This window comes from Panicum virgatum, chromosome 9K (assembly GCF_016808335.1).
Source record: "Panicum virgatum strain AP13 chromosome 9K, P.virgatum_v5, whole genome shotgun sequence".
Classification (NCBI taxonomy): Eukaryota; Viridiplantae; Streptophyta; class Magnoliopsida; order Poales; family Poaceae; genus Panicum; species Panicum virgatum.
This window is the reverse complement of record NC_053144.1, coordinates 38,488,667-38,632,845: the sequence shown is the minus strand read 5'-3', so window position 1 is coordinate 38,632,845 and position 144,179 is coordinate 38,488,667. Positions and strand designations below refer to the sequence as shown.

The window sequence follows — 144,179 nt, the reverse complement described above, 5'->3', positions numbered from 1 at the left end:
ACTCAGTTGTCCAATAATCCCACAGTTTGTAGAGGCAGCCAGCAGGTGGTGACAGCCTTATTCGAGCCTTGTATGAGCCGGTTGAAACCGATAGCTCGAAGTATAACAGCAACGTGATCTCTTCTTCTAGGCATAGATTCTAGATATAGAAAGTCCTCTCTTCTGTCTTCTCAACACCGGCGTATGTGTCCTTGGATGAGCCTGAACCCGTAGATAGCGTATTCACGTTCCTCAGTGGATACGATACACTAGAATACTCTTGGGTGAAAGCTACAGCGGTATCCGTGCGCTTGCGGATTTTATTCATGACGTTGCAAAGTACCAACAATGCCGACGCCGACACCGAGCCTGCCTCTGTTCGACCACGTCGCCATTGCGTTTCTCCCTACACGGCATCGCCTCATCCCTGTGGCACCTCGCCATGGCCCCACCTCTATCTTCTTTGACCCTGTTGGTAGGTACCGCCGACCTGACTCCTGACCCCCGATGCTACCGGCGTGAGCCTCGTGCCGCCGATGGACCCGCTGTAGTTGGCCCTAGAACCCATCCTAGTTCTTTCTGCGGGGACCTTGCCGTCCCTCTCGCTCTGTCCTTGTAGCCTAACGCCGCCGCGGAACGGCTACGCCAGTGCCTGTGAATGCCACGGCCGCGTCGCGACCGAGCTCGCATGTGTGTGCATGCCCACGCCCACGCATCTGCTCCCATCGAACCACCTTCCACCGGCGTGCCAAGACCACTCCACGGCTGAGGTGGCCGTGGTGACTGAGCCCTCATCGCCGAACCCCCGCACGGCGTGCCGCCTCGCAACTAGGCAAACCAAAGGGCGAGCCTTTGCCCTGACCCTGGCCCGGCCTCACCGCCGCATGCGTTCGCGTGCCGCTCGCCGCCAGGCTAGAGGGTGCGCCTTGGCCATAGCCGCGCGTGTGCGCCTCGCTGCACATTCTCCGTTGCCACGCCCACGCCAGCCCAAGCCTGCATCACGTCGCCCTCACGATGTCGTGTGCGCGCCCACGCCTCACCACGCCACGCCGCTCCCGCGATGTCGCGCACGAACGCGCACGAACCCGCGTGCCTAGCCCCTGGGCCCTGCCCAAGTCCTCACCGTGGTGCCTCTACCCTAACCACTCCGCCATGGCCGCACCATGGTCTTCGCCATGGCCACGCCTCGTGAGCACCGGCCGAAAGGCCTTGCCTTTGGCCTTCACTGAACGCCGGCCGCCGCGCGTGAGCGCACACATGGCAGAACGCACCCTCACGCACAAACCCGACCGCTGAGCCCCTGTCCCGCGGCCGCGCTGCCCTACCTCACCGGAAGCAGCCACGAGAGGACCAGGAGCCAAAGAAGGGGGAGAAGATGATGCCCGATGAGCCCCTCCGAAGATCTCCGCCGAGCCATCGTCACCACCCAAGACCTAGGCTTGCCTCGCCGTGGCACTCAGTCATTCCGCCGCCACACCACGATGACCCAACCTCTGCTCCGCTTTGCACTCGCCGTAGCCCTAGTGTAGTCCCCGCAGGAGCTCTAACCGAGCTCACCTGCTCCGCCTTCGACCGAGCCCTGTCTCCGATGCTCCGCATCACCGCCTTGAGCCCCGCCGTGCCCCAGGATTGCCTGGGCTCGTGCGCAGGCACGATTCGTGCCAAGCCCGAACCAATCCCGAGCCATGCCGCTTCTACCCTGCCTCGTCGACGACCGGAGCAGCCTCGCCGCCGCCACCGAAGCCCAGCGGACCCGTCCGCCAGTGGGAGGAAGCAGAGGGGAAGAAGAGAAGGGGAAGGAAGAGAGGAGACACTGACGGGTGGGCCAGCCCCGTCAGCGAAAGGAAGAAGAAGAAAAGAAAAAGAAAAAGAAAAGAAGTCGGGCCGCTTTTGGCCCAGGGAACCGAGCTGGCCGAAGACTTGAAACCAAAACTGAACCGACCTGCGAGCCATCGCCTAGCCAAGCCTTGACCTCGAGCCAAGCCAAGTTGGGCCGCCAAGCCGGCCCGATTCTGCTTAGAGCCCAGTAAACCAGCCGCTTTTCTTTTTTTCTTTCTCGGTTTTAACACTTACACGCAGGTCCCACTTGTAAGCCTCTGCTGAGGGACTGACCAGCGAGACCCACTGATTGCGGACCCACTGACCTGGTTGACCAGTCAGCGATCAACATTGACATGGTCAATGTTGACTTCAGCAGGGCCCACTGCTAACGTCAACGGAACTGACCCTTCTGGTGACGTCATGATGATGTCATGCTGACGTCATCATGCCACATGGCACGCTCTGGTGTTGCCACGTGTCACCTCTGTGTTTTTCTTTTTTCGATAATCATTTATTAATTCCAGAAAATGCTTTAATCTTAGAAAATTCATAATAATTCAACCGGAGCTCCGAAAAATATGAAACCCATTTCATAATTCTTCTAAAATCATGATCTACATGTTAGAATTGGATTTGTTATGAGTTGGATCTCTTTTGAGCCTTTTTTATGCATTCTTGCACTTTGGCCCCTGTATTTATATGTAATTATGACTAGGTCCCAACGAGAAGGAGCTGATCGAGAAGGACGTACCGGACGACCAAAAGACGTCAGGGACCGAAGAAGGCTATGAAGACCTATCAGGTTCATGCCCATTCACGATTAAATACCTATTTGGCATTGCTTGCTAGATACGCTACGCTCCCAAATTAATTGTGATGAGATGAGCTTGGATGGCCATTTATTTACTGTATTCCTTGCTTACCATGCTTATCTTTGATTTGTTAGATGCTATGGCTACTAAGGGTGAGATTTGGGGTATGGGAATACATTTTGTGATAGTCCTTGCTTGTTGGAAGATTGCCTCCACATATGGGAGTTGATGATTAGGTTACGGCGGAGGCGAGCGGACCCTTTTTCTCCGATCTTCGGATCGGAAACCGGGGATTGTGTGTTGGGCACGATCCTGTGAGCACATGTGATGGGTGACGAACACCTGTGGCGGGTGCAAGACTGTTCCGATGGGAACTCTAGTAGAGGAGTAGTTGAGGAGGCGATACTTATGATGGGTATCGATTGCAAACCGTGTTGACGGAAAGTTACTTTGTACGAAGACGCTCACCTCGGTCAGATTACGGACTTGACTTTGTGGCCCTAGTGACGGAACTATGTTAAACGTGCACGCCACTTATCTATTATGAGGGTGGACCCAGCCTGAGCTAGCTATGCGCGGCATCATTACTATAGGAGGATAGTGTATCAGTGTCTGGGGGAGAGGGCAGGACCCTATCACCCCCGATCACAGGATCCATGGAGATTACATTCTAGATTGCTTCACAGTCTCGGGCGACCTCTTGTGGGAGGACGCACCCCAGACGGGAACAGGATGGTGCCGTAGCCGTTAGTTTCGTTGACTGGTGCCTCGGAGAAAGTCGAATCGCTCCTGGCTGAATTCGGGGAGAGTAGGTACAGGTGTACAACCCCTGCAGGGTGAAAACTATACGTATAGCCGCGTACTCGGTCATGTACAATTCTGGATCTGGCACCACAAATATAGTTAGAACCACATATACTTTTCTACCTCCATCTAGTCCACTTTTTCTACTTGAATAGCAAATGAGGTGCGGGGAGAGGGAGTTCCCGCACCGACCCAGGGTTGAGATAGTAGTAGTGGAAGAAAAGAGACCGGGAGTTCGGGATGCCGAAGCTGCCCGCATCGAAGGAGATTTGGATGACTTATATATATATATATATATATATATATATATATATATATATATATATATATATATATATATATATATATATATATATATATCTGCTTGCATAGGAAAACATAGCCTATCCTTGGCAATACTTTATACCGTTTGCATCCACATAAAGCTTGCATTCAGATGGTGACGTGAACCTATCCCATCCTTGGGGATAGCCTGATAGATGTAGGATCCGAGTAAAGGAGTCGATAGGGCGACAAAGGAAGATGATGTGAAGGATGGCCCGAGCTGCCTGTGGAGAGGATTCGTGAAGATGAAGTTTGCCCAGAAGACTAGATACCGATTCCGCTTTCTGTTTGTTTTCTTTTAGTCCAAGAGGCTTGTACTCTGAGATTCGTAATACAATCCTTTGGATTATGTAATAAATAAATCCATATGATGTTGCAAACGTGAGTTATGTCTGTGATATTCGATTGAAATGAGTTCTGTATGTGATAGCTACTGATCCAGGGACTATCACGACGATACAAAGAGTCGGGTTCACCTTTCGGGAACCCGGTTTGTTTCACACACCCCTCCGGACCACCGCGTCCAGGCTCTCGCCAACGCACAAGCCCACGCCGATGAACTTCGCCCGCTGCCAGCGCACCCGCCGCCGCGAGCGATTCCTCCTCCGCGGCCCCACTTCGAGCCAAAGGGAGGGAACGTCACAGGGGGCGCGGCAGCATGCGCGTGCGGTCAACCGTGACATCAACAACAACGTCCGCATGTAGCTCCCGCAAGAGTTCCGCGTGAGTGAGAACATCGCCGCGGCAGCAATTTTCCTGCTGGGGTTACCCGAACCCCAGGACCCCGTGCAGAGGAACCTTCACCACCAGATTAGGGATTTGGTTGAGCTGGCTGCCGTGCAACAAGTGGAGAGCTCCTCCCTGCACCGGCGTCAAGTCGCCTCATGCCTGGCCTATGGAGCGGGCCACCCGCCCGGGACCACTCCGCCTTGCAGCCGACGCCGCAAGCGCCTGGGGGGGGGGGGCGTCGGCAACACCCCAGCATCCGTTCCCGCGCCAGCTCCGCTCCCTCTAAGGCCTCCGGTCCATGGCCGCCTCAGACCGAACTACGAGGATGGGTACTGGATGTCTCCACTTAGTACCAGCTGGAGCCAGCTGAGCCACTAGCTAAACTAAATGTTCTCGGCACCATGTAGTACCGATTGGTGGCTCCAACTGGTACTAAGTTACTGCTACCCGTTGCGCGCCGGCATCGGTAGCACACTTTAGTGCTGGCCGGAGCCTCCAGCCCGTACCAAACGCATGCCCGTAGCACTATTCTACCTATGCGGAACTAAATTTATCAGTTAGTATCGGCTAAAAATGGGTCTGGTACAAACATCCATGGATGAATGTGAAGTTTTATAGCAGTGGGAGTTCTCCGATCGTCAGAATTATGCGGATCGATCACGCCTAGTCACCTACTACATACATGCAGATTGGTAAGTCTTCAAGGGCTGCTTAATTTATTAGCTTCCATCTGCCTCTCTGTTTGTTTTCTACTTAAGCGGTACGAACATTCACATCACGTTGACATTACCGTGTTACCTGCATATATATAATCTGCTCGTAGCTGCAGCATATAAAATGAGACGTATAAAACACTGCAGCTTGTAGCTCAGGAACGAGCCATTGCGCTCGTCCGACCAGTCAAGGCATTAAGCTCCTCCTAGGTCATTAGGTATTGTTTTCGACATAAGAGCTGGGATTTATAAATTCAGATTAAGGGCCTGTTTGGCAGAGCTCCAACTCTGCCAAACCAGGTCTGGAGCTGCTGCTCCACCACAAAGCAGCTGTACCGCGGAGCTGGGCTCTTATTCTGGAGCTGCAGAAATGTGTTTGGCAAAAGTAACAACTCCAGCTCCGCACCAGTTCCCGCCATGTCGCCCGGGCCGTGCTGCCCGCCGGCCGCGCCCAGACCCTGCTGGCTGGCGTCCACGCCCAGGCCATGAAGGCCGTCCGCGCCCAGGCCCTTGTGGCCGCCGGCCATGCCCGGGCCGTGAAGGCCGGCCGCACCCATGCCCTGCACACTGCCAGCCGCGCCCACGCCCCCAATGTCGGCCGCCCCAAGGACGTCATGGCCAGCCACGCCACCGCCTGCAGATGGAGGACGAAGGCCTACCCTAGGGTTTCTTCTGGGTTGATTGGAGGAGGAAAACGGAGGAGGCCGTGGAGGAGGAACCGAGTTCGACATCCCAGCGGATCTCCGGCCACCCGGACGCCGTGATGATCGGCGGCGCCGGCGCCCAGGGAAGGAGATCGGAAGAGGAGGCGGAAGAGGATGCGTCGCGGTAAGAGGAGGTGCCGCGGCTGGGAGACGACGGAAAAAAGAAGAAGGCGAAGGGGTATGTGTAACGGATGGCAAAGGTGGGTAATTTCCACCAACTCCACAAAATTAGAGTTTGTAGAGCACCCCTTGAGGTGCTCCCTGGAATTGGTGGAGTTGGGAGCTAGATTCATATTTTTACGGATCTGAAGTTCGTGGAGCTGAGGCGTTTGGCTAGAAAAATTTGGAGTGGAGCTGTTTTTTTAGGATCTGGAGCTGCTTGGAGCTGTACCAAACACGCCCTAAAGCTTCACAGGGTTAAAGAGGCAAAAAGGGTCGGCATTAGTAGTCTGTACACAAAACAGAGCGACATTCTGCAAAAGTATGCTAGCTTCGAGATATAAAAAGTGAAGTTGAAACTTGAAAGTACCAAACTTTTAGGTTCAATAAATCCAACGGATCGTTGAGCAGTCTTATGTAGCATTGTAGTGGTGTTTTACGGATCTTTGCAGTCAAAGCTCTATTTACTTATTTAGCATTGTCAGACATGCACAAGTTCACCCAGTCTTCCACCAGCTCTGGAAACCTAGCTCTCACAATAAACATAAGGTCTTGGCTACTTTTAAAGGACAGATTAAGCACTCGAAACATAGTTGGAAGAAAAAATATAGTTCTGGGATCTTATACTCGTGTCGTATGCTCTGTTTCGATTGAAGAAACTTCAGAGCATCTCTTCTTTCGGTGCCCTTTTGCACATAACTGCTGGAATCTTTTGAATATGCATGTCCTAGAGAAAGCCTCAACTTTGGAAGCCTTGGAGTATCTTCAAACTGGGCTACAGACACCTCTCTTCATGAGTATAATTATACTGCTTTGCTCGGCAGTTTGGTCAGAAAGAAATGACCTCATCTTTCGAGGCCTTCAACCAACTCTTCAAAAATGCCGCCTCACTTTCATCAAGGAACTCGAGCTTATTTTGCATGCAGCTGAAGCATAAACACCACCTGGAAGAATGGCTGCGGAATTTTGCTTAGCCTCAGTTCTTGCATTGATTTTCTTTGTATCGTTTTTTCCCCTAAGATTTGGTGTACTGCTACATTTTATCTTAATATATAACCAGTAAAGAATCACACCCTCCTGTTTCATAAAAAAAATATAATTTGATTGCTGGAAAAATATAATTTTACAAATATTGCACTCCATCACAAAAGGATGTCATTATATTTTTACAAATCATAAATTTGATCGAATTTGTAAAAAAACCAATGTTTATATATCCTAAAATTAATCACAAAATATATTACAAAGTATATCTATTTGATATCATAAATCTTGATACATTTCTCTATAAGTTTAATCATTTTTTTCTAAAAAAAAGCTTGACTTAGAACAAAGCAAGAAGGTCAAACTGCTAACTTTTATAGTTTTAAGATATTTCCTTTGGTTAAGAAAGGTTTTGACCAACGGCTACTCTTGTAATATAAATCTTTGTTACACAAATTTGATATCATTAGATTTATATTTAAAAATATTTTCTAAACATATAATTTTTAAAAAAATTGTAGTTTTAAAACCATGCATCAAATCCAAATTCCATTGCACAATTGTACCTCTTTCGAAGAAACCTTCGAACCAAAACCCCCGCTTGCATATGTTTTGACAATATTTATCAAAGACATATAAATTGCTTTAGATATAATAAAAAATATCAAAATAAACTAGTTAAAATGCTCGACTGATATGCTAAAGTCGTCTATTATTAATCGTGCAATAATCATTATTATCCACATACTTCAACGAAGATGTTTACCCTCGTCCAATAATCACACCAAGCAATGTATTTTCGCAATATCAACACCAACAAAGCTACTACTAAATTCCTAGACCTCATAAATAGGCGCTTAGATCCCCTAACTTAGACTCTTTCACACAAAGGGGTCCCTAGTGGCCTAAGGCGCACTCCCAACAGCAATCCTCGGTAAAAAAAACTTCTCTTAATGAACCCTGTGTATAAATTTGCATAAAAACAGAGCGGCAAACACAGTAGCACCCAAGTTTGCATAAATGAGACCCTCGATGTCAAAATTGTCACATAACTATCCTTGAAATTAAGTCGTATTTGTTGCCGCCGCGCCGATGCTACAAACAAACGGTAGTTACGTTTCCGAGTGCACCGGCGGAGACTGATGATGAAAGCACTCTTTCAGTAAGTTTTTGTTTTTTGTTTTTATAATCACTCTTTCAGTAAGTTGAACAAACATGTGATGATGGTTACATGGTTACAAGCGTGCTGATTTGTCAAGCCCACTCACCTACCACATATCTAATACAAGTATGCATGATTGATTGGCACACAGCACTGTGAATCAAATAAATAGCCGCTATATGCCGTGAAGATCGGCCACACTGAGAACAGTCGCTTTCCTCATGGACTAACTTTAACTTGTCAGTACTGCAATCTCTCATGGAAACGCAAATTAATTAATTTACACACGCATTCACATTACTACCAGCAACTGTTACAACTTCCAACGGCTCCCATGATCTCTACTCCTACTTAATAAGAAAGGCGAAAAAGGCAGCCCAGTGCTCTCCACAATACTAAGTACGTATCAATATCATTATCCTAACCGTTCACCCAACCACAGCACAGTAGCACAGGGTCTTGCATTGCATGCACAGCAGATTGAAGAAGCTAAGATACAGCAACTCCGATCCTGCCTGATCAAGAAACAATTAAACGAAAATTAATTATAGCCTTGTGTGTCCTGTCCTTTTATCATACAGTTCTCGTGCAGCTGCATCTGATCCAACGGCGTGATTCAGTCGTCGCAAAGAAGATGACGCCCAGTCTCAGATGTACGCTTTCGGTGGGTAGCTCTGAATGCTGTCCACCCACGGGTTGCAGTTGCTGCCGCCGCCGCCGCCGCCGGCGGCGGGCACGGGCGCCACATCGCGGAGCGCGCGCCAGACGGCGCTGTTACACTTGAACCCAGAACCGAAACCAATCTGCCACACGCGGTGGCCGCGCCGGACGCGGCCCTTGGCCTCGGCGTAGGCGAGCTCGTACCAGAGCGAGCTGCTGCTCGTGTTGCCGAACCGGTGCAGGGTGCACCTGCTGGGCTCCATGTCGGCGTCCCGGAGCCCCAGGCTGCGCTGCACCTCCTCCAGCACGGCGCGCCCGCCGGCGTGCACGCAGAAGTGCTCGAACGCGCGCCGGAAGTCCGGGATGTAGGGGCGGACGCCGCGGGAGCGGAGCACGCGGCGGAGCACGAGGGACCTCAGGAACTTGAGCTGCTCCGACAGCGGGAGCACCAGCGGGCCCAGCGTCGTGATGTTCGTCTTGAGCGCGTCGCCGGCGACGGCCATGAGCTCGCGCGCCAGCGACACGCCGACGCGCCCGGTGCCGTCCTCGCGCTGGTACACGCAGCCGTAGCACTCGTCGGCGGCTCCCTTGTGGGTGCGCACCGTGTGGAGGAGCCGGTACTTGGCGCGCCCGGCGTCGGCGCGGCGGTTGGAGAGCAGCGCGGCGGCGCCGCCCATGCGGAAGATGCAGTTCGACAGAAGCATGGAGCGGTCGTTGCCAAAGTACCAGTTGAGGGTGATGTTCTCGGTGCTCACCACCAGGGCGTGGCACCCGGGGTTCGCCTGCAGCATGTCCCGGGCGAGGTCCACGGCGATGAGGCCCGCGCTGCAGCCCATGCCGCCGAGGTTGAACGACTTGACGTCCTCGCGCATCTTGTACCGGTGCACCACCATGGACGCCAGCGACGGCGTCGGGTTGAAGAGGCTGCAGTTGACGACGAGCACGCCCACGTCGCGGTGCGGGTCGATCCCCGTCGACGCGAACAGCGCGTCGAGGCACCCGAACATGACGGCCTCGGCCTCCGCGCGCGCCTCGGCCATGGACAGCCGCGGCGGCCGCGCCTGGATCCCCGGCGGGAGGTACGTCCGGTCGCCGAGCCCGGAGCGCTTGGTGATCTTGGTCTGGAACTCGAGCGCCCCGGCGTTGAAGCAGCCCGTGCTCTGGGTCATGTCCAGGAAGCCCGCCTTGGACATGGAGTGCTCGTCGCCGGGCCGGTAGCACGCGAAGTCCACCAGGTACACCGGCCGCGGCCGCTTGAGGAAGTACACGGTGAGCAGCAGCACGGCCGCGCCGAGCCACGCGGCGCAGGTGAGCAGGTCGAGCGAGTAGAGCCTTTCCGCGCCGACGAGCGAGTGCGCCGCTGCGGCGAGGAGCGGTGGCGCAAGCGCGAGCGGGACCCAGGACGAGGGCACGGGGATGCCGCCGGAGCGCAGGCCGAGGCGGACGTACTTGAGGTTGACGCTGCGCGCGAAGTCCGGCAGCCGGCGGCGGATCTTGACGACGAAGCTGCTGGGCATGGGCTCCGCCGCGGCCTCGGCGACCACGTCCAGCTCGGCCGTGAGGCGCTCGCGCTCCATGACCGCGGCCGTTGACGGCGCGGCCTCCATGGTCGCGTCGGTTTGGACGTGAGCTAGCTCGAGTTCTTTGCGTGCGCGGGACTTGGTTGCGTTTGGTTGGAGTTGGGTGGAAAAATGGACACGGGTGGCATGTCAATTTATAGGCGCTGTCTCGGGGTGGAAAACGCCGCGAAAGTAACCGGCGTCGAGCTGAAGCTTACTTGGGAGAGCTAGAGCTGCCATTTTAGCGGTCAAATTTCAGGTCCGGGATGGACAATTTGCGAACGAAGGCTTTGAATTCTGGCGCAGTTTTCTCGAATCGCAGAGAAGTTTTGTTTGTGTATGTCAGATTGGTCATGGAGACAACGGAAGATACTGCATCCGCTTGATGTCACTCGTATGCTAGCTTGCCATGTACAAAGACCGGCCACATGAAAGCTACGGTCGCGAATGCTTCGTGGTCATCAGCTTTCCATGGGATGGGGCTCCATTCGATCGAGCGTGCCGAGGTGCTACATTTAACAAGCGTGCATATGCACGGACCTAGTCAAGCCAATCCAAATTATTCATTGTCAGCCCTAAAGGCTGGTTGCTTTATTTGGATTTAATGTGGAGAGTTTGCTGTTTTCCAAGAGTGTCAAATTATCTATGAAGATTTATATAAATTGTGGTTTTGGCCTTGTTCTTTTTAACGTTATGATTTTGCACTTTACTTTTCACAAGTCATTGAGATTTTACCCCTAAAGACTATGGGTAAAATCTCAATGTGACTTGTGATTGTCAAGGGGGAAAATCATAAAGTTAAAAATAAGAACAAAATCACAATGCACTTCAAAGTGGAGGTAGGAACAAAAATGCCCTAAAAATTTAAGTTGATAAATGAAACAAGATCTCCCATGCACATTTTATTTCACCATCTTGTAGGATAATCATAGTTGAGGTGCAGAATTGGACGCAGTCTGATAAATGAAACTCTCTACCACCATACAAGATTCAACAGTTTTCATAGCCCTCAAAACAATGTACACCGACTTCATCTTCCCTCTCTCATTATAATTATCTTGCCATGCATTATAGATGCTAATGTGTCACCATGTGTTAGTGTGCATGAAACCTCTATGAAACTTGCACCAAGAATGAAAGCTACATGAAAGCTACAGTCGCGAATGCTTCGTGGTCATCAGCTTTCCATGGGATGGGGCTCCATTCGATCGAGCGTGCCGAGGTGCTACATTTAACAAGCGTGCATGCACGGACCTAGTCAAGCCAATCCAAATTATTCATTGTCAGCCCTAAAGGTTGGTTGCTTTATATGGATTTAATGTGGAGAGTTTGCTGTTTTCCAAGAGTATCAAATTATCTATGAAGATTTATAAATTGTGCTTTTGGCCTTGTTCTTTTTAACTTTATGATTTTGCACTTTACTTTTCACAAGTCAATGAGATTTTACCCCTACAGACTATGGGTAAAATCTCATTGACTTGTGATTGTCAAGGGAAAAAATCATAAAGTTAAAAAATAAGAGCAAAATCACTAGTGCACTTCAAAGTAGAGGTAAGAACACAAATGCCCTAAAAATTTAAGTTCATAAATGAAACAAGATCTCCCATGCACATTTTGTTTCACAGTTTTGTAGGATAGTCATAGTTGAGGTGCAGAATTGGACGCATTCAAATAAAATGAAACTCTCTACCACCATACAAGTTTCAACAGTTTTCATAGTCCTCAAAATAATGTACACCGACTTCATCTCCCCCCTCTCTCTCTCTATAATTATCTTGCCATGTCATTATAGATGCTAATATGCCACCATGTGTTAGTGTGCATGAAACCTCTATGAAACTTGCACCAGGAATGATCATATCCTAATGGAAATAGTCTATATCACCCCCTCACCTATGGGGGGTGGACTACATAACCCCCCAAACTATGAAACGGTCTATATCACCCCCTGAACTTTCCAAAACCGGTCAAATTACCCCCTAAATCAGTTTTGAAAAATCATAGTAAATCACAGAAAAATTATAAAATAGAAAATCTAATTGTGTTAGACTCCAAATGAGTAGATCTACACAATGAACATATAATATGGTATGCTTTAGTACAATTTTTTACAGCTATAAAGAAAAATATAAATCTAAAGCTACAACAAAAAAATATACTAAAGCATATCATATTATATGTTCATTGTGTAGATCTACTCATTTGGAGTTTAACACAATTGGATTTTTCATTTTATGATTTTTCTATGATTTACTATGATTTTTTAAAACTGTTTTCGGGGGTAATTTGACCAGTTTTGGAAAGTTCAGGGGGTGATATAGACTATTTCATAGTTTAGGGGATTATGTAGTCCAACCCCCATAGATGAGGGGTTGATATGGACTTTTTCCTATCCTAATCCATTTTTTAGCCATATAGTTCACAACACAAATCATATCTAAAATGACTTTAATGTTTTTTTCTTTTGCCAATTCACAATTAATTGTGTTGAGATTGTTAATATTTCCGGATATTCTATTATGAGCACTACAAGAGAAACACCCCTCTAGGAATGTATATATGTCTTGCTAGAATTGAAAATAAATGTTTGCGAGGGTCTGTACCAACGCATTACATGTGTTGCAAGGGTCTTTGGCAACATATACACATGCATTGGTAACTAGTGCAAACAAGTTTTCCAAACTTTACAACAGATAGTTGCAACACATTATGCATTGGTGCCTAAAAGGCCAAAGTTTTCATATACATTTGCATCATATTCCAGAAGAGCTAGATAATCCTAAATGGCGTATTCCATTCAAACATTATAAAAGTTCAAATGAAAGTGAAATAATCTTATTAGATAGAATTTCAGTTACATGGATCTTCTATGACTAATATGCGTTGGTGCCTGGAAGGCCAAAGTTTTCATATACACTGCATCATATTCCAGAAGAGCTAGATATCCTAAATAGTGTATTCCATTCAAACATTATAAAAAATTGAAATGAAACTAAAATAATCTTATTAGATAGATCATTTCAGTTACACGGATCTTCTATGACTAATTTATCAAATAGAAAAATAGAATCAAACATATATGACTAATTTATCATGGAATGCGCTCACTCCTATCATCCACTGTTTTCCTAATTTTAATAGCATGACAGACACATGTGCATTATGTCTTGCAATGTGTTTTTTTCTACATCAATTGGCCATGAAATGTTGTTTAGATGTTAAGGAGGTGCAACGTCCCGCCTCGCCGAGGCCAGGCCCGCTTACATTTTGCAGCTCTTTTAGAAATAGACTGCCCTCACAAACCAATATAAATCTTTTCCGCACACTTTGTCTTCACTCGTGCGCACCCGGGAAGAATTTTCTGATTGGTCACCCATCCCAAAATTTCTTATGGCCAAGCATGCTTAATCTCAAAGTTCTTTGGGGATCATCTTCCGGAAAATAAGTTGCAACTTGTTGGCACGAATATCCTATTAAGCTCTGGGCCGGAATGTTACATCCTCATCCCATTAAGAGACTGACGTCCCTATCGGTCAAATCCAAGCCAGGAACGAACATCATTCAACCCCAAATGAGAAATGTCCCCTCTTGGCCACGTCTATGTGTCCAGTGCCAACAGCGCATGCGCTACGTCTATGCGTGCAGTACCAACAGCGCATCCCAGATGCCCACGCGCTAACCCGCCACGCGCCCGTGCGCCATGCCCGCACCCCTAACCCGGACGAGCTCGTGAAATCACGGGAGTTGGCTCTGATACCATTATGTAACATCCCGCCTCCCTGAGGCTGTGCCCGCTTACATCGGGTAGCTTTTCTAGGACATTGGCTGCCCTCACAGACCAGTACAAGTCTTTCACTCATGTGCACCCAGAAAGAATTTTTCGATCGATCACCCATCCCGAAATTATTCCTGACCAAGCATGCTTAACCTCAGTGTTCTTTGGGGATCAGCTTCTAGGGAAAAAATTGCAACTTATTAGTATGAGTATCCTATTAATCTTATTAAGTGCTGGGCTGGAATGTCATAGAAGGATTGAATTTCCTATGCTCGAGCTCCTTCAAAACTTCGAGTGAAACTATCTACTATCTTACCTTCAATATAAACCAGGCACTCAACGAGAATAGAAGATATATCCACTTGGGCAATCCTGTACGAAAAAACAGCATGCGCATATAAGCATATGGGTAAAAACTCTTAAAGAATCCTCACACTTGAAATTTTAGATATTATGAACTTATGATACATGCAAGATTATTAAGAAAACTAGTTCTTTAAATATACAAACATAATATTTGTCAGGATATTTAAATTGTACTATAAAGTCAAGAGTAACTTTGTTATGTTTAAGTATTTTTTTTTGATAGGACTAGAGATAGATCAATCTTCTAGCAATTTGATGGTAGTTAATTTACACGCTCGGTCCTCCTTTGAAGAATTACTGACACAAGACCTCTGAAAAATAAATATTTACAAAGAAGTAAGATTGTAATAGATCTCTGAAGTTGTTTGTGAGACATATTGATCATTCTGTTTTTTTAGGTAGTTACTATTGATCTTGCAAGAATATGAATTCTAAATTTACAGAACGATGAAATCATAACTAAAGGACTTGACTATTCTTGGGTGCTTGAGATATTGTCTATTCTGAACAATCATATCAGGATGGTGTGTACGAAATTACATGAGAAAAAGCAAAGATTGACAATCTGTCACTATCAGGAATAAGAGAGAAAGCAACTCCAACGATTCACACGTGTCCAAGCTATGGTGAAAATTCTGAAAAAGGAAATTATTATATAGCAGAAATTACCACATTAAGATGTTGCCGTCAACATATTGATGTTCTATCCGAGAAGGCAAGGGGGAGAAAGACAAGGATGGGATCATTATGGCAGCACGCTCCATCCTCATCAAAATCAACAACTCCACCTTGGCACCACACTTGCACGACTGCTCTGCTGGGTCTAATCAAAGCAGAGTAGATCAGACCAGAGTAGTGGTGCGATCAAAATAAAATCAATGAAAAGAACACGAAATTTTACCTGCCAAAGCCATCGCACATGGTTAATTACAGCGAATCGATGCTGCCGTGTTGATGCAACCCTTTATTCACCACGAACCAAGTTGTGCTGTGCAGTGCAGATCTAGATATGGACACACACATCGGAGATCAGGGGAAATCAACAGGGCACGACTTAGGTGAGCATCCTTACCATAATGGAGCACCACAGAGACAGGACGGAAAACTCAGGCTAGGGGAGCGGCGACGGCATGGACAGTGGCGCAATCGGAGTATCCATCTACTACAACGCAATCGGAGAATCACTTCTTCTCGCATGCAGAGCCTTCCTAGAATCTAAACGATCATATACTAATCAAAACATAGTGAATTTCATTCATTACTTTAGAAAAAGCTACCAGTGAGAAACAAATTGGGAAACAGATATCGGATAATCCTAGACCCTACCGAACATGGCCAGATGGCTTAAGAAACGGAGCTTGATTTTCAATAGAAAGAATAATCCATCCTATCAGGGTTAGCACTATTTTTAAGGGACTTGTGTGGTAGACCCCCAAGCTGGCAGACGTGTATATCTGGCGTGATCTTGCATGACGGTTGATAGGTCTAGAACTGGAAAGAGCAAACAGCTCCAATTCTGCGGTGAACTAACAACCTGCTTCCTGTTTGTCCTTGCGACCTTGCCGCAATAATGGCGTGCAACCTCAAGGGAATTGAGCACACGGCGTCGGGTGGCACAAACCATGTCAGCAGCGGCAGCACGGTAAGAAACCTGGAAGCCGCCGAGAGGTGGGAGGGTGGGCACGGCTGATGAATAGACTGGATCGGACGGGATGTGACGGGTAGGGTGGCTCACCCCACGGCTCTGATCGACGCGCGCTCAACCAACCCTGGAAATTAAGACCAACGCCACTTCAATGGGACCCTGCACGCAAGCATACGTGTCATTGTGCCACCTACCACAGCTTTCTGGATAATTTCTAAAGAAAAAAAAAGCTTTCTGGACAAGAGCCTGCTGAGGTGAAATTACCTGTGAAATGCCGATGGTTAAGGGTGCTATCAATGCTGAATTGTTTTGGTGTGCTCAACAAAAAACCACACCAAAAAGTTAGCAGTGTCAATGAGGGATGCAAAGGTAGGCCAGGATTCTTCAACTTGAGGGAGCATAAAAGTAACTCCAGCGGGGCTTCTAAATTTAGGTGAGCAAATGTCTATTTAGAAGCCCATTTCTAAATTTTACTCACCCAAATATAAACCTCCACTCCAGCAGGCCCAGTAAATTGGGCTTCTATAGAGGGCCCATAGTTGGCAGCCAAATAGAGAGCCACCAAATTGGGGAGGTGGAGGAAAAATTTGGAAGGTCTACCAAAATGGCAGCCCATTTGGAAGGCCTGCTGGAGATCAATTTTTTACACCAATCGAGCAAATATGAATATGACAGCTCATTTAGTAGCCCCACTGGAGTAGATCTAAGAAAAACAAATGGTAATTTTGAATGGCACATGATATGGCAGCTTCAGCTCCCAACCAAAGTCAAAATGTTTTTTTGTTGCTTAGCTCATAACAGCCTACCTGTAAGGAGAAATGTGGCAAGACGTGGTGTGGAATTAGACACTAAAGATTTGGTGAGGATTGTGGACATGTTTTCATTAAATGCAAACATGTTAAACTATGCTGGCATGAATTTGATATGGAGGATATCAGTCTCTTAATGAAAAACGTGCTCATGCACGGTCGCGAAAAAAAATATGGTGGATATCAGAACTGTATTGGCAAATCGCCAATCAGGAAGAAAACAATCACTAAGATATGGAAGATGGAGAAGCCTATACAATTGAAGGTTATTGTATTGTTTTGGAGATGGTGGTCGCCTTGGAATAACGCAAATAATGGTGAAATCACTAATAATGGTGAAAGAATGTAGTGTGCAAGTGAAAATCTAGGTTCTGTTTCCAACATTCTAATGGACAGGCAGCCCCCGTGCCGCGCCGCAGACGCTGTCGCTCATCCTGCTCCTCGCCGTGGCGGCCCCGGTGTCTGCCGCATCGTCCATCGACCTGACTTTGTTCTTGCCGAATCCAATCGCTGATGACTTGACTTTAGTTTGATTGATTTTGCTCCAGATTCCAGAGGCACAGCTCAGATTGCCTCCCGCTCCCCAAGGGCATCGCCGCTGGCAGCAGTGTTGTTAGCGGCAGCAGGAAGCTGCCGGCCGCAAGATCAAGCAACCCTTTGTGAAATAAAAGTGTCGTACCAGCAATTTACTCAATTATGATCTTCATATATAATGCAGGGTCGCTTCTTGCTGGTACCAAACAGGATCAGCGCAGGAGCAACTAATCCTCTCCCAGAAAGCCAGACAGAGGTCCGTTGGCATTTCAGCTTCTCTTCTCCTTTCAGGGCCTATCCGAAAGAGAATCCAGGACCTCTTGGTCCTGAATATCAGAATAGAACGAACCGGCCTCCGCGGATATCTTTGCTTCGGAACAAAACAATTAGCATTAGGCTCGGTCAACTGGAATGTGTATTATCCATATGGGAGATCTTCCAATTGAGAAGATCCATCGATCTGAGACGAAGAGAAAGGGCCAATTTTCTTTACTTATTCAGTTAAACCAAGGATTTGCTCAAAAAAAAAAGAAAGCCAATGTACTAATGGTACTACTTACAGATCATGAAATTATAGTTCTGTAATTGAGCATTTTTTTGTGCGTGCATTTGAATCATAATTTCTTGACAGCTTGACTATTCAAGTTCCTACAGGCTACCAGTTGTCGTGGGGACTTGATGAGGTTAAACTCTTAGTGCCCTGGTTTTTTCTTGAAATACAAAATTGTTGGCATAGATTACCTTATTATTAGGATTATTATAACAGCTGGCCATGTATCATTCATGTCTTCGTTTCTTAAACAAAACTAGATCTCTAACTTATAGGTTATTTTAAAAAGATACCTTTTTTTCTAATATTGATGAAGGGAGATGACGAAAGTTTCATGGGAGTAGAGAGAGTTCCATGGGATGAAACTCATATGCACTGTTTCCAAAATATTGATGTGCTCGACTGAGCCATGAAACTGTACTAAAACTGATCCTGTTAGGCTAGTCTCAATGCATGGTTTTATTACACAGTTACCTTGATAAAAAAAAACTAGGTAACCGACCCGGATAAGTGTTATGGGAATGAATCTCCTCTCACTTCTCTCTCCTTATAAATATTCTGTCACATCAGGAAAATTAAATACCCATAAAACTATCATAAAACTCTACTACTGGCTTTAAATAATATGGAATAATGCTGGATGCATGGGGTTAAAATAGAGAAGGTGCCACTGAAAGTTTTGTTGTGGCTTATGGAGGCAGAGTTGAAATGGTGCATTAAAGGAACATTGCTAAGAGCATCTCCTATAATAGCTCCTAAATCAGATCCTTGGTATACTAAATGGGGGGTGCCTCTATTTTATAGGAGCTTCTAAATTTGCTTCAACTCTAGCAATAATTCTTAATTCTAATTTATAATGGAGGGCTCCCTAGAGAACACCTAGGAATGAAGGGTAAAGGAGGGGATTTGGAGGCCTCCCCAAAATAGAGGGTCTAGGAGAGGAGGAGAGGGTCTGCTAGAGTGCATCTTTTTTGTTTAACCCTCTAAACTTGTGTTAGGGGGCTGTTTAGAGCAAGGGAAAGCTAGCCGAGTATGCCACCGGGATCGGCTCCATTAGGACGGTGAGGTCAAATACACAGATCTACAGTAGTTTACATGAAATTTCACAGATATCGTTAGGGTCGCCGGACCCTCGATGAGCTAAGGCAGCTCCGCCATTGGTTTAGAGGGTCTGCTGGAGTTGCTGTAGGACCCAACAAATGTAATTTAGTGTTTAAACATACTGATTTGGTGCGGCCCTCTTGATGATGTGGCTTCACAAAATCATAGAGAAATATGTTAGTGGGGCTTTCTTTTATAAGATACTAGGTGATTCCCCGCGTGTTGCTGTGCGGGATTTGAAGATGCTTTATGTTAAAATATGATAAAAATTAATAAACTTGATGGACGGAAGATGTGCATGAAATTGATCTAAATGGTTAGGATAATCAAGGTGACGATGTGGTTGCTTCCGAGAAGAGAGAGATGTGCCCATGGCCCAATGGCGAATTTCCACTTGCTGTTGAGATCGTCGGTGGCATGTAGACCACACTCTCGTAGCAGGGAGTCGACGTACCACTTCGGTATAGTCTTGTAGTCCACATTCTGGTGCCCTGCTGCTGATCGACGGCAGCAACTATGCCTTTCTTCGCACCGACGCCAGTTGCCGCGATGGCCTTATGTTGAGAGAAATCTCTAATGATCTTTAGTGAGGACCTTCTATATATGTTTTATAGATATAGATATGAATTTCTATATAAATTTTATAGATATAGATATAAAATTATTACATACATAGTTACTTATCTAGATGAATAAACTATTATAAATTAATGTTAGTGGATTACATAACATGTTGACATGGATAACAAATGTTGATGTCGTAGTGGGTTATAATGCACGTGATAGTGCATTGCTGAGGTGGACAACTTGCATATTAAGAAAAATCTCTAGTCGGGACTAATTATATACATTTTATAGATACAGATTTGGGATGTTCATGCTAGAAGGATCATCTAATAATTCTAGTGCCTAATTGGTGAATGTGTATTTTGCCAAAATGGCAACATTGGACCATATACATTGATTTGCTAAGTTGTTGCAGGCGTCTATTTAAATCTCATAATGGTTCTGAGAATTTAAGTTCTAGATAGTTGTTGCAGAATATCGATTCTGAATCTGGATTAGAAAAGATGTATATTTGGGACTAGATTATAGATAGAGATTATATATATAGTTAAAAATGTTTCACAGCTATGGTCGCTTGAACTTATCAGGCATGGTATATTGTTTTCCTCTCAAAACAAAACAGCATTAACCGGCTTATCAGCTGGAAAAAAACCCATCAGCAGATATCTTCAAAGAATATCCTTTTTAGGGATTATATGAATCTCCTATATTCCACCTACCAAGATCTCATTCTCATTATTCTGAGATCAAAATATATAGAGCCATAGGGCTATACAATTTTTAGAAAGTAACATCGAACGAATAAAATGGACTATTTGAAAAAGAGAACTTTTTATGATATCGATCATATATATAGTAGGTCTATTAGATACCTGGGTACTGAATAAGCTATTGAGTACCCGAGCTCGCCCACCGCGCTCGACCCCCGCACCCGACCCGAACGCTCGCGCCGTCGTCGACCCACGACCGAGCGAGCAGTTCCCCCACGACCGAGCGGTTCCCCCCTCCCCAGCTCGCAGATGCACAGCGCCGCCGGGCGTTTCCCTGCGCCCGCCCCGCCCGGCCAGCGCGATTTTCTGCGCCGTCGGCGTCCGTGCCGCCTGGCGAGCTGCCGCGCCTACTCCCGCCGGCCCTAGCCGGCCATCCACCGTTGCCGCCTCCACCCGAGCGTTCGCCCAATGCAGCAGGATGCCCCCAGGTCGCGAGCAGATCCCGACGGCGCTCCCTCCTCCCGTTCCCGATGCCGCCGTTCCTCCCGACGGCACACTCCCTCCTCCCGCCATTGCCCCTCCCTCCCGATGGCGCTCCCCTCCTCCGACGGAGCTCCCTCCTCCCAGTTCGCGATCCGTTTTGCGACACCGCTCCGCCGGAATCGGCGCTGCGTGCATCGAGCTTCCTCACCACGATGCATCTCCGGTTGCTTGAATTGGACCCGCGGAAGCAACGCACGGATCTCGTCTACACGGACTCCTGTAAGGATCGATGGACCAAGAGGGGGGGTGAATTGGGCCTTTTTCAAAATTCTAAAGCAATAAAACAACCTTAACCTATGCAAGGCTAGTAAGGCTCAATTCACCAACCGGCTAAACAAAGCAAACTACACAAGCTAACAAAGATATGAAACTAAGCAAGGTAGAGCTAAGCTATGATCTCTAAGGTCAAGCACATGAAAGAAAGCATGAAAGTAAGTGCTTGAAATGAAAGAGAGTGCAAGAGACAACCGGATTTTTCCCGTGGTGTCGATGTGTTGGCACACACCCCTAATCCACGTTGTGACACTCACTAAGAGTCTTGTCACCTCCCATGTCACCGAGACTTGGGCGCTCACTAAGAGTCTCCGTTCACCATCCCGGCGTGGTGGAGCTCAAGCCACGTACAATCTTCTTCTCCGGGCTCCCACAATCCTTGGCAAGCTCCGCGAGAAACACTTCGATCACCAAGATCGTCTAGGTGCTGCCAAACACCAAGAGTAACAAGTTCCTAAGCCTTCACTTGACCTACACTCAGTTGGCCCTAGCTCAAGCACACTTGCTACACTTGCAATGGATGAGTTCTTCAAGGTTGAAGCACAAACTAAGCACTAGATCTTCTCTCTTTTGCTCAAAGCTTTATCTCTTCTTCTCAAGGGTGGCCTCAGGTTTTCAAGGTGTCAAAGGCAACTGAAATGAACCAGGGGGTACCCTTATATAGAGTGGAGGAGGTCACATAGCCGTTGGAGGTTTTCTGCACAAAAAACCGTGACCACCGGAAGAACCGACGGTATAGAAAATGTGTTCGTCGGTTCAACCGGTCTCTCTGTGTCAAAGAAGTAGCCGTTGGAGTTCTGACACAGTATCCACGCTTGCGTCATTGCACCGGTGCATGCTCCGTAGGGGCATAGGTTCAACCGGTGCTGAAGAGGTTCGCTGATCAACTCAAACAAGCGTTCTGGAACAAAGTACATCCAATGCACCGGTGCTTTGATTCTTAACCGTCGGTTCAACCGGTGCTGAAGAGATGTTGAAGTCCACCAAAACATGCTCTCTGGAACAAAGGACTTTCATTACACCGGTGCTTTGATTCTGATCCATCGGTTCAACCGGTGCTGAAAGGAGGTTGAAATCCATCAAAACATGCTCTCTGGAACAAAGGACTTTCATTGCACCGGTGCTTATCTTCTTGACCATCGGTTCAACCGGTGCTTTACTTGATGTCTGCCTTCATCCAGAGAAGATAGACCGACAGGGCATCGGTCCTTCCGCCATGCATCGGATGCTCCGATGCTAGTGCACCGGTTCAACCGGTGCTACTGATTTTCTTTGTTTTCAGCTGTTTTGACTTGGATTCGAATGTGACTTTGATTGTTTCTTCTTCCAAGAGTTGTGTTGACTAAAATTGACCATCTTTTGCTGTTTTTGAGTGAGTGTGTAATATTTCTAGGGCCAACTCAAGTTTGATCAAGCTACTAACTCATGAACCCCTCTTAATAGTGCGATCGCTACAAAACTATAAAACCTATACTAACCTAAGTGTCCTTCTCAACCTTGTGACACTTAGGACTAGAAAGATCCTTAGCCTTGACAAATATAAGTTAAAAGCCGAGATCGCCTTTTTGAATGACCGAAATTGAGGGGCCTCTTTTGACATATGACCAAATGAGCGATAATGATTTATTAAGCTGCACAAACTCATTAGTCACAATAATGGTTGTCATTAATCACCGAAACATACCTTGAGGGCCTAGATGCTTACAATCTCCCCCTTTTTGGTGATTGATGACAACACAACCATAAATAACGAGAGAGCGAGAATGATAAAGCAAGATAAACCCATAAACACAAGCGAACTCGAAAAGAAGGACCAAAGAGCTCAACGGCTCAAACGAAATTCATAGATATGTCTCAAGGCACGGCATACTCAAGCGACAAATGTACATATCCATGAATTAACACCAAATGTGATACAAAGAATCAAAGTCCTGTTAACTACGAGCTCTCTCTAGCTCTACCCTCCCCCTAACTCTCTACCCTCCCCCTAACACCTCTCCCCCTTTGGCAACAAAGCACCAAAAAGGAAGGCGATCTAATCCTGAGCTGGAGAAGGCGGGGTCTTCCGGCTGGGTCCGGTGGAGAACTGAGCGGCGGAGTCGTCGGCGTCGTCATCTGTCCAGTCGTCGTCGACCGAAGAAGACTTCTGCTCGACCGGAGTCGTCGGAGCAGCAGAAGTAGCTGGAGCAGCGGTAGGAGCTGGCGCGGCGACGATCGTGGAGTCCGTCGGAGGAGCAGACGTGACGGGAGTCAGGTCTGGCTGAGTGGGGCGCACGACGGACGGACGGAGCACCTCGGGCTGAGAAGGAGAGTCGAACGTGAGTGACTGAGCCGAGGGGTGCTGGAGCTGGTGTAGGATCTGCTGCTGTCTATGAAACTCTGCACGCTGCTCGGCTGTCCAGACACTAGGCTGTGGAGCAGGAGCCGGGGCAGCAGTAGGAACAGGACTGGCAAACAACCCGGTCGGTAGAAGTGGTGACACCGGGAAAGATGACAAGGGTGTCTGCATGAATCCGCCAGCAGGTGGAGGAGGAGCAGTGGGGTCGAACTGGAGCTGCTGGGGTGTAGGGAGCTGAGGCTCTGGCAGTCCAGTGTGTCGGTACAGCTGACCGAAGCATCCCGAGAAGAAGGTAAACATCTGCTGCTGGATCTGGGACTGCTGCTGAAGCTGTAACCTCATGGCCTCCTGCTGCTACCGAATCCCCTCAAGTACTAGAGTCTGGGCCTCCTGCTGGCGAGCCTGCTCGGCCTGCATGTTCAGCTGAGCTGCTGCAAATCTGTCCTGCTGATCTGAGAGCCGAGTAAGAATAGCAGCGAGTGCATCTGGCTGAGTGACCTGAGCGGTGGAGACTGGAGGAGCGGGGGCTCGTGCTGCACCAGAAGATCCTGCCTCATCATCATGAGCTCCTCGAGGGACGGTAACAGTGGGAATGAAGTCCTCGTCATCCTCCGAGTCCTCTGAGTCAGTGATCAGGTAGTGTGGGAGCTGGGCTTCTGCAGCTGCTAGTGAAGCGTCCTCGGCTGCTGTCGGATCATCTGCAACTCTGCCCTCAGCCAAGAAACGCTCATCCAGAACCCGCTGTGCTCGGCGCTGGCCTCTCGAGCCACGACGACCGTCTCGAGGAGTAGCTGGTGAGTAAAAACTGAACTGTGTCCTCGAGTGCTCCAGCTCATCCATATGCTCATTCTGACTTAGCTGAGCCAGAATCCAACAGATCCAGTGAGCAAACGGATGCCGACGGTGAACTGTCATGCCATCCAGAATCACATCCTCTAGCTCGCAGATAAAGAAGTCGACTAGGTCAAAGTCACGACCTGTCAGGATATAAAGTAGAAGCCACTGCTGCAGAGCTGTGATCCCCTCGTTGTATCCAATCCGAAACAACAAGCTCTTCCTCAAGGCTAGATGGATAGTGTGTGCCATGGGAGTCAGCCTGTCCGGAGTCCTCGGTGTGCCAGGCAGGAAAGGCTGCTGAAACAGAACACTGATCTCCTCATCAGATGGAACGTGAGACTCGTGAGGACGTCGAGGAGGTACCGTGCTGCCATAAGCCTGATAGTGTATGAAGTGTGGCTCCTCGGCAATCTGAACTTCAAGATAGGTAGCCAGTCGTGCTCGGGTCAGACGATAGTGCCTTTCCTGGAACATGAAGTCTATAAACTGTCGGTCCTCCTCAATAAACAGAGTGGCGTAGAAGACTCGAACCCACTCTCGAATATACCTGGACCTCTCACTGAGTAGAGCAGGCAATCCAACATATCTCTCAAAGAGAGGAAGCACTGGAGTCCCACCTGCTGCTACACGCATAGCTACCCAGTGGAGCATCTTGTGCTCACTAATCTTGATGTCCAACTGGCAGTAGGTGTGGTAAAAAGACTCCTGAAGCAGAGTGTAAAAACGACGATCAACTCCGACATCCCTCTGCTCGGGAAACCACTGCTCTGGGGTCACATAACGCAATCTCTTGACCCTAGGTCCTGGAATACCCCTGAGATCGAACAACTCAACCTCGGGCAGCTCCTCACCACTGTCCTGACCACCTGTCTGAGTCTGACTGTCGGTGTGCTGCTGCGGTGCATGACTTGCTCCCCTCTGAGTGCCACCACCTCGAGTCCGTGGACGTGAGCGGGACTCAGGTGTGGCCTGAGCTGTCTGAGTACGTCCTGAGCGACGTAACTGCTGCTGTGGCTCCCCCTGAGCCTGAGGCTCTCTGATCCTGAGTGAGCCCTGCCTGTCAGCTGCATCTGCCACTGCCTCGGCCTGCTCTCGCTCGCGGTCCTCACGGGTGCGCTTCTTCTTTTTCTGCACAACCATCTTGCTCTTGCCCTTCTTGTCACCAGCCATCTGACATAGAGAGTCAAAACAAAGTTTTGATTTGAGCCTATGACATGAATTCTAGTGGATAACTTCTGAAGGAACACACTAATATAGATCTCATCAAGTTAAAGAGCCTATGTGTGTGAGTGAGAGGCAAAGATCATGTGTGGTCATGTGTGATAGATATGAAAAGTGAAACATGACACATGTGAAGATCATACCCTGGAGGATTAGAGAAGAGAACTCGACAAAGATCGAAGAAAACCCCTTTGGAGCAAAAGCTCGAACACCTTGAGCGCGCTTGAACCAAAGGTGCAAGGAACTCAAATCAGAGCTCGAAACGCGGTGGAAACTCCAAAGGAGTGGAGCAGGAGGGGCTACGCGCGTAAAGGAGTCTGTTGGCGACGGTGATGAGCGGCGGCGCGGCGAGGAAGAGTCGGAGCGCAGGTGCACAGGCGCGGCGAGGGCGTGAAGCAGGCGGCGTAGGCGCGGAGCGGGCGAGGCGCGGGCGAGGCGCGGGCAAGGAGGAGCTAGGCGCGTGCGGCGGCGCAGGGGCGGAGCGTGTGGAGCAGTGGCGGCGAGTGGGCGCGTGGCGGCGGAGCGAGGGCACGGGCGGCGGTTCGCGAGGAAGAAGGTGAGCGTGAGACTGACTCGCGGGGCCCGCGGAACGGTTAAGAGAAACAGGACGTGCGGGCCCGCCAACCCTAAAGCACCGGAAGGTCCGACGGTTTTAAAGAAAAAGCATCGGAGTAACCATCGGAGCAAAGTTGACCGGATCTGGACGAGATTGAAACGTGGTCAAAAGGGGCATCGGAAGATCCGCCACTGAGGCACCGGAACATCCGACGAGCGTCGGTGCATCTGCAGGAGTAAGGTCCAGAGGCTATGCAAGGCCCATTTACTCCACGCAGTAGCACCGGTTGAACCGATGCTGAAGCGTCGGTTCATCCGCCATACATCGGAAGCACCGGTGATCCATCGGAGTAACGGCCGGAGGTTGTTCCAGAGGCGTTGCAGAAACCTAGCCACGAAGACTTAAGCACCGGTTGAACCGATGAGATGAACAGCAAGGCGTCGGTTTAACCGGTGGTTAAAGAAATTTTCTGCTGAACTACAAACTCTACTTCTGATCCAAAAACTTAAAGCCAAAGCCATAAACACTCAGTTTTGGATCATTTTCGAGAGACAACCTCACCCCTCAAACACTCAAACTAAATGCTCGCAAGCTTTTATATTAACTTAGGCAAATTAAGATCCAAGCGAGGTTTAAACACAAAAACCAAATGTATGAGCCACTTTGCCTATGAACTTAGAGATAGAAATTTTAAGTTCGATAGAACGTGACTCAATAGGCATGAAAGCACAACATTGATCTTATCACCCTTGTAGAGATGATATATCATATTTAGCATGAATATCTTTCTCGAAGTGTGATTTGCTCCCTTGTGATGCTACTAACGTGATGCAATGCCAATGCAAAGCGTGAAATTAAACATGGATGCATTCTATATGACAAGCACATGCATTGCAAAATTTAAATCTATCTTGTCAAGTTTGAACCCTCGTCAAGCTTCTTCATGATGAACCTTTCTTCATGCCATGAGCAAAACCAAGACCACCGGCTCATGCAAGACCCATGTTCATCACTATCTTGACAAGGTTAGACAAGCCCCTAGCTCATGTACATATGAAATGCATCTATATGACAAGGCAATTATATGACGTTAGAAGCATCTAGAACGTTAAGCTCACTCCTTAGCCTAACAAAAGTACTCTCGTCTAAAGGTTTTGTGAATATATCCGCCAATTGCTCCTCGGATCTCACACCTTGTAGAGATATATCTCCTTTGGCTTCGTGATCACGCAAGAAGTGATGGCGAATATCAATGTGCTTTGTGCGAGAGTGTTGAACCGGATTTTTGGCAATTTTTACGGCACTTTCATTATCACAAAGGAGCGGGATCCTATCTAGTTTCACACCGAAGTCCAAAAGGGTTTGCTTCATATATAGGATTTGGGCACAACATGCACCGGCCGCTATATATTCCGCTTCCGCGGTGGACAAAGCCACGGAATTTTGCTTCTTACTTGACCAAGAAACTAGAGAACGCCCAAGCAAGTGGCAACCCCCGGAGGTACTCTTGCGATCCACACGGCTTCCGGCAAAATCCGAATCCGAGTATCCCAAGAGATCTAAACTAGCGCCTTTGGGGTACCACAAGCCTATGCTAGGGGTGTGCTTGAGATACCGAAGGATCCTATTCACAGCCGAAAGGTGTGACTCCTTTGGGTTAGCTTGAAAGCGGGCACACAAGCACACACTAAACATTATATCGGGCCTAGATGCGGTAAGGTAAAGCAAAGACCCTATCATTGAACGATAGAGGGATTGATCAACCGGTTTACCGTCCACATCCAAGTCGAGATGCCCATTGGTTGCCATGGGTGTCTTGATTGGCTTGCACTCATCCATCTTGAACTTCTTCAAGATATCTTTAGTATATTTTTCTTGATGGATGAATGTCCCTTCCTTCATTTGTTTGACTTGAAAACCAAGGAAGAAGGTCAATTCGCCAATCATGGACATCTCGAATTCCCTAGACATCATGGTAGCAAACTCATGGCTTAGTAAATCATTAGTTGAGCCAAAGATAATATCGTCAACATAAATTTGACAAATGAAAAGATCCCCGTTGACGTCTTTTGTGAACAACGTGGTGTCCACCCTCCCGATCTTGAAGCCTTGCAAGATTAGGAAGTCACGAAGCCTCTCATACCAAGCCCTTGGAGCTTGTTTTAGCCCATAGAGTGCCTTGTGCAACCTATAAACATGGTTAGGATTCCTCGGATCTTCAAACCCGGGAGGTTGCTCAACATAAACAAGTTCGTTAATAACGCCATTTAAGAATGCACTTTTCACATCCATTTGATACAACTTAATGTTATGATGTGAAGAGTAAGCAAGAAGGATACGGATAGCTTCAAGTCTTGCGACCGGAGCAAAAGTTTCACCAAAATCCAAACCTTCGACTTGAGAGAACCCTTTTGCCACAAGTCTTGCTTTGTTGCGTATCACCACCCCATGTTCATCTTGCTTGTTTCGAAAGACCCACTTGGTGCCGATGATGTTCTTGTCTTTTGGAGGAGCTTCGAGGACCCAAACTTCATTGCGGGTGAAGTTGTTCAATTCTTCTTGCATGGCCATCACCCAATCCGAGTCCTCAAGCGCTTCCTCTATGCTAGTGGGTTCAATACAAGAAACAAACGAGTGATGTTCACAAAATGAAGCATGCTTAGAGCGAGTTCTTACTCCCTTGGAAGGACTACCAATGATTTGACCAATTGGATGATCCTTGGAGATGCGACCATGCTTCACTAGCGGTATTTGCGTGGATGGTTGTTGGGGTGGATCTTGTGTGACTTGTACTTGTTGTGGAACATTTTGCTCTTCTTGTTCTTGGACTTGGGGTGTTGGTGTTGGCACATCTTCTTGAGGTAGTGGATCATCTTTTTCTTGATCTTTATCCACTTGGGGTGCCTTGGAGGTGCTTGGTGTAGATGAGGAAGGTCCTCCCCCTTGATCATTGCCTTTATGCACCTCTTCCGGCTTGATATCCCCAATGGACATATTCTTCAAAGCTTCATCAATCTCTTCATCACCTACATTTTCATAGCCAACAATCTCCTCTTGGGAGCCATTAGATTCATCAAACTCCTCATCACATGTTTCTTCAACTAACCCGGAGGTTTGATTGAATACTCTATATGCTTTGGAGTTTGATGCATAACCAAGAAAGAAACCTTCATCACATCTACTTTCAAACTTACCGAGCCTTTTCTTCTAGATGAAGCATTTGCAACCAAAGACTCGAAAGTATGATATATTTGGTTTCTTCCCGGTGATGAGCTCATATGGAGTTTTCTTGAGGAGTCGGTGGGGATACACTCGGTTGGATGCATGACACGCCGTGTTGATTGCTTCCGCCCAAAACTTCTCGGACGTGCCATAATCATCCAACATTGCTCTTGCTAGGGTGATGAGTGTCTTGTTCTTTCTTTCCACCACTCCATTTTGTTGAGGCGTGTAGGTGGCGGAAAACTCATGCTTGATGCCCTCTTCATCGCACCATTCTTCAATCTTCATGTTCTTGAACTCGGTGCCGTTGTCACTACGGATCTTCACAATTGGGGAGTTGTACTCCCTTTGAGCTCTTCTTGCAAAAGTCTTGAAGATTTCCGGAGTTTCACCCTTATCGCCTAGAAACATAACCCAAGTGTAACGTGAAAAATCATCAACGATTACTAGGCAATAGAGGTTACCACCAATGCTCTTGTATGTAGTTGGACCAAAGAGATCCATGTGAAGTAGCTCGAGCGGCTTGGAGGTAGACAACATCGTCTTGATGGGATGATGTGTTGCAACTTGCTTCCCGGCTTGACATGCTTTACATAGCTTGTTCTTGTCAAAGGTGACGTCCTTCAAGCCGGTGATCATCCCTCTCTTGTGGGCTTTCTTGAGGTTGCTCATGCCAATATGAGCAATTCTTCTATGCCAAAGCCACCCAAGAGAAGACTTGGTGAAGAGGCATGTCATGGTGCTTGTTTGCTTTGAAGAGAAATCCACCAAGTAAATGTTGCCATGCCTAAACCCCGTGAATACCAATGACTTGTCTTTTTCATGAGTTACTACAACACCATTCTTGTCAAAGGCACACGTTAGTCCAAGATCACACAATTGAGCAATTGAAATAAGATTAAAACTAAGTGCTTCTACAAACAAAACATTAGAAATAGATAAATCTTTAGAAATTGCTATTCTACCCAAACCTAAAACTTTTCCCCTTGAGTTATCACCATAGGTGACGTGTTCATGATCGCCGGGGTCTTCAAGGGAGGTGAACATGCTATCATTGCCGGTCATGTGTTGAGAGCAACCGCTATCAAGTACCCAATGTTTTCCACCGGCTTTGTAGTTCACCTACACACATGAGAATTCACTTTTGAGTTTTAGGAACCCAAACAAGTTTTGGGCCTTGCACATGTTTGACAAGAGCTTTTGGGACCCAAAGTTGCTTGGGGAGCTTTTTCTTTGACTCCTTAGTGAGTTTGCCAATGAATTTGGCCTTCACCTTGCCCTTCACTTTACTCAAGAGAAAATGGTTATTTTCAAACGTTGAAGAGTAATTCTTGGGTAATTTAGGAAGAGGACGTGATGGTAAAGTGCACTCCCTAGTGTGGTGCCCGGTGACTTGGCAATGTTGGCAATATGATCCAACTTCCTTAATGAAGCTAATCTTGATCTCCGGAGAAGGAGTAGTAGCTATGTTTGGCTCCGGAAATGAACCAAGACCTCTCTTGCCATAGTCACGGGCATTGTTGAAGAGAATCTCCTTGTGGATGTATTCTCCTCTTGAGAGCTTCTCCACACTACTCTTGAGGCTTGCAACTTGATCCATCAATTCCTTTTCCCTAGAAGGTGCAAGCTTGGGCAAAGCATTAGTAGCATTTGCATTAATGAGTAGGTCATCACATGAAGTAGAAGCATTGACCTTCTCAATAGTTTCATGAGCAAAGTTCTCAAGACTTGGGTCAATTGCTTCATAGGCAAATTCAAGTTCTTGATATTTGTGAGCCAACTCCCTATGCTCTTGTTTAAGCTTTTTGTGGCTCTCTTCAACTTGCTTAGCAAGTACAAGTGACTCATTGTGCTTTTTGAGCAAGTCATTGTACTTGCCAAGCAAGTCGGAGTGGGCAAGCTCTAACTTTGCATGAGTGCTCTCAAGAATCTTGACTTTGCCCTTTTCCCTCTTGATGACGGATGTATACTCATTAATGAGGTTAGCAAACTCATTAGGGTCAAGCTCATCATCACTATCATTTTCACTCTCACATACCTTAGAGTTACCTTTGGCCATGAGGCACATTGGAGGTGGAGGTAGTGATGGTTCTTCATTTGTGAGGGCGATGGTGACTATGTCTTCTTCATCACTTGATTCTTCGCTTGATGAGACATCGGTCACCCACTCTTGCTTTTCCACCAAGAAGCTTCTCTTGGTGTGCCCTTTCTTCTTTGGGAAGAGCTTGGTCTTCTTGTCATGGCTCTTCTTCTTCCCAAGCTTCTTGTTCTTGTTCTTCTTCTCATCTTCTTCATCATCACTTGAATCATGGCGATGTTTGACTTTGTTGTCCTTCTTCCTTTTGTCCGGCTTGGGGCAATCGGGAGAGATGTGGCCTTTTTCTCCACAATTATAGCAAGTTTTGTTCTTGACATCTCCCCATGGCCGGAACATTCTTCTTTTGGGGTCAAAGTTGAAACCCTTCTTGTTGATCTTGTCATTCAAGCGTGTGAACTTTCTCATCATGAGAGCAAGTTCTCCATCATCTTCTTCATCGGATGAGCTCTCATGATTATCCTCTTCTTCATTGCTTGAGCTTGATTCTTGCTTGACCATCTTGAGCTTGCGGGATTTGTTAGCCTTGGTTTTGAGAGCAATTGACTTGCTTGTTGTTGGCTCTTCGGTCATACCAAGGATACTCATTTCATGAGCGTGAATTTCGCCCACAAGCTCTCCCACTTCCATTGTATCAAGATTCTCCTTTTGAAGCATAGCATTGATAATGTTGTACTTGGGCTTCGGAAGGAGCATGAGAATCTTGCGGTTGATGGAGCCACTGTCAATTTTGGAAACTTCAAGAGCATTAATGTCCTTGACAATGACATTCAAGCGGGAATACATATCATTGCAATTTTCATGAGCAAGCATTTTAAAAGAATCATATTTTGCTCTAAACAAGTGATATTTTTGTTCACGGACTTTTGTGGAGCCTTCATGAATTTCAATTAGCTCTTTCCATATATCACTTGCTAAGTCCATGCCATTTACTCTAGCAAAGACTTCCTCACTAATGGCTTCGAAAATTGCATTTCTAGCCTTTGCATTCCATTTTAATTGCTCCGTGGTGGGAGTTCCGGTGAACCCGGTCTTTGTTGCCAACCACACTTCGGGGGCAATCGCATCAAGGTATGCGGCCATACGAACTTTCCAATAGGCAAAGTTCTTGCCCTCGAAGTGAGGCGGCGAACCTCCCATCTTGGCCATAGCTCTAGGCGGTGAAGCCTAATGATCCAAAAGAGCAACGAGGCTCTGATACCAATTGTAAGGATCGATGGACCAAGAGGGGGGTGAATTGGGCCTTTTTCAAAATTCTAAAGTAATAAAACAACCTTAACCTATGCAAGGCTAGTAAGGCTCAATTCACCAACCGGCTAAACAAAGCAAACTACACAAGCTAACAAAGATATGAAACTAAGCAAGGTAGAGCTAAGCTATGATCTCTAAGGTCAAGCACATGAAAGAAAGCATGAAAGTAAGTGCTTGAAATGAAAGAGAGTGCAAGAGACAACCGGATTTTTCCCGTGGTGTCGATGTGTTGGCACACACCCCTAATCCACGTTGTGACACTCACTAAGAGTCTTGTCACCTCCCATGTCACCGAGACTTGGGCGCTCACTAAGAGTCTCCGTTCACCATCCCGGCGTGGTGGAGCTCAAGCCACGTACAATCTTCTTCTCCGGGCTCCCACAATCCTTGGCAAGCTCCGCGAGAAACACTTCGATCACCAAGATCGTCTAGGTGCTGCCAAACACCAAGAGTAACAAGTTCCTAAGCCTTCACTTGACCTACACTCAGTTGGCCCTAGCTCAAGCACACTTGCTACACTTGCAATGGATGAGTTCTTCAAGGTTGAAGCACAAACTAAGCACTAGATCTTCTCTCTTTTGCTCAAAGCTTTATCTCTTCTTCTCAAGGGTGGCCTCAGGTTTTCAAGGTGTCAAAGGCAACTGAAATGAACCAGGGGGTACCCTTATATAGAGTGGAGGAGGTCACATAGCCGTTGGAGGTTTTCTGCACAAAAAACCGTGACCACCGGAAGAACCGACGGTATAGAAAATGTGTTCGTCGGTTCAACCGGTCTCTCTGTGTCAAAGAAGTAGCCGTTGGAGTTCTGACACAGTATCCACGCTTGCGTCATTGCACCGGTGCATGCTCCGTAGGGGCATAGGTTCAACCGGTGCTGAAGAGGTTCGCTGATCAACTCAAACAAGCGTTCTGGAACAAAGTACATCCAATGCACCGGTGCTTTGATTCTTAACCGTCGGTTCAACCGGTGCTGAAGAGATGTTGAAGTCCACCAAAACATGCTCTCTGGAACAAAGGACTTTCATTACACCGGTGCTTTGATTCTGATCCATCGGTTCAACCGGTGCTGAAAGGAGGTTGAAATTCATCAAAACATGCTCTCTGGAACAAAGGACTTTCATTGCACCGGTGCTTATCTTCTTGACCATCGGTTCAACCGGTGCTTTACTTGATGTCTGCCTTCATCCAGAGAAGATAGACCGACAGGGCATCGGTCCTTCCGCCATGCATCGGATGCTCCGATGCTAGTGCACCGGTTCAACCGGTGCTACTGATTTTCTTTGTTTTCAGCTGTTTTGACTTGGATTCGAATGTGACTTTGATTGTTTCTTCTTCCAAGAGTTGTGTTGACTAAAATTGACCATCTTTTGCTGTTTTTGAGTGAGTGTGTAATATTTCTAGGGCCAACTCAAGTTTGATCAAGCTACTAACTCATGAACCCCTCTTAATAGTGCGATCGCTACAAAACTATAAAACCTATACTAACCTAAGTGTCCTTCTCAACCTTGTGACACTTAGGACTAGAAAGATCCTTAGCCATGACAAATATAAGTTAAAAGCCGAGATCGCCTTTTTGAATGACCGAAATTGAGGGGCCTCTTTTGACATATGACCAAATGAGCGATAATGATTTATTAAGCTGCACAAACTCATTAGTCACAATAATGGTTGTCATTAATCACCGAAACATACCTTGAGGGCCTAGATGCTTACAACTCCACCTGCTGCCCCAGCCACTGGCTCTGGCACTCGTCAGGTAGATCCTGCCCCTGATGGTTCAGTTGTTTGCGCATATTTTTTATAGCTAGTCACCCAACTCCGCCTCGAGCCCTCGACTGCGGCGGCGAGGCGATTGTGGCGTCATTAGCACTGCCTCCGTTTTCTCCTGCCGGCACCGCCGTCAGGACAGCTAGATCCAGGTTAATTGCATCAGAACCCATTGTTCCAGACTTTGGAATTGAAGGAAGCATCGACCGAAGGTAATTGCAGAGAGGAATTCTTTGATCCTACGAGTGACAAATGGATTTCCAATCCTAATGTTTCTTTGTCGCTTGCAGTCAGAGACCCTCTCCGAAAATAGAAGGAGATGATCTGTTGATTAATTGTGAGCATAATCTCCCAATCTGAGCATCTAGTGTTGGATTTGCCGGTGGCCGTCATTATCGTACCCGTGTTCGATCTCGCCCGCGTCAGCGGACCACTCTTGCGCCGTGTTCGGCTGCTTGCTTCCGGGCTGCTCTTGCCTGCAGCAGTAGCAGCCAGCAGCAGCGTAGCAGCCAGCAGGAAGCAGCTTTCCGAACGGCAGCAGCAGCCAGCAGCAGCCGGAAGCAGCCCGGAAGCAAGCAGCCGAACACGGTGTTGGACACCTAGTTCCTCGTTTTTCTCCACTGCCGTGCTGACGATGCCACCTTGGCGCCTCATCCAACTGTGCGACTCTGTAGAGGCGCAACGGAACAGCGACAGCGGTAAGGGAGAGGAGAGACATACTGGCTAGTGTATGTGCTTTAGACTTAAGGATCCACATCCATAAGGTATATCGTGGTTGACAGTAGGGGTTCTTGGTTTGGATTGATTAATTTTCATGTTGTGTTTTCTAAGTAGATATCTCTGCTCATGCTTAGATATGAGTAAATTCATTTGTTTTTGTTCCTTCCGACTTCCGTGCTATGATACTATTCCTTCCCTGCTGCAAGGCTGCAAATTACTTACTATAGGTGAATGGTATTTTTGGCTGAGCATTTTGGTTTCTGAGCCATATCTTTTGCATGCAAATTTATAAGACCCAACAGATTTAATTGATTTATGCTGCATAGTATTTCCTCTTCATAATTTATTAATGTTGCCAAGTCTGTGTCATCTTATACTGGATACTTGTATTCTTGTAGGTGCACCCATTGTTCCAACAAGTGAGAGCTGCAGAGAACAGCAGGACACATGCATAATGTCATGTGGGGACGCCAGTACCAGCGCCGCCCACGCATGCAGGCAGGTGCAGCGCCTGATGGCGCCCCAGATAGTGGCTGAGTTGTTGCCTAAAGTTTAGGATCTCAGTTTATTGTTGCCTAAAGTTTAGGATCTCAGTTTATTCAGTTTCCTTGTTTGCTGCGCATGGCGCCTATATGTATGGTGACACTACTGCTTGGAGAAATCAATGAATAATCAGCCTTCCTAATCCTCCCTCTTCTCTCTCAATCTCACCCCCTTCACCATTGAGCAGTTAGGCAAAAACCCTAGCGCTCCTACCCGCCGAGACTACGAACTCCGTAGTCGAGGACCTCCTGTCTTGGGCGTCAACGTCCTTGACAACCTGGTATCAGCTTCCAGGCATTCCTCGTCGACCACACCGCCACCAAACCTCCCTGCGCCACCACCGCCAAACCCCACCGCGCCGCCGCCGCCTTCACCATCCATCACCCCCATGGCCGAACCTACCTTGGCTGAGCTCGCCGCCATGCTCAAGCAGCTCGCCACGAACATGGAGTCCCTGCAATCCAAGGTCGATGGGCTCCAACAGGAGCCCACCGATGCATCATCGTCAGGTCCTCGCGCGCCAGGCACTGGCGAGCACCACAACGATCGCCCACCACGGTTCCAGAAGATGGATTTTCCCAAGTTCGACGGCAAGTTCGACCCTCTCGCATTCATCAACAGATGCGAGTCCTTCTTCCACCAACAGCGGATCACCGAGGAGGAGAGGGTATGGATGGCGTCGTACAACTTGGAGGGGGGCGCCCAACTCTGGTACATGCAGGTCCAGCGGGACGAGGGCACGCCGCCGTGGCGCCGCTTCACCGAGCTGATCAACCTCCGCTTCGGTCCTCCCCTACATTCCAACCCGTTGGGCGAATTGACGGCATGCAAGCGCACGACCTCCGTGGTCGACTTCCAGGAGAGGTTCGAGGCGCTACTCCCTCGGGCGGGTTACCTGTCGGAGGCGCAGAAGGTACAGCTCTTCACCGCGGGACTCCAGCCGCCTCTCAGCCTCGACATCGAGATCCACAACCCGCAGTCCCTCGCCGTCGCCATGAGCCTCGCCCGCAAGTTGGAGCTCCGCGACCAGTGTGCCGCGGCGTCTGGCCCTCTTCCGCGCGCTGGCCGCGATCACCAGCGGGGGATTCTCCAAGCGCCTCCACCGCGACCGGTGCTTCCGGCTCCGCCCGTCGCGGCGACCGCGGCAATGCCACCGACAACTACCATCGAGGGCCGGCCCGTGAAGCGCCTGTCCCAGGCCGAGATGGAGGAACGACGCCGCCTCGGTCTCTGCTTCAACTGCAACGAGAAGTTCGGGCGGGGCCACAACCGCGTCTGCCAGCGCATCTTCCTCCTAGACCTGGCGGACGCCGAGGAGGAAGACGACGTGGAGGACGATGGGGCTACACCGGCGGAGCCGCAGATCTCGCTCCACGCGATCGCCGGGGTGCGTTCCAGTGAAACTATGCAGATGCATATCGTGATGGGCGGCACGTCTCTCCTCGCTCTGATCGACTCCGGCTCGACACACAATTTCATTGCTGCGGAGGCAGCGGGCCACGCCAACCTCCCACCGCTCACCCAGGGACACCTGCGGGTGACCGTGGCGAACGGCAAGCGTGTCCAATGCCCGGGTGTGTACCGCAGCGCGCCATTCTCCATCAACATAGAAGAGTTCCAGGCGGACTTCTACGCCCTCCCACTTGCTGGCTACGACATCGTCTTGGGCACGCAGTGGCTGGCGACACTGGGACCCGTGCTGTGGGACTTTGGCGTGCTCACCATGTCGTTCTGGAGGGGTGGCCGCCAGTTGAGCTGGAGCGGCACGGCGTCCACAGCAGGACCTACGGTCCAGTCCTGCGTCGCCACGGACTTCCTCCACGCCATCCTTGATGAGTTCGCGGTGGTCTTCTCCGAGCCCTCCGGCATGCCGCCAGCGCGATCCCGCGACCACGCCATCAACCTCCTACCGGGATCCGCCCCAGTGGCTGTTCGGCCATACCGCTACCCGGCGGCGCACAAGGACGAGCTCGAACGCCAGTGCACGGCGATGCTTGCGCAGGGCATCATTCGGCGCAGCTCGTCGGCGTTCTCGTCGCCGGTCCTCCTGGTGATGAAGCCCGATGGAACTTGGAGGTTCTGCGTCGACTACCGCGCACTGAACGCCATCACGGTCAAGGACGCCTTTCCAATCCCGGTGGTCGACGAGCTGCTGGACGAGCTGCGGCACGCCCGCTTCTTCACCAAGCTTGACCTCCGTTCCGGCTACCACCAGGTGCGGATGCGCGTGGACGACATCGCCAAGACCGCCTTCCGTACACACGATGGGCTGTACAAGTTCCTCGTCATGCCGTTCGGCCTCTGCAACGCGCCGGCGACGTTCCAGGCGCTCATGAACGACGTGTTGTGACCGTACCTGCGACGCTTCGTCCTAGTCTTCTTCGACGACATCCTGATCTTCAGCGAGTCGTGGGCCGATCACCTTCGCCATGTGCGCGTCATCCTCGCCACGCTCCAGCAACACCAGCTCTTCGCCAAGCGTTCCAAGTGCGCCTTTGGGGTCGAGTCCATCTCGTACCTAGGCCATGTCATATCTGCTGCAGGTGTCGCCATGGACCCGGCCAAGATCCAAGCCGTGGCCGATTGGCCCCAACCCCGCTCGGCGCGCGCGGTTCGGGGATTCCTCGGCCTGACGGGATACTACCGCAAGTTTGTGAGGGAATTCAGCACCATCGCCGCACCCCTGATGGCCCTCCTTCGCAAGGAAGGGTTCTCTTGGACACCAGAGGCTGCGGCGGCATTCACAGCTCTGAAGACTGCGGTCACGACGGCACCCGTGCTCGCCCTGCCAGATTTCGCTGGTACCTTCGTGGTGGAGTGCGATGCATCCACATATGGGTTCGGTGCAGTGCTCCTCCAGGACGAGCACCCCCTGGCGTTCTTCAGCAGACCGGCAGCTCCACGCCACGCCTCGCTGGCCGCGTATGAACGTGAGCTCATCGGCCTCGTTCTCGCCATCCGCCATTGGAGGCCGTACCTTTGGGGTCGCCGTTTCGTGGTAAGAACTGACCATTACAGTCTCAAGTTCTTGTTGGATCAGCGGTTGGCCACCATTCCACAACATCACTGGGTGGGAAAGCTTCTCGGCTTCGACTTCTCCGTCGAGTACAAGGCGGGGTCTTCGAACACGGTCGCCGACGCCTTGTCTCGCCGTGACACGGAGGAGGCCGTGGCCATGGCCTTGTTGGTACCACGGTTCGACTTCATCGACCGCTTACGCCAAGCAACATCGTCAGACCCGGCACTGGTGGCGCTCAAGCGTGAGCTGACCGCGGGCTCGCGCGCTGCTCCTTGGTCGCTCGTCGACGGGCTCGTGGCGTACAAGGGGCGCCTCTACATTCCGCCAGCTTCACCTCTGATCCAGGAGATGCTCGCCGTCATCCACGACGACGGCCACGAGGGTGTTCAGCGTACCCTACACCGGCTCCGGCGCGACTTCCACTCACCGAACCTGCGCACGTTGGTGCAGGACTATGTGCGCGCGTGCGTCACGTGCCAGCGGTACAAGTCGGAACACTTACACCCGGCCGGCCTCCTTCTACCACTGCCCGTCCCTACCGCGGTGTGGGCTGACATCGGCCTTGACTTCATCGAGGCGCTTCCGCGCGTGGGTGGCAAGTCCGTCATCCTGACGGTGGTAGACCGCTTCAGCAAGTACTGCCATTTCATCGCCCTCGCGCACCCGTACACGGCGGAGTCAGTCGCCCAGGCTTTCTTCGCGGAGATTGTACATCTACACGGTGTTCCGCAGTCCATGGTCTCGGATAGAGACCCGGTCTTCACGTCGACATTCTAGCGCGAGCTGATGCGCCTCACCGGCGTCAAGCTCCATATGACGTCTGCGTTCCACCCACAATCGGACGGACAGATGGAGGCCGCCAACAAGATCATCGTCATGTATCTCCGATGCCTCACTGGCGATCGCCCAAGGCAATGGATTCGGTGGCTTCCATGGGCTGAGTTCATCTACAACACGGCGTTCTAGACGGCGCTCAAGGACACGCCGTTCAAGATCGTCTACGGCAGGAATCCACCCACGATCCGTTCATATGAGCCCGGCGACACCAGGGTGGCGGCCGTGGCCAGGTCCATGGAGGAGCGAGATGAGCTGCTCGCCGACGTCTGTTACCGGCTGGAGCAAGCTCAAGCGGTGTACAAGACTTACTACGACAAGCACCACCGAGAAGTCCACTTTGCAGTGGACGACTGGGTATGGCTACGCCTTCGCCGGCGCGCTGCGGCGTCTCTGCAGACTCCTACGACGGGCAAGCTCAAGGCCCGTTACTTTGGACCGTACCGCATCGCCGCCGTCATCAACGACGTCGCCTACCGACTGGAGCTCCCTCCGCGCGCCCGGCTGCACGACGTCTTCCACGTCGGCCTTCTGAAGAAATTTGTGGGCGCGCCTCCGACGTCGCCGCCGGCACTGCCGCCGATCCACCACGGCGCCACGATCCCTGAGCCAGATCGCGTCTCAAAAGTTCGCGTCGCCCGCGGAGTGCGCCAGCTACTCGTCCACTGGAAGGGCGAACCGGCCTCCTGTGCGTCCTGGGAAGACTTTGACAGCTTCGTCGCTCGATATCCTGCGTTCCAGCTCGAGGACGAGCTGTGCGTCGAGGGGGGGAGAGATGTCATGTGGGGACGCCAGTACCAGCGCCACCCACGCATGCAGGCAGGTGCAGCGCCTGATGGCGCCCCAGATAGTGGCTGAGTTGTTGCCTAAAGTTTAGGATCTCAGTTTATTGTTGCCTAAAGTTTAGGATCTCAGTTTATTCAGTTTCCTTGTTTGCTGCGCATGGCGCCTATATGTATGGTGACACTACTGCTTGGAGAAATCAATGAATAATCAGCCTTCCTAATCCTCCCTCTTCTCTCTCAATCTCACCCCCTTCACCATTGAGCAGTTAGGCAAAAACCCTAGCGCTCCTACCCGCCGAGACTACGAACTCCGTAGTCGAGGACCTCCTGTCTTGGGCGTCAACGTCCTTGACACATAACAAGCAAGGGCAAAGATACGCTAACCGAATCATCAGCTGGGCTCCATCAATCTTCAGTTGTATAATAGCGGTTGGGTCACTTGACGGGAACAAAAGGTTACGAGGGAGCCTCTATTTTAGCCTGTCTTTAACTGCATTGAGATGGAACGCAAATTTATTCAGATTATGAGCTTGAGATGTGATTGCGAACATTATTTTCATGTAAGGTGTTTGCCATACAAGGTTATCTGTTGGCAGATTGTACTACTGTATTATTGAGCTTGTAAAGAATTACCAACCTTTTGTTTGTACCCCATCAAGCTCTCTCGTGGGCTATTCTTACCTTAAGAAATGTCGTGTTTTGTGGCACCCGTGCCCTTTCAAATGTTTGGTTGAGCGAAGAAACCAAGGATGACTTGCAAAATTTGGCTTAAATGAACTTTCAGGTGATTTGTCAGTTCTCTTTGGTCACGGATCATCATATTGACATGTATAGCTTTACAACTAATCTGATGAGATTAGATCCAGGCATTGATCCTTCTAAAATCAAAATCCAACGATATCATGGTTCCGCAGCACCAGCATACCCAAATCCAAAACATAGAGCAAGGTGAAATTATTGAGCAAGCACGGGGATCACAAATCCACACAATTGACGCTGCAACGCAACAGGTTGACACTGGACAGCGAAGGATTACATATTCAGATGGCGCAAACACAACAAAAGCAGCAGCAGCTGCCACAGCAGTTCAGACCTGTAATACATAGAGTAACCAGTCATTACGTACATGATGATGATAACAATACCAGTGGGTTACGAAAGTCTGCATGCAGATCTTGCACTGCGTGGAAGAAATCTTTGAGATGAGATTATACATATATGGTACATCAGATAAATTGCAGTTAACTACATTACATAGCAAGTAGACACCACCCTGTTATTTGCAAGACCAATCTAAAAACAGAGAATTGCCAAGAATTCAGTAGCTAGTGCAGTAGTGACTAGTGAGTTTCCAGGTTGATCAGTGCAGTAGGTACTAGCCAGCGCCGTGCTCAATCCCCAGCATTGAATTTAGCAGAATGTAAGACGATACAAACACTTGATATTTATAATGATGATTACAATTGAGCTCAATCCCCAATTATGCACACTGATCGCAGATCGAGCTAGCTGCAAATAAAACGATCAAATTGAAGCAGCCATCATCTCTTCACTACACGGCACTCGTTGCTTGCTGATCGATCCATCGACAAAATAGAGCTGCTTATTAATTGATATGACAGCAATGGCGGCGATTGGTAGTTCATCTAGCAGGAAGCAGCAGGCCATCACCATGGTGCTGGTGCTACTCTGGCTGGGTGTCGTTGTTGTTCCGCCGGCGGCGTCGTGTGGCGGGCACCCGTGCATGATCGCAGATTCCGGAGTCGGGACGGGCGGAGGAAAAACAAGGTCGCAATCCAAGAACCGGGCGTGATCACCAAAATTGACGAGGAGCCAGCTACCGCCGGGTTCGACCGCGTCGGCACTAGAATCCGCAGAGGCAGTGGCGAGCTGGAAGGAAAAGCAGCTCCTCAACTGCTCGCGATGCGTGGGCGCGGGACGAGAGGAAACCGCTAGGGAAAAACCAGACCAGGCGTCGGGAAAAAACTGAAAAGAAAGAAGCGCAGCCGCGTCAGGCGGTGAGCGCAGGTCGGGTGTCGGGACGGGCTCGGGTATGGAATAACTATTCCATACCCAGGGTAGGGATTAGCCCTGGCATATATATATATATATATATCCTTCTTTATACTCTTTGTTTTTTAGAGATTCTTAATCTTTATACTCTTTGCAGTGGTGGCACTGTGTGGACTCGAAAGAACCGTCCCCATTCCCATTTGCATGCATCGTGGGCTTTGGGGGTGTTTAGTTGCGCTCCGTAAAATTTTTGATAAGGCATCTTTCTACATTTGAAGTACTAAACATAGACTAATCACAAAAATAATTACAGAACTCGTCTGTAAATCGCGAGACGAATCTAATGAGCCTAATTACTGTAGCATTTTAGCGTCTGATTACAGCCTAATTAGGTTTATTAGATTCGTCTCGCCATTTACAGACAGCAGTCGCAATGTGTTTTTTATTTCGTCTAGATTTAAGTCTCCATGCAGGTGACGGAAATTTTTTTTGGAATTTTGAATTTTGTAAGGCTTTGTCACGCAGCCCATTTTGGAATTGGCGGGAACGGTTGCTAGGGGCCCGCTCTTTCCCTCCAAAACAGCGGCCGAGACATCGAAAATTCTGAAACTACCCTCATTCCCGATCCCGATCTCCATTGATTGGAGACGAAAGGGAGAAGAGAGGCAGCCTAGGTGGCGGTGGCGGCGGCGGGCTGAGAAGAAGATGGATCGACGCAGCGGGAGCAAGCGCAAGGTGGCCAGGACTGCCGCTGGCTCCAGCCCCAGCGGCGACCGCATCACCGCGCTGCCGCTCGAGCTCCGCGCGCTGGAGCCGTCCGCTTTCAAGGTGGACACCCTGCGGCTCGTCTCCGACGTCGACGACCCCCGCATGAGGCGCCACGCCGCCCGCATCATCGCGCTTGCCGACGCGCGCGTGATCCGCTTCCGGTCACCCGCACGCTTGGCCGTCCGCGACGCCGACGCGCCGCGGAACGCATGGTCGCTCGACCTGCCTCCCGCGGCGCGCGAGCTGGACGTCAGGATGATGAGTCACCTCGCTCCCGCCATCGTCGGGCCAGGCGCAGCCGCCCTGCGGAAGCTCCGCCTCCACTACGGGGTGCTCACCGAGTGGCCGCCGCGCCTTCCGTGCCTGGTCTCCCTGGACCTCAGTAGCACCACCGTCGAGGCCCCGTTCGCGCCAGGCGCCTGGTGTCTGCCTCTCGAAGAACTGAGCTTATTGAGCTGCGACATCAGACAAGCCCATGTGGACATCCGCCTGCCGTGGCTCAGGTTCCTTGACATGGACACTGTTGACATCGCACCGCACGGCCACCAATCCACCGACACCGAGGCGCCGTACGGAGTGATCACCATCGACGTACCGGAGCTGATAGAGTTGGAGATGGACTGTGGGGCTGGAGCCACCACAGGCTACAAGTCATTCACCCTGCGGGCGCCGAGGCTGCGCCTCCTGGGCTGGCGCAACCAGTACTCTGAGCGCATGGTCATTGATGTCGGCAGGCCGGGCAGCGTCAGGTTCGGGTGAATCACGTTGATGTCGATCTACTGTCGCGGGATGCTGTATTACAGGGAGCACATGATGCGGATGCTGCTGGGACTACTCCCCAACATCCCACCGGACAACCTCGACGACGTTGCAAAGTCAGGCGCAGGGCGTATACATGTTGGAATTGATCTCCAACGGCCAGATCCAAAGATCTGGCCAATCCCTTGATTTGCGCCCTGATCGGGGGCGTTCAGCCAAACATGGCTGGTGGGCCCCCATCGCCTGTGCTATAAAGAATAGGGAGAGGGCCCGGGGCACGGCATCCGAAGTTCACCGCCGCCACAACCCTCTCCCACAGTCCCTACCGATCTAGGGTTAGCGCGAGGCCGACGGGAAGCTCCGCCACCGCAACCACGACGTCCTCCTCCGCCAACCCCGTCATCGACCAGTGCTGGTGGAGGCCTGAAGGACGCCGAGACTTGCGCCGTCCATTGCCGCCGCCGGATCAGTGCCTCGAAGAGCCGGACTTCCTCGCCAACATCCTCAGCTCCATCGACGCGATGGCGCCCACCGGCAACGGCTCCTCTGCATCCACTCCCGCGGATGGTCTGTGTCTCTCATCCACCTATCTCTCTTTCTCTGTCTCTCTCTTGTACTAGGTCTAGAATGAATCACTTGATATTATACCTAGAACTTGTACCCCAGTACTCGATTCGTACACTAGATGTGATCCTAGTCCAGAAACAGAGAAGAACATAACCTAACATTGGTATCATTCGCCGATCTAGTTGTAGATCGTGGTTTTTGGGGTTCGTTTTACTCAGATCTACACTTAGAAAGTAGAAGGAGGTGACAGAAATGAAAATCGATCTCGGATCGACAAAGAACACCCACCGAAACCCTAACCCTAACCCTAGAATCCAAGAAACAAGAAGCAAAAGGCGGCGGGCTTACCTGTTGCGCGCGCCGGCCACCGCCGCGCACCAGAGCTCCGGCCACCGCCGGCACAGAACCACCTCGGGCCGCTGCTCGCTTGGGTCCGTCGCGGATCGGGTGCGCAGTCTCGAGCACCGCCGTCAGGCCGCTCGACGGCGGCGCGCTTCCGCTCGGGTGAGCGCGCTCGCCGGCGAGGGGGCCGGCGGCAGCGCCGCCGCTTCCTCTCCGACCGGCCATGGCGGCCGCCGCTCCTCAGTCGCGGGCGGAAGAAACAGAGAAGGGGAAAGAAATGAGCCGCTAGGGTTACGGAACCGGTCGTCGCGGGTTTTTGATCCGCCGAGAAACCAGGGCGGCCGTCGGATTTCATCCGACGGCCAGGAGCGACCGGCCGATGAGCGGGCCAGAATTGGCCCAAGAGGGCGCGCCGCGAGGGTCATTTCGGCGGCCCGGTCGTTGGCTGCTGGGCTTCGGGCCCAGGCGCGCCGCGCCGGGTGTACCGCGGGCCGAATTGGCTCGTGGGCCGGATGAACAGTACAGATTATAATTTTTTCTTTTAATTTTCAGAAGCTTTTTGAATATGTTTTTGATGTATTTGATTAGAATTTGAACTTTATAAATAAATACACCAACGTGTATTAATTTTAGAGCATAAATTTAAAAGAATTATGCTTGTGAATATTTAGAATTTTACATGTTTCCGCTGCAAAGAATTTATTTTGTCTCTATGTTATTTTGAACCAACGAGATAATTGATATAGAGGCTTATAGAATTTATTTCTCAGAATTTTCAGTATATTATAATGTTGTAATTTCTGACCAAAGTTGATATTGCAATATTATAATTTTGTTCAGAATTTTGTATACATTATATCTTTTTCTGCCCAACGGTGATTTAGATTTAATGTACAGATTATTGCATGTTTTAATTTTGACCAATGTTAAATTGATACATGCATTTATTGTTGTCCTCACAAATTTTGAATTCAAATTTCAGGCTCCAATGCTTTGACTTATGTGAATGCCATTCCTGAACTGGATGGCAACAACTATAGAAAATGGTACCAGAAATTGGAGATAGCTCTGGCGATGGCCAATATAGATTTGGCCATCACAACGCCAGCTCCACAAGAACCAGAAAAGCCCGTAAGGGCACAGAATGAAGAAGCTGCTGCTTGGGCTATCCGAGAGAAGAATTATGACTATGCTATGACCAGATATGATGCTAACAAGACACGTTGGAATGATTCCAACCGCAAGTGTCTTATGGTCATGAAGGGTTCCACTTCAGATGCCATCAAGATGGCGATCCCAGATTGTGACACCGCTTCAGAATATTTTGCAAAGGTGAAGAGTCAGCTTACTGGTTCTTCCAAGGCTTATGCTGCCATTCTTGCTGAGTAGCTTATCACCAAAAAATACACTGGCGGTGGCATCAGAGAACATATCTTAGAAATGAGCCACATGGCCAACAAGCTTAAGACAATGGACATGCCTTTGCTAGAAAAGTTCATTGTTCAGCTGGTCTTCAAGTCCCTACCAAAGGCGTTTGAGGCATTTCATGTCAACTATAACGTTTTTCCAGAAGATTGGGGAATTGACAAGCTGATTGGCATGTGTGTTCAAGAAGAAGATCGCCTTAAGAACTCCAATGGTGGTGAACTTGCTTTTCAAGTTCAGCACAAGAAAAAGAACTTTCAGAATAAGAACTTCCAGCATAACAAGAGACCTTTCCCACCAGGCAAGAATCAGCATGAGAGTGGCCCTTCTAGACCACCTCCACATAAAGACTGGGAAAATTTTCCAGTTGAACAAGACCAGTGCCTGAAGTGCAAAAAGAGAGGGCACTACAAAAGGGACTGCCCAGAATTTCTGAAAGAGTTGTTAAGAAAGGGTGAGGACACCATTACTTTTGTAGATGAATCCCTGTATTTAAGTTATGACAAATCCACATGGTGGATTGATTCTGGTGCAACTACTCATGTTGCTAATTCTTTATAGGGATCAAGTATGAGGAGGACCCTGCCAAGAGGCGCAAGAAGAATTAAAGTTGCAAACGGTGTAGAAGCTGAAGTCGAAGCCATCACAGAATTTCACTTAGAATTACATAGTGGTTTTGTACTTTGTTTGAAAGATGTTCTTTATGTACCGTCTTTGCAACGAAACTTAATAAGTGTGTCTAAATTAGATGATGACGCTATTGCTTGTCATTTTGGTAATGGCAAGTGTGAGATACAAGTTAATTCAGAATGTGTTGGTCTTGCCTTCCGACAAGACAAATTATATTTGCTTTCATTATCTGAAAATGTGAATGCAGTATGTTCTGAGAATAAGAATGCCTCCTCATATGAGAATGTTACTAAGAAATGCAAACGAATTGATGCAATCTCGTCGAAATTATGGCACTATCGTTTAGGCCATATTTCGAGGGGGAGAATAGAGCGCTTAGTGAAAGCATCAATTCTTCCACCGTTAGAATTTTCAGATTTAGAACAATGTATTGAATGCATTAAAGGAAAATTCGTTAAGAACATAAAGAAAGGTGCCAAACGAAGTGCAGGAATTCTAGAAATAATCCACACAGATATATGTGGACCATTTCCTGTCACTACTGTAGATGGTTATGTTTCTTTCATAACGTTTACAGACGATTACTCGCGTTATGGCTACATTTATCCAATCAAAGAACGATCAGAAGCGTTGGATAAATTCAAAATATTCAAAGCAGAAGTAGAAAACCAACATGATTTAAAGATTAAGATAGTCAGATCTGACCGTGGGGGAGAGTACTACGGTCGACACACCCCCTATGGCCAAGTTCCAGGACCTTTTGCAAGGTTCCTTATGGAAAATGGCATAGTTGCCCAGTATTCTACACCGGGCGAGCCTCAGCAGAATGGAGTAGCAGAAAAAAGAAATCGTACACTGATGGATATGGTCAGAAGTATGATGAGCTACTCCATGTTACCGATTAATTTGTGGATGGAGGCGTTAAAAACCGCCATTTACATTCTTAATCGGGTGCCAAGTAAATCGGTGCCGAAAACACCGTATGAACTATGGACAGGAAAAGAACCCTCGCTTAATCATTTTCGCGTATGGGGCTATCCAGCTGAGGCCAAAGTGTTTAATCCGAACATTGGGAAGCTAGATCCCAAGACAGTCAGTTGCCATTTTATTGGCTATCCAGAAAAGTCTAAGGGATATCGCTTTTATTGTCCCAACAGACATACGAAGTTTGTAGAAACAAGACACGCTGCCTTCTTAGAAGATCAGATGATCAGGGGGAGCATAGTAGCTAGAAAAATCGACCTTGAGGAGAAGCGGGTATACGTTCCCACTCCGATGATTCAAGAGCCTTATTTCTCGTTACCTGTGGTTGTGGCACCGATAGAGCAGAAAACTGTAGTGCCAACACCTGTTGTCAGTCTACCTGATGTCGCAGTGCAGAAAACTACGGTGCCACCACCTGTTGTTGGTCCTCCCAGTGTGGCATCAAATGGAAATGAGGACCCGATTCCTCAGGACCAAATAGAACCCGTTGCCATGGATGAGGGGGAGCAACAATAGCCTCCTGTTCAAGAAATACCAATCGCAGTGGCCCCGAGAACGTCACAAAGAAGTAGGAAACCAGCTATTTTTAAAGACTATGAAGTCTATCATAGTGAAGAAATACAGAATGAGGGTGATCCCACCTCTTTTGAAGAAGCCATGAAAAGCGCCAATCCGTCCAAAAGGTCTGCAGCCATGGAAGATGAAATGAGATCCATGAATACCAATAAAGTTTGGGACTTAGAAGAAATTCCCAAAGGAGCAAAAACAGTAGGCTGCAAGTGGGTCTACAAAACGAAATGTGACTCCAAAGGGAACATAGAAAGATATAAAGTGCGGCTCGTGGCAAAAGGCTTCATGCAAAGAGAAGGAATAGACTACAATGAGACCTTCTCTCCGGTCTCATGTAAAGACTCTTTCAGAATAATAATGGCCTTAGTGGCACATTATGATTTAGAATTGCATCAGATGGATGTAAAGACAACATTCTTAAATGGGGATTTGTATGAAGATGTCTACATGGCACAGCCCAAAGGTTTTGTCATGGAAGGCAAAGAAAATTTAGGATGCCGCTTGAGAAAATCGATTTATGGCTTGAAGCAAGCCTCGAGGTAGTGGTACTTGAAATTTGATGAAACAATTAGAAAGTTTGGATTTAAAGAAAATGAAGAGGACAGTTGCATTTATGCGAAGTTTAAGAATGGAAAATTTATTTTCCTCATCTTGTATGTGGATGACATTCTGCTAGCTAGCAGTGATGTTAATCTGCTACTGGAGACAAAGAAATTCTTGTCCTCGAAATTTGATATGAAAGATCTTGGTGAAGCTTCGTTCGTTTTAGGAATTGAGATTCACCGAGATAGAAGAAGAGGGGTTTTAGGATTATCACAGAAAGCATACTTAGAAAAGGTATTAAAGAAATATGGTATGCATGCGAGCAAGCCCACACCTGCTCCAATAGTCAAAGGCGACAGTTTCAGGAAACATCAGTGTCCCAAGAACCAGTATGAGCTCGAGCAAATGAAGGCAGTGCCTTATGCTTCAGCTGTCGGAAGCTTACAGTATGCACAAGTGTGCACACGCCCTGACTTAAGTTTCGTTACCGGAGTACTTGGCAGATACCAGAGTAATCCAGGCATAGAGCATTGGAAAATGATAAAAAAAGCTTTGCGCTTTGTGAGGGGCACAACTGGCCTCATGCTAACATACAGAAAATCAGAAACTTTAGAAATAGAAGGGTATTCAGATTCAGATTTTGCAGGAGATGCAAATGATAGAAAGTCCACATCTGGATACATCTTCACTCTTGCAAAAGGAGCAATATCATGGAAAAGCTCCAAACAGTCAGTTACAGCATCCTCCACGATGTATGCTGAATTTGTGGCATGTTATGAGGCCTCGGGGCAGGTCACATGGCTAAAGAAATTCGTACCCGGATTGAAAGTGGTTGACAGCATAAAAAAACCACTAAAATTATACTGCGACAACGAGCCTGCAGTATTCTATGCTCATAACAACAAGTCGAGTGGTGCTGCCAAACACATCGACATCAAGTTTTATGTTGTTAAGGAGCAAGTCCAGGATCAAACCATTTGTTTAGAACATATCAGAACGAACAAGATGTTAGCGGATCCGCTTACAAAAGGCCTACCACCCAATGTGTTCAGAGAACACTTAGCCGGCATGGGTTTAAGGGAAAGCCTATGATTCCTGGACAAAGAGGGCCCTAGAATAAGAATCTGTTTCAGACCGGAAAGGTGATTGTGGCTGTTAATCTGACAGTAATAATTGTCATGACGAGGCACGCCCTATACACTGATCTGCGATGGGATGGATAAACTCAGATACAGAACAAGAATAAAAACAATGAGAGATCAAGGGGGAGAATGTTGGAATTGATCTCCAACGGCCAGATCCAAAGATCTGGCCAATCCCTTGATTTGCGCCCTGATCGGGGGCGTTCAGCCAAACATGGCTGGTGGGCCCCCGTCGCCCGCGCTATAAAGAATAGGGAGAGGGCCCAGGGCACGGCATCCGAAGTTCACCGCCGCCACAACCCTCTCCCACAGTCCCTACCGATCTAGGGTTAGCGCGAGGCCGACGGGAAGCTCCGCCACCGCAACCACGACGTCCTCCTCCGCCAACCCCGTCATCGGCCAGTGCCGGTGGAGGCCTGAAGGACGCCGGGACTTGCGCCGTCCACTGCCGCCGCCGGATCAGCGCCTCGAAGAGCCGGACTTCCTCACCTCCATCCTCGGCTCCATCGACGCGATGGCGCCCACCGGCAACGGCTCCTCTGCATCCACTCCCGCGGATGGTCTGTGTCTCTCATCCACCTATCTATCTTTCTCTGTCTCTCTCTTGTACTAGGTCTAGAATGAATCACTTGATATTATACCTAGAACTTGTACCCCAGTACTCGATTCGTACACTAGATGTGATCCTAGTCCAGAAACAGAGAAGAACATAACCTAACAATACAATCCATCGATTTTGATTGTTCTGCTTTTGTTTTTCTCCGATCCCATTGGATTTGAATTGTGTTGGATCCCTCATTTGTGCTGCCTCTCCCATTGACGCAGGCCTTTTTTGACGCTGGGAGACTGGTCTGACAGCGACGACGATGAACCCAAGCACGAGAATGAGAAGCAGCTCACCTGCGACCTCAGGGGCCTCATCAAGTCGCACGGTATATGATTCTCAGAATGGAGTCAAGTTTCGACCATACATCCCTAGTGCCATCATCGTATCATTTATTACTAGTTTGTTGCATTAACGAACATCTGCATACGTGGTTATTTGTGATTGAATGAACAAACCTTTAACGGTTCATCTGTGATGAATGAACGTTACCTTTTGTCTGATGTCTTAGAAAACATTTCAGAAGTTGGAACTGCTGATTTCAGCCTTGTCAAAGACTTGGTTAGTTATGTTGGTCTTGTTTCTTGCCTTGCACTGATTAATCCTTGCTAAAAGCCTAAAACGCATGCTGTGGACACGTCCTCTGTTTTCAACCTAATCATCTAACAGATATATATTTACGAAGTCAATGTGTTTGTCTGTGCAATGTATGCTTAACATCTGTTCGTAAGGTTTTGTTAAGATCAATTTATTTTGGCTCATGTTAATTGTGCGCATAACGTTGGTTGATTATCATTTGTTGGAACTAGTGTGACTAGCCCAGTAATCTTGAATGATATATGTATTAGAAATGTACATAAAAATGTAAAACCAATAAGTCTTTTTTAGTCTTTATTTGTTTCATATCGTTTGCTTATATTCTCTATCACAATACTCATGTATAGATTTTGTTATCTGTATATTGTTAGTTGTGATAGACATGATATTGTTTATCTGGAGATACTTTTGACAAATATATGATACTTAAAAATCCAATCAAACTTTTATGAATTTTTCCAGTCATAGCTCTCAGGATTTTAGTTTATTTGGAGACAAAAATGATATGTGCCATTCGTCATGAATAACATTTATTAATTATTATACATTGCTATAACAATATGTTGACAGAAAAATCATTGTCAAAAATTGCATATCGAAGGCATACATAATGTCAAAAACGTCATACATTATTTGTCAGCTGTCAGCTTATATAATATCTGTTTGCATCATTTGCCTGATGCGTGGAATGGATTATCCACCTTTATGAACATTAAACATCAGTTTGAGTTTTGTTGATATTATTAAGCTGGTAGCTAGCTATGGTTGCTTTGAAGGTGAAAGAGTACTTATCACGGAGAAGAAAAATCACACGATTTACCACACAAAGCACCATCTTCTTAGAAATTATTCATGATCATGTCATACTAACTGATCTTTGCTGTTGACCAAATCTATTTGTTTCATGGAAGTTCTGTGCGCTTGAATGTCTGCTAATGTTCATTTTGTGGATATTTACTGAACAAAATGAAAACAAACGATAGACAAATTACCAGTAGTTATATTAATTTATTCAGCTGAAGCAAGGAGAGACATAACAATTCTGTAAAAAAAACTCAAAGGGAAAGTATGTGATTTATTAGTTTATCGACGGCCTGTTGAGAAGACCCACTACTCTCAAGGCTCATCCGCTTCTTTTCCTTCAAAACCTTTGCTCTTCCCCTGATCTCAACTCCCTCATCTTCTCCTAGCAGCCTTTTGATGGTCTTCTCAACCTCCTCTCGCTCTAGCACACCCTCCAACAAAATCCCTATCTTCCATGTATTATGCACGTACCTTCCGGTTGGCAACTGATCTCCAAAGATAGGCCTCGATAGCATAGGCATGCCCTCGTAGATACTCTCCAACGTGGAGTTCCATCCATTGTGAGTCCAGAAGCCCCCCACTGCAGGGTGAGCTAGCACCTCCTGCTGCGGTGCCCACTCGATCACCTTGCCTCTGCCCTCCACCGCCGAGTCGAACCCTTCGGGAACCTCCTGTTTCTCCACCCCGAGCACGAGTCCACGCCGAACAACCCAAAGAAACGGCTTGCCGCTGTTTGCCAAGCCCCATGCCATCTCCAAAAACTCGTCTGGAGTCACATGAACAACACTACCAAAGCTCACATATAGCACGGAACCAAGGGCCTGCGTGTCCAGCCACTCGATGCAACTGCGGTCCTGGTTGAGTAGACTAGTCACGGCGCCATCACCTCTAGAGCTCATGAGTTTGTGAAGCGGACCAACAGCGAAGGGTGGAATACCATTGTGGACAAGTTCGTCCCGGATCATCTCAAGTTCGTGGGGTTCAAGTGCTTCAAATGTGTTGAATATTGCACCAGAGGAGTTTGTTGTGGTCTCGATGGCAAGATTCAGGATCTTCTGCCCAATTTCTTGGTTGGGGAGCTTGCTTGGGTCAAACAGATCCCTCACTTGCAGTGGTGGCAGCTCCTTTATCGGCATGTGCAGGTTGGACTCTGAAACGAAACAAATTGTAATGAAGATGCGTCATAGTTTCTTTAATTTATTCATGGAAATTAAAAGTCGTTCATAAAACATTGCATAGATATTTCTAGAAACAGAGGCAGTACCTGTCGCTGGCAGATAGCCCTTGTCGAGGAGCATGTCGTAGGATCTGACCATACGAAAGCAGGCAGCGCTGCTGGTGTGCAGCACGAGCGTGGGTAGCCCGAGCCCAGCCGCGGCCTTGTGCACGGCGGTGAGGGTGGAGTCGAAGATCAGGCACGCCAGCCGGGGCTCCTCCTCGTCCGCGAGGAGCGACGCGAGCGCGTCCCGGACGTGCCCCCGACGCCTCCATGGCGGCGTTCAGGGCGAGGAGCTGGGCGAGGCCATCGGCGGTCGCGGCCACGGCATCCGGGATGGCGTCCGGCACCGCGACGAAGTTGAAAGCCGGGTGGCGCGTGGGGTCAGGCGCGTTGAACGCCGTGTGGAGGACGGTGACGGCGAGCCCCCGCGCGTGGAGCGCGCCGGCGAGCTGCAGCATCGGGCTGATGTGGCCCTGGAACGGCAGCGGGAACAGCACGACGCGAGCGCCGCGGGCTGGAGCTTCTGGACCGCCCCCTCTGGCCATTCTCGCCGCTGGATGGCGTAGGATGATTCGCTGGACGGCATGCCAGGATATCTAGGTGAGGGACAGAAGCCGGCGACCAGAGGGGGGTGAATGGGAGCCGATCAAAATTTCTTTCGAAATTGATCCGTTGTCCTAAATCCCAAAAATTACCGCAAGCCTTCAACCTAAGTTATGTGAGAATATCTATGGACTAGCTATCTCACAGCAGCACACCCTAGGAAACTTCGCGGAAGCAAAATGAGACAAATCGCAGAACTGTCTGCCTGGACCGGTCCGACCAGTGCAACGGACCGGTCTGACCGGTCGTGGCCTGAACAGGTCTTGACCGGTCTTGCCGTCCGGTCTGACCGGTGCCACCCAGAAAAACCCGTGAACAAGACTTCAAAAAAAGAATCTCGAGAAAACGAAGTCCAAATCCAACGAAACTTGGAGGACACCTCCGCAACTAACCTGCGAACATATCCCCAAGAGATCTTTCCCAAAATATCAATGAAACTTGAGAATTTGAGGGAAGATCAAGAAAGATTGGGGTTTTCTCAAGAACTCAAAAACTTCAATTCGTAGGAACTCGTGATTCCAGAGGGTTTGGCACGAGGCTAGGGGCAAGGGAATCACTACAAAGAGCTCTACGAACCATCGCAATCATGTGCATCAAAAACGAAATGAAAATCCATCGCAAAAGAGCACAAGAGGAACGGGATTGGATTGATTCAAAAGCCCAGAAGGCACAAGGAGGATGGGGCCTCCTTTCCCAATCAAATCCAATACAAAATCTCACAAATCTATAATCAAATCCTACTCTAAAGAGAAGAACGGGGAGAGAGACACAGGGACAGCGGCTTGTGAGGAGAAGAACAATACACGGACGGAATACAAAAGCCGCTCAAAACCTAATACAAGTGAAGGGGTATTTATAACCGCGGAGACCGGTCAGACCGGTTCCATGGACCGATCAGACCGGTTGGTTAGACCGGTCAGACCGGTTGGTCTGCAGCATCCCCCTGTACACGATCTCATCTGACGGCTGAGGTTCTTTCTTCGGAACGAAGTCTTCTCCACGATGCCGCCATCTTGATGAAGATCTGGTCCACGGTTTTGGAAGATCCGTGAAACCCGGGTAAATGGCCGGTTTTGATAAAACCACCAAAACTCCACGCGCGGGAAGATTCCCGCCTCCACGCCGTGGCCCTAGACGTCGTTCCCGCCTTGGCCTTCTGACGGCCCTAGACGACGCCCGACGCCCGTCACCTCCTCGCCCGCAGCGAGGCCCTAGACGCCGTCGACGCCCGTTCCTCCGCCAGTCCAGAGACCGACGCCCGTGCCTCCACGACTTGGCGTCTTCAACCACCATCCGCCTGCTTGGTTCTGTGGCGCAAACCAAGAAACCCGCCTTCCATCGCCGCTTGCGCCCTCGATCCAGGAGTGGACGCCACAGCTGCCGCCCGGCCTGAGCTCCGGTCCCGGCTGCCCTTCACCACCGTCCACCGCACGGTCCATCGGCCACAGCACCTCCACGGCAGCTCTCCGTCGACACTTGACGCCCGTGTACCTGCAATCCAAAGACCAAGCGCACGATCACATCGCACGGTTGACAATTCACTCATCACAGGCAGGATAGAGTACTCAACATTCCTCACTAGGTTCTCCTTCGGAGATTCAAGTGTCGTCTATATGGAGTATAAACAGTGGCAAAAAAGATCTCTATCATTTACGTTGTCAGCTGCTTCGCCATCTTTTTTAATCCTAGGAGCTTGTAGGAAGCTTCGTAATGCCAAGGGGATGAGGGTGTTTTCACACGTCACGGCAGCCGCAAGGTGACAATGATATGATACAACAGGTATAAATCCAGCAGATGATACAACATGTATAAATCCAGCAGCCACAAGGTGACAATGATACGATACAACAGGTATAAATGGGCAAACGGTTCATGGATGTTTGGAAAGGATCGTGGATTATTACATTTTGTTGCGCAGTTAACTGGACCCATCTATTTTTAATTTTTATTGAATTTATTAGTTAGTCTTGTTCCAACCTTATTTCAATTAAGTTATATAAATTCTAAAGCGCACGATAAATGTTTTCTAAAGGTTAATCCCGCATGGAAAATTGACTAGAGATTGACTCAGCTTAAATGAATGACTATTGCGTGTACATACTGAGATTAAGAAAAATGGAAGGCAAGCCATGCGAGGTGGGATGGCTAGGCGATGATATAAGTTGTGTGACACTGGTGAAAATTTTGTCATAATCAACGCCAATTATTTTATTGGAGTATAAAGGCCCTATAATTTATTTCAGCTTGCAGGCCGAGAAAAGTTCACAAGCCAAAACAAACAGGGCCTAAAACGATACATCTTGAGTCTAGGACTCATGGAGAAAAAGTCATCAACCAATCAATGACTTTTAAAAGGATTGATTGATATTGTTTATTTTAGTAATTGGCTTTGTGTCATCAAACATGTCATCACCATCTACTGCATTGAACTAAATTACTTTATTGACATGATACCTAAATAGTATCATTTTTTTTCTAAGGCATCCTTGAAGTTATATAAACCGATATTGGTACTCCATTCCAAATTATAGACATCTAGAAAAGCTAAAACAACTTTGAATTTGGAATGGATGGAGTAACATTTAATACCATTATTTTTTACTTAGATGGATTATTTGTTTACTTCTAAATGTACCTGTTGACGCCAAAATTTTGCAAGGATAATTTTGGTATGAAAAATTAAAGCTGATGGAGAATTCCAGGGAAAGTCGATGGCCCTGTTCGGCCCGAGCTGTCAGAAGGTCTGATCAGAGCTGACGCAAGCAGGGTCAAGGAACGTTCAAAAACATGTGACAGGTAGTGCTGCAAGTTGAGTGCTGCAAGTAGTGTAGGTAGGTCTGATCAGAGCTGACGCAAGCAGGGTCAAGGAGTGCAAGTAGTGCCGCAAGTTAGACGAGATGATGATGTCATCAGAAGATCTCAGAACGATCTCATTTGCATGGTCTTTTGTAAATATAATAGATTCAGTTATTTTCTTTTGGAGCAAGTTTGTTAAGTCATGATAAGTTAGGAGCCTAGTATTAGGCTATAAAGAGTAGGCCTTAGGGTTTGTAAAGGACAATCACCAATCAATACATATTTCTTTTTGGTGTCACGCCAAACCCTAGGAGTAGGAGTGGAGTAGAGCTCGGCAACTTCTTCGGTAAATAGTGTTGCATAGGTTAGGTCCGGCCTCCGGTTTGATGGTAAGTATCATCTTATCAGATTTGCTATGCTTTAATTATAGGTGCATCACTGTAATTTCATTTAGTTTATCTACCAAGTTATTTGATCTCTCTTAAGTTTGACAAGATTATATTGTTTCAATTTCTTATTTAATTCAAATGAGTTCACCTGTTATCGATTTTTTTAATCATGCATAAAACTATCTCGATTAGGTCCTTATGTGTTTTTATTAGATTTCTCAATTTACCCCACGATGGTTATAAATCTATCCACTGCTAGTTAACCCTTTTATCTGCATAAATTAGACAACCACTAGGTTTAGTAATCCTGATTTTATAATGAATTGATCGAATCATATACCTTGCTATAATCAACCTTATCAGCTGATTTGTTTAATTTGATTTTGCTACCACAGACCGTCTTGGTTAGGTCCGATCTTTGAGACGTATGGTTGAGTTAACCTTGTCGTCGATCTACTATAGGTTCAGTTGTCAATTGGCTGTCTTAGCCGATCACAGTTACGAACTAAGAATATATCCTTTTGTAATTAGATTATTCAACAGAAATTTTTGTTTGATTTATCGTCCTGGCCTTTAGCGCAGTCTCGGTGAATTGAATTGAATGACACATGTGAACCGGCTCTATAGCCGATGATCTCATATGCGTATCGAATTGCTTGGTCGGTACCAATCTTTATGGAACTATTTGGAATACGAGCCGATAGGTTTCCTGTTAATTACTAATTAAATATCTTTTCTTTGTCAATTGCAAGTTAAATTAAATTGAACGATGTCGGTGTTTTACCAGCAAGTCTACCTAGGGATACCTTGAGGTAGAGGATTGATCGTAGGGAATCGCTGAGATCGAGAACACGATGCAATCAAGAATACAATGGTACAAGCAACACAAGATTTAATTAGACAGGTTCGAGCCGCAAGATGCGTAATGCCCTATGTCCTGTTGGGTGGTTTGTATTGCCTGAGGGTTGTATGAGATGCGTATTCTAGGTTATGCTTTCTAGGGGTCTCTGTCCGCCCTTATATAACCTGGGGGGACAGGGTTACATGAAACCCTAGATAGGTATGAGCCTAAGAGTCCTTCCTGAGTACTATCTAGGTAGTTTCCTTCTACACCGACTAGTTCTAAATCTATAGGAGTAGTTACATGATGCATGGGTATGGGACATGCCCTATACCATATCTCGTACAGATATGTGCCACATCTGGTATCCTGTGGCTCCATGTCTGACACATGTTGTGAACCTCAAATGCAGGACTTGCACTAGAGATAGGCAGAGCTCCCAGGCCTTAGTGTGTTACGCTCTATAAAATTCATCTCTCCAAATTTTGCAGCTCTGCATTGGCTCTCCATGTCAGCTCCAAGTGCAAGAGCTCCATATCCTGGTCGAAGAAACCATGGCACCCATCTATAAATATGAGGGGGGCTCATTTGAGGACCCACGACCAAGTGTGAGCTTCACATAAACTAGCCAAGAGAGGCCTAAAGCCTTGCTTAGTTAATTAGTGCCTTAGAGCAGGTAGAGAGTGAGGGGCGGTCGGGAGATGTGCCGGGGTGCAGAACTCTTCTCCTAGATTGTCCCTCTACGCTTCTATATTCTTCGAGTTTGATTCCTATTTATAATATTATACTTGGAATAGTATAAGCTAGTAGTGCTTATAGTTGAGTGAGAACAATTTTCTTACTCGCGGGTTCATCGATCCGTATTTATATAGAGTGCTGTAGTTTGCTATGATCGACATACATAGTTAGACTACCGTTGTAACCAATAGTGTAGATGTGGTGTCAAGGCTAGGAATTATCTTTCATTTGCTTTACATCCTATGATTTGTTTGAGGTAGGCCGTATGTGATGACAGCCCTATCAGTCCTTTGTAATCCTCCACGTTCGGATATAGCGTAGAGCTGTTGGCCGGAGTCGCTTTATAGACCAGGTGTAAGCCGGTGCTCGAAGTGAGTATTTTGCTCATGAGATCAACCTTTAACTCATCTATATATAGTGCTATCTTAGAAATCCTCTCCTCCTTCACCAGCTATCTTGGTGTGTCCTTGGAACAATTAGAATAGAAGCTAGTGCACACACGCTCCCTTGGATTTGATAACCCTTGGAATATTCTGATTTATCCCCTATCGCTAAAATACCCAATAGCTACAAAGGTGTTCTGATGAGGACATCATAGGCTCAGATATGACCTTGTTAACCACTTCAAAACTAAAGGTGAAAGCATTCCATGTGAGCTTTATATTTGGTAGATTTTATGGATTGATGCTGCACCTTAAAGTTTGTACATTTTCCTTTTCAGAATTGCTTACATGGATCAATGGAAGGTTTGATTGCATAGTGAAAACATGGAAGGTCAATGAAGTAGATTGGGGACCAAGTGCAAGTGTCTCTAACGTCCTCCACTAGGCTACCAGTCACTTTTGGTGCAAGGAATTAAAGAGTCCAAGTCCAACACGTTCTGGAGTTAGATTCGGACTGCAAAAAAACAACGACTTATGATGGACGCCACAATCGCATACGGACTCGGATTGGGCTGTTCAAGTACTTCGTGGAAAGATTGTCATGTCTACTTTCCAACAGTTCTGACCTAACATCCATATCTGTTCGGATACGGCCACAATCGTCTATTTTATATTGAGATGTTTTCTGCCCACGATGCTGCGTCATCTTATTTTGGCCCAATGGGTCGTGTATCAAGTTGAGTCCATTATGGACGCGTCCTAGGGTTGGAGCACGACCCTAGCACCCCTGTGGTCGTCCTCCCACGTTCTTATACCCTTTAGCCGCTGCCAAGAACACTTGGGTTTTGTTTTCGTCGAGTTAGCCATTGCTATCGCCTTTCAGCACGCGTGTTGGACCAACCGCCCGTCTGATTGTTTACGGAACCCCACCATATAGTGATTCAGATTGAGTTTGTCAATTCTATCTAGCAATCCAGTGCTTGTTCTACTTGTTCTTGCTGGATCTCGATTGCTTGCAGGACAGGTGCCCTAGTGGCGGGTCGATTGCGCTCCACAAGATCGCAGCGGCCATTGGAGGTGGTGTATCAGTTGCTAAGGCACAGTGTTTTAATTGTTGTAGTCGGGCCGTGAACGTCGTCTCCTACCCCCAATCAGCTTATCCAGTTCCTCTCATCGGAAGATTGGGCACAAACCCTAACGGGTTCCCATCATATTCCGTGCGCTTGCGGGTTTATTTGTGATGTAAGAAATGCCAACAAAGGTTGTATGTTCTCGTTGGCTGACTGGGCATGTTTTCATGTGTTAGGAGATGTAGCTATTCCACCCCCTATGTTCTTGGTTATGATTTTGTAGGAGATTTTGATATCTAGGTGAAAGGGCTAGTCATCGGCTGATATGTTGAGTCTAGTAATCATGAGGATATTAATGAGGGTTGGTGTCACTGACCCATTACCAAGCTGGAAGACATTTAAGGCGTCGGATCAAAAGTAACTGGCAGCAATGAGGAGATTCTCGTTTCTGTTTATATTTGCTAGATAAAGATTGGTGTATTAGTCGATGTCCATCTAATACTAGAGTATTGCTGCTGACATACACATATACCAATTCCTCCACCCTGGAACCATGCTGGGCAGAGATCTAAAGCTCCAATTCCAATCGGCTAAGTCCAAAGAAGAATGCTTATAAGGTAGCCGATTGGTTTCTAGATTAATGAACTCGATAGGATCAGGGTTCGATTGGACGCGAGAAAAGTAGAGAAGAACCTTCCTTTTTGGGGATCAAAATTTTCTTCTTCAGGTTCTACATAATACGAAGAAAAATTGGGGACTGACATAACTTTTGGATTTCTGGTAGATGGGTTGACAGACTGTAAGAGAAGCTAGAGCAAGAAGACATGGATTAGGTGCATAAAGTTGAAAAGAGTTCTTACCTCTTGGAACATTACTAGAGGCCACCACCATTGAGGGAGTGCCAACCATCGAGGTACAAGTGCCACCATGAAAATCAAAGAAAGTTTAAGGGGATCCGGATTGGTTAGGGTTCGCTTGTGCAGGATGATGGAGCACATGCGGAAGATGATGCAGTTTGCCGCTGGCACTGAAGAAGGAGGGGTCGAAGTAGTTGACGGCGTGAAGAGCTTAGAGCTTGATACCGGCAAAAACATTCAGTTTTTTTAGCAGTGAAGGCGGAAACAAGATGGAAAGGAAGAGGATGAACACACTTGTGGAGGGTTTTATAAAGAATCAATCCAGCAACTGCCAGGGAATCAAGAAGCCTAACGGCTTAATTTGAAAAGACCAATTGGTGTGATGGAGATTGAGGCACTGTTCGAATTTGGCTTCCGGAAAGAGATAATCATGATGTGCATTAATCTTAGAATAAAATTATTTTATTTCAAAATTGAGAGTCTTGTGTTGACACTAAAATTTTTCAGGTGTAATTTTGGTAAGAAAAATTGAAGTCGATGGAGGATCTCGGGGAAGGCTGATGGCCCATACGGTCCAAGCTGTCAGAAGACCTGGTCAGAGTTGACACAAGCATGGTCAGGGTGTGGTCAAGGATCAGTCAAAGGCGATGCGATGGTTGGTCACAACTTGGGCAAGAGGATGACATCATCAGAAGACCTATGGGCCCTAATTCTTTTGGAAGGTCCTTGTAAATATAGTAAATTTAGTTGTTTTCTTTTGGAATAAGTTGGTTGGGTCATGTTAAGTTAGGAGTCTTAGTTTCATTATATAAATAGTAGACCTCGAGGTTTTGTAAAGAATAATTATCAATCAATACACATGTCTTTCGACGTCATGCCAAAATCCTAGGAGTAGGAGTAGAGTAGTTTCGGCGACTTCTTTGCTGAACAAGGCCGCATCGCTTCGATCTTCGGTTTGCTCGTAAGCATTGTCTTATGAGATTCGCTAAGCTTTAATTACGAGAGTATTGCAGTAATTTGTTTAGTTAAACTACCAATTTGTCTGATCTCTTTTAACTCGAACAAAGCTGCCATTGCTTCAATCCCTTGTTTGTTTTAATTGAGTCCACAAGCTATCGATTTCTTTGAATAACGCAAAAGACTGACTCGGTTAGGTCTGATGCTTTATGTGTATTTATTGGATTTTGCAATATATCCCACAATGATTAAAGATATATGGGTGGTATACCCCTTTTTGTTGCAAAATTTAGATAGCCAATAAGCTCAGTGCACTATACCACAGCCCCTATATATCGTCAGGTGTTGGTCGTTATATGTAGAAAAATACCGACTAACCGTTAGTCGGTATACTTAACTGCAGTGGCCAATACCGACTAACGTGATTCTCGTTTGAAATTGAATTGATCAAGTCCCGTACCTTGTTATGGTTATCTTACCGGCTGGTCCATCTAACTCGATTTTACCATCTCAGACTGCAGTGGGTTAACCTTATCACTCCTGTTGGATCTATTATAGCTTGAGTTGTTAATCAGCTGTTTTGGCCCATCATAGTTACGAACTAAGAATAAATTCTTTTGTAATTAGATTTATCAATATGTTTAGTTTAATTTATCGCCCTGGCTGTTACCGCTGTTATCCGTCTAATAGTGATGGTAAATTGAATTTAATGAGCTGGATGTGTTTCTTTATAAACGGATCGGTTTTCAATTCTAGTTGCGACACGTGAATCGGTGAATCGGCTCTATAGCCGATGATCCTGCTTGTACATTGGAAAACTTGGTTGATGCTCTTCTTATGAGTTCCTCATTTATTACTAATTAATTTTTTTTATCAATTGTAGGTCAAATTGATTGGTACGCCGCGAATCTCGAAAACAAGCAGAACACCTAGACTAAGCATGTCGTGCTCTGCAAGATTCCCCGCTTCGAATTTTGCGGCAATAGATACCATCAGTGTGTTCAGTGCAGCAAGCAGGCATGTTACTTGTGGTGATACAACCAAGTTTCCCCATAAACGAGCTTAATAAAGGAAACGATCCTCGTAATGAAATAGAGAAATGTTCTTCAACGATACACACAAGATACGACAAACAGCGCAAGAGCTCACTTCGGGCCAGTGATCTAAGCTGATTGCTGGCTTGAGTCGATCTCTCTCCGTCATTCCATCCATAGGGAACTAAAAATGAGACTTATTTCAACACAAAAGGAAAGGAAACAGGACCGACGGAGACAGCACAACCCTCAGCCAGCCAGTCCCCTGCCTTTTATTTGCCCAGGGTCTGGTCCGGCCAGTTTCGTGTCCTCCGAGCCTTTCTTGGTGTTCGTGCCCTGCTTTGGCCGGTGCGCAGGCTTCCCCAGCTCGACGCGTTCACCCCCGCGTTGAAGGTTCTTTGGGACGGTGACCTCCAGCATGCCGGCCTTGAGGTCGGCGGTGACCCTGGTGCCGTCGTACTCCTTGGTCATGAGCAGCCGGATGTGGAACGCGCCCACGCTGTGCGCGTCCACGGGCGCCGCGGGCTGCTGGGCCGTGGCCTTCCGCTTGATCTCCAGGACGTCGTCGCCGGTGGTTACCTCGATGTCGCTCGCCGACAGCCCGGGCACCTGGAGCCACAGCGTGACGCGGTCCTCCTCCTCCTTGATGTCCCACCGCTCCTTCCCGTCCGGCGGCGGCACGGGGCACAGCAGAACTAAGCATGGTACGGTCTTGCGTGTAAGTACGGGTGCATTACTTGATGTTGTTGCATGATAATTTACAGGTAACAAATGTTTGCTAGTGACCCTGGTGCACACCCAGTGAGCGAGCGAAATGGAATGTACTCACCGGTGGGCGGGATGCTGAACGCCGGCGGCCGTTCTTTCTCCGGGAGCGCGCAGGTCACGGTAAGTGCTCGCCGGCACTTAACGCCGGCACAAGGTCGGAATGCTGCCACTGCGGGCTTCCAAGAACCACGGGCTATGGCAGCTTGAGACGAAGCCGGCAGAACCGGCGACCGGCTCGTGTAAGATCCCATAATCGTCGACATCTATGCCGCCAGTGAGGAATGGAGAGGGAGAGAGATCTTAGTGCATGCTAATTCTGGTCTTGTTGGAGACAGTTTTTTTAGTGCTCCTATGTGGTATCAATGAAGCGTATAAATAGACTGCTGATAGGGGGAGCATGCAGTGAGTGAGAGACGCGCATGATGTGGTTTCGGCACCTTTGCTTGGTCGGATTGGGAGGGAATAAAGCCGCGCGGGAGGCCGCCCGCTTTAAATTTTGTACGAAAAGCTTGGATGCTTCAGAGATCAGGTGGATGGATACCTATCTTGCAGGGAGGTGGGACAAATGACTCTAGTATTTTCTTCGCTTCTTTTGCTTTGTCCCGTTTGCTTGAGAGTAGGGAGATCCCTGATTCGTTCCAACAATCGTGCTTCTGGTTATGTTGCCTTTCAATTTCTACTTATTTTGTTTTGTTTTGTTTTTTTGATGAAACGGGAGGGGATTAAGTTCCCCTACTGATTATTTGGTTTTGTTGTGTATACTCGAAACTTATATATTTGAGTGATAATATGGCACAATACATCATTTCACCAAATCATGTTTGGCTCTTGCACCACAAAATTGTAAATGAGAACCACTAGAAAGAGGAAGACAATAAATAAATATGAACCGAGGAAACCGCATGCAGTGTTCATCTTACTGATTGAGAAGGCCGGCTTTTCATGATCACTGGATATTTTCGTCGTCTCATTAAGAGTTTGATCCTTTTTATGAAAAGCTTGAGTCCTAATTAGTATGGAAGCACTATATACATTTATCAGTGTACACTGCAGGGACGACATTTTCAAGTTAGTCATATGAGGTCCATTATTTGGCTGTAGCCCCTTTTAATCCTATTATTATGACACCAGCCAAAAAAATAAATGTATTCATGTATTCTCCACTTGCCTTTGAGATATAAATCAAGGGGCCCTAAGATGAGGGGATAAATCTTAGAAGAAAAATCTCATTCAGTACAACATAATAATCAATCACCAAGGCCCAAGGCCAGCCAACTGAATGCAAGCACCTTGGAGAGATGCTGGCAGACGCAGGATTGGAGCCTCACTTTTTTTTTAAATAAACTGGAGAGCTGCCTGTTATGTTAAAGAGACCCTAAACCCTAACATGAGCTCACGGTATGAAAAGAAAACTGTATCAGACCCAGTTATGTTTACAGACCTCATTTAGGCCTATTAATTAACCGTCACTTCTGTTAGGCTAAAAAAAGCCATCACTTCTTTTTCCCAATATGGATAGGAGGTGACATGGAGACTTCCGATGATGAACAAATCCAAAATCAATTGTTTAGTATATGAGTCAGTATTATAAAACTATGCATGTAGAACTTCATTTTTGCCATGCATGCTGAAAGAATTTCTGCCATCAGTAAATAAATCTGAACATATCGCATCAGGAGTTCAAGACCACAGTTCATCAACTTCGGTTGGGCGTAGAATAATCAAATAGCACCTAATGTACGTTCCTGATCATGACAGTAGTACATATTCATGCACAAGTTAATCTTTTTCTAAATCATGTTTAGCATACTGGTTTGCGTCTTGACCGCAGAGTGTAATTGCGTAAACAACAACGAACGCTCATTTTATTGATTTGAGTATTTGGGAACAGAAAGCCAACACGAAGGTATGCTTGACGGACGCGATCGAGTACATGAGCCGACCGCGCTGTACATATACAGTACGTATCAATTCATGAGCCTGTTGGAAAGATCAAAAGCGCTCCGTCATGCGTATGACAGTGCGTTTCTACTTGACGTCGATGTCGACGCTGATCTTCCTGCGCGCCTGGTCCTTGATCTTGGCGATGCTGACCCTCAGGACGCCGGACTTGAGCTCGGCCTCCACTCCCTCCTTGTTGTACCCCGCCGGGAGGAGCAGCCGCGCGTAGATCACCTCGCCGTCCTGTGCCGCCTCCTTGCCTGCTTCGCCGGCGGCTGCCGTGCTCCTTCTATTATTGCCCTGGGGACGATAATCGGTGCCGCCGCCGCCAGTGTTCCGTTGGCCCACGTCCCCGGCGGCGACATGGATCTTCTTCTTCTTGATGACGAGCACGTCCTCGTCGATCTCCACGGCGAGGTCCTCCCTGGACTGCCCAGGCACCTCGAACCACAGGTTCACCTTGCCGGGCTCCTCCTCCACATGCCACCGTTCCTCACGCGGTGACACCGGATGCACCAGAACTTTATAAAAATCAACACAACACAGCATCAGAATGGAGTGTGGTTGATAAGCGGGCCGACACGAACAATTTTTTGGTGCGCGTATGGATAATAGATAAGTATTATTTCGAAATTGCGATCTAATTCTTACTTTAAATGGATGTGTTTGCAGCTTACCAAATGCAGGGATATTAAATGGATGCAAATCCGTCTTTGGGTTGTGCTCCCCTTTTGGGCTGATTGCACGACACACAGAAAGGGGCCGGGACCTCCATTGGGAAGAATGGGAAGCCACCGCTGCTGGTTTCCCGGACTGAAACTGCCTGCCAGAGGAAATTGCCGGCCGCACTGCCGTCACACTCCTCAGAAGGGTGCAGGAAGTGATCGTCGACATTGCAGTTCTGTGATTGGAGTGTAATTCTAGCTCTCCACTGAGATCGGGGGACTACTGTAAGAATGTAGTGTGGTGAGGTGAAGATTGTGAGGGGCTTTATAGAGAGAGAGAGAGAGAGAGAGAGAGAGAGAGAGAGAGAGAGAGAGAATCTGACAAGGTTACCTTTGCTTGGTCCATGAATCAGAGGAATAAAGTTGTTTCTGCCTTGCTTTCTCATGAAGGGATTTGCCATTGGTGCAAATTATGCCAATCTTGTAGTTGCAAGCTAAGGCAGAGATCGAAAAGAACAAGATAACCAGGTGATGCATGCAATTCTTTTTGCTTGCTATACATGTGGTCTAGACTGAAGGTGACCACAAAATCTGATTGCTGTACGCGAGCTTGGTCCAGCACGAAAAAACAGATTCCAAATTGGTTGATTCCTTACTTCCTTGGGACATTGCAGCAAATTTTTTTTGCCAAGTTTGTACAAATGTACACCATTTAATAGAAAATAAGAAAGAACATAGATCAACCATAGAGCTTGGAACTTTGTGCTGGTGCTGGTTTCCCAGCAGAACAAATTTATTTCTAGTTTTTCCTAGTACCAACAAATTGAAACTTCAAAATATGTTTTAATAACAATAGAAAGGAATTGGTGCTTATAGCCTAAGAGTGGGAAAGGGTGAATTAGAAAATCTAAAAATCTTAGCCTATGGCTTACACTACTTTGCACAAAACATGAACTAGATCAATCTATGTAAATGTGCAACTATGGTTCAACTATTGTTTAACTCATCCCAAACGAGTTTTGCAATGCGATCTAGAGCCAATCATAGGAAGAGCAATTATAACAAAATAATGGCACACAAACTGCAAGTGAATTGAAATGCCAAAATGTAAAGGAGTAGGTTTACAGAGATGCAAACTCGGCATAACTTTTTTGTCTCATGGTATCACTCGGTAGGCAAATGCCACCACTAGTCCATAATGGAGCTCCACCAAGGATGCGCTCCCGGTCACCAAGTCGATATCTTCCGATTAAGGTCTTGCCTAAGGCTCTCTCCAAGCTAGATGAGAAGCTTGTCACAAAGATAATTAAGGCTCACTACTCCCTTCCATCACTCACATAAACGTCCTCTTCACTATGGAGCTTCTCTACCAAGGAATGGGTCTCCTCGTCCCCCATACACAGTAATCGCCACCTCTCCACACCAAGCCGGAGGGTCGATGGCTTGCCAGCATGCCACAAAGAGTCCAAGGGTAGATGCACCAAGCTTATAGGGTTGGTTCACTCCCAAAAATCAAAGACAAGATAGCAACACCTTGCTCACACTTTTTATAGGCTTGGGAGCAGGGTTACATGAAACCCTAGACCAGTATGAGCCTAGGAGTCTCTCCCGAGTACTCATCCAGTGGTTTGCTTCTGTACCGACTAGTTATAAATCTACACGACTAGTTACATTACGTATGGGTATAGGACATGCCCCATCCCATATCCGGTACTGATCCACGCCATGTCAGGTATCCCATTGCCCCGGGTCTGACACCTCATAAACACACATGCGGCAAATGAGGAGCCAACTTGTAAGTAGTGATATGCTAAAAGTTTGAGTAGCAAAGGCACCCGAAGACACGGAGATGATCATAGGAGGGAGGAGTATGATAGAGGCTGGTGTATGTGACTTGATCATTGATGGATGACGAAGGGTGATGGCTTAGCAACTATGTGGCTACAGAAAGGGCCTCGACCCAGTATGGTGGCAGCATAGATGCATGGATGAGAAAGTGTGCGCACGGAGTTGTTGAGTGTATGAAGGACATGCTCGGCCTTACCATTTTGGTGTGAGTTGGCCTCGGAGGTGGGCACAATTTTTAAGCGCCTCGCAAAATAGATTAACCGAGGCGATCATTTTAATTTCAAACCGCCTCGCAAAATATATTAGCCGAGGTAGTTGTCTTATTTACCGAGGCAAAGTTAACCGCCTCTGTTAATCATTTACGGAGGAGGACATGTATAAGACGTCCGCCTAAAAAAATCAGGCCCAGCATAGAGCCCACTCAGGCCCGATTAATATCTCTAAGTATATATAGAAACCTCTTTAGGGTTTCACCCCTTTCTCTCAATCTCTCTCCCTCCCTCCCTCCCTCTCTCCAGGGCGGTGGCAGCTAGGGCATGGCCCTCCTCCCTTCTCCTCATCCTCTCTCCCTCCGACTCCCACCTTCCTCACCTCTGCGATGCGGGATGCGGCGGCGTGCGGGGCACGGCGGTGGCCCGGAGCGGGGGTGCCGGCCCCTCACGCCCCCAACACCGGCCCCCGAGGACGCCAACCGGGCCTCCTCCCTCTGCCAGCCGCGCCCCTCCCTCCGGTAGGCGCGCGCGGCACGGCGGTGGGGCTTGGCCGAGGCCGAGGCCAAGGTGGGGGCGGGTGGCTCCGTGGCGGCCGGTGGCAGCGGGCATGGCTGCACGGCGGCCTGTGGCACGAGCAGAGCAGAAGCTGTGGCCAAGGCAGTGGATCCGCGATGGCGGGCATGGCAAACCCATCAACGACGAGGACGGCAGCGGCTCCATGGCGAGGGCGGCATGGGCAAGCTCGCCAGCGGGTTGGCTCGATCTAGCCTCGGGGCTCGCGGATCCGGCCTCAGGGAGGCGGATCCTGACGAAATGGAGGAGCGGCCGTGGCGGTAGCCTCCCCGTGGATGGGCTCGGTAGGCCTGTCCACGGGCTTTCTGTTTTTTGTTCTTTCTATTTGATTAATGTCTCGGTTAAGCGTTTTTGCCCACCTCAGTTAATGATTTTTGTAGTAGTGGTAGGGGCAGGAGAGTCGAAACAAGATCCCATGAGCCGCCATGTGGTTTATGGTGGACTTGGTGACGAACTCAGTGCCTGAAAGGATTTAACAAGAAGGCCAAACTGTGTGCAAGCATAAGCAATAAAATCAACCATATGATCTTGCGCATCAGACTTTCGATGGAGAGGAAACGTCTAGCAAACATGAGAAAAATCATCCAGCAGAACCAGATAATAAGAGTAGCCTGATATGCTAGGAACTGGAGCTGTGCAACCATCATGATGAATAATCTCAAAAGGAGAAACAATATGTGAAGTAGAAGTAGGAAATGTGAGACAAGCATGTTTGCCAAGCTGACAAGTATGGCAAATCGGGCGGTCTATTTTATTACAAGCTATGGAGTGAATGTTTCTAAGGCTGGCCATGACGGCTGGACCTGGGTGACCAAGATGCTAGTGCCACCAAGAAGACGAGTGAGAAGGGTCTAGGCGGTGCTACGAGTGGCAGCGAATATGGTGTAGAGGTCGTCATCACTGTAGCAGCAAACAATTACACGCTTCGTCCTGAGGTCCTTCACAAAGAAACCAAAGGCATCAAATTCCACTACAAGGAATGCATGGCTTTTTGACGTTCTATAACGTCATAATATATCGAATTTAAGTCATAAATTGAGATTTATGACATCCAATTGATGAAAATCCAAATGTCAAAAAGCCACCGTCACAAATTCATCTTGTGACGTCTGTATATGTAATGTCACAAATCTATGACATTAGATTTGAGTGTCATATAATTGTATGACGCTAGTGTAAGGATCGATGGACCAAGAGGGGGGGGGTGAATTGGGCCTTTTTCAATTTCTAAAACAAAGTAAGGCAACCTTAACCTATGCAAAGCTAGTGGGGCACCAATTCACCAACCGGATAACTAAGCTACCTACACAAGCTAAGAGAGATAAAAACAAAGTAAAGCCTAGCAAGGTAGAGCTAAGTTATGATCTCTAAGTCAAGCACATGAGTAAATTGCATGAAGGAAAATGCTTGAATAAAAGGAATGGACAAGAGACAACCGGATTTTTTCCCGTGGTATCGATGTGTTGGCACACACCCCTAATCCACGTTGTGACACTCTCAAAGAGTCTTGTCACCTCCCAAGTCACCGAGACGAGGGCGCTCACTAAGAGTCTCCGTTCACCATCCCGGCGTGGTGGAGATCAAGCCACGTACAATCTTCTTCTCCGGGCTCCCACAATCCTTGGCAAGCTCCGCGAGAAAACACCTCGATCACCAAGATCGCCTAGGTGATGCCAATCACCAAGAGTAACAAGCTAAGGCCTTCACTTGAGCAAGAACCGATCACCAAGAACGGATGCACACTAGCTTCTCTCTACTCAAGTCCTTAATCTTGCTTCTTGATTGATTGAAAGCACAAGTATGTGAATGATGAAGCTCAAGGTGGCTCTTGACTATGGTATGAGTGTTTGGATGTTGCCTGGTGTCAAGAGTGGGCGAAATGACCCATTGGAGGGGTATATATAGGCAGCTCACACAAATAGAGCCGTTGGAGAAAAGCTGCCAGAAAACTGCGTAGCGCCGGTTAATCCGACGTACCCCCCATTGTCATCGTCGGTTTAACCGGTGAATGTAAACTGCCTCTTCTGAAAACTAGCCGTTACAACTAGGGCAGATTAACCGACGTAGCATCGGTTTAACCGGTGAGTGTAGTTGTCCACTGAACCACTGAAAAATCAAGTCTCTGGACAACTGCACCGACGTTAACTCAAACCTATCGTCGGTTTAACCGGTGAGTACAACTTTTGAATTCCTCTGAAAAAACCATCTCACTGGTCAATTGCACCGACGTCTTGATTCAAACAGCGTCGGTTAATCCGGTGAATAGAACTTGAATTTCCCTGGAAAAACCAACTCTGGACCAATGCACCGACGTTAAATTCAAACACGTCGGTTTAACCGGTGTATTGAATTTGTCCAGACTCTGCTGACTTCGTTTAACCGACGTATGGAAAATTGAGAGCGTCGGTTAAACCGGTGTATAGACTTTTTCTGATTTTGTCTTTTCTGATTTGAGTCTTGAGTGAAATCCAAATATTCTTGAGATATAGTTTGAGAACCACTTATTTGAACTTCTAGAAACCTGAGTGACCATAGTGTGCATCCATTTTCAAATGACCATGTCCATGCTCAAGTTACTAAGCCTTAACCCCTCTTAATAGTGCGATCACTACAAAACTATAAAACCTATACTAACCTAAGTGTCCTTCTTAACCTTGTGACACTTAGGACTAGAAAGATCCTTAGCCTTGACATATATATATAAGTTGAAAACCGAGATCGCCTTTTAGAATAACCGAAATTGAGGGGCCTCTTTTGACATATGACCAAATGAGCGATAATGATCTTTTAAGCTGCACAAACTCATTAGTCACAATAATGGTTGTCATTAATCACCGAAACATACCTTGAGGGCCTAGATGCTTACAATCTCCCCCTTTTTGGTGATTGATGACAACACAAACATAAATAACGAGAGAGCGAGAAAGATAAAGCAGGATAAACACAAGCAAACTCGAAAGCAGGACCAAAGAGCTCAACGGCTCAAACGAAATCCATAGATATGTCTCAAAGAACGGCAAACTCAAGCGACAAATGTACATATCCATGAATTAACACCAAATGTGATACAAAGAATCAAAGTCCTGATAACTACGAGCTCAATCAAAGTCCTGATAACTACGAGCTCTCTCTAGCTCTACCCTCCCCCTAACTCTGGTGCTCCCCCTAACACCTCTCCCCCTTTGGCATCAAAGCACCAAAAGGCGAGCTACGGGTCGTGCTGTCGTGGTACGGCGACGAAGCGGTCCGGGTCGTCGTCGTCGGACGGAGAACTCTCACCCTCGGTGACAGACGGAAGCTGCTGGTCTGGGTCTGAGCTCACTGGGGGAGTAACTGTCGTGGAGGCTCTCGTGCTGGCACTGCCTGGTAGAGGATCCGTAGAAGTCGTAACCAGGTCAGCAGAAGAAGTATCAATATCTGAAGAAGTGACTGCTGAAGCTGCCGGCTGCGTCGACTGTGGAAGCAGGGACTCCTCTACTGCTCCTCCCCCTGAAGGTGCTGCCTGAAGTGAGGAAGGGAGGGCGACCGACTGAACCGCTGACGGTGAGTCCTGAAAGAGTGTGGTCGCTGGCAGTGGAGAGAACAGTGGACGACCAGCAGACCCAAGTAATGCGGACATCGAGAACGTGGTCTCCGGTGTCGCTGAGGTAGCTGGAGCTGCAGTAGGGGCTGGAGCTGGTGTAACGGCAAGCTGAGGTGCTCCAACACCCTGAAGGCCTGGCTGTCCTGGCTGCTGCGGGGCGAGTCCGGTGTGAGAGTAAAGCTGTGAGATCATCCCGAACATCGCCATCATGCCCTGCTGCATCTGCTGGAACTGAGCGTCTGTCCTCTGTGAAACTCTGTCAATGAGGCCGACAAAACGCTCCTCGGTCGCAGCCCGCTCTCGGGCGGCCTCTCTCTGTATAGCAGCAATCTGGGCCTCATGGGCTCTCCTGGCCTCCTCCTGAGCAAGCCTGTCCTCTCTCTGCTGGGTCACGAGCTGCTGTAGTAGTGAAGTGAGCTCGGACGGCTGAGTCACCTGAGACTCAGAGACTGTAGCAGCTGCTGAAGTCGGAGGTGCTGGCTGTCCTGAACCTCCTGCCTCGTGATCGTGACTGGCTGGGGCAGCTGAAGGAAAATACTCAACGTCGTCGGAGGAGTCAGACTCAAGCTCAGACCAGTGAATCTCATCATCTCCCCCGGGAAGCTGTGCCTCTGCTGCTAGGAGTGCCTCATCCTCCTCTGCCACTCGTGCCTGTACCTCCGGTGACAGTTGAGCCATCGCTGCTCTATCTGCGTGTCTGCCCCTCCTCCTGTCCTGTGGAGCTGTGGGTCGGTAGACAGGGAACCTGGGAGCCTCGTCGTGACGGTAAGGAGCACTGATGGGTGACTCTGCTGGCACTATCATAGAGCATATGTAACTGATCCAGTGCGCATAGGGAAACTGTCGCACCACACCCATCCCGTCTGTGATCACATCCTCTATCTCAGCCAGAATAAAGTCAACTATGTCAAAGGGCTCGTGAGTGAGGATGTGTAGAAGCAGGAGCTGCTGCAGTCCCGTAAACCCCTCTGGGTAGCCACTCCTCGGTAACACAGTCCTCCGGAGTGCCATGTGAACAGCGTAAGCCTCTGGGGTCAGCAAGCTCGGCACTCTGGCGTAAGAGGCTGGGAACGGCTGGCGGAAGCACTGAGTGATCGCCTCGTGAGAAGGAGCAATCCCGCCAACCATCGCCCTGCGGGGCGGATCTGAGTCCCTGTAAACCCTCTCGTGCAGCGAGACGTCGACCAGGTCAACTCCAAGAATACCAGCAATGGTCGCCCTCGACAAACCAAAGTCCTGCCCTCCAAACATGAAGTGTACGGCTCTGCGCTCGGGGGCTATCCAAGCTGTAGCGTAGAACACTCTGACCCAGTCCTCGATATAACGGTTCTGCTCCATCTCTAGCAGTCTAGGCAGACCTCTGAAGTGAGCAAAGTGTGCTCTCACATCTGCTCCCCCTGCGGCTGTCCTCAGTGAGACCCAGTCAAGAACCCTGTGCTGAAAGATCCGGTGGCCCCGCCTCTGGTAGGTCTCGTAGAAACTGGCCTGTAGCAAAGTCCAGAACCTCCTGTCGACTCTGCTGTCTCGGGTCACTGGGAACCAGACCTCCTCGTCAACACTCCACCTGAGCCTCTTGACCTTGGCCGCATTGGCTCGGGTCAAGTTCTGGAGCAGTACACCTGGCTCCAGACGCACAACAGTGTCCATACGGAACACTGCGCGCTCGGCCTCTAGGGCCTCGGCTCTACGAGCTGCTGCTGCTGCAGCTGTGGACCTGCGAGGCTCCTGTGGCTGGTGACCTCCTCGCGTCCTCGGTCCAGTGCGACGCTCGGTCGCTGGTGAAGTCTCTGCTGCTGGGGATGTCTGCCGAGTGCGGCCAGACCGTCGTAGAGTCGGTGACTCCTGTGTGCTCTGCCCCTGAGACTGCTCGGACTGCTCTGCCCCTGAATCTGAATCTGCAGCTGTATCTGACTGATCTGACTCTGCTGCTGCTGCTGTCGCGGCTCTGGTGGCCCTGGCACCTCTGACTCTACCCATGCCCCTGCCTCTGCCTCTGCCTCTGGGGTCCTCCCTGATCTGGAACGGACGAGCGCGGCCTGATGCCTGCTCCTCGGCGGCCTTGGCCACCATCTCGGCCTTCTCGGCCTCCTTCTCTGCACGAGTCCGCTTGCGAGCGGGCTTCTCGACCACGACCTCCTTTCCCTTTCTCTTCTCGCGACCCATCTCGAACAAGCAATTTTTCGAGCACCTGGTGAGCGCTGATCGGGTGCTGCTGCGGCGTGGAACTGCGGCTGCGGCGTGGTGCGGCGGCGGTGGCGGCTACGCGCGTAGGCGGCGGCGCAGGGTGTTTGCGCGGGCGGCGCAGGCGCGCACGGGCGGCGCTGGGCGAGCGCGAGGGCGCGGCGGCGGCGACTCGACGTGCAGGCGAGCGGCGGCGCGAGGTTGAGGGCAAGCGGCGGCGCGGAGGGAAGGCGGCGGCGCGAGGGGAACGAGTCGGGCGGCGGCGGCGTGAAGGAGTCGGGCGAAACAGAGGCCGGTCAGCGCGGGCAAGAGACATATATGACAGGTGGGCCCGCGATTTTTCTTAACGCCGGTCGATCCGACGCCTAGGGTTTGAGCGCCGGTTGATTGCGTCGGTGTAGTTCACCCGAGACTCTAACAGATCTGTTTTTGAACGCCGGTTGAACCGATGCTGTCAAAAGTGACCTCGTCGGTTGATTGATCAAAACACCGGTTGATTGCTAGGTCTGATTTGCATTTATGATTACCGGTTGATCCGATGATGTGACTTTTGTATACGCCGGTTGAACGCCTGAAACTTGACTGAGCTGAGACAAACTTTAGTAACGCCGGTTAAACCGATGATGATGCTCCATTGAACGTCGGTTTAACCGGTGAAGCCAAAAACCCCACACTCAGCTCACTCTTCTATGCTAAGTCCAATAAACTTATAAAATTCAAATAAACTCAAGTTAATGGACTTGCATAGGCGACTTTACCCCTCAAAATAAATAGGATAGCACACTTGCTTAAATAAATTTCTTTTCAAACACAAGGAAAAGCCGCAAGAGAGACAAAATGCCAAATAAAATGTATGAGCCGTGTCATAGGAATATTGAAGATAGAAAGCTTCAAACTCATCATGACATTGCTCACTAGGCAATAACGCACCTAACAATTTGCTCTTTTCACTTTTCATGAATTAAGATCTTGTATATGAAAACAAGTCTCATTTTCATCAAGTGATCTCCTTTGTGACCCTTACGCATGCAATGATGATGCAAACTACAACCACATGCGAAAGTAAAGTAAACATGAAGTGCACATTTATATGACAAGAAATGCATAACAAGAATTTAAGATCTACTTGTCAAGTTTGAACCCACGGGAAGCTTCTTCATGATGAGCCTTTCTACAAGCCTAGAGGAAAACAAGTGGACCACCACCTCTAGCTAAACCCTTGCTCATCACTATCTTACCATGGTTAGACAAGTGTCCTATATGTATGCATTTTTCTATATGACATGGCAACTTACATGACGTTTGCCGCATCTAACACATTAAGCTCATTCCTTAGCCTAACAAAGGTACTCTCGTCTAAAGGTTTTGTGAATATATCCGCCAATTGCTCCTCGGATCTCACACCTTGAAGGGAAATGTCCCCCTTGGCTTCGTGATCACGCAAGAAGTGATGGCGAATATCAATGTGCTTTGTGCGAGAGTGTTGAACCGGATTCTTGGCAATTTTTACGGCACTTTCATTGTCACAAAGGAGTGGGATCCTATCTAGTTTCACACCAAAGTCCAAAAGGGTTTGCTTCATATATAGGATTTGGGCACAACATGCACCGGCCGCTATATATTCCGCTTCCGCGGTGGACAAAGCCACGGAATTCTGCTTCTTACTCGACCAAGAAACTAGAGAATGCCCAAGCAAGTGGCAGCCCCCGGAGGTACTCTTGCGATCCACACAGCTTCCGGCAAAATCCGAATCCGAGTATCCCAAGAGATCTAAACTAGCGCCTTTGGGGTACCACAAGCCTATGCTAGGAGTGTGCTTGAGATACCGAAGGATCCTATTCACAGCCGAAAGGTGTGACTCCTTTGGGTTAGCTTGAAAGCGGGCACACAAGCACACACTAAACATTATATCGGGCCTAGATGCGGTAAGGTAAAGCAAAGACCCTATCATAGAACGATAGAGGGATTGATCAACCGGTTTACCGTCCACATCCAAGTCGAGATGCCCATTGGTTGCCATGGGTGTCTTGATTGGCTTGCACTCATCCATCTTGAACTTCTTCAAGATATCTTTGGTATATTTTTCTTGATGGATGAATGTCCCTTCCTTCATTTGTTTGACTTGAAAACCAAGGAAGAAGGTCAATTCGCCAATCATGGACATCTCGAATTCCCTAGACATCATGGTAGCAAACTCATGGCTTAGTAAATCATTAGTTGAGCCAAAGATAATATCGTCAACATAAATTTGACAAATAAAAAGATCCCCGTTGACGTCTTTAGTGAACAAAGTGGTGTCCACCCTCCCGATCTTGAAGCCTTGCATGATTAGGAAGTCACGAAGCCTCTCATACCAAGCCCTTGGAGCTTGTTTGAGCCCATAGAGTGCCTTGTGCAACCTATAAACATGGTTAGGATTCCTCGGATCTTCAAACCCGGGAGGTTGCTCAACATAAACAAGTTCGTTAATAACGCCATTTAAGAATGCACTTTTCACATCCATTTGATACAACTTAATGTTATGATGTGAAGAGTAAGCAAGAAGGATACGGATAGCTTCAAGTCTTGCGACCGGAGCAAAAGTTTCACCAAAATCCAAACCTTCGACTTGAGAGAACCCTTTTGCCACAAGTCTTGCTTTGTTGCGTATCACCACCCCATGTTCATCTTGCTTGTTTCGAAAGACCCACTTGGTGCCGATGATGTTCTTGTCTTTCGGAGGAGCTTCGAGGACCCAAACTTCATTGCGGGTGAAGTTGTTCAACTCATCTTGCATGGCCATCACCCAATCCGAGTCCTCAAGCGCTTCCTCTATGCTAGTGGGTTCAATACAAGAAACAAACGAGTGATGTTCGCAAAATGAAGCATGTTTAGGGCGAGTTCTTACTCCCTTGGAAGGACTACCAATGATTTGACCAATTGGATGATCCTTGGAGATGCGACCATGCTTCACTAGCGGTACTTGCGTTGATGCTTGTTGGGGTGGATCATGAGTGACTTGTGCTTGTGGTGGAACACTTTGCTCTTCTTGTTCTTGAACTTGGGGTGTTGGTGTTGGCACATCTTCTTGAGGTTGTGTATCATCTTTTTCTTGATCTTCATCCACTTGGGGCGCCGTGGAGGTGCTTGGTGTAGATGAGGAAGGTCCTCCCCCTTGATCATTGTCTTCATGCACCTCTTCCGGCTTGATATCCCCAATGGACATATTCTTCAAAGCTTCATCAATCTCCTCATCACCTACATTCTCATAGCCAACAACCTCCTCTTGGGAGCCATTAGATTCATCAAACTCCACATCACATGTTTCTTCAACTAACCCGGAGGTTTGATTGAATACTCTATATGCTTTGGAGTTTGATGCATAACCAAGAAAGAAACCTTCATCACATCTACTTTCAAACTTACCGAGCCTTTTCTTCTTATAGATGAAGCATTTGCAGCCAAAGACCCGAAAGTATGATATATTTGGTTTCTTCCCGGTGATGAGCTCATATGGAGTTTTCTTGAGGAGTCGGTGAGGATATACTCGGTTGGATGCATGACACGCCGTGTTGATTGCTTCCGCCCAAAACTTCTCGGACGTGCCATAATCATCCAACATTGCTCTAGCTAGGGTGATGAGTGTCTTGTTCTTTCTTTCCACCACTCCATTTTGTTGAGGCGTGTAGGTGGCGGAGAACTCATGCTTGATGCCCTCTTCATCGCACCATTCTTCAATCTTCATGTTCTTGAACTCGGTGCCGTTGTCACTCCGGATCTTCACAATTGGGGAGTTGTACTCCCTTTGAGCTCTTCTTGCAAATGTCTTGAAGAGTTCCGGAGTTTCACCCTTATCGCCTAGAAACATGACCCAAGTGTAACGTGAAAAATCATCAACGATTACTAGGCAATAGAGGTTACCACCAATGCTCTTGTATGTAGTTGGACCAAAGAGATCCATGTGAAGTAGCTCGAGCGGCTTGGAGGTAGACAACATCGTCTTGATGGGATGATGTGTTGCAACTTGCTTCCCGGCTTGACATGCTTTACATAGCTTGTTCTTGTCAAACGTGACATCCTTCAAGCCGGTGATCATCCCTCTCTTGTGGGCTTTCTTGAGGTTGCTCATGCCAATATGAGCAATTCTTCTATGCCAAAGCCACCCAAGAGAAGACTTGGTGAAGAGGCATGTCATAGTACTTGTTTGCTTTGAAGAGAAATCCACCAAGTAAATGTTGCCATGCCTAAACCCCGTGAATACCAATGACTTGTCTTTTTCATGAGTTACTACAACACCATTCTTGTCAAAGGCACACGTTAGTCCAAGATCACACAATTGAGCAATTGAAATAAGATTAAAACTAAGTGCTTCTACAAACAAAACATTAGAAATAGATAAATCTTTAGAGATTGCTATTCTACCCAAACCTAAAACTTTTCCCCTTGAGTTATCACCATAGGTGACATGTTCATGATCGCCGGGGTCTTCAAGGGAGGTGAACATGCTATCATTGCCGGTCATATGTTGAGAGCAACCGCTATCAAGTACCCAATGTTTTCCACCGGCTTTGTAGTTCACCTACACACATGAGAATTCACTTTTGAGTTTTAGGAACCCAAACAAGCTTTGGGCCTTGCACATGTGTGACAAGAGCTTTTGGGACCCAAAGTTGCTTGGGGAGCTTTTTCTTTGACTCCTTAGTGAGTTTGCCAATGAATTTTGCCTTCACCTTGCCCTTCACTTTACTCAAGAGAAAATGGTTATTTTCAAACATTGAAGAGTAATTCTTGGGTAATTTAGGAAGAGGACGTGATGGTAAAGTGCACTCCCTAGTGTGGTGCCCGGTGACTTGGCAATGTTGGCAATATGCTCCAACTTCCTTGATGAAGCTAATCTTTATCTCCGGAGAAGGAGTAGTAGCTATGTTTGGCTCCGGAAATGAACCAAGACCTCTCTTGCCATAGTCACGGGCATTGTTGAAGAGAATCTCCTTGTGGATGTATTCTCCTCTTGAGAGCTTCTCCACACTACTCTTGAGGCTTGCAACTTGATCCATCAATTCCTTTTCCCTAGAAGGTGCAAGCTCGGACAAAGCATTAGTAGCATTTGCATTAATGAGTAGGTCATCACATGAAGTAGAAGCATTGACTTTCTCAATAGTTTCATGAGCAAAGTTCTCAAGACTTGGGTCAATTGCTTCATAGGCAAATTCAAGTTCTTGATACTTGTGAGCCAACTCCCTATGCTCTTGTTTAAGCTTTTTGTGGCTCTCTTCAACTTGCTTAGCAAGTACAAGTGACTCATTGTGCTTTTTGAGCAAGTCATTGTACTTGCCAAGCAAATCGGAGTGGGCAAGCTCTAACTTGGCACGAGTGCTCTCAAGAACCTTGACTTTGCCCTTTTCCCTCTTGATGACGGATGTATACTCATTAATGAGATTAGCAAACTCATTAGGGTCAAGCTCATCATCACTATCATCTTCACTCTCACATACCTTAGAGTTACCTTTGGCCATGAGGCACATTGGAGGTGGAGGTAGTGATGGTTCTTCATTTGTGAGGGCGATGGTGACTATGTCTTCTTCATCACTTGAATCTTCGCTTGATGAGACATCCGTCACCCACTCTTGTTTTTCCACCAAGAAGCTTCTCTTGATGTGCCCTTTCTTCTTTGGGAAGAGCTTGGTCTTCTTGTCATGGCTCTTTTTCTTCCCAAGTCTCTTGTTTTTGTTCTTCCTTTCTTCTTCTTCATCATCGCTTGAATCATGGCGATGCTTGCTCTTGTGATCCTTGTTTCTTTTGTCCGGCTTGGGGCAATTTGGACGGATGTGACCTTTTTCTCCACAATTGTAGCAAATTTTGTTCTTGACATCCATTGGCCGGAACATTCCCTTCTTAGAGTCAAAGTTGAACCCCTTCTTGTTGATCTTGTCATTCAAGCGGGTGAACTTTCTCATCATAAGAGCAAGCTCTCCATCATCTTCAACATCGGATGAGCTTTCATGATGATCATCTTCTTCATTGCTTGAGCTTGAATCTTGCTTGATCATCTTGAGCTTGCGGTGCTTGTTGGCCTTGGTTTTGAGAGCAATTGATTTGCTTGTTGTTGGCTCTTCGGTCATACCAAGGATACTCATTTCATGAGCGCGAATTTCGCCCACAAGCTCTCCCACTTCCATTGTATCAAGATTCTCCTTTTGAAGCATAGCATTGATAATGTTGTACTTGGGCTTCGGAAGGAGCATGAGAATCTTGCGGTTGATGGAGCCACTGTCAATTTTGGAAACTTCAAGAGCATTAATGTCCTTGACAATGACATTCAAGCGAGAGTACATATCATTGCAATTTTCATGAGCTAGCATTTTAAAGGAATCATACTTAGCTCTAAACAAGTGATATTTTTGTTCACGGACTTTTGTGGAGCCTTCATGAATTTCAATTAGCTCTTTCCATATATCACTTGCTAAGTCCATGCCATTTACTCTAGCAAAGACTTCCTCACTAATGGCTTCGAAAATTGCATTTCTAGCCTTTGCATTCCATTTTAATTGCTCGGCGGTGGGAGTTCCGGTGAATCCGGTTTTAGTGGCCAACCACACTTCGGGGGCAATCGCATCAAGGTATGCGGCCATGCGAACTTTCCAATAAGCAAAGTTCTTGCCCTCGAAGTGAGGCGGCGAACCACCCATCTTGGCCATAGCTCTAGGCGGTGAAGCCTAATGATCCAAATGAGCAACGAGGCTCTGATACCAATTGTAAGGATCGATGGACCAAGAGGGGGGGTGAATTGGGCCTTTTTCAATTTCTAAAACAAAGTAAGGCAACCTTAACCTATGCAAAGCTAGTGGGGCACCAATTCACCAACCGGATAACTAAGCTACCTACACAAGCTAAGAGAGATAAAAACAAAGTAAAGCCTAGCAAGGTAGAGCTAAGTTATGATCTCTAAGTCAAGCACATGAGTAAATTGCATGAAGGAAAATGCTTGAATAAAAGGAATGGACAAGAGACAACCGGATTTTTTCCCGTGGTATCGATGTGTTGGCACACACCCCTAATCCACGTTGTGACACTCTCAAAGAGTCTTGTCACCTCCCAAGTCACCGAGACGAGGGCGCTCACTAAGAGTCTCCGTTCACCATCCCGGCGTGGTGGAGATCAAGCCACGTACAATCTTCTTCTCCGGGCTCCCACAATCCTTGGCAAGCTCCGCGAGAAAACACCTCGATCACCAAGATCGCCTAGGTGATGCCAATCACCAAGAGTAACAAGCTAAGGCCTTCACTTGAGCAAGAACCGATCACCAAGAACGGATGCACACTAGCTTCTCTCTACTCAAGTCCTTAATCTTGCTTCTTGATTGATTGAAAGCACAAGTATGTGAATGATGAAGCTCAAGGTGGCTCTTGACTATGGTATGAGTGTTTGGATGTTGCCTGGTGTCAAGAGTGGGCGAAATGACCCATTGGAGGGGTATATATAGGCAGCTCACACAAATAGAGCCGTTGGAGAAAAGCTGCCAGAAAACTGCGTAGCGCCGGTTAATCCGACGTACCCCCCATTGTCATCGTCGGTTTAACCGGTGAATGTAAACTGCCTCTTCTGAAAACTAGCCGTTACAACTGGGGTAGATTAACCGACGTAGCATCGGTTTAACCGGTGAGTGTAGTTGTCCACTGAACCACTGAAAAATCAAGTCTCTGGACAACTGCACCGACGTTAACTCAAACCTATCGTCGGTTTAACCGGTGAGTACAACTTTTGAATTCCTCTGAAAAAACCATCTCACTGGTCAATTGCACCGACGTCTTGATTCAAACAGCGTCGGTTAATCCGGTGAATAGAACTTGAATTTCCCTGGAAAAACCAACTCTGGACCAATGCACCGACGTTAAATTCAAACACGTCGGTTTAACCGGTGTATTGAATTTGTCCAGACTCTGCTGACTTCGTTTAACCGACGTATGGAAAATTGAGAGCGTCGGTTAAACCGGTGTATAGACTTTTTCTGATTTTGTCTTTTCTGATTTGAGTCTTGAGTGAAATCCAAATATTCTTGAGATATAGTTTGAGAACCACTTATTTGAACTTCTAGAAACCTGAGTGACCATAGTGTGCATCCATTTTCAAATGACCATGTCCATGCTCAAGTTACTAAGCCTTAACCCCTCTTAATAGTGCGATCACTACAAAACTATAAAACCTATACTAACCTAAGTGTCCTTCTTAACCTTGTGACACTTAGGACTAGAAAGATCCTTAGCCTTGACATATATATATAAGTTGAAAACCGAGATCGCCTTTTAGAATAACCGAAATTGAGGGGCCTCTTTTGACATATGACCAAATGAGCGATAATGATCTTTTAAGCTGCACAAACTCATTAGTCACAATAATGGTTGTCATTAATCACCGAAACATACCTTGAGGGCCTAGATGCTTACAGCTAGTCTTATGTCACAAAATTGTAGGCATTGCCACATGTGCAAATGCCATGTAAGATCAAATGCTGACGTGGCATTGACTTGGCAGAAGAAGAAAAAACGTCATAAAATGAAATTTGGCCTACTAAAGCCCACATAGCATTCAATCTCTTCATGGGCCACAAATATATTTTGGCCTGTTGATGTGTGACCCATGCTGGCCCAGCCCACATGTTTTTCTTCCAATTCAGCCCATTTTTCCTAGCCCACACAATTCAGCCCATATATTTTTTGAGCCCACATAATTCAGCTCAATTCAGCCCATATACATATTCTAGAATATAAAATTACACACTTTTGAATCAGGTTCAACATTAAATTCCAATATCAAACATTCCACATAGAAGCATGCACCAATTCAATACATGTCAAAAGTCTCAAACTCAAACGCAACCAATGTAGCACAACTGCCACAAGCACAGCAGCAACAGCACAATTGCCACAAGCACAGCAGCAGCAACAAAATAACAAGTTTGGTTTGACCAAAAGAAACAGCCCACAAGCACATCCTCCACAAGTATGGTAGCCATGCAGACATATGTCACCAAAATTTCATCTAGAGCCTAATTGAGTTATGAGGTCACCAAAATACATCTAGAGCCTAATTGCGTTATGAGCTTACTGCTGAGCATCACCTGATGCAAACTTGTTGCCAAACAAAGAGCGAAGGAAGCCTTGTATCTTCTCAGTTTCTTCTTCATTCTTCCTTGCTGCGCCTTTCTGTTCCTCTACTTGCTTCTGCAAATCAGCTGCTGCGCCTTTCTGTTCCTCTACTTGCTTCTGCAAATCAGCCACCTGTGATCGCAATCCTGCTGATCCCATCTTCTCAGCTTCCAATTCACTCTCAAGCTCATGTACACGGTCATTCATAGCAGCAGCTTTGAGATTTCTCTTCATCTCTGTGGATTGCATGCCAACTTTGCGAAGAAAAGTTGATTTGGGCAGTACATGAGCTACAGCTTCAACAGGAGTCTTTGGATCTTTGCCTTCTTCTATTGGTTGAGCAACAAAGGCCTCCATTTTAGCCTAGCAACAACACCAAAAAATAATCAGATTTCTATGCTAGTTATGTACGTGTCTAGAACAATATATCTCAATAAAAAACAGTTGAGGATACATATCTAACAAAGTGTTATTTTGATGGTCTGAATCTAATCTATGCTTAACATTCATCCAAATTAAAGAATAAGATACATATTTACTGTATTACAAAGAACCTATTCATCCAAATTCTAGGATATTCAAGTAATCATCTCATTCACTAGGCAAGTAAGAAATGCAGACAGGTAGGAAAGAAATGTTCTACAGATGTGAGCCCTGAAATATTTAGGTACAAAGCAATCCAGGCTGTTACATCACACACAAACAGGAGGCTGCACCAATGACATGATAAAAAAGGAACACACAAACTAACTTATTTTCTCCACTGCTCCACAGAAAATAAACCATGGAAAGTAGTAGGTCTGCAAGTGATATCCACATCTCATAGCAAGCATCGATGCAGTCAATCGCAGTTGTAGTTGATTATCAAAAAAAAAGTGAAGCATGTCCATTCATGCTTTTTCTGCTGTGTTGTTCATCATAGTAACAAGATAGGGAAAGGTACTCACAATGGCATCTTGCACGTTCTCATTAAAACCAGACTTGCTGCTGCAGTGGGTGTCCTTGAAAACATCAATTGCAGTCGGTGGTGCGTCCTTAAATTTGGTTTGCTTCTGAAATTACATACAGACAGAAAAGTGAATAATTGAAAGCATGTGAAGAATTAAATGAATAGTAGTAGCTAGAATCCCCTTTAATCCCCTTAGGCTAGATATGAACATAAGAAATGTTGCTGAAAATGAACAACACAGATGGAACCAAAGGACAGCAGCTAAAATCCCATTTAATCCCCTTACTGTTGTTACTACTGTAATGTTCATTGCTAATGTGTTGTAATAGCTAAAAATCCCGTCAAGATGGCATCCTAAAAATCCCCTCACTATTGTAGCAGCAGCAAAACACTACTAGCAGCAACAACAACAACATAGTAGTAGCACCAACACAGTAGCAGCAGCAGCACCATAGTTTCAGAAAGATGCAGCGATTTATCTTACCGCGACATAACATTGAGCAACATAGCTCCGAGATCCTGTCATCTGGTGGTACCTAACCAGCTCACGGCTTTCTTTGTTTTTGAAACATTTTTCCTATAGAAATAAAAATATTAGTGGACAGACTATTGATATTGTGTAAGGCAGCATTTGTGATGGATATTAAGGAAGTATACCTTGTGCTTGGGGTTGACCACATGTCCACGAGCTTTTTCCACTCCATGTCAGACATAGTGGTCCGCGGTGAAGTTCTAACTTCGTTTGCTGGTATGCCATTGAAGTATTGTTTCTTCAGCCGGTATCTCATCTGCCGCTGTCCTGTTTTGAGCAAATCAGTAAATGCCTCTTTCATTGGATCAGCATCTGCGTCAATTGTGAATTGACTCTGGACAAGAGCATGAACATATCATTAAATAGCATTAAAATGTTCTGGGACTGTGCAGCAACAGTGAGCAACAAGTCGTATAAGCAAGTGTATTTAGTAATCAATAAACCACAGAATAATTATCACACATTTGGGACTGTATTTAGCATGCTTCCTGATCAAGATTACAACCTGGTTCTATTACCAGATTTATTAGGCAACATGTTGAACAAGGAACACCCATGGTAAAAGTCCAGGTGTAATAAACTAAATGGCTACTGCAGGTGAGTGCTAACCTCACACCTCCACTTAGTAGACAAATATGAGGCTAAAAAGGACCAAAGGGCCCAATTACCATAATTTTTAGTATATTTGGCACAATTACAAAGGACTAACAGCCAGATATGTATTTAGTAATCCATAAACCATAAAAAATAGGTACGTGTTTAGCAACCTGTTTACTTACACTGACTTTTTCATTGAAGTCTTTAACAACACTTATGGCATCTTTGTCCTTATAATGCTTCCAGTGAGTGAAGATTGGGACATGGTTCCGTAAAATAATACTAGCCTCTGATGCTAGTTTTGCAGCTTGCAAAGGAACCTCTGGCCGCAGTTTTGCTTCAGCAATGTGCACTAGGATCTTGCTGGGTAACCCTCTTGAAATGTTATCCAAATCTCTGCCTACATGTTTGCTTACATGACTTCTTCTTTTACATTGACCTATCATGGAATTTGGAAATCAATTAAAGGAAACCATGGACCCATTAATGCAAATATGTAAACTATTAATAATTGAGAGAGATTATAATTACTTGCCTTCAGTAGACAACTCATTCTGGTTGTTGGCCTATGTATTAGCATTGGCAGCCATCAACCCATCCTCTGAGAAACCATCTTGTGGGTCTGTTGTATCTTCACGAGCTGAGACCAACTCCCTTGTCCTCTGCCTAGTAATTCTTGCAGGTTGGTCTTGCTTCTGAAATGCCACTGCCATCACTCTCTTTGTTCCTGTTACTCTGGCCGAACTCATGGTAACTTCAGGCTCCAAGTCCTGCATGGCCTCGAAAATGATACAACAAATTACAAAAGAATATGAGTCAGCATATTTAACACAAATGATGCTTTGCTCACATACCTTATCAAATTCTCCTTGTTCAATGTCTTCACAATCTCCAGGTTGATACAATGAGCCAGAGTCTTCACGGATAGCATCAGTGACCTTTGCTCTTGATTTTTTTAGAATATCCGTTGCCTCTTGTATTCCAAGACTGCGGAACACCCTACTGTTCCGTATCATTGTTTCCATTCTCTGCATCTCATATTCATTCACTGGAGCCTCTGTACTTGCACAGAGGCTCTAGCAACTCCTCAACAAGTGGCTCCAAGAAGACATCAATGTCCTTTCCTGGGGATTCTCGAACAGGAATAAGCAGGCCCATGATAAAGTTTGATTGCTCTACACATACCCATGGAGGAAAGTTGTACGGGTCTACGGGATAACAAACACTGGCCACATACTGTATGAGGAGCTCATTTTACCAAATGGATTGAAACCATCGGTAGCAAGGCCAAGTCTGATGTTCCTTGCATCTTTTGCAAACCACCCATACTTTCTATCATAGTCTTTCCATGCCTCGCCATCAGCTGGATGGCTAAGCTCATTCTCCACTGCCTTTCTCTTCAATTTGTGCCATTGCACCTCCTCTGAGGTTCTTTTGGAAGAAAAGATTCTCTTCAGCCTAGGGATCAATGGAAAATGTCGCAAAACCTTCTCAGGAATCTTCTTTCTCCCACCATTGTCTTTCCATCTTGATGCACCACAAACTGGACAAACATCATTTTTCTCCAAGTTCTTCCGAAACAGAACACAATTATTCGGGCACACATGGATTGAATTGTATCCGAGCCCCAATGCATGGATAAGTCTCTTTGCTTCCTCATATGTTGCTGGAATAGAGCAATTTGGGAATGCTGATGACAACAACTTCAGTAGCGCCGTAAACGCAACATTAGAAATTCGGTAAAATGACTTGATATGAAGTAACTTCACCACAAAAGAAAACCTTGTGCATATACCACCAGGGTACAACTCTTGCTTCATCTCTTCCAAAAGAATTGCAAACATTGATGTCTTCTCTTTACCTTCCTCCTCGGCTGAGTACAACTCCCGTACCATACCCTGAAGTCCATCGTCAGGGTCATCTTCTTCATCCACATTCATGCTGAAATCCTCATTGATACTAGTATGTTCATCAACATGGTCACCAATTTCATGTGGTACAACCTTCAACGGTTCTCCATGATGTACCCATGTAGTGTAAGTAGTAGCCATCCCATGAATATATAAGTGATCCTCTACCTGTCCTTTAGGTTTGTGAACCTGATTCAAACACCGACGGCATGGACAGAGTATCTCTTCATCATCATTGAATCTCTCAGAAACAAATGTCATGAATTCATTCACCCCATCCATGTGTTCCCTGTTGAACATCCTACTCTTGATCCAAGATCTATCCATCAGCACCAAATCATAAGGTACACTTGCTGAAACAAATTTGATATGTGACATGTCATTATTTTTAGGCAATCTGTACACAACATGTGACCAAATTTACATATTTCTTGCTAACATACAAACACTAAGATACAAATTGGTATTACCATGAACGATTGTTCTGCAATTGTCACAAAGCAGTAAGCAACTTATCAGAACTAAAATGCAAGGCTGTACCTGTTGTTGCAGTCTACCACTCTGAGCTGAACAAATCAAGGGTGCTCCGCTGCTTGACGGAGATGAGCTCCAGCCACGGTGCTGGCAACCAGGGGCAAAGCCAGCCCGGAATATGACCTACGAACGGAGTTGTACGACAAAATTTTCGCCCGGGGAACAGCCAAACAGGGGAAGATACAATGAACAAATTCAGTTTTGGAATTTGGATCACCTAGGGAATAGCCGAACAGGGGAAGATGCAAGGTCGCTGCAGCTCTGGGCGCTAGCCACCAGTGGCTGGCGCACCGGCCACTGGCCGCTCCGCCGCAAGCCGCGCAGCCACGCGCTGACGCACGCAGGGCCGCCGTGGCCCAGTGCCGCCACTTGCCCGCCGACCGCCGCCCCACGTGCCGCGCCCCTGCCGGCCACCCGCGTGCCTCGCCGGCTGCCGACTGCGCGCCGCTCCCGTAGCCAGCCGCCGGGCGCGAGCTACTCCCCGTCCCCTCGCGCGGCCGCCGGGTGAGCAACCGTGCGGCGCGAGCCGCCGCTTGCCCGCTTCCGCTGTCCGCCGACCGCCGCCCCACGCGCCGCGCCCCTGCCGGCCACCCGCGTGCCTCGCCGGCTGCCGGCCGCGCGCCGCTCCCCTAGCCGGCCGCCGGGCGCGAGCTGCTCCCCCTCCCCTCGCGCGGTCGCCGGGTGAGCAACCGTGCGGCGCGAGTCCACGATTCGATCCGATCCAATCGAGTTACAACTCATATATATTTATCTAATATATATATTAAAGTGCACCACAACTCAGAACTACTTATCTAGTCTGGTGGTTCTGTCGCAAATGTATCAAAGACGAGGTAAAGGGTTCGATTCCCTCTGGCGCACATAATTTTTGGGTATTTTGCGCCGCGGGGTGGAAGGTGGAGGCGCCGTTGTTGGGCCTAAAGTGCCATTTAAGGCTCATTTAGCATGCCAGGTGGAGATGCTGTTTTTGGGCCTAAAGAAGTAAGTTGGACTGATGTAAATAAAAGCAAATAAAAGGAAAAAACAATTTTCTGAAAGCAAAAAAAGAAGAAAAAAAAACAATTTTCTGATGTGGCAGTAGGGATGCCAACATTGCCAAAAAAAATAAAACAATTCAAGTAATATTTTTTGTGACATACAATCTTTGTCATATATTTATGACATTACCAAATAGACCTTATAACATAACCACTACCGTCATTAGGTGACACTAGGTAGACCGCGCGCTACGCTGCGCCCGGTCTGGATTGCGTAGTAGATGGGCCGTAACTATCGCTTGTTTGGGCTGGATTGTTGGCCTGTACCACTACCTGGCTGAACGAAGTCGGTTGGAGGGCAGCGATGAGGCAGAGGCGGTTTGCAGGAGGTCGGTTTGTGCGGCTGGTTTCGTTGGACCCAAGGCAACGTATGTGATTTAATAGATGGGCGCCCTCTCTTGTGAGGAGCCACTGTTCTGAGGGTGAGGACGTTGGGGTGATGGCGGCCATTCGCATTGCGCGTAAGAGCTGTTTTGGTTGGGAAGCCAAAGGTGAACTGTTGTTTTCTTGCGTTCAAATTTGGCTAGTGACTTATGTGATTCTGTGTCCGTGTAGGAGAGCTTGTTGCGCATGTATCTGCCCGCAAGATTTTGGACGATGTGGTTAGGGTTTTAGAGGGTTCCATGCCTTGCTACTCGTTCAGCGTTGTCGATGGGCTTTATGTGGCGACCGGTTTTGTGGTTGTTCCGCTAGGAGATGAGATTGATGATCTCACTCTTCTTGAGGCAACGGGCCACGCTTCGGCGACAAAGGATGGAGGCGGCAGCACATGCACTTATTCTGGCATCAAGCCGCGATTTCGGCGTTGTGGTTGACGATTTCAATTTCAATGAGGTACAACGTCTCCGAAAAGAGAACGAAACTCTTCGCAAAAAAAATCTGCTTCTTAGTTCTGGTTGGTTTCAGTCACTCGATCATCTGGAGGTCCTTCAGAAGACACTGGAAGCGATTACTCTCGACGCTGTGGGTGGTTGCTCGAGGAACTCGATTGGTTTGCTTGCTCATGGAGCCGCTGACTGGGCCGAGGAAAATGTTTGGGCTGGCACCGGCGCAGTGCAAGAGCTGGGTACTGAGCTGATGGATGAGGACTGAGTTTGCGTAGTTGTCTCTTTGTCAAAACGGAAGGCGCACTAATGGTTTGCGTGCTTCAAAGTGGCTGGTCGAGTTTATATCATATTATGTGTTGAACGGTTGTTGTAATGGTATGTAAGAGTATATGTGTGTGTGTTACTGTGTTTGCCTATATGAAACACTCGTGTACTCGTTCGTGGGAGTGGAATGGACAGTTTATTTTGATCTACGATTGCATATTCATCCCCGATTAAATATTGCAGCGCACGTTAACCAGGGGCGTCAGGAAACAGAGAAGCTTATAAACAGCAGAAAACATAGTTTGCATAGTCACGGTGATGAACCAGTTCGAAGGATCATAGGCAATAGTTACTGCCATGCAGGTTTGCTTACAAACTGGCAGCTGCATCCAACATCCGTGATGCAGTGCACGCTAGTACAGACTAAGCAGGCCATCAGGCGTAGTTGCAGCAGCTATTTTTGCGAACTACGGACACACAAAGGTGAAACCAGGAAGCAGAACTGGGCAGGTTGCTGTTCCATACCATTTGTATGTGATACTTTTGTTGAGTGGCAGGCTGCAGCAATCTGTTATGCTTCTAAAGCTGGTTTCCAAGATTTGTCTGCCAAGGGGATACAAAGTCACCCTCTGAACCACACCCCGGATCAGTGCTGTAAGTGGTGTTGCCCAGGGAACACCCAAAAAAATAGTGCCAAAAGAAACTGCTATAACACAGTTAGCCGTGCTAGATGCTGGAGCACGCAAAAGAATCCACCAATTGATGGTGAGGCTGCTGCATTCTCTGCAATTGCAATATGAAGTCCATAGCAGTGGAGTGGTATATACAGTGGATATAGTGTGTTGCCTCCTCCTGTAATGACAGTTAATTTGATCACAGATTAGGTAAAATATGGAGGCAATGCACAGTTGTATAGACAAATGGTTTTGCATAAGCTTAGTAGCTTACAGTAGGGAGTGGTGGCGTGCTTGGTCTCGTAGATGATCCCGTTGCGAAGGATCTTCAGGAGAGACAAAGCGAGCTCATCAAGGCGAGATGGATTGGTTTTGCTCCCAGTGAACATGAATCCAGTTTCCGCATGTTCAGAGATGGCTTCACCAGTGGTAACCTTTTTAATTGGCAGTAGATCACCAAAGCTGTCACAGACGGAGGCCATGTCATGGATCATGGTGGTGTAGCGCTGTTTCTGAACACCGCGATCCCGCAACAAATTGGTGATTTTGTCTTGCAGAATCTCATAGAAACAATCATTATTGAGCTGGTCTTGTTTCTTTTTGATGAATGTCTCACTTAAAGAATGGACCTTAATATCTGTGTTGTCGCTGTGCTTTTGGAGAGCAGCCACAACAGCATCCCGCTCCAAAACCAGCCGAACTATCTTATCTTGCATGGCAGCGCAGAAAAAATTGCTTGCATCCAGCTCTTCTTGTTTCGCTTTGAGAATACTGCGACTAAAGTCATCAATGATCACATTTCTAGCACTACAATAGTAGTTGAGAACTGCCTGGCATGCACTGTCATCAGCTTCATCATGAGAAGGTTGCGGACTGCCAAAGATGACAGTGTCTGAATCGGTCCCGGGCTTGTTCCCGTAAGGGAGATCAACATGCATCCATGCTGTTTCCATGCCGAGAACTTGGAAGGCAGAGTCATAGCCCGAGCCATGCACTTTGAGCTTCAGACTATCCATGATTTGTTTCAGGATGATATGTCTAGGGATGTAAATAGCGTCGGGTATCTGCATGACCAGCATTTAAAGTTTGTTCTATTACTTGTTTGTTGTTTTGAATGCACGAGCGTAAACTAATTACATGTAATTAGGCAGTGAAATCAATTTGCTTCATTATGGAAGAGTGGAATGCGAGCCTAAAATAATGAAAATGCAGTTATGCAGCTAATTGAGCTAACTCTGCCCTATAAAATTGGAATGTGCAGTCTGGGGCAATCTGATCACAACACTGCATGTCTGAAATTATGATACTAACGAGTTGGCTGCTGCTTAACACATGCATGGGCATGGGGTGCACAATTATTTTATCCCAGAACATTGGATCCTTATAATAAGAAAGTTCGTTGCAGAAAAACAACATGATGTTTATAAGGAAAAATGTTTCACAAATATATTTAGACATGCATGGGTTTAGCAAAGGAGGCAGGTGTATACCTTAGGCTTAACGATGACAGGCGAAGCGATTTCTTGTTATCCCAGTAGAGAGGATCTTGTTCAAACACCTTAAATAGTGATAACACCGGTGTTAGTTAAAATTCTAGAAGATGCTAGGCTTGCTGGAAGTGCGGAGATGCTGATCCGAACTTGCAGCAACATCCAAACTTTGCTGCATCGGCACCTTTGTTGCAGTACTTGAAAAGATACTTGATGAGGTAGGACTGGTTGCAGGCTTCTACATTTATGTGTGCTTGAAATTTTTTTAGAATTTGCAGATTGTGCGGCACAACCCATCTATTATTAAGGTCCACACCACTCTTACGGGCCTTAACACCGGTATCTCGCCGTCGATAGACAGGGAATCCATCCGCATCAAACGTAGTTGCAGGCTGGAAACTCTTTGGAAACCTTTTAGAACACTTTCCATCTTTCATGCATGGGCACTTGGGATCAAGCGCACCACAAGGTCCATGCATCATGAATTCTTGCACCAAAATGAAACCCAGCGGATCTTCTTTCGGATCAGGCAGCTCAGCAGTTATAAACTGATCTACAAAGGCGGGTGAAGTCTCACCAGCGCAATTGCTTTGCCAAATAAGAATGTGAGCATGAGGAAGCCCTCTTTTTTGGAACTCTATAGTATCGGCGACTACAGCAAAAGGAAAAGAATATTAAGAGGACGGAAATCACACCCACAAAGGACGAATGAGAGAAACGGAGATAAGGAAAATTCTCACAGGCTGTCACATGACCGTAAGCATCGCCACTCCTAATATCGTCTATGTATTCCTGGAGCTTCATATGGAATACGCGACTGGTGATATCGGCACGATCAGGAGGCTTCTGTCCAGGCTCACATCTCAATGCCTCAGCTATCTCAGGCCAATTAGCATTGCAAGTGAAAGTGGTGAACAAAGTGGAGAACCATAAGCCCTGGAAATCGCCATGCAATCATGGTAGTTCTGATTCAGATTGCGCCTACTGCCTGGATAAGAAGCCGGTAGCATCGTCTTGATTCCTACATCCTTACCAGTGGATGCACCTTTGCACAATGCATCAGAGATTCCTTGATAGGTTTCACTCCGGAGATTTTTTTGGTTGAAAAAGTGGAAGGAAAGTCTGTTTGCCTCAACACATGAATAAGCATTAACACCGTATTGCTGGGAAAGGTGGCCAGAGCAAAGGACTGGATTCGGCTCGCCTCTACGGTAATGCTGGTAATAGGAATAGAACTCCATCATGCTAACCTCATTTCGACTTCCTTGGCATCCTAAGCACCCATCTCTAAACCTAATACCTAATTGGTAACCCTTATCACCATAAGGGAAGAGGATTGGGTACTGCAATGCCATAAGAGCAGGATGGATAGGAGGCACACGTCTAAACTTTCCTTTGCACGACTCAAGAACTATATCAAAGGGATGCGTAGAAGAGGATATATCTCCAACAATAAGGGCTGCCAATTCATTAACAGCTGGTAGGCTATATCGGTCTGCACTTGTATCGGATGATCCAAACAGTCTGATACGGACATCTGGAGAAGTAGGGGAAAGAAGCCTATCTCGAGCCATACGGAATTCCTTGACCAATGGGTTGCATTGATCGAACATGGAAATCAGAGACTCAACAACCTGAGGACAGGCCATGGAATCGCTGTTTGCATCAGAAGAGTAGATGGCAAGCCTATTCTGCACTTCATTGGCGGTGTCGTAAATATACAGCTGGGCATATTGGGGCCTGTTCCCTTCATCTGGAATTAGAGACCCAATGCGATGATGGACGACTCCATTGATTCTGAATATATAAGGACCACGGCTAGTATTTATGGATCTGTCAATGTCTACTCCTAAAGATGTAAAGGCAAACATAGAATTGTAGTGTCTGATAAGTTTCATGAAACTGTTAGCCGCAGGACCTCCATTAAACCTGATCAGATCACATAACGGAGGAGGGAACGGGCGATGCTTTGGAAGGGAGATACGGCCACCACGGCAGCATGAATGGTACACAATACGTTTTTGTGCATAAGAGCTTAGGCTAGCAACACGCTCCTGGTACCAGAAGAACGCGTTGCAATGCTCGCACACGTAATCCGGGCCACCGTAGTAAGATCGTCCAGAATAGGTCTCTATAACAGGAAGCTCAGAAGGTAAGATGTGCACGCATTGAATGTGGACAGCAGCTAATAGGAGGCAAACAGGAAAAATAGTCAAGAAATGCACCTTTCAATAGAGTGGCATACTCTTTTGGAAAGGCAACTATAGGCTCAGGGCAAAGATCAGAAGGGAAATATCCTGCGTTGTTGATCAGGAAACATGTTAAATTTAATTGAGCAAAGCACTGCAGTAAATTAAAGAGCAATGCGTTCCAATCGCAGTCAACCTTTCCTCATTAGGTCCTTGTTCCTATTGACGGACATTCTCCTGGCTCTATTTTCTCGAGCAACGGGTACAGGCACGATGGGGCAAAAATGGTCTCCTAAATAGAAAAGACCAGAATCTGAACCATGAGAGGAAACCATTTTTTTCTCAAACGAAATAGCATCCCTTTCAGTTCAACTCACTGGACACTACGTTGCTTGGTGGGGCAGCAGGAGCAGAGGAGGGAACCGAAACAGTAGGTGGATGTCCAGATATAGCAACAGGAGGCGATGTCAACCGCAGTCTCACATTCCTACCGCAACCAGCATCAACACGAGCAGCTAGAGTGGCCTCAGCTGTGGCCTCTCGACGACGGCACCGTGAGCTAACCAAATCCGGCGTAGAACACCTAGGACGCACATTTCTGCCACCGGAAGCGCTAGATTCCCTGCAACGCCGGCGCGACGAAGCAGGAGCATCCATCTAAACACTGAGAGAGGAAAGGACACCTCAAATAAGTGGCGCCGAATGTGGAAAGGGCCAAAGAGCACCAACGACGCAAATGTCCATCATTTTTTTAGCAGCAAACCAAACAACACATAGAGAGGTACGAAGCACAAACAATATCACATTTTAAGAACGCTATGCGCAGGCAAAGGCATCGCCAACAATACAGCAAGAACTATCTGTACAACACATAGAAGGGAACTGAGAGAACCGTAGAGTACGCACCTAAAGAACGGCAGCAGGAGAGCTAGAATTCCAACGCGTCTCACAGGCAGGCGGCCTACAAATATCAATCAGAACATTAATAGAGATCAATAAATTAACATGAAGCAACACCCACACAAGAACTGGAACTGGCACATCTGACGGTCAGAGACACCCAATAGGCAGCAAGCAAAGAGGAAAAGAACGACATCTCCACGCAGGCGTAGAAACAAAGAACACAGGAGGCAAAGAAGAGGCACGAACCTGATTCAGACTAAGACGAAACCGGCTCAGGCAGCAGAGGCAAGCAGGGATCCGCGGGCAACGCACGGCAGGACACCGCCTCCGAGACCCCAAGAAAGCACCTAGTGGCGGACCAACCAGGGGAACAATCGGCAGGGTATGTTAATCGTTGAGGACACAAAGGAATGGAAGCATCAACAGTCAATGAAGAAGCAGCATGCTCCCTCATCGATTCGAAGCAGATAAAATCGCGCAGATCTGGAGCCTACGTTAATTTCTGGGAGAATGGAGGCAACAATGCATGTGAAGCAGGAAGGGACCGCAGCTGGAGGAGAGCGACGGCGGTCCTGACGGATGGACCGCGCACCGGCAGCCAGGTCGCCGGTGGCGAGCTGCACCAACGAAGCGGCCCTCAAAGAACGGTCCGCAAGCCACGGCAACAGAGAAGCAATGGAGTGGAAGGTCTGCGTATATGGAAAGCGCACTTGGAGAAGAACGGTGCTGGTGGTCGCAGGCGGCCAGCACACCGCCCAAAGCGTCGCCACCGGCGATGACGGCGCCAGCCCCCGCTCCCCAAACCCTACCCCGCCTCCGAAAGAGGGAGACGAAAGTGAAAAGGAGCGCAGCGATAAGGAGAGCGCCCGTGATCCACACCCCGCGTCGACCGCCTCTCTCCTGGCAGCGAAGGCGGTGCGCAGCGTAGGCGGGGCCTGGGAATCCACGGGCCGCGTCGGTTTTCCCCTCCCGTGCACGTGTCAAGCGCGGGGGGTGGAGCGCTGAGAAGCCGGGCTCTCCAGGGTGTATAGTAACAAGAGTATTGGAGCACATGTGTGACATATGTTGTGACATACTATTTTTTATTGTCATTAAATCCAAATGGCCAATACATAATGTCATAAAATGAATGATATAATGACATTATGTCCTATTGTCATACTAAATACATCACAAAGCCATACATTTCTTGTAGTGTTCTATGGAGCAGTTGTTGTCACGAGTGAACTGACGAACAAATAGAAGATTGTGAATGATAGAAGGAATAACAAGTACATTATTAAGGGTAAAATATGATGCAGAAGTGGTAAGAATAGATCAACCATAAGACGTAACAGGAATATATGAATCATTGCCTTCTGAGATAGAAATATGCGAAGCAGGTAAGTGATAGAAAAGTATACCATCCAAGGATTGCATGTGTGTGGAGGCACACGGGTTCATCACCCATGCAGAGGAGCCCTGCAGCTGCACTGCAGCACCGCAATCAGACTCGCCTGGTCCGAAGAGTGTGTGGGCTGCTGGTATGGCTATTGGGGTGGGATGGAGTATTGCCGGGGTGCGAACGCCATGTAGGCCTGCAGGCCTACTGCGGAACTAGTCCCAGCAAGCCTTGACTGCGCCCGCCCATGTTGCTGCCCGGCACGCCAGTCCAGGAGCCACTGTCGCGCGTCGCCGCCTGTTGAGGACCCCCTAGCTGCCGGAGGGGCCCCACAGAGAGAAGCAAAACCATGTGCTAGTGAGAGTAGGCCCATGGGGCTGCCGCTGCTGTTGGGGTCCACCGCTGTTAGTGTCTAAGCCACGATTGCCGCCCTTCTTCTCGCGCCAACACTACTGCCGGCTGTGGCTACTGCTACTGCGGCGCGGCAGAGGAGGAGGAGCAGCTCGAGGATCCATAGTCCATATTGGAGGTGGTGGAGGCGACCAGTGATATAGAGAAGGTGATTTTTGCCTCATTGGACAGGCGTAGCTCCTTGAGGGCATAACTGGTCGAGCGCTTCCTGGAAGGAATTATTTCTGGTGCCGACAACAATGTTGGTGGTGGTGCTGAACTTGGGGTTGATGCCGCATAGCAGATTCTGAACCAACGTGGGTGTGGACATAGGGTGGCCAACATCGTGGAGCACATCGGCAGCCAACCTCATCTTCTTTCAAAGTCCATGATGGAGAGGTAACCCGAGTCATGGAGTGAAAATCCTTGCTCAAGAAGATGGCAAGGGGGCTTGGTTCGCCTAAAACTTGTTGGGAATGGCGAGCTAGAGTTCTCGCGCCATCTGATCTTCGGCAATGGTGAGAATCTGAGGCAGAGCCGTAGACCCACGTGCGGACAATTGGGATCAGTGCGGCGAGGAGGAACAGAGCCGTAGATGTGGAAAAGAACCCCAAACTTTCCACACATCACCTTGAAGAAGGACAGCCACTTGTTGTAATTGGAGTTCTTCAAGTGCAATGTCATGGGGACGTGAGACTTGACATCGATTGTGCCATACAAATGGAGGAATAGGGCACTGGCCGATTTATCCAAGGAGGAAGGTAGGGTGGGGATGCTAGTCGCCATGGATGTGGTAGAGGAGGTCGACAAGATTGCCGATGCAATCTGAAGAAGGCCGGTTGTGGGGAGGAGTAGCGCTGCTTGAGGAACAGGTGCAGGGATGGGAGGGCGCGCCCAAGGGAGGTGTGACGCGTGTGGTGGTCGCTCATGCGGGGGGCACACGACGGGGAGAGGGCAGCAGAGGGGTGGGAGGCGCACGGCCGGCCCTAGGAGTTGGTCCGGACTTGTGATACCATGTAGACAATAAGAATAGAAAAACACCACACATCCTAGGAGGGGGCTGACCTTTCATTATATAGGTCGTATAGGCTTGGGGTACAAAAATACAATACAAGCACATATACAATTCTATATCTGACAGGGCCTCCCCGCGGCCGTTCCTCAATTTTTTTTCTTTATTTTTTGGACGCAAATCCATTTAGTATCGGTCCCGGTCTATGTTACCGACTTGACATGATATTTAGTACCGACCAAACGGTACCTGTCAGCCGCCCGGTACTAAAAAAGTTTTCCCACCGGTACTAAAGCTTATTTCTCTAGCTGTGTTAGAAATCGAACAAGTAGAAGTAAGTCCACTCTGCTGATAATATATATTGAGGGGGGTGCAGGTTCATGGAAACAACCGCATCTTTTTACCTAAGCTTTTGCATCTCATGTTCTATTGTCCGTTCATCCCTGCGACGATGGCCTAGGACCTTAGGTGGCCTTGCCGATGTCAGCACACATTATCATCTTGATGAGGTCCCTCTCGAGTACAGTATTCTTTGGTACTCCAAATCGAGCTTCATACAAATTGTGCTCATCGTGAAGGGCACACGTGACATGTTCAAATTCGCTACTAGAGATACTAATGCCAATATCGGTGCCATTTTATTCTGGATAATAGTTATCCTTTTGTTCTTGAGAGAAGACCCATTTATTTCATAATATACATACATATACATGGTAAACTGAACACTGGAAAAACATTTCTCTACTTTATCATTATTGCACTCGAATCAACACCAATCCTGAAGTCCATCTCCCTGATCAGAGATTGAGCAGACACCTCAGGGACTTGCCTTCCTCCAACAACTGGAAAGCCTTGTTGATGTCCGAGAAGGGCATCTTGTGCGTTATGAAGCCATCGAAGTTGATATTAACCTCCTGACAAGCCATCCAAGATCCAAGATAAGATTTTGGGAGAAACCGATGCTGCAAGCACGATTTCACAGCAGAAGACGCGATAGGCGCAGAGGGAGTGGTAGTGGTACCCCATTGATGCACTTGTCGACGAGATCCGGCAGCTGGGACTTTCCCTTGAAGTCGCCGAAGACGCAGCCGGTGATCCGACGGCCGTCGAAGAGCTCCATTGGGTGCAGCGGCATCATCTTGGGCGTCGCATGAATCCCTAGCACCACCGTCAGACCCCAGCCCTGCGTAGAGTTTCATCAGACTTCAGACTAAAACAGAAACAGTGCTGGGCCTAATTGGCTGGGCCGTTGCAAGCCTGCCAGAGAAAGTGCATGTACAACGAACATCATGCGTGGACACGAAGGCCTCGCGGAGCACATCATTCATCCCCGTGCACTCGAAGCTGTAGTCGACACCTCCATCAGTCATCTCCCTGATCACCTGCACATACATCAATTCAGCCCTGCCGATACTGCTGCTGCGTCTGATGATACAGTACACTTGTGTACCTCATGAACAGGTTTGCCACAGGCCTTGGAGTTGATGAAGTCAGTTACCCCCATCTCTTTGCCTGCGCAAGCGCATTTTGCTCAGTAGTGGTGTGAATCATATTATATTCCGTGTTGTTGAAGTGATTCATAAACACTTATGTCAAAATTCAAACCTTTCACATTGTCCTTTTTCTTTGTTTGTTGTTTCTCTCAAGTGATACATGATGATTTTTTTAAAGTCATCTGACTCCTTCCTTATGGCTCGGATTTCATGATAAGTGGAGAAAAACATCTTTTCCAATTTTTTTGTTCAATTCTAAACGAAAAAAAGGAAGAAAGAGATTTATGGGGACTGTACTACCTCCTATATCTCTTAGTGTATATTGTAGGAATAATCAAACTATTTCTTACAACCGTTTGGCACATTTACGTCTTCACAAATAATGATCCTTGTAGTCATAAGCGTAGAATAGATTCTAATCGAAATGCATACATTTGGTTCATACACAATTAGCATGGTAAGAAGAGATGAATTTTACAGACTAAAGAGGGGCTATCTAAATCATAAAGTTAAGGCTCGCGGTTGAAGTACCATTGGTGTGTGGATCATCACAAATCAGCAATATTTCCAGAGAAATTGCACTCGAGTATGTCCTGCTTGCTAGCATTTACCATTTTAACACACTACTAGAAATTAAAATAGGTAATTAGGAGCGGTTGAGAACTCCTATTATTAGAAATGCCAATGGTAACCAACCGACAGTGACCCAAGTTGAAATATTTAATTTTGCCAAAGTTACAGCATTTCTCTTTCAGAGACGAAAAGAAACATTTCAGTTGTGGCATCAATCATTTATCTGAATGAGGGTTTTAAATTGTTCTGTTGAAAGTTTACATCAATCACAAAACAATTCCAAGCACGACCAAGTTAATGACATTTTACCTGAATGAATGGCAATACTTGGAATTTATCTGTTCAAAAGGGGTCATTGCAAATCATGAGAACGGAGATTTCCCATTTCTTAGGTATCTTTTATGACTGTTCCACAAAAAAAGGTATCTTTTATGACTAAATGGAGATTTTCTTACTGACTTTATAGAAACTTGTTGCGTCCTTCTTGTGCTCTGACAGAAATGTTAAGTGCCGTAACTTCTCAGCATATGCATGGGACACGCTTGACACCAAAACCCATGGGAACTGACTATTCACATCGGTTACCTCGGTTTTTTTAAAAAGGGTAGTTCGGACTAATTGGCCAAATAATACATAAGCTTGCATTATTTGTATTAGTTTACATGTCCGGCGTCACGCTTTGAATATTTTTGTCAGTTGAAAAGTCAAGAATTATATAGAAAAGATCAATGAATACCGTGCTGGCAATTTTTCCAAATCTTCACTTTTTTAAGAGAAAATATTGGTTACATTGCCATCTAGTCCGCCATGGAAATTCTAGGTTCCAAGTATATTTATGTACCGGGCCCCTTATTGCTTCTTGAGCTCTTTTACAATGATTGTAAAGTATCAAAGGGTACTTTCAGGTACTTAGTCACTTGAATTTTTCTGACCGTTGATCTATGGAAATTAAATTAAATCAATATTTGGTCCCACTATTTTTGGTACTTGGTCCCACATTTTGGAAGTATCAGGTACTTTACCCTAGGTGCTTCTGGGTACTTCCTACCTTCACCACTGTAGGATTTTATCAGATGGACGGCTCCTATTTGATATCTTATTTCTTATTGTTGATGAAGTTTGGTCATTTCCGTTCGCAAAAAGTTTGGTCATTTCCAAATTTTTCAGTTTGTTTATTTTTTTATTGATTTTTTCAGTTTTCAGGTCATGTTATCCAGCTTACAGATAAGCCTATTTATGAATGTGCGAGACCTCACAGGTTCAACGTAGATTGTGTTAAGAGGTAATTTAAGCATAATTCATTAGCTCAGCACTACATATTCTTTTCTTTACAACATCAATTCGCTGGCCAAAAATATTTTGTTGTAGGATACAAAAATTAGCTCTTAGAAGTCAACAGATGAATGCAGACTGTTGTGCGGACTTCTAACCAAGTGACAACACCAGAGTTGTTCTGTTCTACTCCTAGCGACATCATATGGAAAATGACATCCTCATTCCTTGAAAATGACATCCTCATTCCTTGAAATTGACAAGCAAATGTGTTCTCCACGGATGCATTTGTCTACTTTATTGACAATATCAACAAGAGAAAGTTGTCCTTCTTTCAGATTACAATTGATTACCTTCTATGTAAGAAACTCTGATTAAAATGTGTTTCTTTTTAATGCCTTTATGTCAGTGTCTGATGCGAGAAAAAGATTAAATTCTGTTGAGAAAACAAAAGCAAAATAAACTGCTGGTCAACAAATTTGTTGGGAGGAAGAGTAATAAGTTGGAACCAGTGGATTGTTTAATTTGCATGTCAATTCAGAGATCCAAGTTTTACTTTGCTGATGTTTGTTTTATTTAATTCGGGGGAAAACAAAGAATCATGTGCGCAGGCTAGGATTGTCTAATCTACACAGAACCATATAAAAAATTGAACTTGTTATTTTTGAACGTAAATATATAACTTAACTACAGTGCACCTGGGGATTGACCAAAGTGTCAAATCATGCTGACGTGATGCTGTGATCGGCCAAAAAATCATGCTCACGAAATTATATTTTGTTTTTAACTTAACTAAGATGTGAAAACGGATAAACGAGAGTAATAATAGAGAGAGGTAAGGGAGAAGGTATGGCTAAACACACACCTTTAATAAACTTTTCAGGGTTTATGTCAACACCGATTATCCGAGCTACCCCCCGCAGCCTGGCACCCTCGGCAGCCTAGAAAATAGTTAACAATATTTCCGATAATAGGTAGACTGGCAGTTTAGTGAAGTAAATTATTTTTGTATGTTCGGAAAAAGAATTTATTTTACTGACCGCAAGACCAACAGCACCTAGGCCGAATACTGCGACCGTTGATCCTTTGGAAACGTTTGCAGTGTTCCACGCTGCTCCCACCCCTGGTACCAAAGAAAAAACATTGAAAACTGAGAATATTAAATAAGCAGTAAAATAAAGAGAGTCGACGATCAAAACAGAAAAGAGGTGTACAGGAACTGGTCTCTGTTTACATTAAAAATTCATGTACACTTCATCCCTGCATCTCTGACCACCTGCAGACATCTTCGGAGTAAATTATATATGGCCCTAAGCAGCCACACCTTGCATGCAACAGTTTGATCTCACAAGTAAACTATCTCCGTTTTCCAACCGATGTTGCATACTTGTGAGGTAGAGAAAGCGAGTAACGAGGTTAACCATGACAATTAATCTTGCCTCCAAAACTGAACTAAGCTCTTCCTTCCATTTGGTCTGTGATCCAAAGTTCTGGTTACAAGTTAACCGTGACCCAAGTACAAGAAAACCTCTTTTAATCTTTTATGGTGTACAATACCACCACTTAGTGGTATAGACTATAGAGATGTTCTAACCTTTCATTAGTAAGGATAAATTTATAATTATTTTCAGGTTATAAATAAAAATGAAGATATGGAATTATTTTCCCTTATACTACCTATACTACTCATATTGAACTTTTCAGTAGTATACAATTGATCCAAACCATCGGATGTTTTTTTATGTCCTTTTCAAACACTAGTATAGACTATAGTCCAATATTATATACTCCCTCCGTCCTAAAATATAACTAATTTTAGATTTGATCAAAATCAAATTTGTTCAACTTTAACCATCAATATTCTTGTGAATGAACTATTTTAAATATAAATACTTATACATTATGATAATTGCTTTTATAACGAATCTAGTAATTTTATCTTATAAATCTTTATAAATTATTTACTATTTATAGTCAGAGTTCAACAAATTTGACTTTGACCAAATCCAAAAATACTTATATTATGGTACGGAGGGAGGTACCATAAAAGACTTCTACAAAGAAAGATTCCAGGGCTACCTATATTCATAAGTAGCTAGTGACAAAAAGCATTGCTATAGTTTGCTGAGATGTTTGGATAAAGACCTATAAGCAATTATTACATCTGTTATTCGTCAAAAGTTTGCAGGGACCGAAGCACCTCCGTCATCCATGACAAATATACAGGGCGATGCATCGGTTGGTATGCCTGGGCTGAGCACATGCCTCGGTTCGTATGTGACTAATATATCAGGACAGGGCTGGTGTGGGGGCATAGCAATCTCGCCAGGCCCATGTCCCCATTCAAGCTCCCAAATCATCAATCAAACCAAACCAAACATGTATGTATGGCAAACAAGTCCAGGCATACGCTTCATTCACATGTTAAATTAGTCCAACTCAATTGCACGAGCATGGATGGATCGTTTACCTGTGGAGATGCCGCAGCTGAGGAGATACATCCTCTCCAGGGGTGCCTTGGGGTTGATCTTGACAGCGCAGGCCGCGTCGAGCACGGTGTACTCGGTGAAGGTGGACGTGTTAAGGAAGTGGTAGACAGGCTGGCGCACGCCTGACCGGTCAACCACGGAGAACCTCGTGCCATTGTCAGAGACCATGGTGCTCTTGAAAGGGTTCACACGGTAGGTCCCGCAGAGGTTTGTCTTGTCAGACTCGCAATAGACGCATTCCCTGCATTCCCCAGTGAAGATGGGGACTACATGGTCTCCAGGAACAAGGTCTTCCACTCCTTCGCCCACGCTCTCCACCACTCTGTCATAAGTAATCAATCACTTCGTCAGATGTAATACTACCTCCATTCTAAAATATAGCAACTTCTCGACTGGGTCCATCAAACATTTTCATCTTTGAGTAATAATATCTCCTAAAATAATTAAATTTAAATATAAAATATTATATGATGCAGTGGTTTCATTTTTTTGTTATCTATTTTTATGATTCTTTTTACTATCCATAGTTAAAGTTTAAAAAGTTTGACCTAAAAATTTAAAATAGCTATATTCTTGGATAGAGGGAGTAAAAGATATCGCTTACAAATTTTAATGCACAAGAGTACACATAAATCCTTGATATCATTCTGTATATTAATATCAATCCAATCTTCACCGCCAGCACTGCAATTAGAGTGTTTTTGTATCCGCTGGTGCCAATTTTTAATAATTATTCTTCAAATTATGCAGATTTTTGTGTTGATTAACGGCAGAGCAAATGGACGGGAGAAAGTCAGTGTAGACATGGGGATCCCAAAGCACAAAAGGCACGTGAACAGAGCTGCTCATCGGTGGCGTTTGCAAGATTCAGGACAGGTCCTTTGTCGTTTCCAGCTGCCAACGCCCAACTGATTGCCTATAAATTATATATACGCACTCTGACTGGTCTAATCGATCCAGGTTTTGGCAAAAAAAAGTAATTTTTTTTACTAATAAATATTTGTACACAAAGAGGTTTAATTTGGCTAGCAATGAACTAACCGTAGCTAGCTAAATTGCAAACTCATCGCAACACATATCTGTTAAACTGTTGTTTATACACTCTCGAATGAAACCAGAGTTTGCAGTTAAGGACACGAGTTCCTAAAGAACATTAAGTTTCGAGGAAGGACCTTTCTTTGAAAAAATTCAACAATATGAAGGAAAAAAGTTGCTTTAATTTCTGCAGAATTTTTTTTACCAAAAAAGATTACTAATAATAAATTTATATTTTTTAAAATCTCTCGTCTAGGTACAGTGATAGCATCTCTTCATACATGCACGCATACCAACCACGTCTCACTCACGCCACACATGTAGAAACAAACCTACAACTACACTAGGATCTAAATTGCATCCATCTTGATATCACCGGATGGCTTCTTAGCCGACGGTTGCATCACAATTACTTTATGACTCCACACGTAAGAATTTGCAGACTTTATTTCGAGAACTATTGTTCCCTGGTAAGCACCACACGCTCGAGCGGTGGTCGAACGTGGGCGGGCTCGCTCGTGCACTTTGCGAGCTTGCCAACAGAGCCGCAGCTCGTTCTCAATAATAAATTTATAACTGAGGGAGCCTTCGGCCTTGTGACAAATACTCTCTTCATTTTAAATTATAATTCATTTGACTATTTTGATCCCTTATATTGACTACTCGTGTTATTAAAAAAGTTATGCAAAATATCATTTGTTTTGTTGTGATTTTCTTTATTAATAAAAATTCTTCAAGAATGACTTAGATTTAAGTATGTTTGCACAAATTTTTTAAATAAAATAGATGATCAAACTAGAGGTCAGAAAAATCAAATAAATTATAATATGGAATGGAGAGAGTACATATAAGGTCGAAGTTTCCTCATTTATATGCAAAAAAAATGCTAGGTACACGGTTCGAAGTGGCCTGTCGAGATGGAAATGCTGAAACAACAATTTGACTAAGGGATTCCTGCCTAGAAGTCAACAATTCAGGGCACCCTATTTACCAGAAACCCCCAAACAAGATTGAAAATTTCAAATAAATTAACTCTAGGGTCTCATCGTTTTATATTTAACCCATGAAAGAAAGCTACATGTAATAAACTCTAAGATCAAGCCACGAGTATCTTTTCGAAAACAAAAAGACCACGAGTATTAATGTTAACGTAGCTGTATTCAGAAGAGAGATGCGCCATTAACTCCATACAAAAAAATTCATCTTAAGTAAACACACATAAGAAATACCAAAGGCAGATTGTAAGGCCTTGAAAACAAGAATCGAAGATAAGGATTACGCACCCGGCTGCCTCGTGGCCGAAGATGCGAGGAAACTTGCGCTGCAGCTCGTTCTATCACGTCCATGCAGCATCATAAACAGCACCGTCACATGCATTCCAGAACAAATAAACAGATTAGCTGAGTAATAATCAAGGAAACAATCAAATCACCGGCAGATAGGAGCTATCCCCAAAACATGAATGAATGAACAAATAATTAATAGGTGAAAGATCAATTGTTGTGCAACAATTCTGCTGTATATATACCAGCTGTACAAAGCAGAGGTGTGTATGCGTACCTCTCCCTTCCAGGCGCTGAGGTCGGTGTGGCAGACGGATGTGAAGAGCACCTTGACGCGCACCTCCAGGCGCCCCGGCGGCGCCACCTCCACCTCCTCCATCGCCAGCGGCTCGCCAGGGCCCCACGCCACCGCCGCTGCACGAGCACGGCAACCATGCTCAGCCAGCCATGATTTGCCTTGCGTGGGTAGCAGATCGAGCCGCCGCCGGCGCAAAAGAGCAAAAACAAAGGAAGAGCAGAAATTGAGGAGGGAGAAGCAGCTGCAGGCAACAGCACCTTTGCATTTGATGGGCTTCCCTCGTGTGCCCGCACCGTTCTTCACCGGGCTGCTCTTGCCGTTGGCCGCCGCCGCTGCCATGGTGCAGTCTCTCTCTCTCACCCTTCTTTTGGAGAGACGAGATGGAGTTCTTAGCTCTAGTGAGGTAGAGGCTGGCGTGCTGGATTATATTTATATAGTAAAGGAGAGAAAGGGGTAGCGGAGGCGGCCCGGAGGAGAGCTGACCAAGGCAGATATATTCCATTTCTCTGTTATTATATGCACCTTTTGTTCTCTTGTGTGGTCAAAAATCAGACGTGGACCCGTTAATGAGCTTATAAATACGGACGTAAAACATGCAAACGGATTCAACGTAGCTGATATCAACATAGCAGTAGGCACCATGTGAACGGTTGGCGTGTTATCTTACCCTGCCACCTCCACCACTTGAGCCTACCTGTTGGGATCGAGCTGGTGATTGCTGTTGACAGCCAAAATTGCTAAACACCGAGGCCGACGGGTCAGGCCGGTCTAGGTCTGTTTAGTCCGAGTTGAGTAAGATCTGTAATTTAGAGTTTTTTTAATCCGATTTCGAAGGGGTACAACCTCTCCGGCCTGTAAATATAAAGGCTATGGCCGTTTGAGGATATTTTTAACTACAATCGAATCAATACAATCTTTTTACCTTTTTTCCATACCTTAGCTTTTCCAACCCTAATTCTATTCTTCTTGTGTCCCTACGGCGTTTTCAATGGCCTGCCGACCTCAAAACAACCCAAGTTCTTCAAGCTCTGACGGGGTCCCTCTCGAGATTGAGGTTTTAGGTCTTCGCGGATTCCCTGTGTCCGACCGGTCGCCGGCTGATCTCACTGGTGATCTGATCGTTGAGATCCGCGCGTTCTAGCGTTTGTGTGTTGACTAGATTTGCGTCATCAACATACTTTTTAGTGACTCCACTTGAAAGGAATAAGAACAAATCTCTATCGGCTGCTATGGCCAGTAAGGTAGATCCATCTAATGTAATCGACGTCAAGTACAATGACATACCTGAGGAGGACCGTAAGGCGTTTGAGGCAAAGCTCAAACAACAACAAGAGGAAGCCATGAAGAATTTGCTCTCGTGCTACGGGAGGACACAGAATGAGGAGGTCAAGAAGGCTGAGTTTTTCGTGCCATCGTTCGGATCTACTTCCTCTTCAACCAATGTAAGCACTCTCCCCAAAGAAATGTTTGATCTATTTATGCCGGAGTTTGGGAAAAAGCTTGCAGATTAACAAAAGGTTACCCAAGACATGTTGTTTGACCTTAGTGATCGTATGGATATGATTGATTAGGGTAAATATGTGAATCACACATATTCAAGCAAAAATCTTACTCCTAATGCTTCGGTAGCACCTGCATCTACAAGAGAAGTAGAATATGGTATGCCACAAAATTATTTTGCTGGGTATACACTGTCACATCAGCCACAGTTCAGCAAAGTTCGGCCACAGTTCGACACAGTCAGACTGGTGCCTCGGTGTCTGGAGCGGTCAGACTAGCCGAACAGACCAGTCCAGTGCCATGGTGCTGGCCACAGCGACAATGCCACCACTTGCGCCAATTCCGAGTTCGGCTGCTCCTGGCCAAACAGATGAATTGGAAGGTTATGTACTGCTATACACCACTAAACCATATGGCAAACCACCTTTTCGACTAGCTATGCCACAACATGTTTGGGGTGATTTGATAAATGTAGTCCCCATCATGCTGCACAGATGATGAGCACTACTGATCCAACAGTATGTCATTTACGTACTAATCCCCAAACTTCTACTAGTGTTAGTTATGAGGCCGATGTTGCTAAGATGAAGGCAGATCTGGCAAAATTGCTTAAAACTGAGCTTGGACAACAAGGTTTAAATCCTAGTAGATATCGTTTGTACCAATGACCATATCCCAAAGTTTTTGATTTGATTTCTTATCCTACGGGTTGGCTTGTTTCTGATTTTGTTAAATTTAGCAATGATGATAATAGATCAACTTGGGAACACATTAGTCAATATATTGCTGAACTTGGTGAAGTTAGTTCCAGTAATTCTTTGCACGTTCGCCTGTTCTCTTTATCTTTAACTGGAATTGCTTTTTCTAGATTTTCTTCATTACCCCTTGTTTCGGTTCGCTCCTGGAACAAATTGAAATAGAAATTTCATGATCATTTTTATAGTGGGGAAAATGAAGCTAAGTTGACATATTTGACATCGGCTAGGCAAGGGAGAGATGAATCTATTTTTGATTACTTCAATAGATTTAAATAAAAAAACAATGTTTCAATTTATCAATTTCTAATAAGGATTTGGTAGATATTGCTCTTGGTGGTTTGGGTTCACATCTTATTGAAAAGCTTGAAAGTTTTGTTTACAACACTCTTAATGCTTTGCAACTTCGAGCTATGAACCAAGAGTATAAATTTAAAAATTCCAAAGATGTATATAAAACTCATCGCTCTAATACTCATGTTGTTGATTATGATTCTGTCTCATCAAGCGATGAGGAGAAGGAAGTATATGTTAGATGTGATCCGAATTATAATGTGTGTCTTGTGGGGACGCCTGGAGGGCCCACAATTCGGGTTATGTGATTAGCGAATTTGTTTCCGTGTTTGACAACAGTCAGTTCAGTCCACCCTATATATACATCTTGTAAGCCGCACGGGAAGGGTTAACGATTCATTGTATTCCCTACGTTGTAACTCTCCTCATTATAATGAAGATCGCCGGTTGGCGCCCGTGGTTTTTTCCCGCGAGGGTTTTCCACGTAAAAATCGTGTCTCATGTTCGATCTTGTTTTCACATTATTTGCTAACAAGTGGTATCAGAGCCTTACACGAGATCGATTGAGAAAAAAATAGGGTTTCATCTATGTTTGTCACGCGCTGCCAGGAGCCGCAGATCTGCGATCGGTGGGTTACGTCTCCCTCGATCGGCGGGGGGTCTCCAGTGTCTGATCCCAGGTGCTGCACACGGGCGGAATTTATTTTCACATCGTTCTTAGCTGTGCTGCCGTTCTCGCCGAGTTCAATTTGCAGGCGCAAGGGCATTCACCAAATTCAATCTGCAAAAGCTGCCGCACTGCTGTCTCTGCGGGAGGAGAATTTGCTGCTACACGCGGATCAAGGATTTGCTGCGGACTGATCAAGGGAGCAGGCCGTCCGCCGTGCGCCTCCTCTTTGTCAATTTGAGGATTTCCTCTAGGCGCACATGGGAAAGGCTACTAGGAGTTGGTTAGTTCTTCGCTGAACGTACACAGACGTGTACACAAGCTGCTGGTTATTTTTAGGGTTCCACAGTTTCATACCTAGATTATTTACTGCAGATTATTTTTCCTGGTTATTTCTTCTAATGGCTTCTGTGAAGTATGATCTTCCACCTTTGGATCGCGACACAAGGTTCGCTCTATGGCAAGTCAAGATGAGAGCTATGTTGATTCAGGCTGAAGTGGATGATGCTCGTGATAAATTCGGTAACAAAGATTCAAAGTCTTGGACCGATGAGGAGAAGAGGAAAGATTTTAAGGCCTTGTCTCAAATTCAACTTCATCGATCTGTCTGTTGGGGATCGCCCCCTCCCGAAGGTGGCGTGACCCGAAGGATTGCCGAAGGTACCCGAAGGTCCCCTAAGGGTATGCCGAAGGTTCAGCGAAGATGACGAAACATCAACCCAAAGGTTCTTCGAAGATGACGAAGCATTGAAGAGTTCGTCGAGGTCCGGCGCCAGAAGGTGGAGCCCTGAATCGTCGGGATGCTTCGGGCAACGCGGAGGCGAAAGATGATGAAGGTGAAATCCCTCAAAGCTTGTCGAAGGTCGTCGCTAAGTGTCATCGAACATCACGGAACCCGGAGGTTCCGAGGACCGTTCGAAGCCACACTCTCGAAGGTCATGACAAGAACCTTGGGGTGCGGCGGGCGACTCAAGAGTGGCGAACGATGAAGGTGACGCCACACGAAGCTTGTCAAAGACCGCTACCGAAGGTTCCCGAAGGGCAAGAAACACGTGATCCGGGTAGGAGTATCCAAGTCGGACTGTCCAACCTAGGGAAATTACCAAATACCCCTATTGTAACCTCTTGACCTTCGTGGGGACCGGAAGGGCATTTCTGGAAAGATGTAATAAGGTTGGGGTATAAATACCCCCCCCCACCCAACGCTGTACGGGTTGGGAACATTTCGTACGAACTATAGTGCAATTTTTATTGTGCAATTCGTGTTTTAGTGTTCTAACCTTCATCTGAAGTGTACTTTCTCTGTCAGGTGATCGGGCCGAAGATCCCGACAGACGCGCCCACCCGTGTTCTTAGCTCGAAAATCACCTTACGATGGCCCCACAAAGAAAGAAAACCACCAACCAGGGCGTTTCTAACGCCGAAGGTTCAAACCTTCACGAAGTCCCCATCGGACAATCTCCTCCAATCGAACCAACCCCCGCCCAGCTGGCTGAGAAAGAAAAGCGTGTCCAAGTAGAACGTGTTATTGAGGCAAAAAAGGCCGCGGCAGCAGGCAAAAAAGCAGCAGCAGCGCAACAACAACAACCGAAACTGAAACACTAAACAACATCTACCAGCTTGAACAAAACGTGCACCATGAGCTCAACCTTCAGCTTCGCCCACTAGAAATGAAGAAAGCTCACCTGGCCAGTCAACTGGCGACCAAAAAGAGAGCAGCCGAGCAAGCTCAGAGGCTGGCTGAAGCAAAACGCAGAGTTGCAGAAATGCAAGCAGAAATCCAGAAAATGAACAAAGAAGTTGCGCAACCGCAAGAGCCCCCAAACACCCACGCAGTTGCTGGACATTCCAGACATCACGAAGGTCAAGACCTTCGCCAGGCAACTCAAATATATCAAGATCAACATTTCCAACCAAGCCCTCCATTCGACTCAACATCACCGCTGTCAATTGCCTTGCAGCGAACACCCTGGCCACACGGCTACAAGGCAGTTCAACTCCCAAAATATGATGGATCAGTCGACCCTGCACAATTCATAATGACTTACGAAGCTACAATCGCCTCAGCTGGTGGAGATGATCCCATCATGGCAAAGTCCTTTGTCATGGCATGCGAAGGCCCACTCGCAAATTGGTACTCCGACATTCAACCCCTCTCAATTCAAAGTTGGGTGCAGCTCAAGGAAAAACTCAAGCAAGACTTTCAAGTCTTCAAAAAATTATCCATCAACACCTTGCAACAATTCAGCTGCATACAAATGGACAGAGAGCCACTACCCGTGTACCTTTGGAGATTTGTGCAGAAAAAAGCGCAAACTCCAAACTTCTCTGAGAAAGACGCAATAGCAAAATTCATCGAAGGTCTCCTCCCAAGCCAATTGGCATCCCACCTCGACAGAGAGCCACCAAGACGTCTGTCAGAATTGTATGCGGAGGTAGAGAAATACGCAAAGTCCGAAGTAGACCACAAGCGAAGGGTCGAACAAAGAAAGTTAATGAGGCAATAGCTAAGCTGGCAACAAAACAATCAAACAAACACCAATCAGCAAAATCAGTACATACTCCCTGTTGAACCTTCGCAAGATATGGATCAACCAGAAGAATTCGATCCTTACATAATCCCACCACCCACACAACCCCCGAAGGAGCAAGACAACAACAACTCCAAAGAACACCATCAGAGGGGCAGGTCCAACAAGGGCCGAGGGAAAGGAAGAGGCCGAGGCCGCGGACCTTCGCAGGGCCTGCAGAAATTGTTCTGTCACTTTCATGTGGAAGATGCTGGCCACAGAACTAATCAGTGTCCTGAAAAGAAAAGGACACTCGAAAGAATGGAAGCTGAAAAGAATGCCAAACTCGTAGCGCACACCAGCTGGCCTGCCCAGCAATAACTGCAATTCCAACCTCCGCAACCAACTTTTAATCCTCCTTTCCAAACAGTGCCAACCTTCGGCTATAACTCATATCCCATCAACGGGCAACCCCCGCAGCAAAACCAACCAAGGCTGTCTCCCCCGCCCACAGCTCAAGCAACTCAAGAAGAGCTGCCCCCACCTCCGCCAGGCCCCCCACTCAAGCAAGAAAACCAAACTAACCAAAATGCCCAGCTTGCAGCACTACCAACCTTCGGCAGGATAATGCCAATATCCGGAGGGTCATCCCTAGAATTTGAGAACAAAAAACAAAGAAGAAACTACTTTCGAAAAGTTCATTCCATCATGGTGGATGGACCCATCCAGAAAACGTAATGCTCTCACATGCCCATAGTGTTTTCTGAAGAAGATGTAAACCTGCTCAGCTTTCCCCACATAGATGCACTAGTCATCGAAGCCAATATACCATCGGAAAAATTCTGGTCGACACGGGAAGCTCCGTAGACATCATCTTTTCAAGTACCTTCGACCGCATGAACATCGACCGCAACCTTCTGCAGCCAGCGGACATTCCACTCATTGGCTTCGGGGGCAAACGAGTGAACACCCTTGGAAAGATAACCCTTCCGGTATCCTTTGGGGATCTCTCAAACCCAAGGACCGAATCTATCACCTTCGATGTCATGGAAATGAATTACCCATACAATGCAATCTTCGGCCGTGGCCTCATCAACAAATTTGAGGCAATCGTCCATCAGCCCTATCTGTGCATGAAAATGCCTACAATCAACGGAGTAATCACAGTCTGAGGCAACCAACAATTGGCCAGAGATATCGAGCGGGGTGTCGCTCCCGGACAAAGAAACATCCATTTGGTCGAAGCTGACAAAAAACCCCCCGCCACTCAAAGAGCCAAAAAGGGACAAAGAAGAAACATTCCAACAAGAGTGCAAAGTAAAAAAATTACCACTTGACAAACTCTTGCCGGACCGGCAAGTAACAATCAGTGCGGCCCTCGAGCCAGAAGAAGAGTGCGAACTCTTGGAGTTCCTAAACAAAAACAAGGATGTCTTCGCTTGGTCAGCAAACGACCTTCGCGGCGTCAGCCGAGACATCATAGAACACAAACTGGACATTGACCCGAAGATAAAGCCCAAAAAGCAGAAGCTTCGCAAGATGTCTGATGACAAAGTCGCAGCAGTTAAAGCAGAAGTCCAAAGGCTTCTTGATGCGAAGGTCATAAGAGAAGTAAAGTATCCCACTTGGCTGGCCAACACTGTACCAGTAAAAAAAATGGTAAATGGAGAATGTGCATAGATTTCACTGATATAAACAAAGCCTGTCTGAAGGACGACTTTCCCTTAGCAAGGATCGACAAAGTTGTCGATGATGCATCAAATAGCCAATTGATGTCACTCTTAGACTGCTTCTCCGGATACCATCAAATCTGGATGAAAAGAGAAGACGAAGAAAAAACTAGTTTCACAACCCCTTTCGGAACATACTGTTTCGTCAGGATGCCCGAAGGTTTGAAAAACGCTGGACAGTCATTCTCACGAATGTCCTCAAAAGTTCTGGGCCCTCAACTCAAAAAAAATGTGTTGACCTATGTCGACGACATAGTGGTCACTAGTGCAGAAAGAAAGAAACATGTGGCAGATCTGGCCGAAACCTTCCTGAACCTTCGGAAGGCAAACCTAAGTTTGAATCCTGAAAAATGCGTCTTTGGAATAGACAAAGGCAAAGTCCTCGGATGCCTTGTTTCAACAAAAGGCATAGAGGCAAACCCAAACAAAGTCAGAGCACTTCAAAACATGGAAGAGCCACAATCCGTAAGGGATGTGCAAAAAATGACAGGCAGAATCGCAGCATTGAATAGATTCATCCCTCGATCAGCAGACCGAAGCTCTTCATTCTTCAAAACTCTCCGAAGCTCCAGTAAGTTTGAGTGGGGAGAAGAACAGAAGAAAGCATTCAGAGAATTAAAGGACTACTTAGAAAACTTGACCAAGATGACCTCACCCAACCCCGAGGAAACTCTTCTGCTCTATACGTCCGCTTCGCAAACAGCCGTTAGTGCAACCCTGGTGGTGGAAAGAACAATCGAAGGTCGGCAAAAACAACTGCCTGTATACTTCGCCTCAGAGGCACTCTCCGGTTCAAAGTTATTCTATTCTGAGCTAGAGAAAATTGCCTATGCCGTTGTCATGGCATCAAGAAAATTGAGACACTACTTCGAAGGTCATAAAATAGTAGCAATTACTGACCAACCACTGCATGACCTCTTCCATAACAGAGGAGCTTCGGCAAGAATAAGCAAGTGGGCCTCAGAACTTTCGGAGCACTACATTGACTTCGAGAAAAGAACAGCCATTAAATCCCAGGTCCTGGCAGACTTCGTGGTGGATTGGACCTCGCCAACCTTCGATACAGAAGCACCAATTGAACCTTGGACAGCACACTGTGATGGTACATGGTGTAACGAGGGAGTTGGCGTCGCGGCAATCATTCAGTCACCTTCGGGTGCGAAGCTAAGATATGCCGTGCGCCTCGAATTCAGTGATCCAGACCCCTGCACAAACAACACCATAGAGTACGAAGCACTGCTGCTAGGCCTCAGGAAAATGAAGGCCTTGGGCCATCCAAACTTCGTCATCAAATCAGATTCAAAGGTCATCACCGACCATGTGGAAAAAGAGTTAGAAGCGAAGAAGCCAGAAATGAAAATGTACTTAGATGCAGTAAGAGCTATGGATAAATTTTTCAAAGGCTTCACTGCCATTCACATACCAAGAAGCCAAAACGACGAAGCTGACAAGTTGGCAAAAGCTGCTGCTCGCAAAGAACCACTACCTCCGGACGTTTTCTACGAGAAAATCACAAAACCTTCCACAAAACAAGAAAAAGCAAAACAAGTCAACGTCATAGCAAGCGAAGATTGGCGATCACCAATCATGGCATACCTTCGGGGACACTTCGAGCTTGCGGATGAAAAGGAAGGAAAAAGAATGTTTCAAAGGGCAAGAAGCTACACCTTGTCTGAAGGTGAACTCTACAAGTCTGGAGTGGTTGCCCCTTGGCTCAAGTGCATAACGACGGCCGAAGGCCAGGAACTACTGAAGGAAATACATTCCGGACTTTGCGGATCACACATTAGCATAAGACCTCTGGTCGCCAAAGCCTTCAGGCAAGGATTCTTTTGGCCATCTGCATTGAAAGATGCTGAGAAGATAGTCAAAACCTGCGAAGGATGCCAAATGATGGCACCTAAATCAAACAGACCTTCGCAACCAATACAACTCATACCTCCGGCGTGGCCACTCCAAAGATGGGGCATGGACTTTGTCGGTCCACTAGCAACAGCTCAAGGCAACTACAAATACACTGTGGTTGCAGTGGAGTACTTCACAAAATGGATAGAGGCAAAACCACTAGTGAACATCACTTCCGAAGCAGTCAGAAAATTCTTCTGGCAAAACATAATCTGCAGGTTCGGAGTGCCAAAAGAACTAACCGTTGATAACGGGAAGCAATTCGATTCTCAACTGTTCAGAGAATTCTGCCACTCGGTAGGAACAAAGATCATGTTCGCATCAGTTTATCACCCTCAGTCCAATGGTGCCGTGGAAAGAGCCAACGGCCTAATTTTGAACGCCATCAAAAAATACCTGTTCGGACTGAAAAAGGGAAAATGGGTAGACGAACTACCGAAGGTCATTTGGTTCCACAACACAACTGAATGCAGAGCAACAAAATTTACCCCATTCAGATTGTTGTATGGAGCCGAGGCTATGAGCCCAGAAGAACTCAAACACAAAAGTGCCAGAGTTCTAAACAACATCAAACCTTCGATAGAAGCAGATCTCACAGAACTCGACATCTTGCAAGCTTCGGAAAATTTAGAAGCATACCAAGAAGAAACAAGGAAGTGGCGAAACAAAAAAGTAGCCAACAGAGAAATTGCCGAAGCAGACTGGATTCTAAGAAGAAAGCCAAACGCCGAAGCCATCGGCAAGCTTCAATCCAAGTGGGATGGCCCATACATTGTGTTATACTCCAACAGGCCAGGATCTTACCACTTGGCGGACATCAAAGGAAACGAGCTGCAACATTCCTGGAATGCTGACAGTCTCAAAAAGTATCATGTCTAGGGTAAAAGTTGTAAAAGGATGAGCGGCAAGAAAGCACACTCATACCTTCGCGTCATTTTCCCTTTCTTTTGAGTCTAGGACCATACTCTTTTCCTCACAGAAGGGAACTCCAATTCGGAGGTGAGGTTTTTAATGAGGCGGTTCCTATGTAAATTCCCCAAATTATATGAACAATTCCCTTCAGGAAAATGTCTCATGTCGAAGCAACCACAGGGTTGCAAACATCGACCTTCGCATTTGCACCAAGGCTGAAAATAACTAAGTCAATACAACTCGTAACCTTAACAAGCTGTACATACTTATCTTAAAGTGTATGTTATACACTAAGAAAGCCAAGGGGCCGTCGACTCGAAACATGACTCGAAGCCAAGAAACCTTCGGCTAAAAATAAAAGTGTATGCTATACACTAAGAAAGCCAAGGGACTGTCGACTCGAAACTTGAGTCGAAGCCAAGAAACCTTCGGCCAAAAATTAAAATGTATACTACACAATATGAAAGCCAAGGGGCTGCCGACTCGAAACACGAGTCGAAGCCAAGAAACTTTCGGCTAAAAATTAAAGTGTATACTTCAAACTAAGAAAGCCCAGGGGCTGCCGACTCGAAACACGAGTCGAAGCCAAGAAACCTTCGGCCAAAAATTAAAGTGTATGCTATACACTAAGAAAGCCAAGGGGCTGTAGACTCGAAACACGAGTTGAAGCCAAGAAACTTTCAGCCAAAAATTAAAATGTATACTACACAATAAGAAAGCCAAGGGGCTGCCGACTCGAAACACGAGTCGAAGCCAAGAAACCTTCGGCTAAAAATTAAAGTGTATACTACACACTAAGAAAGCCAAGGGGCTGCCGACTCAAAACACGAGTCGAAGCCAAGAAACCTTCGGCCAAAAATTATAGTGTATACTACACAATAAGAAAGCCAAGGGGCCGTCGACTCGAAACACGAGTCGAAGCCAAGAAACCTTCGGCCAAAAATAAAAGTGTATGCCATACACTAAGAAAGTCAAGGGACTGTCGACTCGAAACACGAGTCAAAGCCAAGAAACCTTCGGCTGCAAATCAAAGCGTATGCTATACACTAAGAAAGCCAAGGGGCTGTCGACTCGAAACACGAGTCGAGACCAAGAAACCTTCCGCTACAAATTAAAGTGTATGCTATACACCAAGAAAGCCAAGGGGCTGTCGACTCAAAACACGAGTCAAAGCCAAGAAACCTTCGGCTAAAAATCAAAGTGCATAATAAACAAGCCAAGAAGCCATCGGCTAAAACGAAGTACAAACTACCAAAGTCTTTAGAGCAAGACTGCAAGGGAGGGGGGAGACGCTTCCACACAATATTGCAGCCTCCCTCCCAAAGACTTCGTCACATCAAAACAATGAAACTCCGGAGAAACAAGAGCTTGGGAGGAGGGAGACGCTTTTGAAATAAAAAGCTCTTATCCCTCCGGAGATCTACAAAAGCCATCACGAAGGATGGAACAATTCCAAAACAAGAGCCAACACGAAGGATGGAACACATATAAACTAAAGCCATCTCGAAGGATGGAACAGTTCCAAAATAAGAGCAACCACGAAGGATGGAACACATATAAGCTAAAGCCATCTCAAAGGATGAATCAGATCCAATACAAAGTCAGGCATCCACGAATCCAAGTACTAAACGAGGCTACCATCAAACCACCTAAAGAATTCAGCGACACTAGCACCTGGATTAGCAAAACTAAAGCGTTCCCAATCCGTCCCACTCACGATAACACCTCCGCCATGGATACGCAGTGGTCGAGCATAAAGAGCATGGTTGGCAGGCACGATTGCCTAATCAAGAAACAACGAGTGAGTTACTATACAAGGCTGGATCTCTTCCCACCACACAAAAACCCCTAACCAAAGTTGTCATGGCTCTAAACCTGAGAAGCATCACTCACGGTTAGAGCCATGGACCCTCCCGCGATGTCCTCAAGACGAGCACCTTCCTCCACAACATCCTTTGCGGCTTCGCGAGCACGTCTTTCCTGCGAAGAAGGATCAAAACAGTCAATAGCATAACCAAGTTTTTTTAAAAAACTTATTCCTCAAGGGAAGGCAGAAGGGAAAATGAAAAACAAACCTCTTCTAGTCTCCGTCGCGCAGCCTCCTGAACCACTTGCCAACCAGAAAGCTTCCAAAATTTACGAAGGAAAGCCTTTTTAACAGGCTGAACCTTCGCAATCTCTTCCTCAAGCTCAGCATAATCTGGAAAGGCATAGTCCCGCACGCCAATTGTTTCCAGCTCTCGGCAACCTTCGCGAGCCAAAACAGCCCTGACACTTTCACAAGTCATTACTGCAGTGTTGTCCGACACGCTAGCCAAAATCCGACCCAAGTCCTCAAACTCACCCAACACCCAATCGAGCAGCCCTGACGCGCCACCTTCGGAGTCCTCCGGGAAAGGCGAGGGCTCAGGACCGAAATACGCCAAAGCCTTGCGGTATTCCTTGTGGATGGCCGCGCTCTTGTTTAAGATGTCCTGCGAGGCGGACTCCCACATCACGCGGTCCTCCTCAGCCTCCTTCTCAAGCTCTGAGATCTTGACATTCTTTCTCTCGACATCGGCTTTGAGTTGGCGAACCTCCGTTTGAAGGTTAACAACCTTCGAGCATCTTTCTCTACCACACTTCGAAGATTCTCAAGAACACCTTCGTCTAGGCTTATTTTCTCATGCATCTTCGAAATGGTCTCTTCTTGTTCAGATACCCTCCCCTTCAGGAGCTCATTCTCCGACGTCAAAGAACCGCGAAGGTTCTCCAAGGCCTCGTTTTCCTTCTCCAAAGTGCTAATCCGCTCCAACAGGCAAGCCTTCTCAGCAGAGTGAGCCAGAAAAACATGCTCATCCTTCCTCGCGCTACCCACAACTGCACGGTTGGCAAGCAAAGCCTGAAAGAAAAGGCTTAAAACCAACACCGCCATTCAAAGAAAACTTAACAGCACACGGCACAAACCTTTGCGCACAATGACGCCGTGATTCGGCCAAGACTTCCGGTCCCGTAAACTCCCAAACCCTTCATAAAACCTACACACGCCAAAACACATGACAAAACTGCACAAAACATAAGACCTAAAAGAAGACAAGGCCAGAGCGCGGTACCCTCAGCATCAAAATTCTCGACGTCCCCGGGGAGAGCTGGCTGGTCCCTCGACGCGACCCCAGCAGCCTTATCCTCCAAAGGTTCCCGCTCCAGCAAATCCCCGAGCTCCTTCATCACGCTTGCAACATCTACTTGAAGGGAGTACCGAAGATAAGGGTCAATGTCAGGCCCTTGGAAAGCAAGGCGCCTAGAGATCGAGAAGGTACCTAGTTCAGAAAACTGATCTTTCGCTTCAATCAAATGGCCGTCAGCTCCTGCGGTCCCTTGGGCTTTGTCGTCTTCGCCAGCCTGAAAAGCAATCGAATCCTTCGGGGCTTCCATGAGATCATCCTTCCCGTCAGCACCCTGGGATCCTCCAGTGGGAACCTCCTTCCCCCACCTCCCTGTGATCATCCTTCTCTGGGGATGACTTCTCTTCAAGCAAGAGCTGGGGGGGTGCTCCACAACTCTCTTAGGTTGAACCTTCATGAGAACCGAAGGTGCCTCCTCGTCACTTTCCTCGTCCAGAAGATTCACAACCCGAAGGGAAGATTTGACCCCCTTTTGCACTGCCGTCAAGAAAGCACCTACAGTGTCTGGCTCTGCACAGAACGAACCAAATTGATCAAGATAAAGGTGAACCCTTCCACCAGTGCGCGAGCGCCAGGGAACGCTACTCTCCGTAGCGCGAAGCTCCCGCATAAAAGCATCGCTACCCAAATCCTCCCAAGCAATATGAAAAGAGTAACCGCAAGGAAAGATACCATTCCCCCTTGAATCTTTCGCCGCGCCCGCCGCATGCCTGATCCTGGAGGTGCCGGAAGGTCTCTCAGCGACTACTCTCGGAGCCCTCGCAGACTGAGCAATAACGGGCTCGGCCTTCTTGGCGGTCGGACCTTCGGATAACCTCGTGGAGGGCGCAGAAGTATTTGCCCCCCTTTTCCTCTCACGAGGAGCCTCGCGGGGGCCATACACAACGCCCATCTTCAGAAAACTCCGGTTCACCCTAACCTTCTCGGAGCAAATAGCTTCAAATGAGTCACTCTCCTTCGACAAAAAAGGACCGGCAATAGCAACTGCCTCCTGCTCGATCTTTTCGACGATCATATCGTCAGAAACACCTTTGGATTTCCGCAAGCCAAAAACTGGGAAAGGAAGCTTATCTTTCAAGCAAGCAACTTGAACCTTCGAAAAGGCCCCTGGTAACCAATCCCTCGTCAACAGCCAGACCTTCGCGGCCAGATATTCTTCGATCAGATCCCGACCGCTCACGACACGCGCCGCAGAAGCAAACGCGGAGCAGCACTCCTTGTAGCCGGCCGCTGTCCTCCGGAAGTCTGCCTTGGTAGTGTGCTTGAACTCCGCAACCTTCGAGGCAAGGGGATAGGAGACTCCTTCCGAAGAATCAACACTAGGAAAACCAATCTTGGCATAAAACCAGTACTACTCCCAATCATCTTCCCACTTGTTCTTCTGGCAATAAGATAGCTCTATCCTGTCAATTCCTTGGGTCTTGTTGGTCCTCCTTGGGTGGAATGAACAACACCCACTCTGAGCAGAATATACTTGTGGATCTTTGCCAAAAGAAACATTCCGCGTCTGTGGATGTATCTCGTAGAGTCTACAGAAAGCATCCACGTTAATCAGCCCATCAAAGGTTTTGACCGCCCAGAAAAACTTCGACAGCTGCACGATGGCGTTGGGGGTAAGATGGTGCATCCGAAGACCTAACCGGGACAGAATCTTCGGAAAAACAGGGTCTAGCGGAAAACGCAGACCGGCAGCAAAGAAGTCCCGAAACACAACACACTCTCCATTGCGAGGGTCCGGTGTAATCTCATCACCAGAGGTACCGCAAACTCCGGGGCCAAAATACCCTTTCTGCACATAACTCTCGACCAACTCCTGGGTCGCCCACGACTAACCAAAAATGTGAGTAGCAGGAGGCTTCTCTCGGGACCCCATCAGCTCCGAAGGATCAGCGTCCACGTTGGTCAAATCCTCCTCTCCCTCAGACAACTGTCTTCTCTCTTGCGAAGGCTCGATGTCCTCGGATCCAATGGGCCTTGCAGTAACCTTCAACCGAGCCATCCCTAAACAAACCAAATGTTCCGAATCGTAATGAACAAATCTCGAAGACCCCAGCAAAAAAGTTGAAGCGAAAACTCACAAAGACTTAGCAGAACAATCCTTCCCTTTCCACAACCACCGCGAAGAATGGGACGGAACAGATCGCTTTCACAACCCGAAGAATGGGGCGAATTGAAAAGCGCCGCGTGTTACAATTCGACAAGTGGGCAAAAGTTCGTAAGGAATGAGAGCATGAAAGCGACCTTTCCTCCCCACCCACTTTTATAGGGGTTAACTTCGCACTGTTCACACAATAGTAAAAACAAGGAGAAGTCAGAACGATGGCAAATTATACCACAACATGTGTAACAACATACCTTCGGTTCTCGCCCACCTCCGACCTTCGGGGGAGATGCTTTCACATAAATGTCTTGACCGATGTTTGTTTTTTCGAGGGTTTGGCCGGCCGGAGTCGGACCTCGCCCGCGAGGGGCTACTGTTGGGGATCGCCCCCTCCCGAAGGTGGTGTGACCCGAAGGATTGCCGAAGGTACCCGAAGGTCCCCCAAGGGTATGCCGAAGGTTCAGCGAAGATGACGAAGCATCAACCCAAAGGTTCTTCGAAGATGACGAAGCATCGAAGAGTTCGTCGAGGTTCGGCGCCAGAAGGTGGTGCCCTGAATCGCCGGGATGCTTCGGGCAGCGCGGAGGCAAAAGATCATGAAGGTGAAGTCCCTTGAAGCTTGTCGAAGGTCGTCGCTAAGGGTCGTCGAACATCACGGAACCCGGAGGTTCCGAGGACCGTTCGAAGCCACACTCTCGAAGGTTATGACAAGAACCTTGGGGTGCAGCGGGCGACTCAAGAGTGGCGAACGATGAAGGCGACGCCACACGAAGCTTGTCAAAGACCACTACCGAAGGTTCCCGATGGGCAAGAAACACGTGATCCGGGTAGGAGTATCCAAGTCGGACTGTCCAACCTAGGGAAATTACCAAATACCCCTATTGTAACCTCTTGACCTTCGTGGGGACCGGAGGGGCATTTCTGGAAAGATGTAATAAGGTTGGGGTATAAATACCCCCTCCCACCCAACGCTGTACGGGTTGGGAAAAGATGAAACAAATGGTGTCTTATGAAGGTTCAACTTCCAATGGAGAAGCTTTGTCTGTTTGTGGCAGGACACAAAAGAAATCAAATAATTCTTATAGAGGCAAGAGCTCGAATGACTATCATGGCGGTTCAAAGTCAAGAGACAAGGATGATAAATTCCCAAGTATGGCAAGAAAAATAATCATTTCATATCTGAGTGTATTAAATTAAAGAACAAAGAAAAGAGAGCTGGCAAACCCAATGAAGAAGGTAATGCTGCTGCCGATGGTAGTTCTGATGGTAATGAGGTTCTTGTTGCTTTTGCTGGATGTGCAAATAGTGGTGATGAATAGATTCTTGATTCTGCTGCATCTTTTCATATATACATTAATAGAGATTGGTTCATCACATATGATTCTGTTAATGGTGGTCCAGTTAAAATGGGTGATGACAGTCCATGTCAGATTGTTGGTATTGGTTCAGTTCTAATCGAGATGCATGATCGTATTATCAGAACTTTAACCTATGTGAGCCATATTCCAGATAAGAGAAAGAATCTTATTTTTTTGAGCACTCTTGATGGCAAACGGTACAAGTACTCCGGTGGAGATGGGGTTTTGAAGGTGTCAAAAGGCTCTCTTATTGTTATGTAAGGTGATTTGAAATTTGCCAACTTGTACCGTCCTCGTGGTACTACAATTATAGGTGATGTTGCTGTAATTTCTAATTCATTATCCAATTCTGATTAATCTTTGGCATATGCATCTTGGGCATACGAGTGAACTTGATTTGGCAGTGTTGAGCAAGAAAGGACTTCTCGAAAGGCATAGCATCAACAAGTTGGATTTCTGTGAGCATTGTGTGTTTGGAAAACACAAGAGGGTGAAGTTTAATACCTCTACTCATACAAGTAAAGGTATTCTTAGTCATGTGCATTCTGATTTATGGGGACCATCTCGCAAGCCTTCTCTTCGTGGTGCTCGTTATATGTTGACCATAATTGATGATTATTCTAGAAAGGTATGGCCTTATTTCTTGAAACATAAATCAGAAGCATTTTCAACATTTAAAGAGTAGAAGATTATGATTGAGAATCAAACTGAAAAGAAGATTAAAAAGTTTTGTACTGATAATGTGATGGAATTCTGTTCTAAAGAATTTAATGCATATTGTAAATCTCAAGGCATTGTTAGACACTACATTATTCCTTACACACCCCAACATAATGATGTTGTAGCTGGCGCATGAACAAGACCATCATCTCTAAGGCCCGTTGCATGTTGTCTAATACTGGTTTGCATAGACGTTTTTGGGCTGAAGCTGCTTCCACTGCTTGCTATCTCTTATTAATTGTTCACCCAGTATTGCTATTGATAAGAAAACTCCAATTGAGATATGGTCTGGTTCTCCAGCTGATTATTTGTAATTAAGAGTTTTTAGTTGTACTGCTTATGCTTATGTTGATAATGGTAAATTAGGGCCTAGAACTGTTAAGTGCATCTTTTTTGGTTATAAATCTGGTGTTAAAGGATATAAGTTGTGGAATCCGTAAACTCAGAAGGTTGTGATTAGCAGAACGTTATCTTTAATGAGTCTGTTATGTTACCTGACAACCTATCTACTGATGCTCCTGTTGAGAAATCAAGTGTGCAAGTTTAGTATTTTCTTAATGCTGATAGCACACCAGATGATGATAATACGGCTGTTCAAGATGCACCTATTATTGATGATCCACCAGTTGTTGATTCATCTGTTGTTGAGCATTCTTCTACAGTTGTGCAGCCTTCACAACAATCTATTGCAATCGATAGGGCCAAAAGGGCTCCTAAACCAGTTAAAAGATTGATAGACAAATGCAATGTTGCTTATGCTCTGAGTGTTGTAGAAGAGATTGAAGGTGTTGCAGAACCTTCCAATTATTCTGAGGCTATTATTTCTGTTGATTGTAACAATTGGTTGACCGCTATGCAAGATGAGATGGAGTCACTTGAAAAGAATGGTACTTGGGATTTAGTTAAATTGCCCAAGGATAAAAAGTCTGTCCGTTGCAAATGGATTTTCAAAACAAAGAAAGCTATGTCTCCAAGTGAGCCAGCAAGGTATAAAGCAATATTGATTGCTAAAGGCTATAGTCAGATTCTAGATATTGATTTTAATGATGTCTTTCCCCAGTTGTGAAACACAGTTCTATTCACACATTACTTAGTATTGTTGCTATGCGTGATTTTGAACTTGAGCAATTAGATGTTAAAACTGCTTTCTTACATGGGGAGTTAGAAGAGGACATTTATATGGACCAACCTGAAGGTTTTGTTGTTCCTGGAAAAGAAAATCTTGTTTGTAGATTAAAGAAATCTCTTTATGTCTTAAAACAATCTCCTAGGCAATGGTATAAGAGATTTGACTCATTTATGCTCTCTCATGGTTGTAAGCGGTCTGATTATGATAGCTATCTATTTAAAGACAGTTAATAGTTCAGTTATTTATTTGCTTCTTTATATTGATGATATGTTGATTGCTCCAAAAGATAATCAAAAATATCTAAATTAAAGGCACAATTGAATAAAAAATTTGAGATGAAGGACTTGGGTGCAACTAAGAAAATTTTTGGTGTGGAAATTATCAGAGATAGAAAATCTAGTTTGTTATACCTCAGTCAGCGAGGTTATATTGAAAAAGTTCTTCGCCGTTTCAATATGCATGATGCAAAACTAATGAGTACTTCATTAATTGCACATTTCAGTGTCAGATGATGATATTGAGTACATGTCTAGAGTTCCATATTCGAGTGCAATTGGTTCTCTTATGTATGCCATGGTCTGTTCTCGTCCTGATTTATCTCATGCATTGAGTGTTGTCAGTAGATACATAGCTAATCCTAGTAAACAGCATTGGAATGCATTTCAGTGGATTTTCATATATCTGCGAGGTACTTCTAGTGCTTGCTTGCAGTTTGGGAAACCTAGAAATGGACTTGTTGGTAATGTTGATTCTTATTATGCTGGTGGTTTGGATAAGAGGAGGTCCTTCACGAGTTATGTTTTCACTATTTGTGGTTGTACTGTTAGTTGGAAAGCAAGTTTGCAGGCTACCGTTGCTTTGTCCACTACTGAAACTGAATATATGGCTATTTCTGAAGCTTGTAAAGAAGCTATTTGGTTGAGAGGTTTATACTCTGAACTTTGCGAGGTTTCTTCTTGCATTACTATTCATTGTGATAGTCAAAGTGCTATTTGTGTTACTAAAGATCAGATGTTTCATGAAAGAACAAAGCACATTGATGTCAGATATCATTTTATTCGAGGCGTTGTTGCTAAAGGTGATGTTGAAGTATGCCAGATAAGTACACATGACAATCCTACTGATATGATGACTAAGCCTGTTCCTGTAGCTAAGTTTGAGTTATGATCAAACTTGGTTGGTGTTAAAGTTTAAGTCCTAGTGACTTTTGGCGCCGGTGATTATTTATTTTTGAAGTGAGTTCATCGATGATACTTCATTCGCTACAAAATCGAATTCATCTCAAGGTGGAGTTGTTATATGTGATCTGAATTATAATGTGTGTCTTGTGGGGATGCCTGGAGGGCCCACGGTTCGGGTTATGTGATTAGCGGATTTGTTTCAGTGTTTGACAACAGTCAGTTCAGTCCACCCTATATATATATATATATATATATATATATATATATATATATATATATATATATATATATATATATATATATATATATATATATATATATATTGTAAGCCGCACGGGAAGGGTTGACGACTCATTGTATTCCCTGCGTTGTAACTCTCCTCATTATAGTGAAGATCGCTGGTTGACGCCCATGGTTTTTTCCCTCAAGGGTTTTCCATGTAAAAATCGTGTCTCGTGTTCGATCTCGTTTTTGCATTATTTGCTAACAATATACACTGCTGAATGTTTGGCCATATGTGGCCAAACCATGTTGTGCATCACTTAAGCCGACTCTTTGAGTCGGAAAGAAGAAATGAAATTTACTTTTGAAGTTTTCAAATGTGATCGTATTTTTGATGAGTTATTGCGTTTGGGCCATATTAAGATTTCTCATGTCATACGCTGTTTGAAGAATTAAAGCCGGCGAGCATATTGTAAATTTCATAATTCTCATTCTCATGCGACTAATGATTTTAATATCTTCCCTAGCTAGGTTCAATCGGCCATGAATGTAGGACGATTGATATTTTCTGAGATGAAAGTTGACAAGACACCATTCCCTGTTCACACCAACACATATACCATTGATCTGAACAATGCCAAGGTGCTTATTTGGACTGAACAAGCCAAATGGGCAAAGGACAAAAATGTGGTAATCGTCGAGGCAAGACCTAAGAACATAGATGATAAGGTTCCGGACAGAGAAGTGGTGCTAGAAAGGCCCCAGAAGACAAGGAGCTGATTAAAATTACTGTCAAACCTCGTGTGCCCGGGTGGCAAGAAGGTGCTTTTTCTTTTACGAGTTGGCCTACTATTCAGCACCGACCGGTCAGCCTAAGCGCCCGGAAGTGGGTACTTGGAAGAAAAATGAGCCAAAGTCTTAGGGGAGGTTTACAAATCAGAAACCTACTTTTAGTCAGCTTCTAAACAACTACACAAATGTCGCTCATCAAGATTGACCATTAACAAAGAGATCCCGATCACCTCCACACCGAACTGGTTCTCCTTCTCTGAGGAAGGCCTAACTAGCGCAGAGGTGATGTTGTCACTATTTTCCCGCCCCGAGCGTACGCTACCATGTCATGGGCGCCGCCGGCGTCAAATTCTACAAATCCATTGTGGGAACATGAAGGGGTGTGGATGCAATACTTCCCTATGCCGTATCCGCCACATTTTCAAGGGAAACATTCCAAAACACTAGTGCATGACTGATTTGGCCCACGCCAATCAAGTCAGAGCCAACAGGTTCCACCAGTCAGATCGGTCATGCCAGACCGGTCAGACTGGTTTCAGCAAAAATCAGCTCAATTTCATCCTCCCAAGGAAGAGTATCGCATCAAGCAGAAAGAGGGAGAGGTACGGCCTATGCAGTGGATTCTGGGAAGACCACGGCCAATGATGTTGTAAAAATTGGCGATGTGAATGTGGTTGTTAAAGAAGTTAGCAGAGGACCGATGGTATTTGGCAAATCGGTTAAATCTAATGCTCAGAAGTCTGTGTTGGCTAATGATCACAAGGCCAGCAGCAACAACTCTACAAGCAAGTATCATCAATCTAGGTGGTGTGTGTCAGGGTTGAGTCATTCAAAATAAGAAGATTGCAGTGGCTGCGACGTCAAGAGCAGAGAGGCCGAAAAGCTCAGGAACGAGCATTTCAATAAGTACAGGCCTATGGTTGCTCGAGTAGTAGCCTACTAGGACCATTTTCCTTACACAATGACCCAAAAATATCTTTTTGTGTTACGATATCCACACAAAGTTGGTGCAGGCAACACCCATATCATCCGTGTAGCAGGAGAAGGCCTTCCAACGTCCTTTTTTCGTTGATGAGATATTAGAGATGATAAATATTATGTACTCCTGAACAATTGTCTCAAATCGCGCCCTTTTTTTACAAGAGATAACATTGATGCACATGTGTCCTACGTGTGTTATACAACCCAACATTGGTGAAAAAAGAATCTACATTTATTTTTGTAACATAAACAAGGCTAACTCCATCAGAAATGGAGCACGCTCCTAAGGGACTTGCCTTCCTCCAGAAGCTGGAAGGCTTTGTTGATGTCCGAGAAAGACATGTTGTGTGTTATGAACCCATCAAAGTTTAAGTTCAGCCTCTGTCAAAATAACAAGACATCAAGTTATCATTCAGTCAGGCTTGCTTTTCCACCTCTTTAATTCATCAAAAATGATCTTTTCCTCACAAATGAAAAAATATCATTGTTCCTCTGAGGGAAGATAAACAAAAAAAGGTAAAAAAGAGATGGTAGAAACTAGAAAGTAGAAACGCAATTTTACAGCAGAAGATGTAGTGTGTACGGTGTACCCCATTCATGAACTTGTCGACAAGGTCCGGCAGCTGGGACTTTCCCTTGAAGTCGCCGAAGACGCAGCCGGTGATTCGACGGCCGTCAAAGAGTTCCATTGGGTGCAACGGCATCATCTTGGGTGTCGCATGGATCCCTAGTATCACCGTCAGGCCCCAACCCTGCATACATATCCGGTTACATGTCTTTCAGAGAGAGCTTTTCTTTAGCTAAAAGATAGAGCAAACAAGCACAACATACGTCATGCGTGGACAGGAAGGCCTCTCGCAGCACATCGTTGATCCCGGTACACTCGAAGCTGCAATCGACACCCCCATCCGTCATCTCCCTGATCACCTGCAGCTTCATCAATTCAGTCCAGCTACAACTAACCGATAACAAGGTTGATACAGGTTTTTTGCTGCATATAAAAGAGATAAAAAGGCGTATGTACCTCATGGACTGGCTTGTCACAGGCCTTGGAGTCGATGAAATCAGTGACGCCCATCTCTTTCCCTAAACCCACATTTGAAATTCGTTTGTGAAAAGTTTAGTAGTTCAGCGGCAGACTGAATACCTCTGTTGTAGTGTTTTCATCAAAATTAGCAGTTTATCAAATGAGAAAACTACATTTATTTTCATGGCTAGACTCCTATAACTGCTAATTTCTGCTTGTACCCATTGCAACTAAAGAGAGTTTCCATTTCACGATGGGGTTTACTGAAAACCTTAAAACAGATGTTTCCAAACTGTAAATTTATTTGTCCTTTATGTTTTTTATATGGCAATGTACTGGATGTTGACTAAAATGAAATGCAATGCATGCACAGGACACATGTTTGACTTTAATAAGAATAAAAAATTCGGGAAGGAGGTTGCGACCAATTCTCCTATGCGTTGTTCAAAAGAAAAACATTACAATTTTTATAATACTAATCAAGACACTGTGTACACCGTTTAGCCCAACTTCAAACATAAAGGAGGGTTCACCAAGACAACACTTCAACGAATTTGACAAATTACAATTACATTCTACTAATTGGGAACATACATCAAGTTCGAGATTTCTTGAGTTAGAAACTTACATAATTCGCTATAATCAAAGCAGTGCCAAGGTAAAACGAACTGATGAGGAACTTTAATTTTTCAAAAAAGCTGAAAATATATTTTATTGTGTTCGTTTGCAGAGAAATACATGGAAACTTTTCAACGGGAAAGGCAGTGCATGCATGGTACCCCACACGCCAAGCTGAACAAGTACTACAAAACTGGACAAAGAGGGCTCGTGATTTTCCTCAGTTTCAACAAACCAGGTACTACCTCCCATCATGATAAGTTGACGTTAAAGGCAGGGAAAAGCTTTGCTACAAGAGGTGGTAATTAAGAATAGTATAAATTCACTAGTTGCAAATTATGTGTTGCTTTCTGCTTATTTATTATTGCTTGACATGTTTTTTTAATCAGAAAATACCATTGAAAGCATCTCAACCGATATATGCATGGTAAATTTTGGTGATTAATGACAACCATGAAATTTTGGTAATGCATGGAAATATAAACCAAGGACTTGGACCTGAAGATAAAAACCTCTCTAGTAAGTATCATGTTATAAGGAGATTAAAGACACTTGATTTAGTTCAGATTTTTATATCTTTAAATCTTTTACCATACTATTAAGGGTTCTCATAAGTTAGTAGCTTGATGAAGTAAAGTTTGGCATTAAAATAGTTGCACTTGCTCAAACTTAGTACTAGACAGCTCAAAGAGGTCAAGAAAATACTTGGGAATGAAAAATATCGAAGTTAAAACTCAATGCAAAGTATTTTGGACAAGGGACAGCATGAAAGATAGTATCAGATGAATCCGATACCATCAAATTTACAAGCAGTGGACATTCGGATAATTGCAAATGCAGAAAAGGCTCTAGTACCGGATGAACCGGTACTGGTACTTTGATGACGAGTGTCGGTGCAATTTTCATTCAACTGGCAGTTGATATAGAGCGACAAAGACTTTGGATTTGAATCCACTTTAGTACCGATAATCAGTACCACTTCAAGAAGTAGCGGAGCAAGCACCAGGGCATTTTCACGATAGAGTTTTCTTAGCAAAGCCATTAGTGCCAGTTGAACTGACGCCACAGTAGACTGAGCGCCAGAGCAATGACACTAGCACTCAGGGCTTAAATTTTTTTGTTGGCATATAGTCCAGCATAAAAATTCTAAGTTTCAATAGGATACGTCCTCTTTCCAGATCCATTCTTATAGGATGAAAAGAACTGTTACAGTTTGGTCATACCACCAATAAACTTGCGATACTTTTCCATTTTCTCAGTTTTTTTTCTGTGAATCACAGTATTTTTAATAAAAATTGTCTAAATGCTGAGGTTTTCATGGAACCTCCTTAAGATTTCTTTTTCTTTCATCAAAAATGATTTTTCTGTTTTTTAAGCTTGCTATCCTGGTTATATTAGCAGTAAGATTATCCATGAATGTGCAAGATCTCGTATGCGTACGCATGCAGGTGCAAGTGGAGGGTGTTAAGTAATATTATTTCAGCTGCCACAATTAGCTGAATTCCCTAAAAGTGTACTCCTACCTCAGTAGTAGCCTTACATATAAAAACTCAAAAAGTTCATGGAACTGATTGAGCAATAATTGATTGGCAAACAGTCATATTTCGTTACAGGATGCCAAATGTACCTCTTACAAATCAACAGATCAATGCCGATTGAGACCTATCGTGCGTGCTGTCAACCTCGTGACAATGCTTGAGTTGTTCTGTTCTACTCCTGGTGGAATCACCGGCGAAGTGACACATGCATTCATCCTAGAAATCGACAAGGTATGTTTGCCACAAAAGCATCTTTACAATTTATTAAGCAACTCTGCTCAATTTTATTTTATATATTTTGCTTTGCCTTGGAAGCAGAATGCTTTTATTTTGCTTTCAATTGGTGTGACAGGTTAGGGCTCCAAATTTTGTTTACATGATTCCTCTTCTATCAATTCCACAACCAAATAAAAAAAAAGAACAATCATATATATGCGCATGTTAAATCTAAACCATGTCAATTACAGTGCGCTTTTGACTTGAACGAAGTGTCAAGATCTGCTTACGTGATGAAAAGACATTTTGTTTTGTAATTGGACGACGATTTGAAAATGGCTCAACAAGCATACAACACACACAGAGAGAGAAGGGAAAAGATAGGGCTAAGAACACACCTTTGGTGAACTTTTCGGAGTTTATGTCAATACCGATTATCCGAGCCGCCCCACGTAGTCTGGCACCCTCAGCAACCTAGTAAATAATTATTTAACACCTTTTCTAGTAAGCTATAGCTATACGTATATACCCTTTTAAAGTTGGGAATATATCAGGTACAAACCAACCTATCTATGGAAAAGTGTGATTATCTAATTCAAGGGTGGGTGGTTAATTGTAAAATTACCCCTCTCCCTCATGCCCCTTGGATGTTGATCCGGTGGTTCAGATTGAAGTTTGCATAGTTTCCACGGAGAAGTTGGTTTGCACCTGATATATTCCCACTTAAAGTTTAGACGAAATATTTAAATTTTACTGACCGCGAGACCAACAGCTCCAAGCCCGAATACGGCAACGGTGGACCCCGTGTTAATGTTTGCAGTGTTCCATGCAGCCCCTACACCTGATGTCAAAGAAAGATACATCACAATTCACACAGTTATTTGAATGATCAGTATTGAATGAAGTTTCAGGGAAAAGGCAGACAATCAGGTAAATGCATGGAGCACTAAATGCAGTTAAAAATTATTAATTACACAGTCTAACTAATTAGCACGAGATGAATATTTTAAGTCTAATTAGTCTATGAATGGATATTATTTGTCAAGTAACAACGAAATATGCTACAGTACCAAAACTAATAATTTTTCACCAATTAAACAAGGCCTAAGAAAGAGGGGAACACGAACAGCTGCTAGCACATGGGGGTCTTCGCAGACATGTGGTACGAGAATGGTCAGTTCACATGGGAAAAAAAATCCTGCAGCATTCCTATTTTACCAAAAAAAATGAAGATAAACCCATGAATGTGGCACTGAAGTCTCTGTCTCTAACTACAAGAAACCGAGAGACAATGACCGGATGAACCATCACAATTACGTACAGTTTCTTCCCAATGAAGTGACAGGCAAAACTAGTCTAGTAAGGTCTTCCTTTTCTCTCTCTATTGAAAGTCTGAGTTGTGAAATTATATCCCGGGTACAAAAAATATATTTATAGATCTTACGCAACCGAGTGTTGATAAAGGATAACCTACGTAACTAGTGGTATAAAAAGTCTGGTTATAGACTTATAGTTGCTTCCAAAAGTCCATAGAGATGTATCAATTGTTATTTTTTGGGACCAAAATGTGTACGATTGGTTGTCAATGTTCAACCTATGCTATGAAACGAAGGTACAGAGACTCTGAACACAGCCTTCCCATGACTATTGACACAAAGGCTGGGCACATGCCTTGGTTCAGAAACATCAGAGAGAGTTGGCCTGGCACAGAGATCGCCAGGATGTCCCATATGATTGACCATCCAGTGCAAGCTCCCAATGAAGTCCCAACCAAACAGAAACATCTAACAACTGAGCACAGGAAGATGCAGGTTCTTTACCTGTGGAGATGCCGCAGCTGAGCAGGCACATCTTGTCCAGCGGGGCCTTCGGGTGGACCTTGACGGCGCAGGCCGCGTCCAGCACGGTGTACTCGGCGAAGGTGGAGGTGTTGAGGAAGTGGTACACCGGCCGGCGCTCGCCGGTCCCGTCCACGACGGAGAACCTCGTGCCGCCGTCGGAGGCCATGGTGCTCTTGAAAGGGTTGACGCGGTAGGTCCCGCACAGGTTTGTCTTGTCGGACTCGCAGTAGGCGCACGCCCCGCACTCGCCGTTGAAGATGGGGACCACATGGTCGCCGGCGGCGAGATCCTCCACTCCCTCGCCCACGCTCTCCACCACTCTGGGCACAAGTTCCATACGTGTCGCCGTCAGAGGGCACGTCACGAAGATGTCGTTTTCAGTTGCACACAAGTGGATCATCAACGGATTGTTGCTAGCACCATCTGTACTGCGTGTCGTCACTTGTATATATGCTGTGATCTCCACTGAATTATTGGCTCCAACCAAAAATTATAGTAGTAGATGGTGCCATGCATCCTTATAATTTTTCAAACAAACTTTTCAAATCCGATTCATCTCTAAAAGATGTTTTGTTTTCTGTTCCTTGACTAATTAAGCATCAGTACATCAGTGCGTGCATTGCCAACAAGATTTGTCGGCCAATTAAAGCCAAAGCAGATCGCTGCATGAAAGCAAGGCATGTGAGCACTTATATTATATTAGTTGCCAACAAACAGGTTCTTTTCGTCTCCATCTGCGCGCGAACGCCTAATATAATTAGTTGGAAACAAATTAAGTTTGGTGTATACGCAAGCAGCCCATGGTTGGCCTAACAGTACCCTTGCATGCATCCAGGCTATCATGGGAAAAAAGATCTCTCCTGTCGCCAAGATGCAAATTTCCAGACTGTAGAATGCTAGGTACACTACACGTTTCGAAGTTGGGCATGCTGGCGCTGATCGATCACCGTTTGACCAGGAACTCTCTGCCTAGAATGTCAACATACGGTTCATCGCACTTTACAGAAAAGCTCGAACTATATTTCGAAATAAATTCTAGACAAAGTTTACCTTGAAGACCCGCAACCTCATATTTCAACTTGAAAAGCTGAAAATGACCCAAATATAATAATCTCGATGATTTGCCGGTTCAGTCTTCAAAGATGCTTATAGGGATAGCGTTTGCGTACGTGTATTCATAGGGGTGTGAGTATGCGTGTGTTATGAGTGTCTGAGTTGTACTGTGTAATCTCAAAAAAAAAAGCTCGATCACACTGAGTATACACATCAGGTAGTAGAAAGGCACTAGATGTATGCCTTATATAAAAAATAAATTCGAATCATGTTTATTTAGGCTAACTCCCAAAGCAAGTTGTGTTAAAGATGCATGAGAGAAGTTTTTTTTAAGGATACCATGAGAGAAGTTAAGGATAAGTAAACATGGAAAGAGATTGAGACTTGAGAGAGAGGGGAGGGGAGGGAGCGAAGGGGGACGAATTGATGAATAATACTCACCCGGCTGCCTCATGGCCGAGGATCCGGGGAAACTTGCTCTGCAGCTCGTTCTATGACGTCCATTTATGCAGCATCAATCGCAGCCCATCCACATGGCCGGCGGCACAAACAAAGACGTAGAGATTAGTCAAGGGATCAAGTAAAGAATCATGCCACCGACAAGTCGAGGCAGACATCATGCACACCTCTCCTTTCAAGAAGCTGAGGTCGGTGTGGCAGATGGAGGTGAAGAGCAGCTTGACACGCACCTCCAGGCGCCCCGGCGGCGCCACCTCCACCTCCTCCATCGTCAGCGGCTCACTGGGGCCCCATGCCACCGCAGCTGCACGCAACAAACACGGTCAGCAGCGCGTGTGTTCATGGCCGATGATCGAGCCGGTGCGGAATTAAGAGCAGGGAGAAGAAAGAAGGAGGAGGGTGGGAACAAGATAAATCAAGATCGGCCGGCTAGCTGCAGGCAAGGCAACCTTTGCATTTGATGGGCTTTCCCCTGGTGGAAGCGCCGTTCGCCAAGCTGCCGTTGCCGTTGGACGCCATGGCACCTTGGATGGATGCCTTCTTGGTTCTCTCGCTCCCTTGAGGCGGCGAGCGATACAACGAAGGCACAGGCCGGCTGCTTGTTGGAGTGTTTATGTAGCCAGAGGCAAAGGGGCACGGGAAGGAGAATCCTAGCTGCTACTATTACTATCTTTTTCTACTCTTGTCATTTTGTTTTCTTGCGAGATCAAAAAGGGAGCTGGGGCCTTTAATCACCTCATCAGTATCGTGCCTACTAGCTAGTAAAAGGTGCAAATCTGTTTTTTTTTTCAAACATACTCATCGTCATATTGTTTTGACTCATGGTATACGCCTTCATTATTTATGCTAAATGTGTCTATAGACACTCTGCTTGAATCTCGATCCACACAAAACAAAAGGCGCGCCATCCTTTTCGGCCGGGTTTACTTATTAGCAGCTTCCAATAAGCAAGGGATTAATTTACTTTCGGCCAAGGAATTTCCATCGACGAGTAGTAAACGTGGGCCGAGTTTAGCCTCTAAAAGCCGTTGCTCCTGCTTTTCAATCAAAGACGTGCTTGCGTGGAGCCCGCTCGTCAGAGACCTAAGTGCAGGCATGCGCATGTAAATATCATGTCAAACTGTTCTCAGTCTTTGTCATCTTCGCCTACTTGGCCTTCTTCCAGTCGCAGGAAGTGATGTAATGTATATATACGTGTCCTCCCTGAAAAGGTGCAACTTTGCGGGACTCACCTAGTGTCCAGGGATAAAAACTAGATACAGTTAATCCATAATATCTGATTTCACACCCGACATTATAAACATGAAAATAAAAATATCCGCATTCATTTTTAAACATGAACATTCATATTTGAAACATCTATATTGAATTTCCAAATGAAAAATAAAAAGTATCCGCATTGATTTTCAAACATGGATATGGATGGGGAAGAGAGAATTCTCAACCCACGTAGATAATATCGATATCCAAATATAAAAAAGATATCTTATAGCAACACTTTGCTAAATGTGTTGCTATTCAAAAATAGAAGACTAACTAATACTGTTTTTATTCATCTAACTCCATATTTGATTAAATATTAACTCGGTATTTTATTGGATTGTTGATTATTTCATTTTTCAATAATAATATCAGATTGAATAATGTTAACTTGATGCTTGTTTATCTTTGGGTTGCCTATGGAGGTATATTCCCACCAGCCCTTGCATACAACAACACTTGCTAGGTACTGTACTGTTATGGAATAATGAACGAAAAGTACCGTGGAAAATTGTGAGAGATTTGAACACTGATAACACTATTTGTCAAAGCTTCTACCACACATGTAGAGGCTCCTTTAGTACTTTTGCCAAAAATTAACGAAATGTCAAGAATATTGTTAATTGAAATATGTGTAAAAGTGTAAATAATAGCATCTCCACCAAAAAAAGTTTCGTGAAAAACAAGCAGGTAATTTCAGCGAAGAACTTAAACTCAAGACAGACTTCTCAGTACGTACTGGATACTACTTCTACATGTTTCATTTGATTTATTATTCATATGGATACACGATAACTTCTTTTCTTTTAAAATATTTTAGGCAAGAACAGAGCAATAATTTATGCAGGTATTACCAATTGGGAAAAGGGAAGTAAGTGATAAACAACATTTATTAATTTTATTTGTTTCACTAGCAGGAATAATATTTCTATGGCATCGGGAGCTAAGTTGGGCACAAGGTGCTCTAGTTTGAACCCACATATATGTGCACCGGGAGCCCAGTTGAGCACCATGTATATGCTCCACAACTACCCGTGTTAACGTTGTAGATTTAGAACCCAAATAGGTGAATTCTACCTCAGGAACTTAACAATTGCGTTATGCCCAATTGGACCTTAAAATTTGTCCTCTTAATTGGACACTGTACTGCCCAAAGACAAACTTACCTGTTCATCACTGGAACTACTATACTTGCCCAGTTAGCTTAGACATGATACAAATGTCGTAATGCGGAATTTTTTTTTTGAACCAAAACCGTGGGGCAAGAACCCCCCGGCAACAATAAAATTAAATAACGGCAAAAAAGGTCTTACAGAAAAACTAACCAGAGGTTGGGGTAGTAGCAGGAAAGGGACTACAGAGGGGGTATAAAAGGAAGAGAGATTACAACAGACTCAACCATTGTTGAATGGGAGCATGCAGGCTTGGGTTGATTCTAGGGAAGTGAAGCAACACTTCTTTAATAAGGGTAGCTTTCCATCTATGAAGATCTGGTGCAACATTTTCAAACACCACAGCATTCCTCTCTTGCCAGATGCACCAGGCACCTATCATGAAGATCTCCATGAAAAACGGCTGGGTGAAACACCTTTTAGCAGATTTAATTCTTTGATAAATACCCAAGTTTCCATTAAAGTTGATGTTTAGAATGCGCCATCTTTCACGAGCATAAGAGCAGCCAAAGAACAAGTGATCTCTTGTTTCTTCCACATCTAGGAGGCAGACTGGGCATGAATAACCTTCCTCAAGGAATTTCCTTCTTCTTCTTAGCATATTTCTAGTATTGAGCTTGTCTTTCAACAGTAACCAAGAGAAAAACTTAATTTTCGGAACACATTTGGACTTCCAAATCCATTTAAGAGGCTTTGGGGTGATGACTGCAATGAAACTATGCCTGTAAAATTTGGATGCAGAATACCTTCCTCCTCCCTAAATATAACTCCATTCATCATTCGGTTCAGTCTACTCAGACCTCATCTCAAGTGCGGAATCAAGCAGTAGTAGAAATTCATTATGAGCCTGTCGAGTCATGGGCAGATTGAAATTACTGAGAGGGTCATTTGCCTTCAAAAACTTTTGCAGGGAGACAGTGCGGTCCTTGGCAAATGCAAGCAGATTAGGAAACCTCAGACTATTAAGCTGCCCATGTATCATGTCCCACTAGAAGCTGATAGTGTTACCTCTATTAGGCACACACACAGCAATCCCCAAATATTGGTTATGCAGTCTTAGGATATCCTTCCACCAAAAGGAGCCTTTTTCTCTTTTAACATGAGGAGCTCCATGTGTATAATACTTTCCCCAAATGAGCCGAACCCATTGAACATTTGACTTTCTATAAAATTTGTCCAGCTGTTTGATTAATAGAGCTTCATTATGTAGTCTAAGGTTTTTGACACCCAATCCACCTTTGTCTTTTGGTTTCATTGTTGAGTTCCATGCTGCAAGATTATAGCTTTTCCTGTTGTTGTCAGCTCCACGCTAGAGGCAATTCCTTCTATGCTTATCAATGATTTCTATTACTGCTGAAGGAAGCTTTAAAGTGCACATATAGTAGGTAGGAAGAGAGGAAAGTACAGAGTTGACCAACTGCAATCTTCCTGCATAAGACAGAAACCTGGAACTGGCAAACAACCTTCTTTCCACTCTATAGATGAGAGGAGCAAAGTCTTTGACCTGGGGTTTGGTCAGGCCCATTGGCAGGCCTAAGTAGGTGAATGGGAAGGACCCAACCAAACAGCCAAAGGTATTTGCAAGATGAACAGCTTTGTCATGATCCATGTTGATGGGAACAAGACAAGATTTGTGATAGTTGATTTTCAATCCAGTGGAGGTGGTAAATGTCTGAAGGAGCTCTTTAAGGTGCCTTAGCTGTGCTTCACAACCTTTGATCGCTAATATAGTGTCATCTGCATATTGCACAACTGGGAAAGGTACATCTTGGTTCTGAGGAAAGGGTGGAGAAAGGACACCATCTTCATACTCTTTCTTTATCACACACTGTAGCAGATCAACAGCTAAGGCAAAAAGGAGTGGGGATAAAGGGTCACCTTGTATAACTCCTCTCTTACACAAATTCTTTGCCTGCCACCCCATTTAGAAGTACTGATGAAGTGCCAGTAGATAGGATTGCTTCAATCCAATTATTCCTTCTAGCTAGGAAACCTTTAGCTTGCATCATTTCCAAAATAGCTTTGTGCTCAATGAGATCAAAGGCTTTTTCAAAGTTCAGCTTGAGGATGCAAAATTCTCTTTTGGATTGCTGACACTGATGTAGGTATTCAAAAGCCCAGGCTAGACAATCTTGAATAGTTCTACCTTTGATAAAGCCATACTGATTTTTATGGATCACTTTTAGAGCCACAGACTGCAATCTGTTTGCAAGCAACTTTGCTAGAATTTTCAGAGGAGAGCTTACTAAGAAGATAGGCCTATAATCAGAAACATATTCTGGGTTCTCCCTTTTTGGGACAAGAGCAATATAAGAGGAGTTGATGCTTTTTAGATCAGCTATACCAAGATAGAAATCTCGACATAGAGCAAAGAAGTCAGTTCTAATTATGTGCCAAGCTCTTTTAAAGAAAAACCCATTGAAACCATCAGGCCCTGGTGCTCTTTTATTGGATAAATCAAGGATGACACTATTAATATCATCATTAGTAAAAGGAGAACAGAGCTCCTCTAGATCATCATGGCAATAGACAATATTTTGCAGATCAAACTGCATGTCAATAGCAACACTAGTACCAAGTCTCGCTTTGAACTCCTGGTAGAACAAAGCACTTTTTTCTTGATGGTCCAAAATATTGTAGCCACTTGAGTCGGAGACTTGATAGATGACATTTTTCCTATATCTTTCTGTGGCCATTGCATGGAAGAATTTTGTGTTTTCATCCCCAAACTGGACTAATCTTTGAGTGAATCTTTGTTTCCAGTAGTTTCTCTGCATTTCTAAGAGTAAAACAATATGCTTCTTAAGGATAGCTCTGAAATTTAGTTCCTGCAAGTATAGCTCCCTGTATTCCTCTAGCTTGTCAAAGAAAGCTATCACAAGATTACAATTTGCAATGAGCTTGGCAAGATTTGAGAGATTCTTAGCCCAATTTTTTAGAACCCTTCTGAGAAGCTTGAGTTTGGCAGAGATGATATGAGCACTATTTGAAACAGGAACAATGATCTGCCAAGTTTGGATAATTTTGTCCATGCAATCTGGTCTACTGAGCCACCAATTTTCAAACCTGAAGATATTTGATTTTGGGATAGCAGTGCCTATTTGAACCTTACAGGGCAGATGATCTGAGGTGGTTCTTGCAAGAGGAAGAACCATGGAATGTGGAAAACAAGTGGTCCAAGCTGTGGAAGTGAAAAACCAATCTACTTGCTCAAGCAAGAGAACATCTTGCATGTTACTCCAAGTAAAGCTTCTGCCTTTGAGAGGGAGTTCAATTAAGCCCAGATGTCTGATGACATTATTAAAAATAATCATGTCATTGAAGTTTCCACCAGGCCTATTTCTATTTTCCTCAGCTCTATAGAAATTAAAATCACCAATAATCAGACAGAGCCCATAATCTTCAATTGCCAAATCCAGAAGCCATTGCACAAAGTGATTTCGAAGAGGCTGCCTACAAGGGCCATAGACTACCACCAAGAACCATGAATCAGAGTTATGTGTGGAAGTCATTTTCAACTTCAGAGCAAAAGGATTGATTTCCAGAGTAGCACCAGAGAAAATGGAAGAGGTCCAGCAAATTAAGATACACCAGAAGCACCTACTGAGGGGCTGAATTCAAATTTTTATCAAAATGTTTAGGAGCAAAATTCCTGATGAAATGGATATCAAAATCATCCCTCTTTGTTTCCTATAAGCAAAAGATGTTTGCACCACTTTCATCAATTTTATTCCTTACCAAGGACCATTTTCTAGAGTCATTGATCCCTCTAACATTCTAGCACAACACATTCCAGTTACGATGCGAGGCATTCATTGCAGAAATAGGTAAAAAACCAGCACAAGGTCATCAAAAAGCACAGCTTCTTGAGATGAAGCAAAAGATAGTGCAGATAGATAAAGTCGACACACCATAAGTTACCAGAGTACAAAAACATAAAAGGCCCAACAAGTTCACAACAAAAGAAGAAAAAGAGGGGACCATCAATGATATCAAATGCCTTCATCTTCATTAATCTTCCTTCTCTTGCATCAGCACATCCTTTGAGATCTCCGTAGGAGGGACTCCACAAAATTGAGTTCCAAGGTTCACCATGACATCTGCATTGATTGGCTCCACATCACCAATGGATGCATCATTTTCTAGGCTTTCAGTGATGACAGCCTTTTCTAAGTCTGTGACTGTGATGAAAGAAACAGTCTTTTTCTTACTCCTTTTTTTCTTTCTCGGCTCATTCTCAAGCTGAATAAGAGGACTATCAGGGACTCCTCTAATCCTAGAGCTCCTTCTCACCTCATCATCAACCACAGGTGTCTTGGCCCTAGGCCTCCTTTTCCTTTTACCACTTGTTGGAGTTGAGACTTCTGTGCTCAGCTCAAGAATCATGCTAGAGTTACTAGCAGCAAGAGACTCACTAACCTCACCAGCCTGCAATTGTATGTCTTCATTATTTCACATATGTTGATCTTCCTTAGTAGTAGCCAAGCTTGATGGAATCAACTATAATCTAGGAGCTCTTGGGCCTCTAGAGGAGGAGGCTTCAACATTGTTTCCCCAAGAGAGGTTATCCACCGAGGCCAGCGAGGGGTTGAGATCCAATATGTCAGGTACGGAGGATCTGAGTGAAAGTGGTGCTAGAACTTTCAAAGGCAGACTGACTTGTAGAGGAAAACTGATTGGCATCTTTTGACAATACTCAAAGATGTTACCCAAAAGCATTTCAATTGAAGGAGATGGCCCAAAACCACTGTGCAGTCCCTGAAAAAAGGAAAGCTTCCTTATCTGAAAATCACTTTCAAAATTCTGAAGTCCTGGGTTGTTGGAAGCAAGAACTCTACCCTTTGGAGTTGGAAGAGGCAGTTCAAGTGTAACTGGGGGGCCTTGAGCCCGAAGAAAAGCCTGGTAGCCTGAGCTTACAGAAGTGCTGTCCTGTGGAACATCAGGATGCTGCATCATTGCATTGGCCACTGTAGCATTAGCCATCTCCACTACTTCATAAAGCTTATTTTCTCCTACAACAGCACCATCCTGTTCTGGCCACTGCTCCCAATCCTGCTGATCCTGCTCAACATGCTGGTGGTGGGCATTTTCCTGTTCTTGTGGCTCTACCCATCCTTGATCCACATTAGCTTGATGAACTTGATCTAAATCACCCACATCCTCAAAATGACCAGGAAAGTTATCATACTGATTGTTATCATGGGGGTGAGGATTCCCATTGACTGGTATCAGCTCCTCATCAGCAGGCAAGTCGTGATTTAGATTGTTGTCCAAAACATAAACTGGTATAGTCTAGGATGAACCATTTCCACTAAGTGCATTGGCTTCACAAACAAGCACACTTCTAGGCACTCTACTAACCAGAGTAACATTGCATCTGACAAGAACTCTTGATCGACATCTAGCATTGTTGGTCCAGGTAATGATAGTACCAAAGTGCCCAACTATTTGAGAGATAATCTCTCTGGTTTGGAAATCTAAAGGAAAAGCCAGGAACATAACCCAACAAGTTCGGGTAAAAGGACAACTCCTAAGATTGATTCCCCTGTCATGAGCCTGAACAGTGATAAGCCGATCATCAAGTTGAATGGGGCTCAAGTTTATCATGGCCTGCCTAGCTGTGGCAGAGTGAAACTGAACAAGACACAAACCCATGGGCGAAAGGCAGCTAGAACGGATTCTGACACCATGAACGTTCTCAAAGAAATCCACTATCTCATCCACGGAATCATACAACAAGTGCACTAGGGGGTGAGGGATTACTATGACAATGGCAAAATCTTCATGCTGTCGAGGTGGGCTACCGCTGACTACGATCCTTCCTCGAGCTGACCGAGCCCATTCTTCCAAGTGCATTCCTTCAGGGACAAACGGCTCAGGATTCACAGCAAAGTTCGCCATGTCTTGATCACTGTCTTCTTCCTCTGGCAGAGCAGTAGA

General features: G+C 46.1%; 5 protein-coding genes, 1 long non-coding RNA gene and 1 pseudogene across 17 annotated transcripts; all 7 read right to left on the bottom strand.

Moving 5' to 3' along the window:
* Nucleotides 1–8,428: 8,428 nt before the first annotated feature.
* LOC120651331 (3-ketoacyl-CoA synthase 1-like) lies at nt 8,429–10,629 on the bottom strand. The gene has a single exon (XM_039928810.1). It carries the CDS (start codon nt 10,456–10,458, stop codon nt 8,839–8,841), a length of 1,620 nt encoding a protein of 539 aa, XP_039784744.1. The 5' UTR covers nt 10,459–10,629; the 3' UTR covers nt 8,429–8,838.
* Nucleotides 10,630–52,395: 41,766 nt separating this feature from the next.
* On the bottom strand, nt 52,396–53,996 carry LOC120651330 (annotated as a pseudogene).
* Nucleotides 53,997–63,117: 9,121 nt separating this feature from the next.
* LOC120651328 lies at nt 63,118–64,231 on the bottom strand. Its single transcript, XM_039928809.1, has 2 exons — nt 63,936–64,231; nt 63,118–63,801 (listed from the first exon to the last, which is right to left on the bottom strand). The coding sequence occupies exons 1-2, from the start codon at nt 64,135–64,137 to the stop codon at nt 63,356–63,358; spliced, it is 648 nt and encodes a 215-aa protein (XP_039784743.1). The 5' UTR covers nt 64,138–64,231; the 3' UTR covers nt 63,118–63,355.
* A 1,481-nt stretch (nt 64,232–65,712) lies between these two features.
* On the bottom strand, nt 65,713–66,787 carry LOC120651327 (26.7 kDa heat shock protein, chloroplastic-like). Its single transcript, XM_039928808.1, has 2 exons — nt 66,493–66,787; nt 65,713–66,336 (listed from the first exon to the last, which is right to left on the bottom strand). Exons 1-2 carry the CDS (start codon nt 66,707–66,709, stop codon nt 65,903–65,905), a joined length of 651 nt encoding a protein of 216 aa, XP_039784742.1. The 5' UTR covers nt 66,710–66,787; the 3' UTR covers nt 65,713–65,902.
* A 16,866-nt stretch (nt 66,788–83,653) lies between these two features.
* On the bottom strand, nt 83,654–88,870 carry LOC120651325. 6 transcript variants are annotated; one of them, XM_039928805.1, is made up of 5 exons: nt 88,531–88,857; nt 85,609–85,817; nt 85,436–85,528; nt 84,950–85,054; nt 83,654–84,365 (listed from the first exon to the last, which is right to left on the bottom strand). In XM_039928805.1, the coding sequence occupies exons 3-5, from the start codon at nt 85,475–85,477 to the stop codon at nt 83,958–83,960; spliced, it is 555 nt and encodes a 184-aa protein (XP_039784739.1). In that variant the 5' UTR covers nt 85,478–85,528; nt 85,609–85,817; nt 88,531–88,857; the 3' UTR covers nt 83,654–83,957. The 6 variants fall into 6 exon arrangements, 4 of the variants coding, with proteins under 4 accessions (XP_039784739.1, XP_039784738.1, XP_039784740.1 ...); XM_039928804.1 differs by lacking the exon at nt 88,531–88,857 and adding an exon at nt 86,263–86,519; XM_039928806.1 differs by lacking the exon at nt 88,531–88,857 and adding an exon at nt 86,263–86,519 and having other exon boundaries at nt 85,609–85,750.
* Nucleotides 88,871–90,940: 2,070 nt separating this feature from the next.
* LOC120648686 lies at nt 90,941–91,968 on the bottom strand. Its single transcript, XR_005665043.1, has 2 exons — nt 91,601–91,968; nt 90,941–91,504 (listed from the first exon to the last, which is right to left on the bottom strand). It is a non-coding gene; the product is annotated as an uncharacterized LOC120648686 (long non-coding RNA).
* A 7,336-nt stretch (nt 91,969–99,304) lies between these two features.
* On the bottom strand, nt 99,305–136,583 carry LOC120651323 (alcohol dehydrogenase-like 4). Of its 7 annotated transcripts, none has more exons than XM_039928803.1 (10): nt 107,392–107,546; nt 107,114–107,250; nt 106,837–106,886; nt 104,500–104,840; nt 103,070–103,152; nt 102,895–102,970; nt 100,142–100,203; nt 99,971–100,073; nt 99,713–99,874; nt 99,305–99,605 (listed from the first exon to the last, which is right to left on the bottom strand). In XM_039928803.1, the coding sequence occupies exons 1-10, from the start codon at nt 107,471–107,473 to the stop codon at nt 99,598–99,600; spliced, it is 1,104 nt and encodes a 367-aa protein (XP_039784737.1). In that variant the 5' UTR covers nt 107,474–107,546; the 3' UTR covers nt 99,305–99,597. The 7 variants fall into 7 exon arrangements, with proteins under 7 accessions (XP_039784737.1, XP_039784730.1, XP_039784736.1 ...); XM_039928796.1 differs by having other exon boundaries at nt 99,978–100,073; nt 107,392–107,545; XM_039928802.1 differs by lacking the exons at nt 106,837–106,886; nt 107,114–107,250; nt 107,392–107,546 and adding exons at nt 135,790–135,839; nt 136,038–136,111; nt 136,257–136,583 and having other exon boundaries at nt 99,317–99,605; nt 99,978–100,073.
* Between the last annotated feature and the right edge of the window lie 7,596 nt (nt 136,584–144,179).

Bases quoted from the DNA above. Each gene is read 5' to 3' on its own strand.
- LOC120651325 (XM_039928805.1), bottom strand. From the start codon at position 85,477: ATGACAGGATCTCGGAGCTATGTTGCTCAATGTTATGTCGCG. The intron at 85,055-85,435 runs GTAAGATAAATC...ATGTAATTTCAG, and splicing joins TTGCTCAATGTTATGTCGCG to AAGCAAACCAAATTTAAGGA. The intron at 84,366-84,949 runs GTGAGTACCTTT...TGTTGTTGCTAG, and splicing joins AGAACGTGCAAGATGCCATT to GCTAAAATGGAGGCCTTTGT.
- LOC120651323 (XM_039928796.1), bottom strand. From the start codon at position 107,473: ATGGCAGCGGCGGCGGCCAACGGCAAGAGCAGCCCGGTGAAGAACGGT. The intron at 107,251-107,391 runs GTGCTGTTGCCT...GTGCTCGTGCAG, and splicing joins GAAGCCCATCAAATGCAAAG to CGGCGGTGGCGTGGGGCCCT. The intron at 106,887-107,113 runs GTACGCATACAC...TGGACGTGATAG, and splicing joins TCAGCGCCTGGAAGGGAGAG to AACGAGCTGCAGCGCAAGTT.
- LOC120651327 (XM_039928808.1), bottom strand. From the start codon at position 66,709: ATGTCGACGATCACTTCCTGCACCCTTCTGAGGAGTGTGACGGCAGTG. The intron at 66,337-66,492 runs GTAAGCTGCAAA...ATTTTTATAAAG, and splicing joins ATTTAATATCCCTGCATTTG to TTCTGGTGCATCCGGTGTCA.
- LOC120651331 (XM_039928810.1), bottom strand. From the start codon at position 10,458: ATGGAGGCCGCGCCGTCAACGGCCGCGGTCATGGAGCGCGAGCGCCTC.
- LOC120651328 (XM_039928809.1), bottom strand. From the start codon at position 64,137: ATGTCGACGATTATGGGATCTTACACGAGCCGGTCGCCGGTTCTGCCG. The intron at 63,802-63,935 runs GTGAGTACATTC...TACCATGCTTAG, and splicing joins GTTCAGCATCCCGCCCACCG to TTCTGCTGTGCCCCGTGCCG.